Below are 144,179 nucleotides of genomic sequence, written 5' to 3' on the forward strand. Positions count from 1 at the left end.
GGGAGAAGGAGAAGCAAGCTCCTCACAGGGCAGGGAGCCTGCTGTGGGGCTCAATCCCCAGACCCTGGGATCATGACCTGAACCAAAGGCAGACACTTAACCAACCAAGCCACCCAGGTACCCCTCTCATTACTGACTTTAAGGAAGTAGCACAATTAACTTCTTAAGATGATAAATACACAGTATTTTTTTTTGTATAAAAAAATTCCTCAGATCATCACAGTCATGCTCAGTCATAGCCTTTTTCCTGTCTTTTTTCTATTATGCTTTTTCCTCCTTAGGTCATGAATATGCATATTCTTTTTCCACTTTATTTCTTCCCTACCAACTTTAGTTTAATATTTGAAGTACCAAATCAGCTTACAAATTTAATGAAAATGTGTATTTCATCATACCTATAGAAGAAAAAATGTATAGCCTCAGAGGTAGGCCTCCATCTCTCAGGGCTCCCCCTGAACTTGACATGACAAGGACTCTCTGCTGCTCAGGTTTGTGAATTGACAAGATGCTTGAATGAATGGTTGACTCCCCTGGAATAGGAGGACCTCAACCAGCACAGTTCTTGAAGTCAACAGCCCAGTGTGGCATGGCTGGGTTCTCTTTTCAGAGTATCACAAGGCTGAAAGCAAGGTGTAGGCTGAGCTGAGTTGTCATCTGGAGGTTCTGGGGGGAAAATCTGCCTTCCATGTTCTTTCTTGTTGTTGGCAGAATTCAATTCCTTGTGGTTATAGGACTGAAGTCCCTTGCCAGTTGTCGGTCAAGGACTTCTCTGTGCCTTTAGAAGCCGCCTGCATTCCTTGACACAGGGATCCTCTATCTTCAAGTCAGAAATGGAATCCTTCTCATTATTCTAGTCTGTAACTTATTCTGTTCACAACCTTTTTCTTTGTATATATAAAATTTTTTGGTGAAAGCTAAAGTCCTATAATACATTCCAAAGTCCAGAGAAGGTAATTTGAAATTGTATGTGGCTCTGATTGCACTATTACTGTGAAAATTTTGCAGTTAAAGAGCAGCTATTCCAATGTAATGATGCCGAAGTATATAAGAAAACTCATCTAAATTGATATTTTCTAAAAAAAAATGATGATATATGTTCTGTAGTTTGTGCATCAACTTTTAGATCAACTTTTCAAACCCTTTCAAAAATAATAATTTCTAAAATATGTATAAATAAAAATTTTCTTCCTTTTTATCATATAACATGTTTCTCTATTATTTTTCACAGTAAGTCCTAGATGTATTATAGAAGACATATTCTCCTTTTCCACACAAGTTCTCTCTTATATTTTGACTGTGTACTTATAACTCATGCTTTCAGGCTTCATTTATGCCAGCAAAGTTAAAGACCATTTGGATTTCTTTTTGCTTATTTGCTATCTAATGTGGGTTTATGAATATGCAGTTAAATTTCCCTATTTTTGTTGTTAATTTTTTTTACCTGTGTTTTTCAGACCAAACTTTCTCATGTTGAATAAAAAGGCCAGGTTGAGCTTAACTCAATTTTACTGAAAACCTTCTGAGTACTTAGTAACTTATACTATCCCTTTCTGCAATAAAGATGTCAATTGAAAACATCAATTATAAAATAAAGTTTTACCAGTTTAACAACATTTTATACTACTTGCTTTTGCATAGCTCAATAAAACAAAAAAGAAGCTAATTTCCCACTTTTTTGGTAGATAATGGATGGGTTTCTCATTTTTCATTTAATATGTCCCATCATTAGATACCTTTAAGAATTTGATTTGTACAACTGATATTTGTCCCTTTGATTTGTCATGTATATAATTAAATCATCTGGATATTGTGCAAACATCTCCAAAACTTGGCAAGAAACCACTATTTTCCATAGCCAATATGTTAGCCAAGTCCCTGAATTAGTATTGTTTAGAAATATCTGTCTTCCTGAGACAATTCTGACTAAAATGAAACGTTTTTCTGGTGAACAATTTTCCAAGCTTTAAGGCATCAGTGCACCCTGTTTGGTTCATCACAAACAGTGACTCCAAGGATTTGACATTAGGGAAATGACTGTAAAACATCTAAATCATTCACTAAACCTTTTTTTCCCCAGGCAGCCACAGAAACGGCAGTATCTCTCTGCAAGTGAACATTTAGTTTATCCCACCTGCCAAATATATAAATGTTTACCTCTTTGAAAATGGAAGAATGTGTAGGTTAAATAAATTTAAAAATATTCTTTGTCTTGAAAGATCACTTGCACAGCACTGGGGGAGGATCTTCTAGGTGAAAGATGTTCTTGGGTTGTCTCTCACTATTTTCCTTGCTAAGTGAAAAATCTCTCTCTGATATTTCCTGGATTTGCATCCTTCTGAGCCTCTACCTGGATGTTTGTATCATGTCTCAGTGTTAGGGATGTGGGATGCATGTGTGTGTTGGGGAGTAGGTAAAAATTCCAGCAGCAATCTTGTTTTGCAAATTGTATGCAATTATCAAGTGTATGAGGCTAAATATCTCTGAAATGTATGACAAGTTATAGGTTCCTAAGAAACAAAGTGATTTTATTCCACTAATTTTCTTAGGGAGAAGAGAAATCTCTATTGCTCAAGTTTTATATTATCATTCCGGGGAAAACTGGGATTCCATTTGCTGGTTGAAAAAAAGAAATACTCTGCTCCACTTAATTGAATCAGGTAATAATGCAAGAAGTGGAGATGTCCACCTTTAGTGAGGAATGGGGTAACCAGAAATTGAGCAAATAGAGAGCTAAAATGACTTTCCAGCTTTCTGACTCAGGTCTCTATGGTCTGCTTTTATTACTTTGTCTGAAATGCAAATTCTCAGAATGTCAGACACACCCATATTCCAATGAAAGTACAAAAACAAAATTAAAAGCCAACCCCAGTTGGGTTTTTCATTGTCTGTCACTTTGACTGATCATATTCCTTTCCCCTTCCTTTCCACCCTAACCAACCTGAATAATCGAAAGTCTCTGTTTAATGGGAAAAATGCATGTATTAAGAGGGTAATTCACACAAAGAACTTATGTAAACAGATACTCAATTGATCATAAATATGCCCCCTCCTCTTGCTGATGGCTCTGAACACTACCAGATATTATTGATGTGCTGTTTCTTGGTGGTACAGCTGAACTTTACTGGGGAAAGTAATACAGAGAAGGACTTTCATATCCAGCCCCTATTGCTGTTGGGCCTGTTTTCTCTTCTCACACAAGATTAAGGGGTAGGCTTACTTGAGAGTCTATGTTCTGGCAAGCCTTGTTGCTGAACTTGGCAGGAGCATTAAAATATCTTTATTAGAAACCATGAATCAAGTTCCATCACAGAATTCATAACCTTCCAGATCTGGCTGCCTTCTTTTGTCAAACCTTACTGAAAGGTGTGGCTTAAAATAAAGTTTATTTTAGGGTGCAAAGATCCAATGATAATGGTAAATTTTTTTTCTAAATCATATACAGGAAGTCTTCATTTAAAGTAAAACACACCAACCTGGGATTTAAAAATGTGTCATGGAGTTTCCAAATATAATCCAGAGAATTTCACCAATAAAGAGCTCAGCTATAAAGAAACAATGATGGATTTTGAAAAGCACCAGTATTTTCTTTGCGCTTGATGAAAATCCATTGGCTTTGGTTCTTTAAAGATGAATATTGAAATAATTTATAATAGGAAATTCTGTTTGTACTTTTTTAAAGCAAAGGTATGAAATTGTTCTCTTAAAATTGCTTCCAAGTTCTAGAAGTCGAGTTTGAAGAAGTCTAAACTTAGAAATCTATAAGACTTAACCTGCCAGTCAGGCATGGGCCCAATTATCAAGAAAAGCTATACACAATGAGAAGAGTTTTTAAATAGTGGTAAGAGAAAGTTTACCATATGTATAGGCTCTCATAAATCTGAGTCTTATTTTCATAGCATGAACTGCAGCCTGGAGGTCTGTCACCAGTAACAGGTGACATACGATAGACAAATCTGCAGAACGGGCCACAGAGAATTTCAAGCACATCTTCAATCCTAGAAACGGTGGTGGGGGAAGGACAGAGAAGCAGCCAGTCTCTTTACCAAGGTGGGAAAAAGATAGAATGTCCATTAGTCTATAGGGTTTAATAAAGGTAAGAGGGAATCTTCAAGAATTATTTTGGCATGCCTGAAACTAATAACATAGTATATGTTAACTAACTTAAACTTAAATTGGAAAAAAAAATAGAATTCCTTTGGTGTATACTACCATTCTGTATGAGTGACAGGGGGTAGGCTAGAATAAAAATTATTTGTTTCTAAGATTTATTTGTTTATTTGAGAGAGAGTGAGAGAGAGAGAGAGCATGAGTGGGAGGGTCAGAAAGCAAAGGAGAGGGAGAATCTCAAGCAGACCCCTGATGAGCATGGAGCCCAGGACAGGGCTTCATTCCACCACTCTGACCTCATGACCTGAGCTGAAACCAAGAGGTGGATGCTTAACTGACTGAGCCACCCAGGTGTCCCTAGAATAAAATTTCTAAGTCCACTGTGTGAATAATAGAATGAATAATAGGGGGATCGCCTAGGTGGCTCAGTGGTCGAGCATCTGCCTTTGGCTCAGGTTGTGATCCTGGGGTCCTGGGATCCAGTCCTGCATCAGGGCCCCTGTGGGGAGCCTGCTTCTCCTTCTGCCTATGTCTCTGCCTCTCTCTGTGTGTCACTCATGATAAATAAATAAAATCTTAAAAAAAAAAAAAAAAAAAGAGAGAGAGAGAATGCATAATAGAATTGTCCAGATAAAGGGCTTAATGGCAGTTTTAGGACTATTAAGTAGCCAAATCCTTGTCTATGTAAGCTACAGGTGTAGATGTGAATGCCCTCTTGATCTCGTGCTTTGGATAAACTAAAAGTATTCTGTTCTATTGTTTTTGAAAATGTTGGTGAGTTGGAGGCATTAGTTTTGTATCAAGATGCCGTGTTTTTAATATCATGTGGGATTATTTCATAGAGAATAATTCTGTTAGAATAGAGAAGGAATAGCACTTGCCATTGCAGCTCCTATTACTAATTCTTTGATACTTTGATAACTGAGCTGTGGATTTAGTGAGCTAAACGATTAATGTATATTCGGGCCTTTTAAGTGTCAGATTACTCAAGAATGCAGTGTGGTTTTTTTTTGTTTTTTTTTTGTTTTTTTTTTGTAATCGCAGCTGACTCAAAACACCAAAGCTGGTTAGATCCTATTGTCCTCCCAGTGTCTATCTTACTGCTCTTAATTGTTCAGAGGCCCTATACCAGGGTGGAATTCTGTTATTTTGAGAGGTTAAATTAGGAAATGAGACACCTTAGCTCTATATGAGTGCATTTTATATGCCACCTGCTTGTCTCACAGACACCGCATGCTGTAAATACTCCTTGTTTGTGAAACCTTACAATACAAACTTGACAGAATGGCTGAGGAAAGAACACACCATTGTTTTCCCCCTCAGCTGCCATCTGTGAAGAACATTTTGGCTTGAAAGCTTATGCTTCACTTCCTATGTATGTGGAGGCTCTGTCAAAGATTAATTGGAGTTTGAGCAAATTTTCAAAGATATGGGAGGTGTTTGATGAAACTCTGGGTTTTGGTTTTTATTTATTTATTTATTTTTAGGTAATTGTTATGCCCTTCCTCTCTGGAACAGCTTGCCCTTCACAGAAATCCCCATAAATTAAACTTCTTTCCATGAGGTGGAGAGAGGAGGGAAGAACGCCTCTGTTTTAGTTTCCTCCATAGAATAATGCATATTTGCTTTATATCATGAGAAGCTGACAGGTTTAGAATCTGCTTCCAGATGTCCAGATGGTTTAATAAAGAAAAGAATAATAATACATGACATATTTTCTTTTTCTGATTTAGAAAGAAACAACTTCATGTCAAGTTAACTTGGAAGTTTTAGGTTGAAGGAAACTATTATGTAAATAAAGAAGACTGATAAAACAGAAGAAAACAGGGCAAGAGTAAAGACACCCTGCCCAGAAAAAAATCAAGAAGGCATATAATAAATATTACTTCTGTAAACAAAGACTGAAATGTTTAGATGATTTATCACAGCCTGAATTATACATAGGTCTAGCTCCTAAGGTAATCTCAAATCCAACATATCTGCAAACAACCGTGTCCTAGAGTCTTTCCTATACAATACCATAAAACCATATTTCAAGTTAAAACTAAAATAAAAAAGAAACTATGAAAAAGCAAGTTAAGACTATGAAGGCTTACCTAAGGCAAACATTCATCAATATCCAGACATGTGACTATTTGGAAGAAACTTGATTTATATGTATAAATATAAAATTCCACGACCCCTAAAAATTAAAACTTTTCTTTCCAAAAGAAGTTTAGTATTTTTTTTGAAGTTTAGTATTTTTAAGGCTTCTCAACTTTATCTTTTAACAGAAGTATGGATATGTAATTGAGAGACTTGCTTCTTGTTTTACAGTATTTATTTTAAACGAGGAAGATTGAAAGATTTTGCAATTCCATCTCGACTGTATCAACAATTTAAAAATAACAAACCAGTATTTTGAGAGAAAAAAATGGAATGGAAAAATATTAGAGATATGGACTGTGGAAGGGAGGTCTAAGCTTAGTATCATACACTGTTCCTATGTGAAAGCATATTTAAAACTGTAATACTGAAAGAGAATCCATTTAACCTTTGGGAAAATGTCTATTTCTTTTATCATTATCTTCTGCATGCGGTCATTTAAACACATTCATAATACATTATTAGTGAAAATTCTTAATACTTGACAATTTTATACATGATGTATTTCACATTTTTCATTGTATATACATATATATTACATACACATATATACATACATAGCACATATATCCATACATATCATATCAATATATACTGATACATTCACATAAGTTTTAAATATCAGGGAATATTCTGAAAATTCAATTGAAATATTCATAAATGAGTTTTGCAAAGTTTATATATATTTAGATTAAGGAATGACCAGGAAATTCAAATATTTTCAGCTTTGAGTAAATGTGCTAAGGTGATGAAAGTAATTCTGCTAAATTTTCCTAATAATCTTTTGGGAGAGGTGGAATGGAGGTGGGACTGTACAGGCTGGCCTAGGGACCTGACAGGTGCTCATGGCTGGTTGATGTTTCTGAGCTCAACATTGGATCTGTTGGGATAATTGTTAATAGAGTACAGATAAAAATAAAATGCTACAAACTGAAAAATAAGAATAGAGTATTTATAAAACTCATACATTGTTCTATGTGCAATATAAATATAGTTATGAATAATATGTTGTGTCATACACATGTTTAAGTTCTCCTTAAAACTCACAGCAATCCTGTGAGATAAGTGCTATTTTATTGTCTCAATTTATTAATTTATTGTCCCAATTAAGAAGTACATAACTTATTGTAAATGGAAATCTATCTGTTTATTGCTATACAGATCTGGCTTCCTGACTGAGATTATGGTAAGGTTCTCTCACGTGGTAGGTTCAAAGGCCATGTAAACAAATGACTGGATCTAAATTTAAACCCAAAGGCAGCAGCTCAGATAGCTTCTTCCTTAGGTAATAATTGTGCTTTATAAAGCAAGGAACTGTTTTTAGAAATCAAAATTAGATCTATCAAAATTAGCTCTATCACAAAGCAACAGAGCTCATACCCAGAGGGAAAGTAATCTTAATTGGCATGACCTCTGCTGTTATTCAGAGGCCTTTGAGCTCTGTTATTAAGGTGGATACCTCATGAGTTGGCCAATGTGTAACCTAGCAGAATGAACTTTAGACATATGTGGGAAGCTTAGGCTCTAGTCTTAGCTCTACCAATGAGTCAAGTGGTTTTAAGTATGTCACGGGAACATTGGGTAATCTATTAACAGTAAAAAACAAAAACAATATGCTCAAATGCTTTAAAAGAAAGACATTTTAAATTCAAGATATTATTCCTTTTAACTACAATGAGAAAATAAAAACCATTGCTATATCCTAAGGTATTTCTTCTATAAATTTTTCCAATGTCAATGAATATTTTGGTCCATTTCTCTGAAAATTTGTGGGAGGGGTAGAGGAGAAAGAAGGAGGTAGATCCACAGGTCATTGAAGAACTGCTCTGATGCAAAGCAGGAAAATGAAAGATCATGTGTCAATTTCATTTCTCTTATACTTTATATTCAAAATCTAAAGCTTGCAGTCATCTATGCATATTATTCATAAAAGTCATTTAATTTTAGAAATTGTCTACTGATGTCTGGATAGCTAGAAAGATAGGAATAAAAAGCTATGATGGATCCTTTAATGTTGAAAATTTTGACATTAAAATATAAATATATTCAGTATTTTTTCTGTATAGAATTTGTGGTTTCTGTAATTTTATTTTGTTTTGTTTTTCCTCTTGGAAATAAGCCAGGATATTGAAGGTTTGGAGTCACACTGAGGAGTCTACTTTAAGATTTTAAGAAACACTATATTCTAAGGCTGTCAGTTATATAACCGTATCTTCGTCTTTGAGGCAGAGATTTTCAGAGGGACGTAAGAAATAAGGTTCTTTCTTATCACTATTTCACATATTTTCTAGACATTGGATTCAGATGCTTTGGTTATAAGAATGAGATACAATTATCGACTGGTTGTGGAGGCCATTTGAGAATGATGCGCAAATAAACTTTCTCAATTTTGATTTTTTGGCATCATACTCACAAATGCTTTATTAGAGATTTATAAACAAATTTAAATTGATCCTTCTTCTGAGTCTAGGATTCTCGGCTATACTCTATTTGATTTAGTAACTCCAATGTTTCTTTCTGGATTGCATTACTAATTTCTAGGGTGGGACTGGGTGTGTGGGATGTAGAATAATGAGGAAAATTAAGATTTTGTAGATTCTGTGGCTTGATAAACTTTGATATTTTACCAGTCTTGTACTTCTGCCAGAACCCCTATGGAGGAGGACAGGCTGCTGGCAAATGAGTTGATGTGAAACCTAGAAGCCTAAACAGTGTAATTTTAAATATTTCCTGATTAAACAAAATAGAAGTAAAAGGTCAGAATCTCAAAAATAGCAGAATTTGACATCAATCTACTGGCAAATCAGTACCAGGGTTCCAATGAGGCTTGCATGGTATTCTTTTTTTCCTGAAAGCAAACCATAAACCAGGTATATAGAGCAGGAATTTTTCACTTTGAAAAAATTGTACACAGCATTGGTTTTTCTTAATGTTTTGAATTTTACACCCTAAAGAGTTTTCTTAATCATTCTTTATAAAATATTAGCTCACTCCCAAGTGGTCAAATGGTAGTTTTACACCTCGATACCTCTCTCTCTCTCTCTCTCTCTCTCTCTGTCTCTCCCTCAGTTAGAAAGAAATCAAAACATATTTTGAAGGGCTTTTTTTCTGTAGGAAGAACAAAATATTTTTTTCCAAGTGGTTTTACAAACACTTGCTTTCGAGCTACTCCATAAGTAATAAGAGACCTCCCTCAAATCAAACAATCTTCTATTTAATGTGTTAGGGGGGAAAATGGCACTTAAAGATGTAGTTGCTAGCAGAATGGAAGGAAGAGCTCCACTTTTTTTTTTTTTTTTTAAATGGAGTGTATGAAAGAAGAGCTGAATCACCTTCAGTTATGTGTGTTTGCAGTTCTAGGAGTTAATCACTGCTTTTTTTTCCAGTGAGACAAATAGAAGTTTTTCACAAAATTGGTTCCTTTCCAGGTTGGATGGAAAGTGGAGCGAAGTCATGCAAATATCTTCTAAGCACAGATTGCCAAAAAGTTATTGATTGGCAGGATCAGGGAGAGGGAAAGGGCTGAGGAAGGGAGTGGAAGGGCAAATTGTAAAGTTTGAAATGTGGCATCCGTTCAGTTCAGTTTGTGTATTGCAGGTTTCTGGCTTGAACCCACTTCTAGTTCTAGGACATGTTCTTACAACTTTGCCAATTGTTGGTGTCAGGGTTCATACTCATATAAATAAGTAGTCCAAACATTAAGATATAATTTATCAGTGTCCTCTACATAAACTGGCTCTGGAGGAAATTAAAATAAGTGAGGTTAGTTTTTAGAATAATTTTTTTTCATGTTACTACTCTTTCTTTACCCCATCTGTCCTTCCTCTGTAGGCAGAACTCTTTTCTTTCATGCCTTTCCTCCACCTAATAAAATGTGTATCCATTTCCTGAGGGTTCTTATTTCTGCTGGAGCTAATCTGATAAACTAATGCCTGATGAGTTGTTTAATAATAAAAGATTGCTCCTATCTTGCCCATCTAAGATTCTAATTTTGAATATTACTATCTTTCAAAGCCTTCTCTTGTAAGGATGACCAGTTTGGGGTATTTTCTATAATTAGTAGAGAAAAATTTGGTTAGTAGGGGAAAATTTTAGAACAAGCAAACTTCAAATGGCTTGTTCCTCTTCCTGGGCATATTTTTCTAATAGGACTGAACCAACTACTACATATACATTATTAAAAGAGTGCTTGGTCCTGATTAACTTTAAATTTTTTCCATCTGATATTCTTGAATCCAAGAATTGCCACAGTGTATGAGAATAAATAGTGATGAATTTAACCTTCACTATATTCTAGTATTCATTTTCTAGATAAATCCTCCTTCCCAGATGCCTTATATATTAGTTGAGATGTTTTTGGTTGTGAGTAACAGAATTCCAACTCAAATTAGCATAAATGATAAACCAGATTTATTGGCTTACGTACCTGAAAAGTCCAGGCATGTTTTGATTAAGGCAGCCTCTCAGTTTTCTATGATTCTCTTGGCTGTGCCCTTCTCTGTGTTCTGGCTACATCCTCAGATTGGCTTCCATCATAGTCACAAAATGGCTGCCAATAGCAACCAGGGCAACATGTTATTTGATTCATATCCAAAGGAGGGGAGACTGTCACATTTTAAAAATCATTTAAGAAAAGTCTTGAGATTTACTCTGGTTGAGCCATCACTGGGCCCAGGAGGAAACCAAATGCAGGTTCATCTGGGCTTTGGTGACAGCCCCTGCTGAAACAATCTTTGTTTTAATTGGGGTAAAATAATATAGATTGGAGGTGGGATGGATTCAATCCATCCGGAGTTATGGCTATAGTACGAGGAGGGAAGGACATTTCCAAAGAAAAATCTGCGTACAATTAGTAAAGGTGGAATAAATTCCAAGAATGTAACTAAATATTACCCATCAAGTTCCTTTAAGTGGAGTCTATTCTTTCAGCCTTTGAAAAATGTATAGAAAAACAGAGGAATAGACTTCATTGCCAAACAGAAAATTTGTATGTGATTCATATCTAGCTTGGCAGTTTTTCTTTTTACTCTATAGTAACCAAAACTTTACCCATTTCTTAGAACTGGATATACACACTTAGCCATGTAAGAGATTCTAAGTACTATATGAATATATAGAACTTCTAGCCCCCAGCCACATAGGAAAGTTCTGAGATGCCACATACAATTAATGAAGAGGAAAAGGATCAAGTTGATACTGAGCCAACATTATGAATTCCATGTGGTTTGATGTAAGGTTTACTACGCCCACCCTGAGACTGAGAGAAGGCAGGTATATGACTATCCAATTTTTAAAAAGAGAATTCTGAGGAAAAACAATCAATTCAGTACTTGGAGAGTTATCTAGGTATCAGTTTCCTGTAGTGTCATCTCTATTGTTGATTGTATTACTACCCAATAATCAATAATTAAGAGTTTTAATTTGATGTTCTTGTATGTCTCCTGCTTCATTACTGTGATTTTATTTAGGTGTTTTCCATTTTTTCACTTTTGGATCATTATATTCAAATATTTAGAGGCAATCCAAGTGACAGAAAATAGCAAATAACTATTTCTTTGCTTGGTATTGACATATGGGTCTATAGCAGCCATGCTCCAACCTCCAATTTTATTGCTATCAGAGTCTCTCTATCTAAAAATATCTCTTACCTTCCTGTGGTGCCTAGAATTTTTAACTATAGGATCATATCCTATTTGCATATAGACATTGTTCTGGCAAATTACTTTTTAGAATGTTTAAAATGGCTTACATATATGAACATGCTGCTAATATGCAAATGAAATCATTGTGTGACGTTTAGAACGTAAAATAATTGGCCCTTGCCTTTCTGGCCCTGGCTGTGCGTCTTTTTTTACCTGCATACTGCAAAACTCCAGTTTTGAAAAAGGAGAATAGATAGGAAGCTCTACTTGCTGCCTCCAAAGGGCAGGCATGGGAGAGACATGAAGATGTGGATATGAGAGTATAAGAATGGCTCTTGGGGAGAAGTCCAGCAGGTAAGGAATTGAGAAGAGTGCTGCTATGAAACCTTTCCTTTTTAGAGCTGTGCGTGAAAATCTCTTTTGTTCATCAACTTAAAGCAGTATACATCTAATATCGTGAGTCTTAATACCCATGCATTAGAAATCTAGGGGATTGTCTGCCCAGCACACCTCATTCTCTTGGGTGCTATAGGATCTCCTCTATAATCCCTCTCCTGTATCACTGTCTGTTTGAGAGATAGATAACATATCTGAACTGGACCAACTGGAATCTTTACAGGAGTTTTAGACATGAGAACTAAGAAATGGAAATCAGTTTCTTTTAGTATGCTGGGTTTATATAAAGGTGGAAGGGAAGTATGGGAGCAATTGATAGCCACGTTTTCTGCTCTGTGGCCAGGAGAAGCCGGGTTGCACTCCCGAGTGTGATATTTGAATCAAATAAAGTTATAAAAAAGATGCAAGTTACAATAGCCGCTATTTAGATATAAAAGGAAACATAAAAAAAAAAAGAATACAAAATCTAATTAAGTGGTTAAAAAAAAGACAGATTGATGCCGGTCTGCATGTCTACTGCCTCAGAGCTTTCATTCTAGCCCCAGATCACAGGTCAATAGCAATTTTAATACACTGAAGTGGTGATACCAATTCTTCTTTGAATAAAAAATTGTCTACTTGAGGTTTAATATTAAATATAGAGAATGTGCAGTACATCAAATTAAAATTTTAGTATTAGGATAAGAATGATAGGTTCACATTTGGTGTTAAGTATTTATAATGTTTAATGTATATATTAGTTATCTATTGAGGTTAATTATCTATTGATATATTTATGTGTCAATTTGGATAGCCTATGGTGCCCAGTTGTTTGGTCAAATACCAGTCCAGTTGTTGCCATAAAGATAATTTTTAGATGTGATTACTATTTACCAACAGATTTGGAGTAAAGCAGATTACCTTCTCTAAACTAAATGGTCCCCATCCAAGCAATTGGAAGCCTTAAGAGAAGAGATTGAGGTCCCTCAAAAGGGAATGAGTTCTGCTTTCCTCCCCCCCGCTTCCAAGAATGCCTTTGGACTCAAGGTTGCAACATCAACTCTTGATGGAATTGACAGCCTGTCAACCTGCTCAGCAGATTTTTGGACTCACCAACTCCCACACCCTCTCCTTCTGTACACACACACATACACACACACACAGTCACATACATTATTTTGTTTTCCCAGAGAATCTTGACTATGCATATTTATGACAAAGGCTCCAACAATTATTGACTTAAAGAAACACACATTTATTATCTCATGGTCTCTGTAGATAAGGAATCGAGGTGCAGCTTTGTTGAATGCTTCTGTCATAATGGCTCTTCAAGGCTGTAATCAAGGTGCTAGTTGGAGCTACAGTCTAATCTGAAGGCCCAAGTGGGGGGCTGGATCTGCTTCTACATTCACTCACCTGATTGTCAGGATTCAGTTCCTTATGGCATGTTGAATGGAATGCCCCCATTCCTCATTGGCTGTTATGTGAAGTCCTCCCTCAGTTCTTTGCCACATGGGTCCTTCACAGGGAAGCTCACAACATGGTAGCTGGCTACACTAGAATAAACAGCCAAGAGAGGAAGAGAGATCACCAAAGACAGAAGTTAGTGGTTGTTTTTTTATAACCTAATCTTGGAAATAAGATAGTGTTATTTCTCATGAAAATCCATTGGAAGTCATGAAACACCAGCCCTCCAAGGGGAAGGTATCACATAACAGTGTGACTGCCAGGAAGTGAGAATCGCTGGGGCGATCTTGGAGGCTGTCTACTATATTTAACTTATTGGCAAATCTGACAGTTAAGGTTTTTCATTTAAATTTAAAAGTATAATGGGGGCACCTGGGTGATTAAGTGTTTGCCTTTGGCTCAGGTCATGATCCCAGGGTCCTAGGATCAGCCCTGTGGTGGACTCCCCGTGCTGGGTAGGGAGCTTGCTTCTCCCTCTCCCACTGCCCCTCTCTCCTGCTCTCTCTCTCTCTCTCTCTCTCTCAAATAAGTAAATAAATAAAATCTTGAAAAAAAAAGTACAACTGATTTGAACTAGTAGTTTAGTTGAAACTCAGGAGAGGATTTTTCTAAGATTGTAAACACTGCTAAAATGCATGAGAGAACTTCGGATTTATCGTATTTATGAATTTAACTTATGAGATTTACTAGAGCACTTTATTTTTTTTAATTTTTATTTATTTATTCATTAGAGATAGAGAGAGAGAGGAAGGGAGGGAGGGAGGGAGGGAGGGAGGGAGGGAGGGAGGGAGACAGAGACACAGGCAAAGGGAGAAGCAGGCACCATGCAGGGAGCCCAACGTGGGATTTGGTCCTGGGTCTCCAAGATCACACCTTGGGCTGAAGGCAGTGCTAAACCACTGAGCCAACAAGGCTGCCCACCAGAGCACTTTAAATAGCTGAGAGTACCTGAGAAAATTTCACTTGTCAGGTCAGATCAGATCAGGCAACAAATACATTAATTATAGATGTAGTCTAAAATGTTAAAGGCAATTAAATCAACTAATTTCTAAGAAGGAAGGCTGTTCAATGAGTTCTGCAAACTGAGTTACTCAGACAGCAAAGCAAAGCCCATTCTGTAAGTGACTGTTAAATTTCATTAATTCGTTTTTTTTAAAGATTTTATTTATTTATTCAAGGCAGACAGAGAGAGAGAGAGAGAGAAGAGAGAGAGAGAGACAGAGAGAGAGAGAGAGAGAGGCAGAGACACAGGCAGAGGGAGAAGCTGGCTCCATGCAGGGAGCCTGATGTGGGACTCAATCCCGGGTCTCCAGGATCATACCCTGGGCTGAAGGCAGGGCCAAACTGCTGGGCCATTGGGGCTGCCCTAAATTTTACTAATTTGAAAACAGAATTATGTGATATATATGAAATGAAATTAAAAGCTTAAGGGAAAAGAAATTCTAGAATTTTTTTACTTTAATAAATTGAATATTAATTTTAAAAATCCCAGTAGCTAAGATTTGTCCTTTTTATGCAAAAAATAAATAAATAAAAGACCCCAGAAAAAATAAAATCTTACATTGAAAAAGGCAGCCTGTGAAGAGAAAGAAAAATTCAAATAGGTAAGAAGAAAAAGGCAGTGGTGATATTTGGGAGATCTCTCCAGTGGTTCTTGCCATTAGCTGCATTCCTGCCCTTCAGTTCTGTAAGGCAGCTTGGTATGCTTAGAATTTCTTTCACTTGAAACTAAGAGCCTGGACTCAACTGTATTTTTTTCCTAGATTCTGTGCTTCAGAAATACAAACTGGACTCAGTAATAGTAACTCTATGAGAGCCAGAAAGGCTTTCTAGCACGGGAACCCTGAGACCCACAGTTTCATTCCTGAGCTGCTATCATTTCTTTCCAGATCAATTTCCTGTTTATTATAATAAAATGAACTTAATATTTGACTGCTGCCTCATGTGAATATTGAGAAAAAAATAGTAAAGTTCAACATGTGTTGAAAAGAATATTCAGGGTTACTGGTATTCTTGTTACATGTCAGTGATTTCCCTAAGGTAGTTGAAATTTCATTTATTTTGGAGTATTGGAATGCTAATGGTATTTGTCTTATAAGATTGTTACAAGATTTGGAGCAAAGTGCTTGACACAATGTTCGGAACAGAGTAAGCCCTCAATAAATGTCACCGATGATGTTGTTGATGATGCTTTTTTAAAACTTTGTATATAGAAAACCTGACAGTGGTCCCAGGGCTTGCCCTCCTTTTCACTGCTCATTCCCCACACAGCACTGCTGATTCTGATCTGTAGTTGTGCTTCTGTGTGTGCTTACCTCTTCATCTCCATTATTATTACATTTATTAAGGCCTCTATCATCTCTTTTATGGGATTTTGCAATATTTTCCCACTTAGTTATCTGGACTTTCAGGACAGCTTTTGTCTATTCCATTCTGAACACATCCCCAAAATACCTTTTCAAACACAACCCTTTTCCTACTTTTTGTTTATTAACACACATGAAGGATTCCCTATGGCCAACACAAAGAACAAACCTCTTAGGCTGACACATGGATGCTTTACACCAGCTTCCAAACCTAAATTTTATGCTAATTCATAGAGAATGATTTTAGTTTGTTAAACTAATTATGCAGTTTCCCTCTCCCTGTAACATCTTCCACCCAGGCTCTTTAAAAATCTTTCAAGATTGGGCATAAAATTCTCCTTTTTTATGAAGCTTTCTCTCCCTGACTCACTCAAGCAAAGTTCCCATTCTAATTTTCCCATGAACCTTATACATAAAGCCATTACAGTCTTTATGTTTGTTTCCCAAACACAATCGAAGGCAGGCATGTGACTGACTTACTCATCCATGGTTCCTTGATGTCTAGTACTGTTCTTTTTTTTTTTCTAGTACTGTTCTTGAAGCAGGGTGATTATTCAGTAAATGTATGTAAAATGAAAAGGTAGATTGGTATTCTTGGAATGTATAATATTAAATGTAATTTAAATTTCAAATTTAATTTAAAAACTCAGTAAATATCCTACTTAAGGGTTCTAAGAAAATTATTTTCATTTATTTATTTACTTTACCTAGTGATTCATCACTTACGTAGGACACCTAGTGCTCATCATAAGTGCCTTCCTTAATCCCTTTCACCCACCTAGCCCATCCCTGACCCACTTCCCTCCATCAAACCTCGGTTTCTCTATCCTTAAAAGTCTCTGATGGTTTGCTCCTCTCTCTCTCTCTCTCTCCCCCCCCCATATGTTCATATATTTTGTTTCTTAAATTCCACATGAGTGAAATAAAATAATTTAACTGTCCTCGCAAATTTCTACTGGGGGAAAGGACTGCTTTAGACTTTGGTAGAGCACTAAATTAAAATACAGCAAGTTTGTCTCTTTAGGCAGTGGGATAGGGGAGAACAGAAAAGTGTCTCATTACTTATTTTCTTCATTTAGGTTAAAACATAGTAAAGTAAGATTTGCCACAAGTCATAATAGGACAGAGTTGATGGGCTGTATATAAGTGAAACTAGAGGGAGTTTTAAGAAAGACTCACTATTTATTTACTTTCTGTTTCCATACTAAGGGAGAGAACACCAAACAGATGGATTCAGGGAAGCTTGTGAGTGAGAATTAGTATGCGGATTCTTAGCCTCTTCTCTCTACTATTAAACGCTTAAGAAACCAAGAAGAAGTAAATGAAAAAAAAAAAAAAGACACTAGCATTTACCTTAGAAACCTTTAAAAAAGTAGACTTCTAAAAGAGAAAGTTTTATTGGAGATTGCCATTTCTATCCTTTCTGGCTTTCTATTTATCAGGCTGTGTTGTGTGTGTGTGTGCATGTAAAGAGATCTCCAAAAAGTATTCTTCTTCTTATTTATTTATTTATTTATTTATTTATGTATTTATTTTTATGTTTTGAATGTTTTCTAGCAATGACAGAAAACAGGATTGTTTGGAGTTCAGCATTCCTCATTACTCACTCACCATAACTTGTAATAAGTTGAAAAAAGATAATGGGAAGCAGAGATTAATTTCTGCCCTGTTGAATTGTGTGAAGTGATACTGAAAGGCAGAAACCCAGCAACCCTGGGGACTAACTTTTGATGTTTTAAGACACAAGAAAAAGGAAGGAGTTGTCCGGGATAAAGTCCTGTGTTAGATGGGATGATTTGGGATCATGACTGATACCCCTGCCCCCAAACAAGTCATGTCAACTAGCAAGTAACAAGCACTTAACTTGAGCCAGTGGGGTTTGGGAAACCATGTAAAGGCCTGCTTTACCTTCTTAGCTGCTTTGATTATAATATGAAAATCTCATTCATTGTTCAATTGAATCTGGATCAGCAGGGATTACAAACATCTGTATGCAGACAAATTCAGAAATCTATTCCTTATGCTTTTATACCAGGCTAAATCAGAAAAACATATTTCTCGAAAGTTTATCCAAATCTCTTTCTAGTATCGTTAGCCTAAAATTCCCATCATCAATGCCTTCAATTTTAATTTCTCTTCCATTTGCATTCTCTTCCTATCCTAACCATCCCCCTTGCACATACTCCTATTCCCTTCTGTCTGGGGCAGACTTCAGAGATGAGGATAAAAGAGAAACAGAATAAGTGAAAACCAGAGGTGGGATTTGGGGAAACCTGTAATTTGATAAGGATTAGCTCAGATAAGGCAGGATTGGCGAATTGTGGTCTGATTATGAAAAGTCTGGAATGTCTGGCTGGAGCTCTGGATGTCGTGCCTCTGGAAGTAGGCGGCAGGAAATTTTGAGCTGGGGAGTGACCTGATTAGATTACACAAATACAATATTTAGGGTTAATTGACCAGGACAGACACAGGAGGCTTGAGAGTAATTATGAGAAAAATAAAAGTATATTAGCACATGTACAGCCACCCAGCTGTCTATTTCCAGACTCTGGCAAGGATCTTTTTATATGCTTTGGCTATCTAACAGACATTTCATTCATCAATTCAACAGTCTTTACTTGTTGCACATAATGTGCCATGTACTGGGGTTTTTTGTTTTGTTTTGTTTTTAAAGATTTTGTTTACTCATTCAGAAAGAGAAAGAGCACCAACGGGAGGGGCAAAGGGAGAGGTTGAGGGGAATCTCAAGCAGACTCCATGCTAAGCACAGAGTCTGATGAGGGGCTCCATCTCACAACCCTGAGATCATGACTTGAGCCCAAGAGTCAGGCCCGTAATCCACTAGCCACTCAGGCATACCCCGCCCCCCTCCATGCACTATTTTATATGCTAGGATTAGTTGGAGAACAGAAACAGAGAAAGTCATTGTTCCTATAGAGGTTGTATTAGATCAGAAAAACCATAATGAAGTGAAAAAATAAATGACCAAGATAAATTCTGAAAGAAACTGCTATGAAAGTAAAAATTAAAACAAGTGGGATGTCTCATCCTGGGGTAGGATAGCTGAACGATTAAATTAGAGTGCTGGTCATGGGGGACTGTACTGCAGAGGTTATATCACAGCCCAGCAAATCTTGGAAATATAGGGGAAGAGGGACCTCTAGGCTGCAGAGTGAGGGCAAGGTTCTTGTGGGGAAAATTTGATACATTCAAGGGTCAGAGAAGCAAGTGAATCTACAGAGAAGTCAGAAACAAGGGAGGTGAGAACAGGTAAGATCCGAGAAAGAGGATTTTATCTTAACTGCAGTGGGAGACATTTGGATTTGTAAAGAGAAGTGTGGGATGATTTAATTTACAATTTGATCACTAATGCACTTGTTTTCTATTGGGTCCACCATTATATGTACTGATTTTTCTTTCTTTGGACTCATCAGCTAATTATTATTAGAATTTATTCTCAATTAGCTTATTAGTTATATATTATCTTCTCTTACACTAGTGTACTTGATTTATTAAATATTAATTAGTGATTTTTTACCAAATCCCAGAAAATATAAATACCTTAGAACACTAACTCCATATACTCCCTCATGACATCTATGCTTTTATGTATTTTAAATTCTGGAAGTCATTATTTTCATTGCTTACTAAATTATTTATTTTTATTTATCATATTCTCTCCTCACCCGCCTTCGTCCCTCCCCACTTACCATGACACTTCCCAGCCCCTTGCATTTTTCTTCCTCCATCTAGGAATCCTTTCTGGTGCTTAAAAAAATCCTTGCTTGTATTTCTTTGATTGGGGATATGTTGTGAAAAATTCTCTCAGTTTTTTTCCTGGAAATATATTTATTACACCTTCAATTTTGAAAGATATTTTTACTGCATCTAGAACTCTAGGGGGACTTTTTTGCTTGTTTTTGGACAGTGAAATAGTATTTCCTTGTTTTCTGACCTCCAGAGTTTCTGTTAAGAAGACAATCACCAATTTTAGTTTTGTCTCCTTTGAAGATAATGTGTCTTTTTTACACCTCTGGATGGTTTTAAGATTTCCTTTCATCATTGGTTTTCAGTGGTTTGTACGATCATTTGGCAAGGTGTGCTTTTTATTCTTGTCATTTGCATGGTTTCTTGATTCAGCAGTTTGAATTCCTTTAGGAAAATTCTTGAAAATGAGTTTCAAATGTTGCTTCTGCCTCAGTTTCTCTTTTATTCTTTCCTGGGACTCAAATCACACCTCTGTTGGATGACTTTGAGTCCACACTTCTTCTATCCCTTGCCTAGCAATTCTCTGCTGGCCTATTTTCTGATTCTCTGATCGGATTTATGAATCTCTTCAGCTATGTCTAGTCTCTTATTTCATCTATTTTCTTGATTTCAGCAATTGTCTTGTCATTTCTAAAAGTCTTTTGTTGTATCCAGTTCTTTGGCAAAATTCCCAGTGTTAGTCATCTAATTTTTGGACATACAAATTGCAATTATTTTTTTAATTACAATTATTTTAAAGTCCACTTTTTATTAACTCCAATATGTAGCCCCTAGAGGCTGTCTTTTTTCAAACAAAATATTTTCTTACTGTTTGTATGTCTGTTACTTTTTGAATTTGTAGTCTATTACTCTAATTGAATGCTAGAAATCATGTATGAAGAATTATAGAAGCTCTGGCTGATTATTTTTCTCCATAGGAGGTTTTCATTTGCTTATGGTAAACAAGTGGAATAGCAGTGTATCAGCTAAATCTAATAAGCTATTAAGATGACTTGAGTCAGGGCTTTAGTCCTTTTAGGGCCTGGTCTCTATTTCTGGTTTGCCCTTACTTGTAGAGTCTGGCCTTAGGGGGGCCCCAAGTGATGCTATTTTCTGTTACCTCCCCACCATAATTGGGTCTGACTCTTACTGTTTTCCATCCCACAGATGATACTGATGAGAGCTATGGTTAGTTTTCCAGCCTCTTAGTGGCCACTTTATATTAGCTTGTCTGCCTTTCAAACCAAGTTGCTTATAGATTGTCAAATGGCTTGTGCTGAAACTGGCTCTCAGCTTTGGGCTTTATTTTTTGTACTTCCTTTTTCTCTATAATCTTGCTCTCTCAAATCCTCACTACTTAGTTGTCCTAAACTCCAGTATTTTTCCTCCAGCCATGGACCATTTTTTAAAATATTCCTTTTATTAAAGATGTATTATTTACTTATTTATTTAGAGGGTGTGTGGGAGGAGGAGCAGAGAGAGAGGGAGAGAGAATCTTGAGCAGACTCTCCACTGAGCATGGAGGCTGATGCAAGTCTCGATCTCAAGACTCTGAGATGAGGACCTGAGCTGAAATCACAAGTTGGATGAGTGCTTGCTTAACCAACTGAGCCAATGGCACCCTTTTAATTCTGTTCTATTTTGCTTCTCTGCAATGTAGTAGCTATTAGCCTTCATCTACCCTTTGTCAGCATCACTTAGCATTTAAAAAGTGGCCAGTGTAAAAAAACAAAAACAAAAACAAAAACCAACAACAACAAAAAAAACAAACAACAAAAAAGTGGCCAGTATTTCCAAGAAGAAGTAGTAAAAACACCACATTCATTTCAGTGAGTTTCTCTTCTCTCCAGCATCCTGGTCCCTCAAAATTCTGATTTATCTAGGTAGCTTTCCTTTGCCATCAATTAAATGTGGTTTTTAAATTATTATTATTCAATGAAGCATTTTTAGTTTTCTTTTTCTTCATTTCTCCCTTTCTTTTTCTTTCTCTTCTCCCTCCTTCCCCTTTTTCTCTTTCTTTGTCTTTCCCTCTCTTCCTCTCTTCCTTACTTCTTTTCCTTATTCCTTGAATCCCATCAAGGCCAGAGGCTATTTGGTAATTTTTATGTTATGGAGCGTACTGTATTTTAAATGCTGGGTTTTTAGATTTTCACATATTTTTCTATACCATCTTTGTTTTCAGAACCTTCTTATACCAGTTAGCATTTGCCACATAACAAAGAACCATACATTAGTGTATTACAATAACAATTTATTTTTCTCACAATTCTATGGGTTGCCAATTTGGGTTGGGCTCAGCTGAGTGGTTCTTCTGCATAAATTAGGGTTGGCTAATCTCTAATGCGGCTGATTCGTGTATCTGCTGCTGCCTACTGGAGTGGCTGAGAACTGGCCCATTAGACTGTTTTGGTTCTCCTCCATTTGGTCTATCATCCATCAATAGGTTGACATCAGGCTTATTCATGAGGAGGCAGGATTCCGTGCACAAAAATAGAAGCAAGCAAAAAACTCTATCAGACATCACACAATATTGACTCTACTGCATTGTTTTGACGAAGGAGGTCACAAGGCCAACCTGGATTGCGGTATAGAAACACACTCCAGCTATTGTTGAAAGAAACTGCAAAGAATTGTGGCCACTTTTTTATAGTCGACATGCTTGATAAATCATTAATTCTAATAATTTAAGTTTCTTAGACTTTTGTGCATTTATAGTCACATACACAGAAAATAATGATGGTTTTATTTTTTCATTTCCAATTTCTATATTGCCTTTTCATTGCCTAATTGTACTGAATAGATCACTTAAATTCAAATAAAAGTTGAGACAGTGAACATTCCTGATTTGTTCATAATTACAGAGGAAAGACTTCCAAACATTTCCATGCTGTTATTTTGTGCTTTTTTGGTGGATACTTTTCATGAAACTAAGAAATCACTTTTCTATTATTAGTTTTTTATACTTATTTACCATCATAATTAATAATATATGTTGGATTTCATCAACTATTTTTATGTATATAATAAGATAATCATATGATTTCCCTTTTTATTTTGTTAATATCATTTTCCATGAATATATTTGAAAGTTGGACCAGATTCAATTACTATAATAACCCAATTTATTTTCTGTTATTTTTTGATGTGAAAGAATTTTTTGTGTGTTAACTTTTAGAATTTTTATATTTATGTTCATTATGGGGAAAGTGTGATTTATTTATTTTTTTATATATAATATCTATGGTAGGTTTTGAAATCAAGGTTATAAGTTGGGAATTGGCCTCTTTTTTTGTACTCTGGGAGAATGGAAGTTGGAATTGCTTCTTCCTCAAATATTTGGGAGAATTAACCAGTGAAGCCATTCAGGCAGAATCTTTCTTCTTGGTTTATTATTGTCCATTTTGGGGTAGGGAGATTGATGGTACCAAACCTTCTGGGAAGTTGTATCATTTTTATACTTTCTGTCTTGTCAATCCAAGTGTTAAAACCCAAAGTTTATTTTAAGTCTCAAACACTTAAAGGCTTTTTCAGTCAGGTTTATAATTTATTTAGCTGAGCAATTCTCTAAAAAAATTAGTAGACTTTTAATCTATTTACTCTAGTCAATTTGGTTTGCCTGAAAAAATCTCAAATACCTTTCATTGTCAGAGAGGTCGTAATTCTCAGCCTGACATGTTTCCTTGCACCCCCATTCTTCTCTTCTTTCAACATAATGGAAGCTATGTTGAAATAAGCAGGCTTGGATGGAACTCTACACTTGCAATTTGTGACAGACTTCTACTTTATTTTTAAGTTTTATTTTATTTTATTTTATTTTATTTTATTTTATTTTGTTTTTTTTTTTTTAAGTTTTATTTTAATTGCAGTTAGTTAACTTAGAATGTGTTGGTTTCAGGTGTACAATATAGTGATTCAGTAGTTACACACAGTACCCAGTGCTCATCACAAGTGCCCTCCTTAATCCCCATCACCTATTTCATCCATCCCCTCACCCACCTCCCCTCTGGTACCCATCAGTTTGTTCTCTCTAGTTAAGAGTCTGTTTCTTGGTTTGCCCCTCTCTCTCTTTTTTTCTCATTGTTCATTTGTTTTGTTTCTTAAATTCGACATATGACTGAAATAATGTGGTATGTCTTTCTCTGACTGGATTATTTTGCTCAGCATTATACTTTCTAGTTCCATCAGTGTAGTTGCAAATGGCAATATTTCATTCTTTTTATGGTTGAGTAATATTCCATTGTGTATATATACCACATCTTCTTTATCCACTTATTAGTCTATGGACACTTGGGCTGTTTCCACAATTGGGCTATTATAAATAATGCTGCTATAAACATCAAGGACAGACCTATACTTTAATGCATTTTTAATAGAGAAAACATTTCTTAGTCTTACCTTTTGTTATCTGGAGTTTAAAGCCAGTTAAACTTTCCAACCCCAAAGGCTTCAAATTTCTGGATTCTCTCTTCTCCTTTTTTTTTATTTTTTTATTTTTTTTATTTTCCATTTTTATCCTAGCTCAGGCTAGGTGAACTCTAACCTGAGCTCGTCTCTGGGTTCTATACCTTGCAAACATAACTGGAAAATACCAAAACACACCAATGCATTATGTCTTACAATCTCTTCATTTAGAAATCAGCCTCAGTAGTCACAGAAGCAATATAATTATCAATTACCAAAAATAAATTTATTTTTGCTTAACACGGTCCTCCATTTTTCTAGCCTTACCACCTGCTATTCACGTACTAAGACAATGCTACATATGTTGGGTTTGGCTGTTTGGCAGCATTCCACTTCTGTATCAACTGTATTAGCTAAGATAATGTTCAGTGCTGTCAGAGAGAAATCCCAAAATTGCAGGAACTTAACAAAATAGAATTTATTTCTCTCAGACACAAGAATTCAATGTAAGTGTAGAGTGGGAAGCATTCCAAGAGGGTTATTTGAGGATCAGGCTCCTTCTATATTGCAGCTACACCATCATTCAGAGGCCCAGAGTCTACTCAGAGTGTGGACAAGGAAATTCCTCACTTCCAGGGCAGAGACCTCACAATACTTACTTGTAGAATTGTTATCACTGTTGTTGACCAGTGATCCTCCTCTTCTATTTTCCAAGCAAGAGATTTTATTTTTGGTTTTCTTCCTCTAGTCATCATTATACAGGGTGTGTGTGCACAGGTTAGATAAATTGTCTTTTGAGTTCACAGGTCACTAGATCATGAGAAGCCACATGTCCTTTTTTTTTTAAGATTTTATTTATTTATGATAGAGAGAGAGAGAGAGAGAGAGAGAGAGAGAGGCAGAGACACAGGCAGAGGGAGAAGCAGGCTCCATGCAGGGAGCCCGACGTAGGATTCGATCCCAGGTCTCCAAGATCGCGCCCTGGGCCAAAGGCAGGCGCCAAACCGCTGTGCCACCCAGGGATCCCAAGAAGCCACATGTCTTAATGGAGAGGACGGTGTAGATATTGGGGATCTGGATTTGAGTTGCATGCAGTAACTGCATGAGATTTTAGGATGTTTCTCTTGAGTTGGAGTGTGTGTTTTCATTGTGAGGAATGAGGGGTATATAGAGAGATACCACATGTGGCAAAACCACAAAAGATGTGTTTGCTCATGAAAAATGCATGCTCCTTTTCTATTGTGGAGAGTTGTTTTTGGGAAACTTGTCTATAGGTTCTATACTTCCTAGCATTGCTTACATTTGGATAGGGTCATGGAATTAGTTTCACCGATAGGCTATGAGTAAAAATAATTTATATTACTTGCAGGCTGAGATTGTTTAAGAAGCAGATATGTCTTCTCCACTTCTCCAGTCTACTGGCTGAAGGTGAATGACCCCAAAGCCCTAGACGGTGGAGCTACAAGGCAGAAGGATCCAGAACCACTTCTGTAAAGCTGCTCACTGAATACCAGCATTGGGTTCCTTTATGAGCAAAGAAAAAGTTTAATTATGTTAAGCCATGAATTTCGAGGTTTATCTGAATCCTCTGCTACTCTCTTACTCAATGATTACAAAGTATACATAGTTCTAAAAATTCCTTTGTGATCATAAGAGTGAAACATTTGAAAGCCACAGATCTAGTTCTTCCATCACATCTGTATTACCTATTTATCTACTTACCTATATCATCTATCTCTTTATGAATATGTACTTTATGTATATACACACATATATATGAATTTAAGAGTGGATAAATAAAAATCTGTTTAAATTTATACATTTAGATTTTAGATAATGGTGTCTGATTAGCATGCAATTGCTTTAGGGCAACCTAAATCTGAGAATTTATCACGTCATTCTTTTACAATTTGAAGTCATCAGGTTGAGCCCAAAAATCTGATAGGATTTAATATGATGATCAGCCTGTTTTAGTGTCATTGAATCCTTATTTAGCATATATACGATGATGGTGAGACAGTATTGCTTTCTTCATTTTTGAAGTAGTATTTCTTATATTTACATAACTAGTCACAGCATAAAACAAATAAGACAAATGATATTAAGGATGAGTGACAGGAATTATTAGTAAATCTGTACATCTCTATGCCCAAGTGCATAAGCTGCTACTTATCTGCAAGATGTCTGCAGGGTCATTAGCTGTTGTGCAAATAGATCCTCAGGCTACTGCACCATTTTATTTTTATGGAGTCAGAGTGTTATCTTTATTCATGACTCTTAAATATAACCTTTAGTGGGTGCTAAGTAGCAAGCTCAAATCTATGACTACAGCAGGGTAAATATCAAATGTATGTTGTGCCTGTCACTAGAGTGTTTATTTTCAAATCCATTCCCTTCTATTATACTGCTCAGCTCTGTCACAAGGGGCAGATCCTGCAAACAATATTTTCCTGATTTGAAAACAGAATAGTGAAGGGCAGGCAGATGGGAGATTTCAAGGTCATTTCCTCCTTCTCCCTTCTCTTAAGGTGGCATGTCTGTCAGTGGCTGCCCACTCCTACCCTGGAGTAGTACCTTCCTTCTGGTTACTTTTTCATCCCATCCTTTCTCTAGGGTTCTTCAGTTCTTCCAGTAACCTTTGTAACTATTTCTCTGTATTAGATTCTAGCATTCCTAGAATGCTTTTTGCCAGACCAGACCTTAACCAATGCATGTCTGCACTAACATCTACATAGAATACAATGTATTGAAACATGCAAATATAAATTTACCAACAAAATAACTGTTTGTGAATTATTTGTTGAGTGAGTTTATGTGTGAGATGTTACCTAAAAACTAAGAGCAAAAAAGATATTTTAATGGTTTAAAGTTCAACTTAAAAAATTATCTTCAAGGGGCACCTGGGTGGCTCAGTTGGTGGAGTATCTGATTTCAACCCAGGTCATGATCTCAGGGTCCTGGGATCGAGCCCTGCATTGTGCTCACTGGAGAGTCTACTTCTCCCTCTTCCTCTCCCTTTGCCCCTCTCCCTGCTTGTGCTCTCTCTCTCTCTTCCTCTCAAAAAAAAAAAAAAAAAAAAAAGTTCTGTTAAAATGTAGTGTAACCATACATTGTTGATGAAATTTTAGTAAGAGGAATTAGAAGGGTGCTAAAACATTTAAATGGAACCATAAGATTAAAATGGTAGCATAGTCAGAAATTCAAAAATAAACTCTAGAGGTAATAATTGCAGTCAATATTAAAACAAGTAGCTTTTGAACCTTTTTAATAAAGATTTTATTTATTTATTCATGAGAGACACAGAGATAGAGGCAGAGATATAGGCAAAGGGAGAAGCAGGCTCCCCATAGGGAGCCTGATGTGGGACTTGATCCCAGGACCCAGGATCACGACCTGAGCTAAAGGCAGATGCTCAACTACTGAGCCACCCAGGTGCCCCTGAACCTTTTTGAACCATACTGTGATTCACAATAATAAAGGTCATAGATTGAGAAAGAGTACAATTACATATGCAGGAGGTAACTGCTCTATTTTCTATTCACTTTCTCCTCTTTCATCATATCCTAGCCAATGTGGTACATGGAGTGTTAAAAACAAGGTTCTAGGTATGTTATAGGAATCATAAAAGTCTTTGAAAATTTATCCAAGAGATTAAGACAAAACGAATCCTTGTTCACTCCATCTTCCTCTATAATGACTATTGTTTTCTTAGCTTGTCATGTTCGCCCACTTTCTGGGAACGGCAGCATAATTTTCGTCTTGAAAGTATTCCTCTCCCTGTCTTAATCCAGAGGGTTCAGGTCAATCTCCCGCCCACCTCTCCTGCCCTCCACTGCTCTTTCTTCTCTGTCTCTGGGGGAGACATGTCATCTGGTTCTGGTCAAGCCACATGATCACCTCTCTGACCTGAAGGACTATCTCAGGACTCAGTACGTAACTGAAGCAAGGCCAAGGAGCTCTGCAGTCAGAAACAAGTTCTTCTTTGTCAGACTGAAAGCTGGTGAAAATCAGGCTGTCAACCCTGAAGTCACCATATGGACAGAGCTGCCCTATAGGAGGGAAGCGAACAAGGGGAAAGAGCTGGAAGACTGGTGCCAGCATTTGCCACCCTGCACTGAAGCCAGTCACCTTCTTCTGTGCATGAGGATTTTTGCCTTTCGAAATTCAAATGTAAGAAAGAAGCTACCCTTTGAATGATACTTAGTATGTGAAATGACTTGAACTTTATTTAAAAATTTACATTTTCAGACTTCTTCAGCATCCTAAATTTATGAACAGAGAGAAAAAAAAACTAGACAGAAATCATCACATAATCATTTATATTTTAAGTGGCACAACACAACAAGCAACTAAAATTATTTTGATATGAAAATTGTTTGTTGGACATTCAAAGCCATTATCAAGTCTTACTCTTTTTTCAGTGTCCACATACTTTTAGCTTTGCTGTTCTGGGAACCCATTTATTAAGAAATGTGCATTTTAAAAAATGCATATTATTTACATTAGGATTTTCACTGAAAAAATACAATTAAAGAAACTAAGGCTTTCCATTCCCCCAAATTTAATGTTATTTTTCCCCAACCAGTATACAGAGATATCATATAACATTATACAGGTTTATTTAAAGCTATTTATAGCAGATACATTTTAATATAAAATGAACTTTTCCAACATACCTCATTTTTTTTCAGTTCTACTCAGTATCTGATTTTAAATGTCTGCAGATTTCACTGATTTGAAAAACATTCAACTCAATACACAAAGTATATTGATGACTGCCAGTACAAAAAAATTATCCATAAATGAAAAGTTTTAGCTCTAGTGGAACATTACAGTAGGAAAATAAGGAAGTAATACTCCCCATGCCTGTATTATTATTCACTGACTAGTTACTGCCACAATGTGTGAACAAGTTTGTGCATTATTCCCACTTTTCTCTATCAGACAGTCCTGGATTTTCATTTCTGGTTGTTTTTTCAAGTGCATTATGTGAAACTCTGGACAAGAGTTATTCATATTAAAATTACTCTTTAAAAGTGAAGGCAATATTCTCTACGGCAGAATTAAAACAGAGCAAGACATGACAACATTCCAGTGTCTCTAGAAAACCCCCATCCATCTCTCACATGGACGGAATTTGCTCCAAGCTGGGAGCTCTGAACTTAGCAGGCAGAGTGAATCGCATATATAGTATTCCCTAAGAAAATGGTTGATTTGGAAATCTTGTGCTTTCACTATTACTGGCATTAATTATTGCTTGCAAATAATGATACCCAAAGCAGTTGCATTTACTGATCATATGTTAAAATACTTGACAGGGAAAACAGCAAAAACATCACAGCTACCTTTATCTCTTGTTATTGTGACTTTGAGCACAAAAAAATATTAACGATCAAGGCTGTGACAAAATTGGTTTCTTCTCCTCGAAAGCTATACATATAACACTAAATAAGTTCTGGAGATTAAAATGAAAGAAGAGTTTTATTAAAAAGTAGGCACTGTGGAAACGGGTATAAATGAAATAACCTGAAAAATATTACATTTCTATTTTTTTCTAAATGAGGCAATCTTAAATATAATATTGTAGAAGCACTAACTATTACTTTTGCTATAAGTGTTAAAAATGTCATTCCTGAGCTTGCTGGAGAAAATTAAATTTCTTAAAGTAAGCAAATAGGAAAGAAATGGTTTCCCTAGATGGGAGGCTGAACTTGGATCAATATCTCAGCCAATTACTTTGTCATTTTCCCATATATCAGATTTTTCATTTGGGATATAGTCATACTGTACTTTATTTCCTAACTACTGGCCCCTAAGTATGTCACATCTTTAAAGAGCTGAAATGTTCAGCTGAAAAGTGGTATATAAGTAAAAGTTATTGTTACTAAAAATTTGCCATTGCAGGTAGCTTCTCTTTTTTACTAGTGAGAACATAAAAACAAAATGAGATTTTTACATCAGGTTTGACTTAAATAACATTTCAAGTATCTCCTTTAAAATGATATTCTGAAAAACATTAATATTCATGTACCACAAATTTAAATACATTTTCTGAAAGGCAGAATATTCCTCGAATATCCTTTGTTTTAATCATTACTTATATAGACTTTTATAAGTCATTACTTATAGACTTATATAAAAATCAAAAGTTAACTTCGGTTCACATCCTATCTTTGAGAGTTCCTGATCTTTTTCATCCAAATACCTAACTAATCATTTAGAGATAAAGTTAATCTCAAACGCATGAAAGAAAGCTTCAGACAATAACATTTCATTTAAAAAGTTATATTCGATGAAGAAATGGTCTAATGGAAGTCATTTGTTCTTGTTTTCAGTTACAGCCCATATAGAAGATGTTCACTGAGTTTTTGCATGAAATGGAGTTGTTTCATAGTCTTGAAAATGAATTCCCTTAGAAGTTGTGATCTTCATAATAGCGCCATTCAAAGCATCATCTTCAATGAGTGTTATTAACCCACTGGCAATCATTGATGGGCTAAAAATAAAGGGAACATTGTTTTTAAACTAAATATGAGGCATAATTATCACTACACTCTGAATTGCTTTTGAAAAATCTACTACCTTTAACATGTAATAGGGAAATATCTGTCATGAAGCTATTGCTACCTCCATATTTTAGTCAGTTAGATATCAACTAAATTATATGATAAATTGAGTAGTAGATTTCCATGCCCAATCTCTGTCATTCTGACAGGAAGAATTTATGAATTTATATTTATTGTTTACTTTGAGAAAATGATTATCTTCTCATCTTTATCCTAAAGTAGATATTAGACTTATCAGATAAAAATGGTATTAAAGTAGATATGTGAAGAATTACTGATAAGAATGTCTCGTATTTATCTGTTGCTGGTTTAAGAACCTTTCATGAATCAATGCATTCTCGGACTTTCTATTTTACACAAGAGAAAACTGAAGTACCCAGAAGTTGACAGATAAATGGTAAAGGCGGGATTTGATCCCAGGTGGTCTGATTCCTTCGACATGACAATTATGACTCTGTGCTATGAAACCAACTGCTTGAATTCAGACACTGTCCATCAAACGTGTGTCTGTCAACTGTTTCTTATAAAATGGTTGAAACTAGGGGACCATATGAAATTTCACAAAAGGTAAATGTGAATATTGCTTGGAATTCAGTCAAATAAGATATCATTACTTCCAAAGGCAACTAAACATGAACATTAAAAAAAAAATCCGATTATGACTGAAGGCATTATGATCTGTATCTCGAAATTCATAATGTGTAAACACATTCAGTTTGGAAATCCAGAAAAAAAAATTTCTTTTAGAGAGTTTGCCAAATTAGTTTCTCAAATTTAAAGGGTTATTTTTTCCCTTTTTATTGTTTATGTCTAGACAATACTTTGTTCCATCATATAAAGGAAGATAGGTATAGTTTTACTTACTCCAAAATTCCATAGAACTTCATCATATCCTTGATATGATCCTTATATTCTATGTATTGTCCCATGTTTTCTTCTTTCTCAATGGATTCAAGGATGGGTGTATTAACAAAGCCTGGGCAAATGGCATTCAGTCTAACACCACTGTTCATGAGATTCGCTGCCATCTGCGGATGAGAAGTAGAAGGTTACAGGCTTCAGTTGCTTTGTAAATATATACCATGGGACACACTGATAATTAAAGCCATTCCAAAGACCGTGATGTGAAAAATACTAGCTATCTAACAATGACAGTGTTAAGGTTGACTGGTAGCAGAAAGTAAAAGATCACATACTTAAAGTGTTAAATTAATACCTGAAAGCCTCAGCTAATTCATTCTTTCAAAATCAGTATTACTGGGAAGCTCCTGAAAATACTTGATTATCTAAGCTACTCTTATCTATTGAACTCTGCAGGAACCTAACTGCAAAAAACCGAGGCTCGGAATTAATATCTCAAGTTTGGTTTCAAAGATTAGGATTGCATAACAAAAAAAATATATTTCTTTAAAAAATACTGTTGGTGGAAAGTTAGACTCTGATTGATGCTATAGATACTCTTGATAATATGTACTACGTGGAAGGCAATTTAAGTATTTCAGATTAACATTCTTTGGCTTAACTTTCAAACTATTGATTTTATTTGAATTATTTTTAAGACAAAATGTAGTTAATTATTTTTGGACCCCACTTACTTGTGAAAGTTTATTTGTAACCACCAAAATCAACAGTCATGGAGCTTTTGGGGTCAATTTTGGACACAGAGCAAATGTTCCAGCTAAAATAAAAAAGATGCTTTTGTTTCAGCTCTTATGCTATAAACAAATATCCTCTTTGTGATACATTTAGTCTATGTTTTTCCTATTTTTGTGACATTTTTTGATGACTTTGCTATTTAAAATGCCTCCCAACCATGATGGTAAAGTGCTGTCCAATGTTCCTCCTAAGAGTGAGAAGGCTGTGATGTGCCTTACAGAGAAAATTCAGGTGTTAGATAAGTTTCAAGCTGTCATGAGGTATAAATGCTGTTGGTCATGTTAATACAATACATATTAGACACAGTACATATTATATAAGATGTCTTTACACAGAAAGATACATAAGACTAGGCTATGTATGGATTGATCGGTCAAAATGCTGTGACCAGAGGCTCAAAGGAACTAAACTCTGTTTCTCCCCGAGGAGCAACAGTTCAGTATTCTCTAATGCAGTATTTGCAAGTGAGTTTATAGAACTACCTACCACAAATAGTGAGAATTGACTGTACAGATTTTCACTCTTGTCATTGTAAATAGGAAATTTCTGGTACTTAAGATTTACCTTCTTTTGTAATAGCTTTATGTATTCATTAAAAGTTGAATTAATGATCAAGTCTCCGCAAAGTAAATAAAAATTTCCAAATCAATTTGAATTGTGAGCATGAGAGCTGCTTATCTTTCTTTTGACTGAATATCTACCATTCAGACATCTACTTTCTCTACCCCCATCTCTTCCCTGTCTGTCTCTGTCTGGTCCCTCTCTTTGCCTTACTTAGACTAATCATTGCAGAGATCCCCCCAACTATTGTATCCTCTTCTACATTTGTTCTAATACAGTCTCTAAACAGTAGCCAGAATGGTCTTCTGAAAATGGAAATCTGATCTTGTCATTCCTTGGCATAAATGACCCACTCATGATGGCTGCAGTTAGAATAAATCTCATCTCACGGGCCACCCGGATGGCTAAGTGGTTGAGTGTCTGCCTTCAGCTAAGGGTCTGCCTTCAGCTAAGGTCGTGTTTCTGGCGTCCTGGGATCAAGTCCTGCACCAGGCTCCCCACAGGGAGCCTGCTCTTCCCTCTGCCTATGTCTCTGTTTCTCTCTCCGTGTCTCTCATGAATAAATAAATAAATTTTTTTTTAAAAAAAGTAATCTCAGCTCATCACTGTGATTAATAAGCTGGGGTTTTTGTCTGGGCCCTGCTTCTTACTTTCCCCTTGCTCTTCAGGTTCCATTCAAACTGCCTCTTTTCAGTTATTATGAAAAGACAAGCACTTTCATGTCATGCCATCAGTGCATGCAGTCAATTAGGCCCAAAATATTTTTCTTCACTCTGTACACTTCTCACCCTAGGCCCCATGGAGGCGTCATCCTTGACTACTCTCTCCAGTAAATTCCTGTCCCGTCCCTCTGTGCTCTCCTTTTTTTCCTATCTCCAGTGATAAGTAATATCTAGAGCACACTACATATTCTACTTAAGTAGGCCTAAAGTTAATAATTTTTAAATTTGGAGTCAATTATAAAATATAGGTAGTATCTTCCCATTTTCCCCCCTTAGGATATTTTTCTTTTCTAAGGATTTTATTTATTTATTCATGAAACACACAGAGAGAGAGAGAGAGAGAGAGAGAGAGAGATTGAGAGAGAGAGACAGGCAGAGGGAGAAGCAAGCTCCATGCAGGGAGCCCGACATGGGACTCGATGCCGGGTCTCCAGGATCAGGCCCTGGGCTGAAGGCAGCACTAAACCACTAAGCCACCCAGGCTGCCCCTTAGGATATTTTTCAACACACATCTGTGTTTAGGAACCAACATCATTTTTAAAAGATCTCTTCTTCATTTGTTCCTTGATGTGATCTGAAAACCATCTTTTATTTTTTTTTAATTTTTTTTATTTATTTATGATAGTCACAGAGAGAGAAAGAGAGAGAGGCAGAGACATAGGCAGAGGGAGAAGCAGGCTCCATGCACCAGGAGCCTGATGTGGGATTCGATCCCGGGTCTCCAGGATCGCGCCCTGGGCCAAAGGCAGGCGCCAAACCGCTGCGCCACCCAGGGATCCCTGAAAACCATCTTTTATAATAAAGATTAGAGGATAATTTATTTTTCTCTCTTAATCCAGAGGTGCTGATTTCTGAATTTATTCCCCTCTATGTTATAGAACTCATGTTTCATATATAGACAGAAAGAAAAAAAAAGGGATATTGTGGTTGTGATCTCCTCACCGCTGCTGAACGTGTGAATCCAATTATGCCATGCTTTGAAGCACAATACACAGGCTGTTGTGCCACAGGCATGAGCCCTGAAACAAACAAAAAATTTCAACAATTTCACTAAGAAAATAAGCAGACAAAATCCAATAATTGCTATGCAATTGAATAATTTGTGTCTGTTCTATTAGAAGCTTATTCTACAAAACACACTAAAATAATTACTGGACAATTTTCCTTCTGTGATCTCTACTATACTGGCCAGAATTGACCAGTATATAAGTTACAGCCTAGAAATGAAGTCAAGAGTGATATGTAAGTCCTTCTGTCCCCCTGACCTTCTGGCAAGAAAAGTAAATGTAATCTGGAACATAAAGAGAATCATCTTTAAATCCAATGTTACCATCAATTTTCAGTTTTTGTTTGGATTTTTAAAAGTGTATATTCTACATTTTGTAAGGCTTCCAAATGGCTGAAGTGTAAATTTCTTAAATGAGATTTGCAGATTATTTGACTTTGCTATAAATTATAAATTAGTGTGCATTTCCCCATCACCAATCATACTGAATGATCCCTTTAAAGCATCCAAGAAAACGTCTTTTGATTTTGATCTGTAGTAGATGCCTAGATCTTCTTGTCCATGACTTAAAGAAAACTAGAAATTCAAAAAAGTAAAGACCAGAAATAAAAATGTATGATCCTATTTTATTTCATTTCGTAATTATGTACTCTAACAGAATTCAAGCAATTTTAGAATTGGTTTAATTTTCCACATATATACAATAGAATCTATTCGAATGTACAATGGAATTCATGGCCTGCAAAAATAGTAGTATTGTAGCACATAGAGCATGTTTTCTCCCCTACCTCCTAGCCCAAACCCCCAAAAGAAACAACAGGAAAAACCTTTCGCTGAACTGTTACTCTCAAGTTTATTTCTCATAATTGTCAATTCTCTAATCAACAATGATACCTTAAACTAGAGCCATTTGTATATTTCAGTTTTTAACAAATTTCCTCCATTAACTCATTTTAACATATTTTAAATTTGTGATTTCTGAGTCAAGAAACAGTGATCTCTGATTGCTATAATGTTATTAATATCAAATGTCATGCTAATAATACTAAATTATTCTGCTGAGACATGTTCATCTCCACCCAGCTAACTAGTCCCAGAGCACCACCAATCAGTTGAGCGTGTTGTGCCAAAGTTCAACAATAAATGCAGACCTTAACCACTCCCTGGGTGCCTGCCAGGTCTCAATTTATAAAGTATGTTTGCTCAAGAGCAGTTTAAATCCCTGAGGATGGTAGATCACGCATAGTGTGTCCACCCAGTGATCTCAAAGTACTGTGGCTCTCTTCTTGTTATTGTTTTGTTGTTTTCTCTTAGGTTAAGTAAAATGTGTAAGTTAATTGAGTTCATCACTGTCAGTCAACAGGAATTTATGATGCCTACACAGGGTACACAGGTGTGTTAGGGGTTTGGGATAAAGCAAATAAGGAGGTGGAGCCAGGCATCGCTGCTGCTTGTTCTTCTAAGCTAGTTGTTGCTTTGTCTCTCCTTAAATGTTTATGAGACAAAGGCAGTTGGTTGGAGGATAGTGTTCACTGACTGCAGGAAATGCAGAATGAACCTCAATCAGAGATAAGCTGACACAGCCACAGAAACAAAAAGCACAAGGACACTGTTCATAAATGTTGTCAAAGATGAATTTGGAATGAATTTTTGTTACTTGTATGAAGGCTCTGAACTTCTGAACCCCAGCTGGTTCAAAGTGTCACAGAAGTGAAATAAATCAAATGGTGCTGGGTTGGTTCCATTTAAGAAGCAAGCACAAAACATATACTCTCCTCTACAGGAACAACTGTAAATGTGACCAGAATGTGAAAAATTTGTTTGCATTTTTAAAGTGGCACTTGGTTTTATGAATCTTTTGACATTATAACGACATTTTCACTGCTATCCTGCAGAATGTTTACTTGTGCATTGCTTTCACTTTCTGACATTAGATCAAAGGCTGTATAAATCAGTATCAGACATTCAGAAATTGTGTCCTTTCTTATTTTTTTACAGCTTTATTGAGGTATAACGGACACACAATAAACTATATATATTTAAAGAGTACAGTTTGGTAAGTTCTGACATATGTATATACCCACGAAACCGTGACCACAATCAAGATAATGAACACATCCATCATCTCAAAGTCTCCTCTTGCCCCTTTGTCATCCTTTCCTTCTGCCTCTCCCCTCCCTGTAGGCAACCACTGATCTGCTTTGTGTCACTGCAGTTTGCCTTTTCTAGAAGTTTATACAAATGTAATCATATATTGTAAACTCTTTTGGTCTGATTTCTTTCACTTGGGATAGTTATTATGAGATTTATCTATGTAGTAGTATGTATCAATAACTCATTCCCCCCCCTCTTTTTTTCTAAATAGTATTCCATTGTAAGAATATATCCATAAGTTGCATATACATTCACCTGTTGATAGATATCAGGACTGTTTCCACTTTTGTATTACAAATTAAGAGAATTCTTTTTGTCAATTACTTAGCAAGTCATAGTTAACTTAGAGATTTTTTTATCTTTCCATACATACAGATTTTAACTGTTGCTTCTTAGGAGTCAAGCAGATAGGGGTTAGTGATCTGCAGTGCTTTCCTCCCAGTTTCTCTACAGACTGAGTCTGGGTAGAAATTTACTATCTGTACCTCAGTTTGCTATTGTGAAAAGGAGGCTAAATGGGGAGAGAAAGTCTTTTTCCTAAGGCTTTTGTTTTTCTTTTTAACAATGATTTTATATTCTGAAATATCTCAGAAACCCAGCATTTTCCACTGGATCTCAAGACCCACTTTTCTTTTTATACATAATGTTACTGCTGTCGTGGATTAGCTTCAGTTTTGGTTAACCGTAGTTCTATTACTTACCTTAGCCCCACAACATTAATATATATTGTTCCTAAATATTTGAAATAAAAATGTATCCTGAGGCTGGGAATCAGGGTTAGTACACAGAATTGTGCAGAGTGTGTATGTTATGAATCTGGAAACACCATTAACATGGCAGTATAAATTGGGCCCCTCCCTCAAATTCCTGCAGTTTACAACCTGCACAACTATACATGGCAGCCATCTCTGGTAGAAGATGATGACCAAACAAAAGAGACTAAGAAGAAAGAACCAGTGGAGGTATGAAAAAAACAAGTTAAGCACCATGTCCTGGAAATTAAAGATAGTATTCTAAGAAGTCTACAGTGGTCACCTTGAGATATGAACATGTCTCAATATCACTTGTCTTAAGGTAGCACCTTTGGTCTCACATTTTCCTTCAGCTACCCTTCCATATCTCTTGACAACAAAAAGTACTGAAGGGAATTACTCTACTCATTGTCTCTACTCTCCTTGCCTCCCACTTGCTGCACAACACACTCTACTTGGGCTTTCATTTCACCCCACCAATTGCACAGATCTTGTGATCAACACTTTCTTAAACTATTTAAACATTCAAAAACATCCTTTTAATCAAACTTGTCAAGGGAGACTATAGCACGGACTCTGGGGGCCAGGCTGGCCGAGTTCAAATTTTGAATCCACTGCAGTGAGCTATGTGACCTTTGAAGGAGTAGGCACTGCCTATCGAGGTATTTTTCTTCTGTGAACTAGAGCAGTCACAGTAGTTGCTGAGCCTTGAATGAGCTAATTCACATAAAATACTTAAAGTAGTGCCTGAAATATAATAAACACTACTATCTGTTATTATTTTATAGAAACATTTTTCCTTAAGATGAAATATCCCCAAATCTAGTTTTATAGACTTATTTATCCACATTATATCTTTTTTATGAAAATGTACATTTTAACTAAAATGGCACAAATCTGGACCAGTGTCCTAACTCGGTTTGGTTTCTGAACCCTGGCAAGCTGTGGGCTGCTGTGAATCCTAGTTCGAGAGGATTTATAGAATACTTATATTTAGGTTCCATGTGTTTAGTACCTGTCAAGTATAAGGTATGATGAAATGAAGTAGTCTTTAAAATATAGTCTATTGTAATGTGTCAGACTAATGGGAGGTCCCCTGGTGAAGGGGGAGGCTAGAACATCACTGGTTGAACTGCTAGATCTGTGCCTGTCAACTGACTTGAAGGGAGTTTTGTCAATATTAGGACTATAGGACCAGTTGCTGGAATGAATTCGGGTTTTTAACATCTTGCAAATTAATACCTATATTTACAGGGTATTCATGTTAAAGGATTTAAGAACAACAACAAAACAACGGATTGTGGCAATGAGACATCGATCTCTAAAGAAATGACATTTTGTTTAGTATTGCGAGAAATTTATTTGTGCTTAAAAATGGATATGTTACATTAAAAGTTAAGAATAGAGTTTTTATCTCTAAAACTCTCTATCTCTAAACTCTCTAAAATTTTCCTCTCTAAAACTCTAGACCCAGCATGATACAAGTTCATTTATAGAATCCCAAAGTGGCTCTCTCCAAAATTTAACATCTAATGAATTATAGGTTTATGTTTATTGTAACAATAGATTTAGGAAAAAATCTAAGAGAAGGAGAAATTCTACCCACAAAATAGAGAAATATTTTCTACCACCATTCAGGATAATAACACCAAATAGCCACTGACTGATGAGATAATTACAAAGAAAAATTTAAATGCCTGAAAATTACATATGCAATTACAGTACAAGGAAGTCATTTAGAAAAATACAATTTCCATTTCCACATTAGTTCTTCGATCTTTAATATTCATTCTGCCCATATTTGCAACAGATAGCTTGAATCTCTACAACTCATGGAAGGTAAAAAACTCAAAAAGATTTTGTGCAAAAAAATGAAATCTGCTCGGACAGGGCAATCATACTGGATCCCCAAACATGTTTTCTTTTAAATGGAACGAAGGCATGTGAAACAGATTACACAGAAGTGCTAAAGAAATTCAACTTAGGAAAATAAGTGGAGAATCTAAGAATACCAATCTTTGCATGATAAACTGTAGCTGAACAGCTGTGCCAAAAAGTGGTTATCTGAACCCCTCACCTTTTGTTTATAATCAAAAAGGAAATCATCTACTCGTCTTTCTGTTTTTAACCATCAACTTCTCTAAGATAAAGGGCAAAGGGAGAACTGGTGACAATCTGTTTATCTATGTTCATGCAGAAAGCTGAGTAAAGTAATGGGGACACTTCCTCATTATGTGATTTTCCACATAACGAACACCTTATCTGATGCAGCTTTTTCCCTTCGGTATCATGCTTGCCATTAATAAGTCACGTTTCATTAATTAATTAATTAATTTTAAAGACTGATTGATTCATTGATTTTAGAGAGAGAGAATGAGCGAGCCAGTAGGGGGAGGACAGAAGGGAAACGGAGAGACTCTCAAGCAGACTCCCTGCTGAGCACAGAGCCCTGCGTGGGGCTCCATCTCGGGACTCTGAGATCATGACCTGAGCTGAAATCGAGAATTGGATGCTTAACTGGCTGAGACACCCAAGTACCCCCAAATCATGTTTTAAAGTACGACATGACGTAAGAAGTCATATAAGGATTCCTAAAGCCCCATCTTCTATTAACAAAAACTCCTTCCAGGAAGGTAATTTTGTTTGTCAAAAATTAACTTTATTAATTCTTAGAAAGCTGCTTCTAATGTTGCACCAACAATCTTAAAAGTTCAGTCATTTCTGGTGTTGTGATCAGAGGAAATGGAGATGAATTTCAGGACCAACTCAATGAATCCCCCCATGAAAACTAGAGGCTAGCTGCTCAAAGTGTGGTCCAGGGACCAGCACCGGAACTTCAGTATCCATCTCAGATCTACTGAGTCAGAATTTACATCTGAACAAAACCTCTAGGTAATCTCTGTGCATGTTAGATAACTTGTTAGGCAACTCATATAGCTAATAGTTTATCACAATGCCTTGGCAGTTGCTAAGTATGTTAGGTCCCCTTCTCTATAACATGAACACTTGGCAGAGAGTGGTACCAAGTGATCCTTTATACTTTTGGCCTGGAGCTGAAAGGTGATCAGTCTTTTAACTCACCTGAAATCTCTGGTCTGCTGTGACATATCAGTCCAACTACTGCTCTTCAGGACACAGGAGTCCTAGTGTCTTGCAATTCAGTATTGCATTTGTGTTTAAAAGTCTATGCATGCTAACTATTTGGTTCTGACATGTTGATAAGAGACACGGATACACAGCTCTCTGGGTAGAAATTCTGTCTGTTTACTTTCATATCCCCATTTTCTTTTCTGCACATGCTCAAAATATGTTAGATTAAGTTGAATTTTTACTTAAAGTTGTAACTGAAGCACTTCCACCTTAACACAAATGGCAAGATAATTATATTAGTTTAGGTGAAACTTACAGTTAAGTAAGTATGATACTGGATTGGTATCTAAGATATGCTAAAAAAAAATCCATGATTCTTCAAGTGTTTTCTTGAGACTCTAAATGTTTTCAGAAAGTGAGTTCTTTTATTTGCTGTTTTCAATCTCAGTAAAGAAGACCCTCGTGGGATTTCTCACAGAATGCCCCTGCGTGACTCTGCTAAAGGCACAGAGAATGCCCCCAGTGAACACGAAGATCTCAGCAGCTGAGTATATAGGCAGGTTGGAAGCAAGACTGGCAGGCAGATTGCTTTTCCTGTGACAACAACTTTGTCCTTCCCACTGTTTGAGGCAACTAACTATATGAGAAGCACACTTGACTCTTCTGGGATGTCTTATGCTCAGAGCACAGCTATTTAATTAATTGTATTAAACCAGATTTCCCTCGCAACTTTTGTTCCTCTCAACTTCTTTTTTTTTAATAGTTAAGGATGAATGTATCAAAATGAATGCAGCTTTATATATTATGTTTATAGACAAAAACTCATAGAGAAGAGTCTGGGTGGTCAACAGTGATGAGGAAAACTTTGGAGCATCCCCCTGGAGCACAAAAACTTCCCTCAATACATGGAGGAATCACTCTCCACTTGACTCCTGTTTGTTAAACTTATTAATTGCATTTGATACTTGGTCTGCGTCAGTGGTCATTACTCATTAACTTCTCTGCCCAAACCAGTGTTTCAACTTCAGGCCTCACTGACAGTGAAGGATTCCACTGAATCCATGTAAGAGATTGTGAACAAAGACTTGTGGAGTTCACCAGTAGCCACAGCCATTCCTTTAACAGACTGAGCAATAGGAGGGAACACAGGAAAAAAAAAACCTCATGGAAAGAATGTTTGGAAAACACTTGGAAAACACAGAGGAAGCAAGCATTAGAGATATCTTTCCTAAATTTTGCCATTTATACCTCAATGAAGCTGGGGAAAAAATACTCTGACCCTGATAACTCCTCAAAGACTTTTTGGGTCATGTGGCCACTCCCAACATGCTATGACTTTCAAGGATATAAGCTTGCTGGTAGTATTTCTGAGGAAAGTGTGAAGCTAGAGAGGTTCTCGCTGACCTTCTTCTACTATTACAAAACCGGAGTGCTTATCAAACTAATCTTATTATGGGAAGAAGAAGAGCTCTAGGTGAGAGGCTAGAATACAAGTTACCACATTTTAATACTCTTTGTGAAATGGAAGCACCTTAGTGACAAAGCCCTGGATGGGAAGGGTTGGGTAGGGCCTGCCCAGATTGGCCAGGGACAAAAGGGAAACAGTATAAAGGTACCAGGTATGGAGGTCGGGCATTATAGAGAGAATGTACCTCTCTACATAAGGATGAAGGCACCAAATTAAACAGAATGGATATAGCTAAACTAGGCAACCATTATAAATAGAGTTACCCTGCTGGCTGGGAGGAATATGAGGTGGAGAAGCAATATGGAATGCTAAGATAATCATTAAATTGCACAAGTGCCAGAAAGGTAATTTAAAACCAAAATGATCTTATCGCTGAATTTATATTTATTCACTCTTTTATTTGCATGATTTGAGAAAGATCCACTCAGGGTTCCAGATGTTGACTCTAAAACAGGTTAAGAAGAGGAGAAATACCCAGGGGAGGGGAGGGTGATAAAGCAAGCTCTTAGCTAAGAAAGCAAAGTGGACGTCTAATTGTAATCCTTAAATTGCGCTTCTCAGTGACGTGTTTTGACTTGTGACTTTGGTAAACTCCTCAGATGTTTTCAGGGCTTTACTATGTGTGTCAAATGGGGCAAAAGCCTAAGATACCCCTAAGGTTTAGTCATGTGGTCTTGAGATTAAAGCAGTGCCCAGAAGGCCTGAAGATAACTAGCAAGTTTCACTGGCTTATTCGAGTTCTAGGAATTCAGTTCCTTTTACTCACAGGTAGGCTAAAGTAGCCATGGATGGAGAGACAAACTGACACTCTCAAGGACAGAAGAGTTAGACAACCTAGTGGATAAGACAGAAGAGATCTTGGATCCAGCTGCTTGCATGTGAATTCCAGCTTCACTGGTTCCTTGACGTGCAAGCTTGTGCAAGATACTTCAATTCTCCTACCTTTATTTCCTTCTCTGTGAAATGGAGATTATAGAATCTACATCATGGGGTTGTTGTATGAAATGAGGTAATGTGTATGTGGAGTTTAAAATAGTATCATGTAAACAGTAAGTGCTCAATGAATGTTAAGTATTATTACACATTTAAGTATTTTTATTGGATGAAACATAGTATACTACATTGCATTTCTTTATTCATTCTCTGAGGCAAGTAAGCCTCCTATTTTTTTTTTTTTTTTTTAAGCCTTATGGTACAGAATGTCTCCCACAGAGCCCTAAATTGATCCAAACCCTGAGGCCTGCCAGACTTCCTGTGTGGAAAGAAAGAAGTGCCTCCAGTGACAGAAGGGCAAGGGGCTCCCTGGACAGGGTTCAAGCATCTCCAAAAGCCTTGTGAGCCCCCTTTTGCCTCAAGACACAGTCTATGGGATTATCTTGTGATCACCACCCCAGGTTTCTCTACATTTCCATTTTTATTAAAATATCAAATACTTCCTGTTAATTCTCCAATCAATTACATATTTTTCCTTTATAATTTCATTTCAAAATAGCACAGATAGAGCCTTGGCAATTTGACTTTAGGGCTTCAGATTCCCAGAATCTAAAATGTGGTTCTCTCTTAGGACAAATATCTAAGTATTACTCATGCTCTCACCTTTTACCATGTCCTCAGAATGAAAATGTAATTTATAAGTAGACGTGACATTAGGCAGAATAACCAAGTTACCTCCCAAATGTATAGAATTAGTCTGTAATAACTTTATAGAGTTGTCATTTTGTCTTTAAGCAACACAGAAGCTGAGATGATAATCTGTTTTTTGAGAACTTCTAAAGAAGGAGATTTCTAAGTCTCCCTTGATGGCAGGTTTACAGAGGCTTAAGGGCCAGCTGACAATGATTCTCAGAGGAAGGGGAAAGAACAATGCTGAGAATCAGACCTCTGTTGTGGTCCCAGGCACCTCCAAACCTGACCTCTGAAGTACAACTGGAGCTAGTAGGTGGGGCACAGGGAGAGGGATGGAGACCACCTATTCTGAAATTACCACACGAACTGAAATCAGATAATGTAAGGAGGTCTCCCTACTTTTGGAACCGCATAGTTTAGACATGCTGTCAATACTGGTCAGACTTTTAAAACCTCATAATTTATTTGAATTACTGAAGAACCATTGGTGAATCTTTCTTCCCCCTAGAATTTTAGAAGTCATTTGGTTAAGTTGTTCCAAAAGTTCCTGCCAAAAGTTTATAGCTACTATTGAGTAACATGGTATCCGGTGGTATTAAATCCTACTCTCCTGAATAGCACATAGGTTGGGGTGCAAGTTGTGGCAAAGGTGGTTAGCCATCTACATGAATCTATTCTTTCCTTAGGTACATAGCTACACTACATTCTCAGAGTCTTTTGTGATTATGTGAGCCATGAGATCAAATTCTATACCAGAACATGAACAGAAGTGAGGTTTGTCATTACTGAGCTGGGGTGGGGGGTGTTTAGAAAAGCAGCTTCACCCCCTCAGTGTTCTCTTTATTTCAATGTCACAGAGAAAAGAGTCCCCTACCCCACCCCACCCCAGTACCTCCAGCAAAACTATGGATGCTCCATGTCAAAGAGCTTTTGTCAACCTGGTTTTCCAAATGATTGCATATTGAAGAGGCTTCCAACCACAAATATCTTGCCCAGGGCTGATGATATATGACAAATAAGCTTATACTATATTTAAGCCACTACATGTTTCTGTTTATTACAGCCATTTAGCACTGAAGAGTAGCAGGATAGGTGACCCCAAAATGTGTCACTTTGGCATAAGGATTATTTTAAGCTAAAGGCACTTGAAAAACAGCAGGTATAAGAAGGGCACTCTGACCTTTCCTTTTCCTCCTGAAAGCAGGTGATAAAACTTCCATGTAAAAAATATGCCCTTCCTATACCAGGAGGAAAGAAACATTCTTATCACCAGAGATGGGGGTTTGAGGCCAACGGAAATCTGTACAGACCTTGTTAAAATAACTCTTATCTTCCTTTAGGCTCCCTATATATTTTAGTTGCTTCCCCACAATTACCTCTCTTTGTTCAACCTTGTTTATAAACGCTTAGGCCTAGCCATTCTTGAGTTTTGGTTTTCCCGTGGGGGCTTTCATGTACACATAAAAATCTATAAGCTTTTTTCTTATTAACCTGTCTTATGTCAATTTAATTCTCGGGCCCAGCCAGAGACCTTAAGAAACTCCAGGTAAAGTCTGGCCTCCCCTACAACAGAACCCAACTATTATATATGCCATATTTCAAATTATATATTCTTTCTAAAATCACATGGAAGTAGAGACACCTTAACTATGTTTTAGTACTCTTTACTTGGTCAAAGATGCTTTCACTTGCATTATCACTTAGTGCCACAGTAAGAGAGCTTAAAAGTCACCATTTAAAATAATAGGAATTGGGATGCGGAGAAAAGGGAACCCTCTTACACTGTTGGTGGGAATGTGAACTGGTGCAGCCACTCTGGAAAACTGTGTGGAGGTTCCTCAAAGAGTTAAAAATAGACCTGCCCTACGACCCAGCAATTGCACTGTTGGGGATTTACCCCAAAGATACAGATGCAGTGAAACGCCGGGACACCTGCACCCCAATGTTTATAGCAGCAATGGCCACGATAGCCAAACTGTGGAAGGAGCCTCGGTGTCCAACGAAAGATGAATGGATAAAGAAGATGTGGTTTATGTATACAATGGAATATTACTCAGCCATTAGAAATGACAAATACCCACCATTTGCTTCAACGTGGATGGAACTGGAGGGTATTATGCTGAGTGAAGTAAGTCAGTCGGAGAAGGACAAACATTATATGTTCTCATTCATTTGGGGAATATAAATAATAGTGAAAGGGAATATAAGGGAAGGGAGAAGAAATGTGTGGGAAATATCAGAAAGGGACACAGAAGGTAAAGACTGCTAACTCTGGGAAACGAACTAGGGGTGGTAGAAGGGGAGGAGGGCGGGGGGTGGGAGTGAATGGGTGACGGGCACTGGGGGTTATTCTGTATGTTAGTAAATTGAACACCAATAAAAAATTTTAAAAAAATAATAAAATAAAATAATAGGAATCAACATATACTTCAAACTTCTGATCTTATGCAACAGAAAATTCCATAGAGCCAGGAGAAACGGAGCAAACAAATTTTCAATTCCCAACATGATTTGATAATAAATATACTTGGAAGATTTACTTTTATGGCTCAAATTATCAATAGGAAATCATTATCAATGTAGATTTACTTTTGTGGTCCAAATTACCAATAGGAAGTCATTATGAGGTAATCATGGTCCTTACCTGCTAAAGATGACATGTTTATAATGATGCCACCTTCTCCTCCGTTTTGCTTACTCATGTAATCCAAGCCAAGGTAGGTCCCACTGATAACAGATACCTAATCCAGAGGCATAAATGGGAAAAGCAACACAGCCGTTATTTATATATCATAGTCCCAAGTTTTAAGGCTATTGGAGACACCCAGGGAGATTTCTGCAAATACTATCACCAAAAATTTTTCAAGTGGCTGCTTGCTTTTTTTTAAAGCTGGTCTTGACTGGACTCTCTTTTGTTTGCCTCCAGCTGAGGAGCTTCTCACATCTCTGCAACTTCACTTCATTGTCCATTCTGAGATTTTATGAAAAAAGTCATATTACCATAGTGTTTGTCACTTGACCTCAAATCTAAGCATCTTTGAGAACTGTATATACAGTGTTCTTCTTTTCTGAATATTAGATATAAAATTCATTTACCCTTCTTAGCATATGGTTCTCAGATCCAGGTATTTTTCATTCATCTGCTCTGTTTAATTCTCTTGGACCTTGGAATATATAATAAGGGAAGCCCTTGATTTTCTACACAGCTTTCATTTCTGTTTTGCACTTGTTTCTGTAGGGGAAGGTGATCTTCTTAGGTTTAGTATGGACACTGATTAATTTTTTAAAGATTTTATTTATTTATTTATTTATTTATTTATTTATTTATTTATTTATTCATTCATAAGAGTCACACAGATAGAGAGAGAGGCAGAGACACAGGCAGAGGGAGAAGCAGGCCCCATGCAGGGAGCTGGACTTGGGAATTGATCCCGGGTCTCCAGGATCACACCCCGGGCTGAAGGCGGCGTTAAACCGCTGGGCCACTGGGGCTGCCCGACACTGATTAATTTAATCTAGTCACAGAAATCCCATTCTCTTTGCTAGTAACTTGTTTGGAGGCCTACATGTGACCCATTTCTAGCCACTGAGACCTGAGGAGCAGTCAGCTGGAGTGGGTCCAGGTAAGGGGGCGGGTGGTGGTGGAACAGGATGTTACTGAAAAAAAAATTGTTGCTTTTAAGAAAATCAGAAAGAAATTATTACATCAGAATGAGGTCTTTTTCCATCATTTAGTAGGGGTGTGATGGCTGGAAGATACAGTTACATTGTTAGTATCCTTAAGACGAAATCTCCAAGAAGGGAGGCCGACTGGAGAGATGAAAAGAAACTGAGTTCCGGTAGCACTGTGTTGCAGTATCAAGCAATCCTGACCTCTGTGTTGTGTGAGACCACGTAAGTCTTTTGCTTGGTTTCAGCATCCGAACTTTGGATCAGCTAGGCACATCTTCCTACTGTCTGCCACTTAATCTTCTGCATCACTCTTGCTACTGCCTCTGTGAGCGTTTACTCTGATTTGTTTCTCACCTCTATGCATAAGCATGGTTCTATTCTAACATTTGAGAATTCACCACTACCAAAAACAACCTGTGATACAAAACTCCTACTTGATGACTTATTTTCCCTTTATTTTTATTTTTTTGAGATTTTATTTATTTATTCATGAGAGACACAGACTGAGAGAGGCAGATACATAGGCAGAGGGAGAAGCAGGCTCCATGCAGGCAGCCTGACATGGGACTCTATCCCGGGACCCCAGGATCACGCCCTGGGCCGAAGGCAGGCGCTAAACTGCTGAGCCACCCAGGGATCCCCTTATTTTCCCTTTTAGATTTAAGAATTCCTCTCCCTTCCAACTCAGACTTTTAGCAGGTGAACATTTTCTTTTGACATCTTAATTCCTGCTTTTTTGGGGGGAGGTGGTCTTTACAATACTGGAAAGAAAATGATACAACAGTAATGAGTCTGAAACTGAGGGCATATATTGGCATTTACCTTCTTTTTATTTTAAAAAGTCCATTTGGAGTTTTCTTGACATTCAACATCGCCTCCCTACCTAATAGCAGTTATGAAAAAAAAAGTAAATTAAAGATTCTATTCACTTAAGCCATGTGTCAGTTTGATATTAAGTAGGCTTAGGGAGAATGAGTAAAATCTCCACATGATTCCTTTTAAAAAGAAAAAATACAAAACATTGAAGGGTTTATATAAGAAGGAAAAAATGAACATGGCTGAAATTATTGAAGTCAGTTAGATTCTGGTAGTTTCTGCCTAAATCTCTAGCATGTCTGGACAGAATTTCTGTTTACACATATTGGTGCTATGCTTTTATTCTCAGGTATTTATAGCTTTGCTGACACTCTGTTTTTGTGTTTTCAACCTCCAGAAGATGCAGCCAGATAGAAAGTTTGGAAATATTTAAGCTTTTCTTTTTTTTTTTTTTTTTTTAAAGGAAGATTTCCAGGTCTTTAGTGGAGGAGGCCAAAGGATTATTTTCCCATCCATTATCAAGAACGAAGTAATTTTTCAAATCTACAAAATAGGGTCTAATGCTTTGGCTGGGACATATGTGATATTTTCATCTTCTTTCCTAGAACAATCTCTTCCTTATCCCAAATTAATATATTCAAGGAAATGTTAGGAAACCACAGAATAAAATGTTTTTTTATTAATGTTCCTAATATATTTTTGTCCCTTGGCAATATTTATATATCACATAGATTGGGTCATTAAAATATCAAGCATCTAGGGGGAAAAAAGAAAATTAAAATTATAGACAAGTTCTAGCTACAAACACAAAACAGCTGAGATCTATAGTATTATTTTAGTCTATCATACAGGTACTCTCAAATTTTGTATTTGACCTTCAAAAAATTTTTTTTTAAGATTTTACTTATTTATTTATGACAGACACAGAAAGAGAGAGAGAGAGAGAAAGAGAGAGAGAGAGAGAAAGGCAGAGACACAGGCAGAGGGAGAAGCAGACTCCATGCAGGAGCCTGACGTAGGACTCAATCCCAGGTCTCTAGGATCACACCCCGGGCTGAAGGCGGTGCTAAACTGCTGGGCCACCGGGGCTGCCCGACATTCGAAAAATTTTGCACTTGACTCTCAAAAAAAAGAAAAAGAAAATCCTATGTCTAATTTCACATGGTGCAAATAAAAATTCAATTATTGGCAAAATGGTCTAGTTAACACATGCTTACTCAACAGTTTTGGTTATGAACAATTTTTATATGTAATACCAAAATTATAACTGCTGTATTCCAAATCCTAAATCATTTTTTTTCCACAGATTAAAGCATTCTATAAATTAAAATCACTCATAAATCCCCCGTATTGGGAATAATTCTTAAGTAACAAAGTTATATGGACAAATGGTAATAATGTATTTGTTTAAACCTTCTTATCAGGCATCATCTCTTCTTAATATATATCTATAAAATATATTATTATATATAATATATAATGTTATATATTACATATATATTTCCATAACCTATATGTAAAAAGCGCACACATGTATTCACTACTGAAATTTTCTAATCTAACATTTTCCTTATCTTCCTCCCCTCTGAGGTTCCTTTTAGCTTATTTCTGGTCCTTATATACACTCTAATTTTAAAAACTCTGTTATCTAAATCATGAGACATTGTCTTCCAAGTTTCCTGTCTTTTCTCCAGCCTGATTCTGGGGGAATACTAATATAGATGATTTTTTTTTCTAAAATTCTTTTTATCTTTTATTTCCAGCCTTTTTCCATTTTTGCTTGTTTATGTGGTAAATATTATTGTAGTCCCCCTTGCAGAGCTAGTTATTTAATTTGTAATCAACATCCTTGGGAGCCAAGAAAAGGGAGCACATTTTGACATTTCTGCCCATCTCCTCAACTCTTCTTAGAGGTAGAGTAGGGCAGAGGAATCTACCTCATATAGAAATGAGATTATAAGAATGAAGAAAATGTAAGTTTTTACATTCTGGAGGATAAATGTAATTTATTGAGTGATACTATCTATGTAGTAAGAACTATGCTGGATATTTCATGTAAGTTTCACTTTAGTTAAGCTTAATCATCCTTCAGGAAATTATCTTTGTCCCCTTAAAATTAGGAAATTCAAGACCAGAGAAATGAAATAAAAGTTCATGAGTTCAAGCAGCCTGGGTGGCTCAGCGGTTTAGCGTCGCCTTTGGCCCAGGGCCTGATCCTGGAGACCCGGGATTAAGTCCCACGTCGGGCTCCCTGCATGGAGCCTGCATGGAGCCCTCTGCCTGTGTCTCTGCCTCTCTCTCTCTCTCTCTCTCGTGAATAAATAAATAAAATCTTAAAAAAAAAAAAGTTCATGGATCCTAAACTCATAACTGTAATCTAGTTTTGTCTGATTGTAAATGTATACCCTTCCCAGTACAAATCTTTAGTCAACCCTTGTATTTCTGAAAAAAAAAAATAAATAATCAATAGCAATAAGCCATCTGTTTTGTTTAGTTTTTATTTGAGTACACTAAGGGATTCAATATATGTTAGTTACATGTCCAAATCAGATTATAAATCCCACCTGAATGGGAATGAATTATTTAGGCTTACTAAAGGTCAAAAAGTAAAAGAAATATATCAAAGAATGGCCTTATCAATATTCAAAGTTAAGTCTACCTCCACCCGCCCAATTGCCAGAGTAACCTTTGATAGTTATTCAAAGGTTCAGTCTTTTCTGAACATTTCTAATGAGCTCTGGGTAACTATAAAGAAAGCTACTGGGGTTGGCTTCAGATTAAGGAGGAAGCACAGAATAGCCTAATGGAAACGAAGAATGGGAAGAGGTTTAATGTATCTCTTGTGTGGGAAGAATGGTGAGATCTGCTCAGTTGAGGATAAGGAAGCAGTAAGTTTGGTAAGGAGTAAAAGTGGAAGGACAGATGATACAGCATGGCAACACTGATGTATTAGAAAATAAACCAAATATATTAAAATACAAAAATGAATATTCATGAATGCAAAATATCATAGGATAAGAGTTTATTTATCCAATAAACATTAATTGGACATCTACTCTGTACACAAAATATTCATTTATTAAGAGAGCTTACAGTATACTTGCATAAACTGCACAGGCATAAAAATAATTCTAATAAAATTTTTAAATTTCTAAGCCCTATAAGAATGGTATAATTATGGTATACAAGATTCCAGAAGAAGAGATATTTGGTGAGGTCCTTTAACTAAGTGGTTACTCTCTGACAGGGACAGGAACATAGAAAAACATGCAAAAGAACACACGGGGTACTGTAAAAGGAGGCAAATTACATTCAAAGTCTAAAAAAAATAATATGAACCAAACACAAATATTTGCATTGTACTAACAAAGATAATCAAGTTAGAAGGATAAGGATAGATCAGACCCTAATCTACTCTTGAAACGGGTGTTGCAGGTAGGAGGGGAAGTAACATGTTTTCAAGTTATATATAGGTAACAAAGGTTATATCTTGCTCTCTAGATGTAAAATTAAATAAATGTCCTTAGTTCCTGGAGTTAAGCTAAGGAGTGGCCTATGTCAGCAGAGTCCAAAGAAAAATAAAGGCCAGATAATTTCAATGAGGAAGGATCCAAGAGAGTGAGTTGTAACCAAAGGACTCAAATAAAATTCTCCTGGTGTTCTAGAATTCTCTATTTGTTTTTTTGTTTTTTGTTTTTTTTAATTTATTTATTTATGATAGTCATCAGCGAGAGAGAGAGAGAGGCAGAGACACAGGCAGAGGGAGAAGCAGGCTCCATGCCCCGGGAGCCCGACGTGGGATTCGATCCCGGGTCTCCAGATCGCGCCCTGGGCCAAAGGCAGGCGCTAAACCGCTGCGCCACCCAGGGATCCCCTAGAATTCTCTATTTGTAGACAATGTACGAATTTTTAGCTTGCAACAAGTTTATTCATCCAGGCTATGTTAAAGCAAACATGCTCTCTCAGCCAGATGAAGACTGATGATTCTAATCTTATTATTTTTGTGATAATGTCTTCACTATTTTCATGTTCTTTATATCAACTCTAATTATTATAGTTTTCTGACTGCTAATTTCTTAGAGAGAAGACACAGTAAGTGTTCATTATTAATGCAACAAATATATGCAACTTTATGCCCTTTATCTATAAAATAACTGTAGCTATTACTGATGAAACTGTTAAAATATCAGTAGTGAGGGTATAGGGAGAAAACTGCTCTGTGATTTGTGCTTTTTCACTAGCAAAGCTTGATTCAAAGAAATTCTTATCAGGTTATGTGGTTGTGGAAAGCGCCATTAAGTTTATAAAAATATATTCTTAAATATTCTTGAAGTTCTCAACTGGTCATACATTTATTTGTTTCTTGATCTGGCAACCAAAGGATGTAATGAAGTATGGTTCCTAATGAGTCAGGGGCAGCATCCAGAGATTAATAAAATGTACAATTTTCAAGGTACCTGGGTGGCTCAGTTGGTTAGTGTCTGCCTTTGGCTCAGGTCATGATTCCAGGGTCCTGGGAACAAGCTCCACATCACGGTCCCTGCTAAGTGGGGAGTCAGCTTCTCTCTCTCCCTCTGCCTCTTCCCCTAACTCATGAGCACTCTCTCTCTCTCTCTCAAGTAAATAAAATCTTAAAAATAAATAAGTAAAATGTACAATTCTCTTACCAGCAGAAAAAATTAAATGTATCCTGTGGAATTTAACAAAGGAATGGAAAAAGATAAAAAAAACAAAAAGAAAACTTAGTAAACTCAAAATATGAACTAAAGGGGAACGGTCGCTCAGTTGGTTAAACATCTGATTCATGATTTCAGCTCAGGTCATCATCTTATGGGTCATGAGATCAAGCCCTACATCAGGCTCCACACTCAGCAAGGAGTCTGCTTCTCTCTCTCTCTCTCTCTCTTTCACTGTCCTCTACCCCTCTCCAACTCATTCTGTTTATAAAATAAATAAATGAATCTTTAAAAAAATATTAAAAAAATAAGATACAAAAAAATCTGTAAGAATAAATCTCAGTAGAGGGTAATAATAAATATAAGTGGCTTAAATTCATAAATATAAAATGCAGATATCCTCAGGTGTGACCTAAACAATAAGTGCTCATGCTATACTGTCCGCAAGAGACAAATTCAATATGAAAGTTGACAGGTCAGGTCTCTAAACACACAAACATATCCTAGAAAGACTTTGGGGGAAACTTGACAGGTAGGTTTTAAAGTTATTTTGAAATCTAATGACATCTAGGAACACTTGAGACGAGTGTTAAAAAGAACTGGAAGGAAATTATTCTCTAAAATAGCACCTTTCATTCTCAGTTTAAGGACTTTAGGCATCTGTCAAGCTTGTGGAGAAACTTTGTACCCTTCAAAGTGGTTCAGTTCTTTTGTGAGGTAGTATAATTCTCATTACTCCCATCAAGTTATTAGCTAAGAAATTACTCATGGGAATGTAGATTCAAGTCATATATTTATTGACTAAGCACTATCTTCAAGATATTGTGTTGACTACTAAGAAAGAAAGATAAAACACAACACATCCTGTTTTTAAGGAGTTTATCATTGCCTAGGAGGGCATCAAGAAGTATGGAGCCACTCCCTGTATGTTTATACACACAGTGACCCTTCTGTACTTTACACATACCTGTTTTGCAAGACTGGTAGGATGACCTTAACAGGTAAAGCATGGTGACCCCTTGCACAGCCTACCTCTTACAGCATGCTTTGGCTAAGATTTAAGTTTCACTACACCCCACTATCTTACCTCAACAGTGTTTATAAAGTGGGATAGCCAACAAACTTGTGATACAGAGGGTAAAACAGAAATTGTATTTCTTATTTCTACATTCTTCGTAATTTAGGAGCTAAATAATCATCAAACATTGTAGAAGTTACACACACACACACACACACACATTGACTTTCAGGATAAAAATCTTAATAATTATAAAGTCCAACAGTCACTTTTGCCTTGCATCCTGTTATGTTTCTGGAATTAAATTAAGATTTAGTTTATAAATAAGTAATTTAAGCCAGGATTGACAAGTATTTTTCTGTAAAGGGCCATATGGTAAATAGTTTAGTCAGTGCACATCATAAGGTAGTTACAACTATTCAACTCTGCTCTGTAGCAAAAAGGAACCATAGACAATATATACATGAATGATAGCTGTGCTTCAATAAAACTATAAACATTGAAATTTAAATTTTATTTTTTTTTAGATTTTATTTATTTATTCATGAGAGACAGAGAGAGAGAGAGAGGCAGAGACAAAGGCAGAGGGAGAAGCAGGCTCCATTCAGGGAGCATGATGTGGGACTTGATCCTGGGTCCCCAGGATCACACCCTGGGCCAAAGGTGGTGCTAAACCGCTGAGTCACCCAGGCTGCCCAAAATTTAAATTTCAGATATTCACATAGTTCGTATTCTTTTTACATTTTTTCAACCCTAAGAAATGTAAGACCCATTTTTAGCTCCCAAGTACAAAAGCAGGTGGCAGGCCAGTTTCATCTAGGACCATGGTTTGGTAACTCATAAGTTATGTGATAAACTATGTTTTTTTTTTTTCTTCATATTTCCTTTTAAGATTTTTAAGACAGATTTATTTGCATAATTAGACGTTTCAAATGTCTTCCCATTTGTAAAAGGAAATTCTTCTTTTCTAGCTTTCTGTAACTTGCCATTCTCTATGTTGTTGGTCACTGTATTGATTCCATAATGTAAGAACCTTTTCTCCAGTAAAAGCATCATTTTATTAAATAGGTTTAGGCAATAAACATGGCTTAGATAGCTTACCAAATTAATTTGCACAGTTTTTTCCCAGTTTTTCTCATTATTGACACCAGCATTATTGACCAAAATGTCCAATCTTCCAAAGTGGTCCACAACTTTTCTAAAAGTATCTAAGAAAAAAAAAAGACATTATAGATACATTCTTGTGTTCCAGATGTACATTTCAATCCTACCCTGTGCCTTGACATTAATTTTCATTTATTCACTTTTATAATGAAAATTTTACTCTTAGACTGTAACTTAATGCCTTGCTTCTAGCAGCATGGTTTGTGAGCCAGCAGCATCAACAGTGTTACCCTGAAACTTGTTAGAAATGCATAATCTGGGGCATCTGGGTGGGTCAGCTGGTTGAGCATCTGACTCTCGATTTCAGCTCAGTTCATGATCTCATGGGTCATGAGATGCCAGCACTGTTGGGGATTCTGTACTCAGTAGAGAATCTGCTTGAAGATTCTCTCTCTACCCTTCCCCCTACTCATGCACTCTAAAATAAATAATAAATCTTTTTTTTTTTTTAATGCATAGTCTGTTGCCACCACAGACCTACTGAATCAGACTCTTTAATTAGGTCTGTAAATGAGCTGTACGCACACTGAAGTTCTTAATGTAGTAAATTTTAGACAACTGAGCTTCCTAAGCTAAGAGCTCTTAGAAGTCCACTTGGACAGCCAATATCTCTTGGTTCTTAAGAAATTACTAAAGTTCTGTGGCTTAGACTATGACAAATATCCTTTTTTTAATAAACCATATTATCTTTATAAAGTATTACATTAAACATGAGTCTTCTTGTATTCAGATTCATTATGATCATTTCAAGGAGTCTGATACCCCAGTAAGAAAAAGTGTATTTTCATTCAGTTGATCTGGCTACTGTGACTTCAATATTGACTATTCTTTTTTCGTTCTATTATTGCTACTTTGTATTACTATTTTGTATAACTATTTTGTATAAAAACTACTTTCAACCAGGGTAAAATCCACATAGATTCTGAGGCCTGAAGGTCACTCATTACATGGTCCAACCACATATCCCATCTAGTCCTTCCAACCCTCCTTCCTTAGCCAGTTCATACTTGACTTTACCACTTTTGTATTAAGAAACACATTATTTCTCAAAGCAGGTTTTGACAATAGTTGTGTAGATTTAAACTGTTTCCTTGGGCCTTCTACCATTGGTTCTAGCTGTATTACTTGAGACTATAGATAACAACCATGGTTGTTTTTCCAAATGATAGAAATGTATTCTCCGGTCTTAGGGCCAATATAGGAATTAGTTGAAAACAGAAAATCTAGACAAGCTTTATTTTGATTGATAAATCTAGAATCATTAACAGTCACCAGGCATATTGAAGAGGGCATGGCTTCATCAGTTCCCAAATGGATAAACTACGATGCAAGTTAATTGCCAAAAATATTGCAAAAGCCATTATTTACAGTACTTTACCATACTGTTATAGAAAACAACAAAATAAAAATTTTCTATTCTTTTATGGAATCTTTAAACTGCGTAGAATCTCCAATTGATTCCAGAAAAGTCCTCTAGCAGAAAATATCTAAGGAATATATGTGAATATATATATATATATATAACTTATATATATATATAAATTTTTTAATATAATATATATATATATATAATTTTTTTTGAATTCCACCTAAAGCATTTTCTACTCTTCAAAATTCCACCTCCATCTTATAGGAAATTTAGGTTGGTAAGTATATAAGTCCAATTGCTTCTTTAATTTTCTTTCCTCATTCTGGTCTCTACTGCATTCCTTATTCTCTGCCCTTATCAATATCTAAAACATCATCTTTTCTCTGACCTACTATTGAATTTCAGGTTGAAGTGTCTTACAGTTCAGTTCTTGCTGACATTTATAAGCTATACCTAAACTCTCCATGCAGTATTTTTTTTTCATTTGTAAAAGGAATTACAGTTGGATCATCTCTAAGAAACTTTTCACCTCCGTATTTATTTGATTTCAAAGAAGTCTCCGTTAGTCACAGCTTAAACAGTTTCAAAAGCTGTAGATGGCATTAAATTCTGAAATCGTTAGAGTCAGGGCCATGTCTTCCTTAAATGCAAATAAATGCTGATGTCTAGACAACATGTGGACTTCTCATGACCAACATGCCTTCTCCTGGTCACTCACTATGTGTCTGAGTTTCCTCCTCCACAATCACTTATCCTTAAGGAATGTGTTTACAGCCAAGATACTAATTTTAAATACTGGGAAGGAAAAACAATTAAGGTTAAATGTCACATGTGAAACCACATAAATTCAGGCAGAAGTAGTTTTAGATGATCTATACTGTTTCCTATTTCATCAGCGTGGATGTTGGAATTTGGCATGACTTTATCCTCAATCCAAAATATCATGCACAATCAACAAAACTTTATCTTCTAGCAAAATATTCCACTAGCACTGGGTTCACAGATCTAGTCATGCTTGTAATTCATGTTATAGGTCCTTACCATTTTAGATTTAATTACATAATTTCCTTTAAAACAATCTCCTTTAACTGTAGGAGGAACACCCCCTTCTAAGATACCACTCCATCTTCACCCTCTTATAGAATATTCCAACATTCCAAAGAAACTTACATTTTCAGTGTTCCTTTAAAAACAGGAGTACAAGAGTGACTTTTACCAAGATTTTTTTTTTCACTTTGATTACAGATGTGCCTAACAATTTCATCTTCCAATAAAACTGTGAAATACATATATTTTATTTTTCTACTTCTCCTCCCCCCCCAGGAAATCATATTTTTTCATGCAAATCTATCAGGCCGCCATATGACCAAATCTGTTAATTGTACAGCCAATACTGTCCTCCCTATCTCACAAGTAGATTGTTCTATTTTAAGGGAGTAGATCGGAAACAGGAAAGCATTGAGGAAAGTCTGATAGAAACTTTTCTTCTGCAATTCTAACACTGTAGCGCAGCTATTATTATTTTTAAGTACCATTTCAGAGAGGAAAAGCCAGAGAGAACATTTGGATGAAAGCATCTAGCACGTCTGCGATGATGATCCTTGATCTTGCATTCTCTTATGTTTAAAAGGAAACATTGCCACATTTGGTTGTCATTGGACTCTGCATCTTCAGCGTTCTGGGAGAAGTTGTTTGCCACAGTCCCTTAGCCTACTTCAACTTTCCAAGTTCCATCTGCAATTTCGATCATTTAATAATTACTGCAGCAGCACGGTCTTTGAATACACAAAGGAATTGCGATTACATTCTGTGCTGCCAAATGACTAAAAGGTGTCTCAAGCAGCCTTGGTTCTCCCCCCACCCCCACCCCCACCCCCTTAGTTTTTATGGCTATCCAGATGTCAGCTGGAAACCTAACAGTCCAAGTTCTCTATTGGAGCTTCTCAGGAGCTGCTTTCCAGGAGGGAGCCGATCTGCCCGTACCCAGGCTGCTTCTCTGGCTCGGGCTGCCTTCAGGTCGCTGCTTGCTCAAGGCGTGTTCCCTGTGGATGGATGGACTCCCCTCACTTACCTCTCAGTTGTCCCTGGTCAGCCACATCGCACTGGATGAACAGAGTCTTCTGAGGTTCAAACTGCTCATCCAGGGCAGCTTTACACTTTACACCTGCTTCGAGATTCCAATCGACCAGCGCTACCTGCAGACAAGAGAGGAATCGAGGTCCTGCACAGCTTGTGCAGCAGACAGGGGAGCAGTAAATAAACACCGGGACGCTCCCCTCCGGGGAGCTCAGATTCTGCGATTCAAGTTTAAGATCTGCTCCAGACCGTGAGCCTCGGCAGCTTTCGGGACCGGCCGGGGGTGCGGGGTGGGGGGGGGTGGGGGGGCTAGGGCGCGGCCCCCAGCTCGCGGGGCGTCCCTGGGCCGGGGTGGGGGTGGGGGTGGGGGCGGGGGGGGCGAGGGTCCGCGTTCCCGCGGCCGGGGCGCCGCGCTTACCTTGGCGCCCTTGTGCAGCAGCGCCTCCGCCGAGGCTCTGCCGATGCCCTGCGCCGCGCCGGTCACCAGCGCCACTTTGCCGTTCACGTGCATGGCGCTGCCGCTGCTCCGGGCGGTGGGCGAGCTCCGTGTCCCGGCCTCGGCGCCGCGCAGCCTTTATAGCCCCCGCCGCGCGCTGTCCTGCGAGTGGGCGGGGAGGAGCCTGTCCGGCCCGCGCCGGAGCCCACGGCCGTGTCACCTGGCCCCGAGCGCTCCGAGGCGCCCAGCGTCGCGATCTTTGCCTCCCGGACGCGGAGCCCGGGTCAGAGCCCCTCCTCGGCCTCCCACGGAGGGGCCCCCCGGCCGGGCGCTGACACGGACAAACAGCAAGGTTATTTCCCCCAAAAGATGACCCTCGGGGCGCTGAAGACCACCCGGAGAAGAGCAGCACAGGGGAGGGGCTCGGGAGCTTGGTTTCCTCCTCCTCCTCCTCCTCCTCCTCCTCCTCCTCCTCCTCCCTTCAGGTCCTCCCCTCTTCGATCCCCCCCCTCCAAAAAAAAAAAGAATAAAAACCAAGCAAACAGCAAAATTTTAGGGATGGTACTCCTTGTCTCAATCTAAGTTTATGTCTGAATTCCCATGTCATGACCACTGTGGTGTCAACTGGGCTCCCCCGGAACAGTAAGCATTTACTTGCACAGGACTTGCAGAGTCGCTGTGAGCCTGGTAAACAGTTGGTTCAATGGAATGCTTACTCATCGACTCATACTCGCCTTGGAGGCTCTGGGTATGGGAAAGAGGTTCTCTGTCCTCCAGGAACTTGAGTATAAGCTGTGTATCCAAGATGCATTCAGCCACGGCTATTCTTCTGACCTAATCACTTTTTTTTTTCTTGTTATCACCTGCAGGCTTCAATTTTAACGCTTGTAAGCTTAATACCTGGTTGGCACCTATTAGGAACAAAGAAGCCTAAGCATTTCAGGAGATGAAAGTCAGGCAACAGGCTTAAATGAACTGCAGAATGAATCCTTTGTGTACTTCTTTGCTGCTTACAGGAGATAAGGGGGAAGGTGACTGGGTCAGCAGTGAAGGCGTGGGGGGAGCAGGGAGGGTGGTGTGTAAAATACAGGCTGTCACTAAGCCAGCTAAGAAACACTTCCAAGTTGATTTGAAATTGGGTCTTCAAAAAATGTTGAGAAATTAAGACAGAGTAAGTTGAGAGATGTACTGAAAAAGAACACCAGAGGACATCTTTAAAAAGGAAACAAAAACCCAATACCTCTAGTGGCATGGACAGTACATAGAAGAAAAAAAGGAAAGAGCTCTTCAGCAGGAAGGAACTAGCGGGGGAGGAACCACTAGAGCCACATTGGACCATGTTGGGACAGCAAAGTGTCACCACAAAGATGGGGAAAATAGCTTCAAGAAGAAAGGTGGAGTTAATTGACAAACTAAGGAGCACAAGGGAAGGACAGATGGAGAAATGCTTTGAATTTTTAAGAAAAGAATTAGTGTGAGTACGTTCACAAGGCATAGAAACCAAATTGAAATTTAAGGAGAAAACGGCTGGTGAGAAGATGGGGATCGCAGGAGCTCAAGACATCACATGGGAAGAAATAGATTGGACAGTAGTCAGAAACATTAGAGGAAAAACCAAGTTTTCCTTTAAGGAAGGACAGAAGTACAGATTCAATGTAAAAGGCCAGTGTCCGCTAGAGTGAGAGGCACTGGAAGCAGTCTGGAGGGGCGTGGGGTGAGATATCAGAGCATCAGCTTCAGATTCAGACAAAATAGGTCTGGATCCTGCCTCTGTTTCTGACCAGCACTGTGACCTGGGACAAGTTGCTTCAACTCTCTGTGCCTCAGACTTCTTAGTAGTAAAGAAGCAGTTCCTATGAGAATTTGGTGAAAATTAAATTAGGAAATACGTGTAAAGCACAGTGCCTGGCACAGAGCCATACAATAAATATCTGTTCTAAGTAATTACTTCGGGATTATTAATAAATAATACCTGAGAGATAGAAAAGAAAATGTGACAGTTTTTGTTTATTTGGGTTATTTACTTATTTCTAATACATAGGAAGGACTGGGATCTAGGGCAGTTGGGACCTTTCTTCTCAGCTTTCATTGTTAGTGTCTTTATTCAGACCCTTGACTTTCTCCTGTGATAACGATAGCAGTTAACATCCTGAATTACTTTGCCCACAAATTTCCTAAATCCATTTCAGCTTCCACATTCCTCTCAGTAAAAGTTCTAAACTGTAGATCTCATCATGTTTGGACATTTCAAAATCCGTAAACTATCTGAACTCTAGGGCACTGCATAGGAGGAGGGCACCACATTCCATGCCCCTGCCTATCCCCTGGCCCCTCTATTTAAAGTCAAGAAAGCAGAATCACTTAAAACCTAACCCCATTCCCCAAGCTCAGGCCTTTGCCATCTTCTATCTGCTCACCTGAGGATACGTCCCCTCCTACTTTCTTCACTTGTCTTCCAACTCAGCTATGAAAATTTTACAGTGACAACACCCATCACATTATTCTAATGATCTTACTATCTCTGTGTGTCCAGCTCTCCTTGAAGAGAGAGCTGGGTTTTTGTTTTTGTTTTTTTTTTCTAGAAATCTCCAGCATCCAGCACAGGGCCACCCAAAGTGTGTGCTCGTACATATTGAACAACGAACAGTACAAATAAACATGAGATACGTGTCTGAGAGAAGACAGAAAATTTGAAAGAGATGGTGAGATTTGCCATATATTGTGATCTTTTTACATAATTTAAAAGTTAAGCCTGGAAAAATTACATTGGAATGGTATTTTTTGAAGTGGAATGTCCTGATATTTTACCATATTTTGTATTAGGTGTACATTTTGACTTAAAATGCCTACAAGACATTCTATATGTATATTCTAAAAAACAGAAAAGTACTTTTTACTAAATAAACACATCCCCCTGTGGGTTCTGATATACATGTCTCAGCTTCTGTGTTGATAGCATCATTTAGTTTCATTGACACTAGCTATACAATTTTATCATCAATGTAATTTAAAAAATAATTCTTAAGTAAAACTAAGTTAAATATGAAACAATCCATCATTCACATAATTTTGCGAAGCATTCCCATTTACACGTTATACTTTATTTAGTAAATTTGAAAAACACTTTCTTTAAATGAAAAGAGATAAAATGCAAAATTAAGTAATCGATTTAAAGGGATGATTTTTCTCTCAATATAGTTGCAGGTATTGGGTATTGAACATTTACTCGTCTCGTAAATGCTAAAAGCATACCCTCTGCAATCAAACTGCCTGGCTGTGAATTCAGCTTCACTACCTACTAGCCATATGTCCTCAAATTTCTTAACTGCTCTGAATCTCAGCTTCTTCATCAGTTATATGAACTTTCATAAAGTTGTTGTAAAGACTATACTGACTTAAATAAGTTCAAATGAAGTGCTTAGACCAGTGACTGGCACATAACAAATGCTATGAAAATGCTATTATCACTAAGCACTATACATTTATAATTACATTTATTATTTACTACCAAACGGTGATGTAGTTATTACTGTGGTCATTTTACAGATGAGAAAAATAGGCTTAAGGACATTAAGGAATTTGGAAAAGGTCACTTATCTAGAAAATTGAAGAAGGTGGGAAGTGGTTTTGTGTCAAGGTGTGGTACTGATTTTTTTTTAATTAAACTTTTTATTTTTATATAATTGTAACTAAGCAGTAGTTGTAGCCATAATTAAATAGTGATTTCTTTAAGAAATGGAAGTGAAAAATAGATTTAAATTCAAGTCAGAATTCCTTATCAAATATATATCTTCATACACACACTGTCTTTGTTGGCTCAGTTCTGACCTGCTAAAACAAGCCAGTCTTAACTTGATTTTCCTTCAACCATGCCTGGGGGATGCATAGACATCCCGAGAGGTAACTAGTCACAGACCAGGCTAAAGATAGAGGAAAATCAGTTATCTGATAGATACCAACTTACTTGATTCTTAAATGATCACAGATGAATCAATATAGAAAAAGACTTTTTCTTTACAAAACCGAAAAGCACTGCTAAAATAATGCAATTTCTGCAAATGTTGGGGTCAAGGATTCTTGTTCCAGCTTTGCCTGCACAAGAATAGACGAGCTGACTATGTGTGACAAGAACTCAGTTCTTGTTCTTTTGTGTGTTCTCACATTTAATCCTTTTACCAACCCTACAAAGATAAATAGATAAATAGTATTGTCCTCATTTTACAGATGGAGACACTGAGGCTCATGGGAAACAAGTGTGTCCCAAAGTCACACTCTGACATTTAGCAACAAACCTGGGTTCAAACTCAAGTCATGTAGCCCCAAAGCCCCTTTGCTTTCTGTGCCACTCGGCTATCTCAGATAGATGTATGTTCAAAATGCAGTCTCTTCCTCTTTGCTAATTGTATGATCTTGGGCTGATTACTTAACCTCTGTCGTTCTAAGTTCCCTGAGCTGTTAAGTGGAGAACAGGTTGATGTACCAGGCACCTACCTAGTACAGTGCCTGGCACATACACACATACCCATGAATTATTATCAGTAGGTCTTCTTCCTTAATTTTCATATTTCTTTCTGGGTTTAGATATGAAGACTTAGTTCAAAATGGAAAAAGAGTAATGATAAGGGTAGAGTTCCAGCTCCAGAATACAGGTAAGCAGTTTCAAACTTTGGTAGTGTGTTAGTCTGTGAGGGCTGCCATAACAAATATCACAGACTCTGTGACTTAAATGATAGAAATTAGTTTTCTCCCAGTTCTGGACTGGAAATCAAGATCAAAGTTTTGACAGGTTTGGTTTCCTCTGACAGCTCTCTCCTGGGCTTGCAGCTGGCTGCCTCCTCTCTGTGTCTTTGCCTGGTTGCCCCTTGTGTGTGAGCCCCTGGTGTCTCCCTGCTTATTCAAATTTCCTCTTCTTTTTTTTTAATTTTTATTTATTTATGATAGTCACACACAGAGAGAGAGAGAGAGAGAGAGAGAGGCAGAGACACAGGCAGAAGGAGAAGCAGGCTCCATGCACCGGGAGCCCAACATGGGATTCGATCCTGGGTCTCCAGGATCGCGCCCTGGGTCAAAGGCAGGCGCCAAACCGCTGTGCCACCCAGGGATCCCCAACTTTCCTCTTCTTATAAAGATCTTAAGGACACCCCTAAAGGCCTCCTTTAAAGTGATCACATATTTAAAAGCCCTATCTCCAAATACAGTCACATTCTGAGGTACTGGGGGATTTAACAAATGAAATTGAGAGGGTGGGGGTGACACAATTCAGCCCACAACAGATGGGTTTTCCAATTTGGAAATGCAACCCTACAGACGCATTAAGCATCAAGCCAGTTCTGTGGCATGTAAATGACAAGGTATCGTATATTCCTGTGACTGGCAGGAACTGGGAGGCAAGGGAAATGGGAAAAGAGTGGTCAAGAGTATACCTGTGTTGGTCATCTGTGACAAGAAGGGAAAGAAGAATACATTCCCCTCTTGTGGATGATTTGAGGATCAAGCGCACAGAATCTGAATAATTGTTGCTGGCATTAGTTGTAAACAACTGCTCTGAAGTGATCTCTACTTAATATTCTATGCTCATACGGTTTGTATGATTTATTTGACAAATGTTTCTCAGGCCCCAAAGGTTATGTCCTGCACTAGGACATGAGGACGTGCAGTAAATAAAGCACATGGTCCTATCTCGCTATGGGGCTTGTAACCTAACCTGGCTGGGAAGGCAGACAATAATTTGGGCACAGGCTGGTGTGTCGGAGCACATGTCAGAGAGACTTAACATAGTACTGGGTGTGGTGTGGGGAGCGACAAATCCTCTGGAGAAAGTGCTAGCTCTCTTGGAGAAAGGGTTGTGTAAACAGGGAACTCTACAGACTCTAGGACCCAGAAGGAAGGAGAGTGCTATGTATTCAAACAGAGGAAAGCCAAGTTTGAGATAGTGGTGGGGTGCAGAAGTTGAAGCCAGAGAAAAAGGAAAGAGCCAGATCATGGAGAAATTTTAAAGCCATGAAATGGGCTTCAGATTTCACTCACAGATGATAGCAAGACACTGGGTTGCTTTAAAAACCAGAGACACCTCTAAGATTTGGGTGTTTGAAAGATTGTGCTTGGAGAATGAGGTGTAGTCCGGGGCAAAGGAAGCAGATAAACTGTATTGATCCTGCTTTTACTGTTGAAGAATTTAGGGGTTTAGGAAGAACAGAAGAATTAGAACACTGTAAGCCTCCATCATGATGCCAACCACTAGAATCCATCTGATAGGATGGAATCGACTGGAAGAATGTCAGTGAAAGTTCTGGGGGGAGTCACCCATTCATATTTGCATTGGATTGTTTCTTATTTTAAGTTGGTATAACTCTTTATAACAATGAAAATAATATTGAATATAATTCTGGATGTCCATTTGGGTTTTAAATTTGGAGAAGGAAATTTTTTTTTCTACTTGGCTGAGCTGTTCACCTGTGAGAGGTTATTTATTCTTGCTGAACTTTTGGGTAGTGTCCCAGAAGATCTTTTAGGACCGGCCCTTTGGCAATTTGACCATCTGGGTCGGAGCAGAGTAATCAGATTAGTCTTTTCACATTTCACAGTGTGGTGAGGCGAATGAAATGCACGTTTCCTGCATGTAAGGGATTCCTCATCATTTTTAGATCCTCCTAGGCATAGGGGAGAGAACAGCTTCGTTCCTTTTCATGGTTGTGTAATATGAGGTCTTATCAGACAGGAAGAGATCTGAAAAGTACCAGCACAGCTGACCTATGTTTCAATATGTACAACCAAACTCCTAGGCTGAGGGAAGATTTGGAGTATAGAATGTGCATATGGTGTTGATGTGCCATTAATGATGAGAAGTTTTTCAGGTGATGCCCATACAGGTCGTGATCTTCAGCACCTGGTAGCAATAGAGGACACTTTCCAGAAGCTCACTGCCGAAACTTCGAAGAGACTCTTTAATGTGATTTTCTGGGTTTTATAAATTCTTAAGAGTTTTTAAGGTAGTAAACTTAATAGACTTCATAGATTAAGGTGAAGAAACCATCAGTGAATAAATTTTTGGTACTGAGAGATAGAATATACAATAGAAATTCAGAATTGGATACTTTTAGGGTTGGTGACTTGGAAGTCAAAAGAATTTGCCCTGTGGCGCCTGAGTGGCTCAGTGGTTGAGTATCTGCCTTAGGCTCAGGTCATGATCCGGGGGTCCTGGGATCGAGTCCTGCATCAGGCTCCATGCAGGGAGCCTGCTTCTCCCTCTGCTTATGTCTCTGCCTCTCACTCTGTGTCTCATGAATAAATAAATAAATAAATAAATAAATTCTTTTATTTTTTTATTATTTATTTATTTATTTATTTATTTATTTATTTATTTATGATAGTCACTCAGAGAGAGAGAGAGAGAGAGAGAGGCAGAGACACAGGCAGAGGGAGAAGCAGGCTCCATGCACCGGGAGCCCGACGTGGGATTCGATCCTAGGTCTCCAGGATCGCGCCCTGGGCCAAAGGCAGGCGCCAAACCGCTGCACCACCCAGGGATCCCAATAAATAAAATCTTAAAAAAAAAAAGAATTTGCCCTGGTATAGACTGATGTGAATAAGCTGTGTGAGCATTTAAAGATCAAATAAGTGCTCAATGTTCTCATCTGTAACATTATGCCTGGGTAAAATGGAGAGCTTCTCTATGGGAGCTGCTTGCCCTCTTTTCCATAATCCTCTGTCTCCATCATGCTTTTTTCTGTCTCTCTCCTTCTCCCCTATCCTCTTTCTAACCCAAGGTTATACATTTTTGCAAATAGGAAACGAAGGGGAGTAGAACAGGGAAGAAGTGATTGTTGCGCGTGATTTCTTCCTTGGTTAGGAGCCTCTGTGTGTGAAGACACAGGACGCAACTCTTAGATCTACTTGAACCCTGAATAAAGTGGGAAATGAGAGGAGGCAACATGGATAGCAGGACAGAGAAGGAGAGAGCTAAGACCACAGGCTGCAGTGGTTCACGTCTGTCCATCCCACTTATCACATGCTCTCTGCTCTTGAAATATTGCTAAAGAGCAGTGTCGCTGTATAACAACACAATTAAAATCATCAGAAAGAAAGCAACATGGAGGCTAGATATAACATTTGCTAATACTGTGAAACTTACAGTGTAGATCTCTGCTATATTGGATCTAATAACACAAACTGCAACAAATAATGTATGTTAGGATGTAGAATTTGAAATGGCCATCTTTATGTGAGAAGCCTATGAAGAGACACATTTATTTCAAATAGGGACAACTAGATTACCTTCTAGTTTGAAAAACATTATACTAAAAAACAAAAACAAAAACAAAAACAAAACAAAACAAAAACAAAAAACAACAAAAAAAGAAAAACGTTATACTCAACTTCTTGTCATTGACCTGGTACTATCTTATATTTATGAAGTGACTTCTTCAAGATAATCTAAAAATACTAAATAGTGATAATTAAGTGCTTTACAATTTATTGAATACGTAGATCAGGGAACATGCTAGAACTTCTAGAACTACATCTGATCAAAGCAGCCCTCTATCCTTTCATTGGCACCATGACTCACAAAATACCACAAATAATGAAGGAAGTAAGGACAAGTGTATTTTTCCAGCTAGCCATTTTTTAAAAATGTTATAGTTTGTTCCATTTTGATTTAAAATATATTTGGACATGTCTAGAGAACTCAAACTATCAGGCTTTTTAATTGAATCCTGACATTGAAGTTGCCTTTTCAAATTTTGTACTTTTGTATAAATATGCTAGCTTGCTTGCACTCTGCTTTAGAATTTAGTTTTCCTAATTGCTGTCAACCTTTCGAACCTACAAGGTGAGATCTTACATTATACTGTGTAAATGACAGGGCAAGATAACTATAGAGAAATTCCTACTGATGGGCCCTATGGGTATTAAGTGTAATTATGCAAGTAACCTAAGTATTGTGTGAAATTAGAGGAATAGTCTGGCTTAGAAAGAGTGTAAGAGAGAGGACAGAGACAGAAACAGAGACAAAGATTGGGGAAGGAAGGAAGGAAGGAAGGAAGGAAGGAAGGAAGGAAGGAAGGAAGGGAGGGAGGGAGGGAGGGAGGGAGGGAGGGAGGGAGGGAGGGAGGGAGGGGAGGGGAGGGGAGGGGAGGGGAGGGGAGGGGAGGGGAGGGTGGGAAACAGCACCAACATTAGCTTTGCCTGAACAGGTAGGCGTCTCTGCCCCCTGCTTGGGAATCAAGGTATCTCTGCTGGAGTGAAGCACAGGGACTGTCCCAGAAGGGCAGTTCCCAATAATGGGAGTGATACAAATGACTATCTTAATAGATAAGACCAGATGTCTTCCTAGTGACTCACTGTGAAGAAAAATTCAGTTTTTGCACAGTTTCACTGTATGGAGAGAATAGCACCATTAGTAAACTTTTGTTTTTAGAAGATTGGGTGCTTTTGGAAATTTGCCAGATGTGGGTTTTAGAGGTAGTCCACACTTGAATAAAAGAAGGAAAAGGTGGGATCCCTGGGTGGTGCAGCGGTTTGGCACCTGCCTTTGGCTCAGGGCGCGATCCTGGAGACCCGGGATCAAATCCCACATCGGGCTCCCGGTGCATGGAGCCTGCTTCTCTCTCTGCCTGTGTCTCTGCCTCTCTCTCTCTCTCTCTCAATCTGTGTGTGACTATCGTAAATAAATAAATAAATAAATAAATAAATAAATAAATAAATAAAAAGAAGGAAAAGGATCTTTCCTTTCCCTGTATTTCTCATCTTCCTTAGGTACACTGGAACGGAAGTTCACACATTGTTTCTCCTCCCAAATTTCTCCTCAACATTATGGGAAAATTTAGGCAAAATATGCAAATTTTTCATTTTACATACAGGTGGGTTTTATTTTTCTCCTAAAACAGAAATATTTCTGCTACGTACTACTTAAGTAATTTACAGGGATTTTGTAAGAGTTAAAGAGGTAACTCTTTAGATCATGGCAGGTGACTCTACTTATTCCAAGGAATGCACTACTATGTTTAGTTGGCATTGAATTGATTTGGGGATGGTAAATACTTTATTAATCTCTACTAGAGAGAAATCCCTTCATGTCTTATTATTTTCGGAGTGAAAATGATGTAATAATTTTCTCCAAGGGCTAGAAATCAATTTAGTGAACTGGAACTAGAGAATAATTTATTCTTTACTACCACAGATGTTAATTATTTATCACAAAATGGAGCGGGCCAAGAGATAATTTCAGAACTTTTGTTTGAATGGAGTCTTTGTTATTTATTATGTGTTCCAATTCCTTTATGTTAGATATGAGTATATAAAAGCAGTAAGGCAAGTGTCTTTTCTTTGGTCACACAGTTCTTATTGGTTGGGTCCTATCGGAAAACTAGATCAACTCTTCCAGTGAGTACATCTTGTGCTACATAGCTATCTTCCTGAAGGGACTGAAAATTACTCAGAAATTCACATTAGAATAAGAGGAGTTTGATACCATGTTTAGGGTTGCAGTGGCTTGTTTCAATTAAATAGATGTGCATTATTTACCTGATGCATGTTTCCAAAATAGTGATGATGATGATTATGATGATGATGATGATGATGATGATGATGATGATGGCAGTTGTTGTTCATTAAGTTAATAAATTAACTTTTCTCAGAAATGGCATTATATTTAGAGGTTTACACACATTATTTCATTTATTCCCTAGAATGGTGCTATGGGTTGGAACCTATTATTTCTTCTGTTTTACAGAAGAGGGAAGTGAGATTTAGATTTAGTAAATTGTATGACTTCACACCATTAAGAATGGCATAGTTGACCATTGTGACACCACCCTATGCCTTATCACAAAATTGTTTTGATATACATTTGAAAGTCTGCCAAATTTCATGAGGCTTACTATATACTACTATTCCCCCCCCCCCCGATTTGTGTTGAAATAAATGGCATTTCTAGAAGACACTGTTGACAAATTTAGGCAAATTTTAGGATTGTATGGTAGAAATAAGATACGGGGCATTAAGTAACCATATGGGTAGGAGGTGCTTAGTACCAAGATCCTTCTGGATCTGGAGTTTTATAAAGAACAGTGGTAAGGGGAGTCTTCCGAAGTGGAAAGAGCAGTAAACATGAATCCCCCCTTACTACTTACCAGCTGTAACCAGAGGCAAGTTACTCAATCTTTTTCAGGTTGGTTATATAAATCTGAGATGAGGATAATAGTTTTTATAATGATATCAACAGGAAAGTTGAGTGATAAGATTTATGTGAAGTTATTCAGCACAGTACTAGGTAGACCATTAAATGTTAATTGATCCCAGGGAGTTCTTGGCAAAGCTGGAACACATTTCAAGGGACTGGATTTTAGCGAAACATTTAGAGGAAGGGGGGAAATACTTAGATAAAATTAAAACCCAGACACTTTGGAATGGTTTCCTGGTAATTCTTAAATGAAAACAACAGGAGGAAGAATTGGGAAATGTAAGTGATTGTGAATAATGAACAAAATGAAATTTATATTTAACCATAAATAGATGAACATGATCTTAATTGTTACTATGAACTAGTGGGAAGGCAGAAATAGATCTGAGAGCAGAGACAGGGAAGTAAAAAGCATATGTACCATTGAAACTCCAAGAATCTAAAAGAGAAATTATTTGAGCCAAGAAAGAAGGAAAAAGAGAAGCATTATGAATTTTATGTAGTGCATACTGAAATCCAGCTTGTATAAATAAAAAAGCATATTCAACCCAATTTAACTTAAAGTTAGCGCTCCTACTTCTAGTCAAAGTCTGGTGCTGGATTTTGAAGGAATTTTTAAAAATGAAGACATGAGTCTTGACTTTAAACAATTTGTCACCTGGTGGATGTGAGTAGAGCAGGTGGGCAACAATTGGCACAGAGTGAAGGCTCGATAGTGATGAAGCTGATATATTTTGTCTATTTTCAACTGAAAGAGCAAAGCATATGAAAAATACTCGACCTACTTTATTTTGAATTTCTGAAGATAGATGAGATGAAAAGAGGAAAGTACATCTATGCTGAATTCTAATCCAAAAGGAAGAAACAATTTGTATACTGAGATTTTTACAATAAATAATACAATGTGGTATTCATATTGGCCAAAGGAAGAAATTCTGGAATTACTTTTTCAAAAGCCAGATTATGGAAAATTGAGAAAATATGAGAGAGATCCCATAAAGAAATATTATTGGAAATGTTTGTGAGGCGTGCAGTAACCAAGTTCTGCTTTACAACCAAGAGTTATCACTGTGATAGGTATCGATTTGGAAGGTGTTTTAAAGAAGGTGACAGGGAAAGTAGTAATAAGTTCCTGGACAGGAGGCGGATAACATAAGCTTAAATTCACTTATTCATTTAACCAAGGGAAATATTCAATCTGTACACTCTGGCAGGGCAACTCCAGTTGTTGACATCTGGCACCTGCTCTGTTACGTCTGTACTGTGCCAGTGGGTGTTTTGAGTATTAACACTGTATTCAAGAGCTTATTTAGCATTTACTCTGTGCTTAGGTCAGTAATAAGCCCTAGGGTGACAGTAATATTCCTGCCTTCACAGAGCTCACCTTGTAGTTGAAAGAGACAGAAAAAATTATTACAGGGAGTGATGAGTGATACTAAAACAATAAAATAGGATTGGGGTAGAGCGACATGGGTGGAGGAGGAGGAATCTGGGGAGATCCAGTGATGAACAGAGGCCTCTAAAGAAGAGACATTGGAGCTGAGAAGGGAAAAAGAAAGTCAGCTATGTGAAGATTGGTAGAAGAATGAAAAGAAAGCACAAGATTTGAAGAAGAGAATTAAGATCAGAGCTTTCTAAGGAACTGAGATTTCTAAATCATGGGGCAGTAATAAAAAGGCTTCTTAAAATATGTGAAACAAGGGGATCCCTGGGTGGCGCAGCAGTTTGGCGCCTGCCTTTGGCCCAGGGCGCGATCCTGGAGACCCGGGATCGAATCCCACATCAGGCTCCCAGTGCATGGAGCCTGCTTCTCCCTCTGCCTGTGTCTCTGCCTCTCTCTCTCTCTGTGACTATCATAAATAAATAAATAAATAAACTTAAAAAAAAAAAATATGTGAAACAAGAGACACCTGGGTGGCTCAATCCATTAAGCATCTGCCTTCAACTCAGGTAATGATCCAGGGTCCTGGGATAGAGCCCCACATTGGGCTCCCTGATCGGCGGTGAGTCTGCTTGTCCACCTCCTTCTGCCCCTCTCCCCGGCTTTTGCTCTCTTTCTCTCTGTCAAATAAATAAGTAAAATCTTGAAAAAAATTACGTGAAACAAAACAACAACATATATATATATATTTATATATAGGGAGATGAGTATAAATTCATCTTTATGTATTGATTTAATATACTATGTGAATACTATCTACTGTGTATATACTATATATAGGGATGGATTTATATTCATGTCTCATGTATATAACATATGCAAATGAAAATATATATAATTATATATGTAAAGGTAAGAGCTAGAGTAGCTGATGTAACAGATGATAGTGAATTCCTGTGTATTCATAGCTTCTATGATACTATTTTGTTGTATCCTTATCTTTCCAGGAGAACACTATTTGAATTAGAAAGAACAAAGCAGAGACACCTGGGTGGCTCAGTGGTTGAATATCTGCCTTTGGGTCAGGGCGTGATCCCCAGGCCCTGGGATTGAGTTCTGCATAAGGCTTCCGGCAGGGAGCTTGCTTCTTCCTCTGCCTGTGTCTTTGCCTCTCTCCATGTCTCTCATGAATAAATAAAATAAAAATCTTAAAAAAAAAAAAAAAAAAAGAAGAAGAAAGAAAAAAGAAAAAAAGAAAGAAAGAAAGAAAAATAAACAAACAAACAAGCATGGTCTGAGATCACAGAAGTCTTGGAAGATTGAAAGGCATTCCCTGAATCCTGTAAAATGAGTTAATTATTAATCCAAATACTGACATTCTTCACTATCTAAGCATTTCCTTTTATGATTGAAGACACTTTGTGAACAAGCGTGGAGGAGCATATGACAGGTGCCAAAAGACCAGAAAAGCACAAATAGGCTATGTTTTCGCTAGAGAAGTCACCATGAGGGTTGGGGATTGAGGTTGTGGAAGAGGTTAGCACAGATAAATTCCAGAAGTTGTGATGGGATGACTCTGACATCCATCTTCAGTATAATTTTATGCTTGAATATTGAACCAATTATTTTGGGGCTCTTAGTGAGGCAAGATGGTTACTACTAGAAGCCAGTCCATGTTCAATAAGAATTTCTCATACCAAACTCACCTAATGTATTTTCCAGAGTAAAAAGACAAGTAGTAAAATAATTCTGTATTTGAGAAAGGCATGTGAGGAAAGGTCTGATTTAATGACTTGCTTATTCAAGTTAACATTTTACAAATTCCATTCAGTTTAAAAAACGCACAACTACCTTACAAATGGCAAATGTACTTCTTGGTGGTAAAATGCCATTCTTCATTATTAATAACTCTCTCTCAATCCCCCTTGTTTTAGAAATTTACATTCTAAGTAAAATGCATGAAATGATGAACATAAAGTGTTTTCATAAACAAAATACCCATTTTCGTTTTTTTAATAGACCAAAAAATTCCAAATTTGCCTTTGGAGACTATATGATAGGGTAAATCTATTAATGAATATATGGTTATATTTACATCTGGTAAAAGAATATGTGACCTCATGAAACCCTGAGTTTATTCATTCTTTGAAAGTGCAAACTTAATGACAAGATGTGGAGCTAAATAATATACTTCAATCTATTATAAATAAAACTATATACAGAGGAGTGATCTGCCAATTGTACTAGTGAGTTATAATGTTACACAAGAGATTTATGAGTAAGTTCACTGGGTAAAGATTTAAAATTACTTTTTATTTTGAAATAATTTCAAACTTAGAGAAATGTTCAAAAATAGTACTAGTAAAAGAAACTTTTTTTCACAGAACTGTTTGAGAATTGTCAACAGGATGCCCCATCATCCCATATTTCATGCCAACAGCAAAGACATTCTTCTACATAAGTACAATATAACCCTTTAAAATTTAACAGGGGTAAGGGATAATGGATCAGTTGCAGAATAATGCCTGTTGCTCCATGTTACAAATACTGTATTAGTTTTATTATTATTCTTATCAATATAGTTTATAGTTTATTTATTGATACAAATGCATTTGTAATATTTTTTATCATATTTTTGTAAACATATTTCAAATGTCTTTTTGTTCTATTAAATTCATGTGGTCTAAGATGAGGATATAATAACTGAATATTGAGTGTTTGAATTATATTGCCATTAACAAAATGGCACATGTGCATGACTTTGCTAACAATATGAAACAAATCATTCACATTTAAACATGTAGGGACGCCTGGGTGGCTCAGTGGTTGAACGTCTGCCTTTGGGGCATGATCCAGGAGTCCTGGGATCAAGTCCCACATCGGGCTTCCTATATGGAGCCTGCTTCTCCCACTGCCTATGTCTCTCCCTCTCTCTCTCTCTCTGTGTCTCTCATGAATAAATAAATAAAATATTTTTTTTAAAAAAAGGAAAAAACCTCTTACATATAAACATGTAAATAAATCAGTCTTAATTGTATTTATATAATGATGTGATAATAAAATATTCATATATGAATATTTTATTATCACATCATTATATAAATACATATTTTGTCTATAACAAGTAAAGTTATTTATAAGATTTGTAAAATTTGGCATATGAACTGGAATGCATTTGCTGTAATACTAACAACAAACATTCTTTTAAATGACAAAATAGTATTCTATGGAAGAAATATGGCAAAATTTATTTTTATTTTCTAATATCTTGTTTGGCATTTAGATTATTTGCATTTTTACTTTGGTTTTACTTTTTAAGTTATTTCCTTAGGTTAAATTCCTAAGAGTAAAATTTCTAGATTAAAAGGATATGCCAGATTGATGTCGCAAAAATGTGATACCAATGCATACTCCCAGCAATCAGTATAAGAGTGACCATATCCCGGCTGTCTAATACTTTTGCACTTTTAAATCTTTGCCAAAGGTTGGCAAATAAAATTAAAGAGTTGTTTTTATTTGACTTTGTAAATCTTTATTGCTAGTGAGATTAGACATTTTTCTGGGTTTTTTTTTGGATCATTTTTAGTTAGGGTTTTTTTGTTTGTTTGTTTGCTTGTTTTGGTCTGTGAATTGTTTACCCATTCACCTTATCCAACTTTTGTCATATTTTGCTTTGCTTTTTAAGATTTATTTATTTGAGAGAGAGAGAGGGTGTGCATAAGCGGGGGTGGGGGCAGAAGGAGGGGGAGACAACCTCAAACTCCACACAGTGAGGAGCTCAATGTAGGGCTCAGTCTCACGTCCCTGAGATCATGACCTGAGCCAAAATCAAGAGTCAGCCATTTAACCGACTGTGCCACCCAGGTGCCCCAATTTTTGTCATATTTTAAATATTTTACTTAGTTATTAATGTTATGAAATTGCATTTTTGAAATGCATTCTGAAGAGGTTATGCATATTAATATGATATCTGGGATTACAGGTTAAATAATCCAGTAATGTGGAGACAGATGAAATGAAACGAGAGTAGTCGTGCTGACAGATAATGTTGGAAAACTGGGGAATCATTCAGGGAGTTTCATAGGGGATTCCTCTCCATTCTCATATAGATACAAAAATATCCATTCCAAAAAGTAGGATGTGACCTTAAATCAATAATTTTATATGTCACAAGGGATAGATTTAAAAGGGCAAGAGGAGGGATACCCAGGTGGCTCAGTAGTTGAGTGTCTGCCTTCAGGTCAGGTCATGATCCTGGGGTCCAGGATTGAGTCCCACATCAAGTCCCACATTGGGCTCCCTACGGGGAACCTGCTTCTCCCTCTGCCTATGTCTCTGCCTCTTTCTCCATTTCTCATGAATAAATAAATGAAACCTTCTAAGAAAAAAAGGGCAAGAAGAAACTTTTGATTTCAAGGGTTTAAGCATGTATCAAGACATCAAATTGTACACTTTAAATACACAGCTTTATTTGTAATAGCAACAAAGTGGTAAAAGTCCAAATTTCCACTAACAGATAGATGGATAAACAGATATTATATCCAACCATACAATGGGAAACTATTCAGCAATAAAAATAATTAACTATGACATTTAGGAATCTGAAAATAATTATGTAGCATGAAGGAAACCAGAATAAAACAAAAAGCAAACACTTTATGATTCCATTCATATGAAATTCTAGAAAATACAAACTAATGTAATGTCAAGGAAAGTAAATCAACCATTGTCTGGAGGGCTCATAAGGGCAGAAAGAGATTATAAAAACAGTACAAGGTAACTATAGGGGTGATGGGTATGTTCATGAACATAGTTACGATGGTTTCATGGGTTCATATGTGTACCAAAAGTAATCCAGTTGCACACTTTACAATATGTGAGTTTATGGCATGCCAGGTATGCGTCAATAAAACTTTAAAAAAGTATATCCATAAAAGTTTAGATCTCTACTTTTTTCAGAACCAGAAGATTTGGCAACTCTATATTTACTTGGCCATCTCCTTCTTCATGCCTTGGGAAGGGTAGCCCTCTTTTAGTGGCAGGTAATATTGGCAAGCAAACAAGATCATCTTTGTGGATCAACAAAAACTCTAGCTGAGTGATAAAAGTCACATTTCTGCACCATGGGATTCCCCTTTTCTGTATTTACACTTTCCTTACTGGGCTGCAATGACCTTGAGGTGAACAGTCCAGAGACTACAGGAAAAAAAACTCTTGCTCTGACAATGACCAAGAAACACACCAGTATGAAGTCTACAAAGACTTCATGTCCTATGACTGCAGTCACCAGAACATGTGGGGAAGAAGCATATTCTCTCTAGTAGGGTGCAGTCTTCTCCACTCTCTTAGCTACACACATTGTTTCGGTCTGGCTCCTGTAGTCTTACTGCAAGTGACCCAGCAAATTGAATTCTGGACATCAGGGGATATGGTTCTTTTGCAGTCTATGGGGAACAGCTGCCCCTCAGTAGTGCTGAGTGTTATGTGACATGCCTTGGGGACAAGGGACCTAATTTTTCTCTTTCCCCAAAGCACTGGAGGTTGTCATGGCAACTTCTCCTTCCTCAAGGTGACCTCTGGACCTGCAATACAAATTCTGAGCTCCAAGCCACAAAATAGGACCACAAACTGTTGCAGGCTTTCCGAGGTGGCCTTTGTCAGCTATGCAAATTAAATCAAACTGAAAGAACTAAGATATCTTGCACATTGCCACTGTTATCCACTGGGTCTTCTTGGTCAAAATTGTGTCAGGGCTATGCCTTAACTTGTCAGAGAGAAGAGAATGTGCCCCCACCCCCCACCAGGGCTAAGACTATTCATGGTTTTCTCCAGGGCCTGGGAGAGGAAGAAGAAATATCTGCCTTCCCTTATGACACTGGGTAATTGAAGTACACATTGGGGACCTGCTAGGGTGGAGAGATGAAATGGTATATGCCACAGAAACTGGCTATGACATTAATATGGCAAGTGCCCTGGTCTGGACAGGTTAAAAAGTACAGTGCAGCTCATTAAAGTTTCCCACATTCCTAGAATCTATGGGGAATCTTCCATTGTGTATATTCAGATAGGAGGAGTCCAATTCAGGTAGACAGCTCTCTCACAGAGGCTCTCCTCCTGTGTGTGTGTGTGTGTGTGTGTGTGTGTGTGTGTGTGTGTGTGTGTTTGAGAGCCAGAGACATAGGCAGAAGGAGAAGCAGACTTCCTGTGGGGAGCCCGATGTGGCTCTCGATCCCAGGACCCCAGGATCACCATCTGAGCCAAAGGCAGATGCCCAACCACTGAGCCACTCAGGTTCCCCTCTCCTACGTTCTTACACTGAACAAGGAAGCTTTCCTCCAGTGTGAACTCTGTTGAATGAAGTCAGCTCTGTGGTTAAAGGATTTCCCATATTCATTGCATGATTCAAGCCTTCCTCAAATTTGAACTCTGCAGTGTCAAATGAGGCCATGGGTTTATCTAAAGGATTTGGCACTTTGGGCACATTCATGAGGCCTTGTTCCATGGAATTCCCTGGCAGTTACTCAGGATGGAGCTGAAGCTAAAAGATTTCCCACATTCACTGTAGGAATAAACCCTGGCTCCAGCATGATGCACGATGTTGGAGCTTTAGCTAAAGAACTTTCCACACTCATGAGGACTTTTCTCTGTCGTGTATCCATGGGTGCCAAACAAGTTTGTATTTGTAGCAAAAGACTCTCCCCACTTTGCTGCACTTGTCATGACTTCTTCATTGAGAAAGGTCTCCCCGGGCAGCCCCGGTGTCTCAGTGGTTTAGCGCTGCCTTCGGCCTGGGGTGTGATCCTGGAGTTCCGGGATCGAGTCCCATGTTGGGTTCCCTGCATGGAGCCTGCTTCTCCCTCTGCCTGTGTCTCTGCCTCTGTGTGTGTGTGTGTGTGTGTGTGTGTGTGTGTGTCATGAATAAATAAATTAAAAAAAAAAAAAAAGAAAGGCGTCCCCACACTTGGTGCTGCCATGTGGCTTCCTTCCCTTGGGAGTAGCTGGCACTAAAGAAAGCTGGTGTTGCTCTGGAAGCCCTTCCCGCAGGTGATGGGCAGCCAGCCCTTCATGGAGGAGGGCCTTCCCACGCCCCATCTTCACGGTGCTCCTTTTGATGCTGGTCAAGTCTTGTGCTCAACCTGTCTTCCATAAGCTTCGCAAGTGCTCAGCTGGGGCACACAATGTGTGTTATCACCTGGACACACATCTCACAGAGATAAGTCTTCTGGAAGAATGGACCTGGCTGTGTCATTCTGCCCTGTGACATTTTTCTTCTGAAACACTTTATATAGAAGGGGGCACCTTCTGTCTTCCAGTCCACACCAACCATCTAGGGAGGTTATAGCCACAAAATTCTCTGGCATCACAAAGCACAGCCATCTTAGGTCCTCATCAAGGAAGCCCGATTCCTCTTAGGAGATGTCACAGAGTGTCAGCTACAGTCTTAAGATAGTCACACTGTGGCAGTTTCTGCTATGGGATTCTGTGCATGCAGCAGGCTAGTGGTAGCTGTGCTAACCAGGGAGGGGACTCTGGAATCAGAACCACTGTCTCCAGCTGGCCAGGAAGTATAGTCACTGCAGATGGGAAAGGCAAAAGATCTAGAACAGCCCACAGCATTTTAAAGAACAAAGAGGACTGACATTCTCCAACTTCAAAATTTATCATAAAGTTCCAATAATCAAGACAGTGTAGTGTCAGTGAAAGAAAAGTGAATAAAATCAATAGAACACAAAAGAGAGATCTGAAGCAGACCCACATAAATATAGTTAGCTGATATTTGACAAAGGAAAAAAGATAATAAGGCAAAGAAAACAATTTTAACAAATGGTCCTAAAAGAGCTAGACAGCCACAAGCCAAAAAAAAAAAAAAAAAAATTCTTTCCCTGTACCTTTCCCAAAATAATTTAACTCTAACTCAAAAGGGGTCACAGACCTAAATATAAGATGTAAAATTATAAAATTATAAAATTCCTGGAAGATAACATAGGAGCAAATCTAGATGAACTTGGGTTTGGCAAGGGCTTGCAGATCCATGGCATGAATAGAAAGAACTGATATGCTGGATTTAGTTAAAATTAAAAATTACTTCTCTATCAAAGATAATTTTAAGAAAATGAGAATATAAGCCACAAATGGGGAGAAAATTTTTGCAAAAGACACATCTGAGAAAGTGTTGTTACTAGTTTAAAGATCTCCTAAAGCTCAACAATAAGAAAACAAACAGCCTGAATTAAAAATGGGCCAAAGGCCTTACTGGACACCTCACCAAAAGAGATACATGGGTGGAAAATAAACATATATTGTTCTACATTATATATCATTAGAGATATGCAAATTAAAATAACAACAAGATAACTCCTGCATGCCTATTAGATTGGCCGAAATCCAGACTGCTGACCACTAAATGCTGGTAAAGATGTAGAACAACATTCATTCATTGCTGGAATGCGAAATGGTGCAGCCACTTTGGGAGACAATTGGATGCTTTCACACAAAACTAAACCTACTCTTACCATAAGATCCAGCAATTGTGCTTCTTGTTATTAACCGAAAGGAATTGAAAACCCGTTTCCACAAAAACCTGCACACAGATGTTTATAGTAGCTTTATTCATAATTGCCGAAACTTGAAAGCAACCAAAATGCCCTTCAGCAGGTGAGTGAATAGATAATCTGTGGTAATCTAGGCAATGATACATTACCAGTGCTGAAAAGAAAGGAGTTATCATGCCAGGAAAAGACTTGGAGGGACCTTGAATACATGTTACTAAATTACGGTAGTCAACCTGCAAAGGCTTCATAATTCCGACCACATAATGTTCCAGAGAAAGCAAAACTTTGGAAACAGTAAAAACATCAGTGGTGGCTAAGGCTTAGTGGGTAGCAGGGTCAGATTATGGCAGTATGAGGCATTTTTCAGGGCAGTGAGACTTTTGTACGGTAGTATAATGGTAGATACCTCGTATTATGCATTTGTTCAAAGACACAGAGTGAACAACACTAGGAGTGAACCCTGATGTGAACTGTGGCTTTGGTTTATAGTGATGTGTCCCTGGAGTTTCATCACTTGTAACAAATGTACCAGGATGGTGGGAACTGTGATCAGCAGTGAGGCAGGCTATGCATGTGTAGAGGGAGTAGAGGGTATGTGGGAAATCACCACACTACTTGCCTTTAGTTTACTTGTTTTAGTATGAACTTATAATTCCTCTAAAAAAATTAAGTCTATTTTTTTAAAGGATCCTTTCCTCATCTTCCTTTATCTCCCTACAAATTACTAGGGGCTGCGAAACCAATGCCTCCCTAGCACATGTCTGTACTCCATTTGACTTTGTACCTGAAGTTCTGCTTTTTCTTCTCTGTCCTGACAAATGAGCAACTACCATATCCAGTTTTCTCTCTGGCTTCCAGTTATCTTTCTGGCTATTCGTATAAAACTTCACTTAAGAGGTATGTGGGTGGCTCAGTTGGTTAAGTGTCTGACTCTTGGTTTCAGCTCAGGTCATGATCTCAGAGTCATGGAATCGAGCCCTCGTCAGGACCTGCACTCTGTGGCATCTGCTTCAGATTCTTTCCCTCCCCTCCACTCCCCTTCCCTGCTCATGCTCTCTCTCCCTAAAATGAATAAATAAAAAAATCTTAAAAACAAAACAGTTCACTTAAATCAGCATATCAAAAATCTTCCAAATCTTTTCTATCTTCAGCAAGACCAAATAAGTCCATCATTTGCTCTCTGCATACCTGAATTTCTTAGCAAACTAATTGAAAATACTTAATTAAGGTGTCATAGAAGATAGTTAAGTCAATGTTCAAAATATTCTGCTGTAAAACTATTTTTTTCGAGTATGTATTCAGATGTTTGTATTTTTGATATTTTCCCATTATTTAGGCATTCATTATTCAAAATGTATTATTATAATCTTTAGAAGCTTTCAAACACTGGACCGCCAGATCATTGGCCATTCTACTTTTTTGCCTATTAAGCTTCTCATGTCTTTTCTCTATTTGTTGTCTTTTCTGGATTCTACAACTCATTATTTGTATTACTGTCTTGACAATTACTTTAGTGCCATTGTCCACCTATAGGATCTGCACTGACAAATCTATCCCACTTCTTGATTTTCAAATTCAGGCTGCTAGGGAACCATGAGGGGAAATCCTAAACTGTAACAATAAGAGTGGCCCTCTGCTGCTCTTCCTCTGGTGCTCTAGCAAGGCTAACACAAGCACTAGAACTACCTTCTAACCCCTTCATCTCTATACTTTCCCTTCATAAAGCGGGATTTCCTCTCCTTGCTACCAACACATCTGGGACTCTATGTCCTCCATCCTTGCTCCCAGATCATGCTAGCAATGTCGCTTTGGCATAATTCTGGTCTCTCCATTTGCACTTTGAAATCCAGTCCTCTCTCTCTTCCCAAAAGTACTATTTCATCATTTATCTGTTTTCTTTCCCCTGACTTTCAGTTCCTCTTTTTCTATGAACATCAGTCCCATGGCATGTAAACATTTTCAATTTGCTTTTCTGTTGAATTTAAAAGAAAAAAAAAAAAAAAGAAATCCCTTGCTGTCATGTTTAGCTAATTTATTTTGATATTATTTCACATTTTACAGTTCTTCCGACATTTATTTGGATATTTTGTATATTCATTATCTCAAATTCATCCCTCATAGTCATTTTTCAATCCACTGAAATTTGGCTTCCCTTCACTTATTCCTGATTGTCTGTTTTCCCTACTTCTGGAATGGATGCCCCACAAGGGCAGAGGTCTTGGTCTGTTTTTTTTTTTTTTTTTTTTTTTTTTTTAAATGTATCCCAAGCACCTAAAAGAGTTCTCTTTGTCTTTCTAAAGAACTCCATTTCCTGGGATAGTATAGGGCCCTTCAATAAATTTTTCTTTTTGAATGAGTCAATGGGTGTTAGATACTGAGGAAGGCTCTGAGAGTAGGAGAATAAAGCAGAACCATCTTAACTTTCCTCTTATGATGACAAATATCAATGCTGCCACATCTAAGTACATATGGAGGTATTTTGGTCTTTATCATCTTTGAGTTTTTTTCCCCACCCTGACCCTCTTTATCTCTCACTTCTTGGAAGATTGTCTTGCCTTGAGTTTCATGACCTTGCCCTCTATGTCTTTCGACTTCTAATTTTTCAGTCTTTTCAGGATCCTTTGTAAGGTCCTCTTCTGTTAATCTTTAGGTGTCAGCTCCTAAGTGTTAATGCCTTCTCTTATCTTCAATCCTTATAGAGACTCCTGAATATGCACATTCATTCCTATGGCATCAACATTATCTAAATGCAGAGCATTCTTGAATCTAAAGCTCAGTTCTGAACCTTAAGGTTTTTTTTTTTTTAAGATTTTATTTATTTATTCGTGAGAGACAAACAGAGAGAGGCAGAGACATCTATAGGCAGAGGGAGAAGCAGGCTCCATGCACCGGGAGCCCGATGTAGGATTCGATCCCAGGTCTCCAGGATCGCACCCTGGGCCAAAGGCAGGCACTAAACCGCTGCGCCACCCAGGGATCCCCTGAATAAAATATTTTTTAAAAATTATAATCTTTAATGATTTGTGTCAGTATCTCTAAGTTTCATAAAATTGAGTAAATAATAGCTGCAGGTATATATTGAGGCAATATTTTAAAGCTTTATTTTGATAGAGGAAAGAGGCTAGGCTTACAGATTTGAGCTTAAAGTATACTACTTGAGGGGTGCCTAGATGGCTCATTTGGCTAGACATGGGACTCTTGATTTCTGCTCAGGTCATGGTCTCAGGGTTGTGAGATGGAGTGCTGCAACAGTCTGTGCTGGGCATGGAGCCCACTTGAAAAAGAATCTTTCCCTGCCCTCCACCAAAATAAAATTAAATTAAAATTAATAAAGTATACTATTTGAATACATTAATTAGTATAAGAAATTTATGTGACAAAATTCCACATATAATTTTCAAATAACTACTGCTATTATTACTAAACATGAAACCTTCCTTTCGTATGCACATATACTCTAAACATTAGCAGAGAGAGGGTATATGGCTGCTGACAACTAGAATAGCATGTTTAGATCTACAGAAGATTCCCTAAGGAGATATTTGCCTTGCCAAGTGATGATTATTGGCACTGTTTCAGAAATGTAAAGAATCTGAGAAATTCAAACTACAACTTGGCCAAATTAATCTTAATATGCTGACATTAGAGTTTTTAAATACTCCAATGACAGCTGAGAAAAAAATTAACCGTGAGACAAAATTATGACCCCTAAACATTTTATTTCTCATCACATTGTTAAGTGAATGGACCTTAATTTTAGGATAGTTTTAGGCTCATAGAAAAATTGAGCAGAAAGTTCAGAGTTACCATGTACCCTTCTCTCTCCCCACATTTGCACACATCCTTCCCCCAGGTAGCCTGCACATTTCCCTTATTATTGTCTTACATAAGTGTGGTATGTTTGTTACAATTGATGATCCAATATTGATACATTATTATTACATTATTACATTATTATTATACATTATTAAAGGCCATAGTTTCCACTGGGCTCATTCTTTGTGGAACAATTCTGTGTTTTGACAAATGCATGTCATATACCCAACATTATAAAATCATAAAGAATAGTATTGGTACCCTAAAAATCTCCCATGCTACACTTATTAATTTCTCCCCTGACTCTGTCTGTCCAAATGCCTGGCAACCATTGATCTTTTTATTGTCTCTAAAGTTTGCCTTTTCCAGAATGTCATGTATTTGAGATCATACAGTACGTAGACACTTATAAAACTGGCTTCTTTCACTTAATAATATGTGTTAACACACATTGAATGCTTTCAATGTACAAAGCATTAAGCTAGAAGCTGGAGAAATAAGAATTCATCCATATAGTGAACTCATGATCTAGGGCAAAGATATATATATAAATAAATAAAATACAATAGATGAGGATAAAGTACAGGGGTCTTATTAAAAATACATAAAGGTAGAGGCACTTTGGTGGTTAGGTCCGTTAAGTGTCTGACTTTTATTTTTAGCTTGGGTCTCTATCTCAGGGCTGTGAGTTCAAGCTCTCATGAAACACACACACACAACACACACACACACACACCACAGAGAAACAAAGGTAGCAAAATAGAAAATAAAAAACAAATTATCTATAGATAGGGGCAAAAGGAAGGCAATTTAATTAGGTTTCCCAGAGGAAATGATTTCTTAAGCTGTGTTCTGTGAGATGGGTAAGATTTTGCCAGAACAAAGGAGTCATCTTTCCTGAGTTTCTTTGTTTTTCTAATTGTTGAAGCCATTTACACTAAACATGTTTCATATATAAGCACTTGAAATTCACCCCCTCTCATATATATTTTTTATATGATATAGGATTATATTGGTAATATAATCTGGGCACACGACGAATAGAAATATGAATACATTTTAAAAGAGATGCTATTCATATGGGAAAAATGATGTTACTGCCCCAATCTGCTTGTACTTTGACTTGTTTTTCTGTCAGTGATACTAAATTTGTGACCAATATGGCTGGAATTAAGGGTGTTGTCAGGGACTGTAAAAGAAAGTAATCTGTCACACGCTGAAACTAAACATATGACCTTCAGTTCTATGCCAGAATAAACTATCAAGATGGTTTAATGGTGGTTCAAACACAAATACAGGCACATACATACATATACAATATTTGTCTCAAAATCTTATTGATTTTTCCTTCAGGCAAATTTCTATTCCGATAAAATGTGTACATTAAAATGATTTATCAATTATTTGAGGTTTTTTTTTTAATTTCCATGCCTTTTTAGAATTTTGAGGTATTTGTAATTATAAATGTGAATTGGATATGAAATACTAAATAAATATTTTTAGATGAAAGCATAAATATGAGGTTTATAATCCAGAGAATGAAAAATGTGAAACTAAGTATCATATTGAGATATTTAAAACTTGTTTTAATGTTTTCTCTAATTCCTTATTCATACCCTATAAATTAGACCATATAGTCTGGATCGCTGCAAATAACTTTGAAAGCATGAGGGAGTCTTATCATCAACCTATTACTTTAGGTAATTAGGTAATAATTCTTTGGGTTATTGGGCACAGTAATCTCAGAGAGAAATTTGCAGATGATGGGCATAGCTTTAATTGGCTATTTGCCTCAGAACTTCTGAAAGACTCAACCTTTAGTCATGCCTTAAATAAAAAGAAATACAGAGTGGCTCAAGTCATTTCCTGTACTTAAAACATTTGGCAAAAATGAGTTCCAGGGTTGTTAAAACTGATGTGTTCAATTTTGGCAGCTTCTTTTGTCCTCAGGGTACATTGTAACATCTGCTATTCCATAGTACATATGCTAATCAGGAGAGGCTTTGTTTTATTGTTGTTTTTTTTTTTTTTTTTTCAATCCTTAAATACATGTGAAAAAGTAAATTCATACAAGCCTCTTAGGGTAAATTATACTGTAAAATTATTTTTGTGGCCAAGTTTTTTGGGAAAAACCCTCATACCTCTTTTCATTCAAATCCAAAACATATGAATTGAACACCTACAGGTTAAAATGTCTTTTTAAAAATCCATTTAAAAACCTTAATAAAATAAAGAAATTAATTTCCTAAATTGCAATATTGAAGAATCCTTGAAAGGTAGCAGATTACGCCATCCCAAAATATGCCCCATTGGCACAAGGATTATTTTGAACTGAAGGCAATAGAGAACAAGCAGACAAAAGAAAGCTCTGTGCCCTTTATTTGGCTAAAAGCAGGACATAAGTTTATAAAGGTGTTCCCTCTTCCCTCCCTACTAGAAGGTATAGAAGTTAACTACGGAAGACAACCCTTGTCAGTCCAGAGATAGAATCAGAGGCATACACATAATAAACTTTGCTAAAACTAGACCTTTTAACTGGTTACTTTCCCATATATTTGCTTTGCCACAATTTGCTACTCCTAGAAGTTCAAAGTCTTTTTCTTTTGTCTTGCCACTTCTCTACGAAATTCTTTTGTTAAGATGCTGTATAAACCCCAGGTGCTCCCAAATATATGTACAAGGCACATGTTCATGAACTTCTTGTTCTCTTGTTAATTAGAGTTTAAGAAGGAACTTATCCCATACCCCAAGGAACAAGTAGGCACTCTGCAACCCAATCATCCTACAGCCCTGGTGAGTGCACGCATGTGTGCATGTGTGTACACGTGCATGTGCATATGCATATGTGTGTGATATTAATTGAACTCCACATAAGTAAGGTTTTGGGTGGATAGTTTGCTGTCATATATGTGTATATATCTTAAACAGTTGCATAATTTTTAAGTAAATTTCACTTTTTTAGTTTTAGATTTACAGGAAGATTATGATAGTACAGAGTCTCCCGACACCTTACACCAAGTTTCCCCTATTATTAACATCTTATAATAAACAGTATGGTACATTTGTTATAGCCAATGTACCAGTATTGTCCATAGTTATTTTAAAAAGTCTCTATATTATGCAAGATTGTCTTAGCTTTTAACCTAATGCCCTTCTTCTGTTCCAGAATCTCACCTAAGATATTACATTACATTTCATTGTCATGTATGTTTAGGTTTCTCTAGACTGTAACAGTGTCTTAGAATTTCCTTGGTTTTGAGGACTGTGAGAGTTTTGAGGAGTACTGGTCAAGTGTTTCGCATAATTTTTTTCATTGATCACGTTCTTTAAAAATTACTTAGGCTACAGCTAACAGGGAAATTTCGCTTCATCTAATTTAGTGATGCAAAATAGTGATTCTAATTTCCTTAAGGTGAACTAAATGTCTCCATTGCCAGATCTCATCATTGAAAAGCTTCCTTGGTATAAAAGACTAGATATTTTCCCAAGATTTCTACTGCATGAAACAATATTCTCACATCTAGTGGGGGAGCCCTCTTTTTAAAATACATTTTATGTAGATGTCTATGGAAACTATAAAGATACTTCTGTGTGATGATCTAAATGACTATTGAGACAATAATGAGCATTTCAGTTGCTAACACTGAGGTTTGATCAGGCATTATTCTGAAATGAAAGCCATGGGTCTTCTGGGGTTCTCTCATCTGATTGAAATACTGCATTGTAACTAGTACTATGAAATGTAGTGTGTGTGTGTGTGTGTGTGTGTGTATTTCCAGAGATTACTTATACTCATTCAATAATTAGTTACTGAGTCCTACTTCTGTGTCAGACATGGAGCTATTTGCACTGATAACTTCGTTCATGAGCCATTGGCATGGCTTATTCTGGTGATTAACCGGCCTCTCTGTTCTCTATTCCCTGACTGAATCTCCCCATGAACTCTTGAAGATCAAACCTTGAAGAAACCAAATTAAATTGACTTTATATTATAAACAAGTTAGATCAGAAGTAACTATTTTAAAACTGTAAGTGAAAGAAGCAAATCCTACAGAAAGCTAGCTTTGTACCCAGACTATGGCTGAACATGCTTATATGTAATACCTTGTGATCCCAAATGTGAATCATTAAATTGGGAGCAAACATTGCACATTAGGTGGGATTACTTCTTTTTCTTTCTATTTCTGAGTCATTTGTTTCTCAGATAGTTTATAAAGCAAGATTTTCCTAATTTTGTAAGTTAGCTATGATTTTTAGACCCATAGTTTTGACAGATTGCCCCCATACTGATAACCCATAAATCAGTAAATACTGTACACTAATAAAAAGGACAAAATCAAAGTATTCATTTCTGCATATGCTTTTCTTAACATTTTTATTCTTACTATAGCATTCAGTTTCAATTATTTTGCAAATTTAAAGAGTTAATTTATTTACTTTTTGTCATGCCTTTTGATAGATATAAAAACCACTTATTGAAGTATAGCATTAGAAATAGGCCTTAGAAAATATCATATTCAATATGAGATGATATGCATCTTGAGCATATGGAAAGCAAACAGGAAAATCTGCTGTTTTCTTGGGTTTCTTTGTTTCTTGTGTTTTAAAAAAATGTATCATGTGCTCCAAGGCCAATTATTTGCAGGAGTCTTAGAAAGAATATAATTTAAATATACAGTGTCAACATAAAATAAAGAAAATATTAGCTTTTGATTTTGAAAGTATTTTAAAATTAAAATTAAGTAATTTCTGCAGAGGTCCAACAGTTTCTTTTTTCGGTTTTCTAAATTGGAACTGTTGTGGCATCCTGTGAAGCATGAATCTTAAATTAGATCCTGCTTATTTTGAAGTGTGTTTCTAAGATACAAAATCATCATTAACAGGTCAGAAACTTAAATAGAAGGTCATAAATTAAGTGTTCTGTAGAATTGGGGTGTATGGAAAGGAAAGCTCTAGTCCTTTTCTGCTCACTATCCACAGATAATTTTCCTTCTTATGGGAAAAGGGATTTTTTTAAAAAATCATATATATATATATATATATATATATATATATATGTAATTGATATGCAAGTTACATTAGTTTCAGGTATACAACATAGTGATTCACAACTCTTATTATGCTATGTTCACTACAAAAGCTGCTACCATTTGTCACTATGCAACACAGTTAAAAATACCATTGAGTAGATTCCCTATGCTGTAACCTTTACCCTGTGTGGAAGAAAGAATATTGATACATTTATGTGCTCAGCGTTTTAGTATGCTATTCCAAACTTTTCCTCATCTTTTATTATATCTGCATATATGTGTTAAGGAAGGACATATATATAGTTTTAGGTTCCTGTAAGTGAAGTTCTTCTATTCAGGGACTATACGGGCTCATTCTAATTTTCCCTGATATACTTAGGGAAAAATTTGTACCTTTTTTTAATGAGTCATCTAAGACTTTATCCCATACAAAAGCTGATTGCATTAAGCCCTAAGGAGACTGAGTAATTTATCTTTCATAAGAATACATTTGTCACTCTGCCTCCTAGGAAACTAGTAAAAGTTCAGGGCATTCATTTTTCTGGAGTAGAGTTTAGAAATTCTCCAGAGTCATTTCACTGCAGCATGTCCCCCCAGTGCTCTCAAAATGAGCCACTCTCCAACCTGAACAAGAAATGCCAGTTTAGGATATAAGATTCTTCAGACCCTTAAATTTTCCACTTCACATGGAAGGCTGAAAATATTGTGGATACAATATCAACAGTCAAAGAACACTGCCATTATAGATGTGTAATAAGTGAATGATCATGTAAAACCTCTTTCCACATCATGAACATACTATCTGGTTGGGATTACAAGAATGAAAGTATTGTCTAACTCAGAGATGAAACATTCCCCTAATACTGTGCAACTCCTAGTTAGTAGCAACTTTGTTTCTTGAGCTCAACCAACCACAGGAATAAAAAAGGGAGAAAAAAAAAGAAGGAAGAAAGAAAGAGAAAGAAAGAAGAAAGAAAGAAAGAAATAAGAAAGAAAGAAAAGAAAGAAAGAAGAAAGAAGAAAGAAAGAAAGAAAGAAAGAAAGAAAGAAAGAAAGAAAGAGACACCATCTAATTGATTTCTTCCTTTATTCTGGTGCCAGCAAATCGATCAAAGTATGCAGATTTTGAGCTTGGCCCTAAATTATTAGGCAGAGTTTTAATAATAATAGCTTATTGTATTAGTTTGATAGGCTTGCCATTGCAAAGTGCCACAAACTATGTGGTTTAAAACACCCCGTGTTTCCTGTCTCACAGTTCTGGAGCTTCGAAGTCTGAACTTGAGAAGTCAGCAGGCCATGCTCCCTCTGAAGTCTGAAGGTGAATCTTTCCTTGTCTCTTCCTAGTTTCTGGTGGTTTGCTGGGAATCTTTGGCATTCCTTGATTTATAGCTGTGCAATCCAATCTCTGCTTTCGTGACCACGTGGCATTCTCCCTGTGTATCTCTGTCTTCTCATGACCATCTTCTTATAAGGACATTAGTCGTATTGGATTAGGAGCCCACCCTGCTCTAGTATGGCTGCATGTGAACTCAACTAATTATATCTACAGTGACCATATTACTAAGTAAAGTCACATTCAGAGGTACAAATAAAACCTCAGAATTTTTGTTTTGTTTTGGTGGAATGGGGATGGAGACACAATTCAACCATAACACTCAAACATTTAGTTTGTTGTCAACAGTACATTACATGGCCATGACTTGCTCTGAAAAGTAGAGTTACATTTACAATGGTAATATTCATTCGAAAATCTGAGCAGGCAATGTCTGGAGATACCAATAAGAGAAGCTTCCTATCCTTAAGAAGATTAGAATCTAGCTGAGAAAACAGATCATTTACAACTGTGATAATCCCTGTAATAGCAATGGGGACAAAGTGCTGTGAGATCAGTTGATGAAGTGGCACATTTTTCTTGGCTTGGAATGATTCTTATGTTCTAAGGAAGAACATATGAACATAAACTATGCTTTAAGTTGTCTAAGTTTTTTACAATAAGCATTTATAAGTTCAAAAAGACATTACAGCAAAGGGAATAGATAAAGGAATATGGTTCAAGGCATGTAAAATATATGCCAAAATCAAATTATCCACCACTGTACAGGGAGATTATATGGGGATTCCATTCTGAATAAGAACTTTCAGTTCATTCATTCATTCATTCATTCAGCAAAACCCAATGACTATAGTAGTCCCCACTTATCCTTGGAGAATATGTTCCAAGACTCCCAGTGGATGCCTGAAACAGGAAAATACCAGACTCTGTATATACTGTTTTTTCCCCCATACATACATCTCTGTTACAAAGTTTAATTTATAAATTAGGCATAATAAGAGATTAACAAAGATAACTAATAGTAAAATAGAACATTTGGAGCAATATACATAATAAAAATAACTGTAGATCTTAGCAACCTCAGCAAACAATCTTTTTTCTTATCAAGCACTTTCACCTTTTCACTTTAAAAAAGCATTTTTTGCTTCTCCTTGGCATATGCAAATTGCTAACATTGTAACTCTTGTGCTTTCAGGCCATTATGAACTAAAATAAGCATTACTAGAACACAAGCCCTGCAATACCGTGACACTCAATCCCACAATCGAGATAGCTACTAAGGGATTAACAGGCAGATAGCATTTATATTGTGGGTGCGCCAGACAGAGGGATGGTTCATGTCCTGCATTGAATGGAGTGGGTGGGTGCAAGATCTCAGAATGTTGTCCTATTTAAAACTTACAAATTGTTTATTTGTGGAATTTTTCATTTAATATTTTCAGACCACAACTGATCACAGATAACTGAAACTGTGAAAGGTGAAACAGAGGATGGGGGGGGGGGGGCGGGGAGATATAAGGGGGGTTGGATACTGCACCTGCCAGGCACTACTCCAGGTGCTGAAGATATAATGTTGAACAATATAGATTACATTCTTGCTTTCAAGAAGAGTATGGTTTAGTAGAGCAGTAGACAAAAACAAATAGTGAGATACAACTAAATTTTTACACTTTGTAATGAAAAAGACAAGCTGAGGGTAGGAAAGCAGGAAAAATCTCCTTTAGGAGGGAATATTTAAGCTCTGAATCCCAAGAGATGAGAAGGTGATGACCATGCAAAGAGTGGAAGAGTTTTGAGGGGGACTTTTGCTGGAGAGGTTTAGTAAAAAATTGGGAAAGGCCAAGTGCTTCAACGAGTTTCGGTAAATGATCTACATTTTTAAGTTATCTAGAAAGAGGGGAAATGAAGGGTATAGTGAAGGCCAAGAACAACAACTTATGAAATACTTTATGTGAGTGTCAGATGCAGGCAGAGGAGCTCAAAAGGTGAGTAAGAGACAGATAGGGCTAGACAGGATGAGGTGGGGTGGGGGAGGGCCTAGAATCAGGCTCACAGAAATTCTGAGGGCATGGAGATGGTGCAAAACCAGAGATAAGGAATTTGATGGAATCTAGTCTCACATTTAGATCTTTCATCCATTTTGAGTTTATCTTTGTGTATGGTGCAAGAGAGTGGCCTAGTTTCATTCTTCTGCATGTGGATGTCCAATTTTCCCAGCACCATTTATTGAAGAGACTGTCTTTCTTCCAATGGATAGTCTTTCCTCCTTTATCGAATATTAGTTGCCCATAAAGTTCAGGGTCCACTTCTGGGTTCTCTATTCTGTTCCATTGATCTATGTATCTGTTTTTGTGCCAGTACCACACTGTCTTGATGACCACAGCTTCGTAGTACAACATGAAATCTGGCATTGTGATGCCCCCAGCTATGGTTTTCTTTTTTAAAATTCCCCTGGCTATTCAGGGTCTTTTCTGATTCCACACAAATCTTAAAATAATTTGTTCTAACTCTCTGAAGAAAGTCCATGGTATTTTGATAGGGATTGCATTAAACGTGTAAATTGCCCTGGGTAACATTGACATTTTCACAATATTAATTCTGCCAATCCATGAGCATGGAATATTTTTCCATCTCTTTGTGTCTTCCTCAATTTCTTTCAGAAGTGTTCTATAGTTTTCCATCAAAATCCTAGAGGAGGACACAGGCAACACCCTTTTTGAACTCAGCCACAGTAACTTCTTGCAAGATACATCCATGAAGGCAAAAGAAACAAAAGCAAAAATGAACTATTGGGACTTCATCAAGATAAGAAGCTTTTGCACAGCAAAGGATACAGTCAACAAAACTCAAAGACAACCTACAGAATGGGAAGAAGATATTTGCAAATGACGTATCAGATAAAAGGCTAGTTTCCAAGATCTATAAAGAACTTATTAAACTCAACACCAAAGAAACAAACAATCCAATCATGAAATGGGCAAAAAACATGAAGAGAAATCTCACAGAGGAAGACATAGACATGGCCAACATGCACATGAGAAAATGCTCTGCATCACTTGCCATCAGGGAAATACAAATCAAAACCACAATGAGATACCACCTCCCACCAGTGAGAATGGGGAACATTAACAAGGCAGGAAACCACAAATGTTGGAGAGGATGCGGAGAAAAGGGAACCCTCTTACACTGTTGGTGGGAATGTGAACTGGTGCAGCCACTCTGGAAAACTGTGTGGAGGTTCCTCAAAGAGTTAAAAATAGAGCTGCCCTACGACCCAGCAATTGCACTGTTGGGGATTTACCCCAAAGATACAGATGCAATGAAATGCCGGGACACCTGCACCCCGATGTTTATAGCAGCAATGTCCACAATAGCCAAACTGTGGAAGGAGCCTTGGTGTCCATCGAAAGATGAATGGATAAAGAAGATGTGGTTTATGTATACAATGGAATATTACTCAGCCATTAGAAATGACAAATACCCACCATTTGCTTCAACGTGGATGGAACTGGAGGGTATTATGCTGAGTGAAGTAAGTCAATTGGAGAAGGACAAACAGTGTATGTTCTCATTCATTTGGGGAATATAAATAATAGTGAAAGGGAATATAAGGGAAGGGAGAAGAAATGTGTGGGAAATATCATAAAGGGAGACAGAACATAAAGACTCCTAACTCTGGGAAACGAACTAGGGGTGGTGGAAGGGGAGGAGGGCGGGGGGTGGGGGTGAATGGGTGACGGGCACTGAGGGGGGCACTTGACGGGATGAGCACTGGGTGTTATTCTGTATGTTGGTAAATTGAACACCAATAAAAAATAAATTTATTAAAAAAATAAAAATAAAAAAATAAAAATGTGACCAGAAAAACAAATAAAAATAAATTTATTATAAAAAAAAAAAAAACAGAGATAAGAATTAAACCCTGCCACCTGGCCCCAAATGGTAGGTACAATCTTTCTTTGGTGGCTACAACGTAATCACAGAAACTCAGCAGACTAAAAAGAAATAGTCATTCACCCAAAATGGCACAAGAATCTCAAGGCCACAAACTCCCCTGGTCAGGTTTTCAATAAAAGGTCAGCCAAAACAACCTTCGGTAGCAGCCCTGTTGGGACTTCTCCCACTTCTGAGAGCTTTCTCTCTATCCTCACTTAATAAACTTTGATAGATTTACTCATTCTCCTTTGTCCACAAGATTCCTTCTTCAACTTTGTGAGACAAGAACCAAGCTCTCTTGCCCCATTTTGGTGCTTGAAATCCAGCATCACTCCCAACAAAGGGTGAGTAAATGCGGTCTCCTTTCTTTCCTGGGAGACGTCTCTCCCTTGGATAAGCTCTCTTTTTAACAAACAGCCAAATTGGGTGTCAGCCAGTTCAAGCGAATAGTGCAGCTGCAGGTCTTAAGACTCAGGTGACAGGCTTCCGGAGAAAGGTTTGGTCAATCCCCCTTGCTCAAAAGAGGGGAATGTTGGCTTAATTCTACCCATTTCTGCTTTCTGTTCTTTGGCTTTTCTTTTTTTTTTTTTTTTTCAAGATTTTATTTATTTATTCATGAGAGACACACAGAGAGAGAGAGAGAGAGAGGCAGAGACACAGGCAGAGGGAGAAGCAGGCTCCATGCAGGGAGCCCGATGTGGGACTCGATCCCTGGTCTCCAGGATCACGCCCTGGGCTGAAGCTGGGTGCCAAACCGCTGATCCACCCAGGGATCCCTCTTTGGCTTTTCTTAACTGGCTTTCTCTCACCTCAAGGACTTTGGGAGGAACAACCTTGTCCTCATTTTTGTTGCCTGGTAAGACATATGTTTTTCTGTTAGGTATAATTTAGGTTTAATCACAGCCAGGAATTAAAACCAAAATTATCAGCAAGCAAGATTAGAGTGATCTCTTTATATGATAAGATTGGAGACAGCCTGATGTTTCCTGGGCATCTACTCCCCTTGGAATACTTTGGATATTAAGGAGGGAATTACAACTTCCCCAACCAATTCTTCAACCGGTTGATTTAGCAGCTGGCTTTAAGGGGTTATATAGTTGAGGCTTTCTTGTTCCAACAACAAAAATATGGAATTATGATGATATTACATGTCGGAGTCTACATCCCTCAGTAGGGCCATGCTTGCAAATGGGGCCTCAGGTATATGAACAGAAAAAGCACCGAAGGTAAGGTAAGGAAACTTAATTGAAATTGGAGTATAATTGGCCTGACTGATCAGGCACATGGAATGAAAGAGAATTTATATGACCAAACAATGAGGGCTCCTGCAAGAGAGCTCCCTCTGAAGAATGGGGTCATTTATAGGATTCCTGCTTTGTTTAAGGTTCATCTGGAGAGTGCACTTAAAGACTGGCAATCCAGTGCTTTGAACCTACCCTTCAGTTACCATTGGTGTCCATGGGGTCTCCAAGACATATAACAGGATGGAGAACCAGCCCTTGGGGGTCACACGCCTCATCCGTAAGCAGCATACCCTCCCATTCTTAGCCTTCTAAAAAGAATGTCACAGTTTAAACATTAGCTTTGTTAAACTCTATAATTAGGCCACACTTTTTTGGGAGAAATCCAGAAGACACAGGAGGATTAGATGACTGACCAGTAAGAGTGGCTACTCCCACCGGCCTGATCCCTCCTCAACCCAAGATGTTAGGCCACTCTTTCACCTTGGGTAGGTAAACTGGGGGATGCTTTGGTTCACAGGGGAGAGTTGATATGCAGGGATGCCTGCATAGTCATCTCTCTAGAACAGTTAGGGGGTAACTGACTCCTGGCGGGATCGCAAGATGGGAAACAAACCATCAGCTGTGGGGTCTCCTCTGGATTGAATCCTGCAAAATTGGGTAATTTTCCCTTGTAAAACTTTTCTAGTGTTTTCCATAGGTTAAAAACTGTGGGTTCTTCAAGGCAAGGTAAAATAGGATGTGATCTTCATGGCAAAGCATGGTCTCTCCTTCAGTTCCCAAGGACTCTGCCTCCAGGGCCTTTTACCCAACTGGAAACAATTTGAATTGCAAAATTTAGGGAAGGACTGATCTCACGTAACACTGTATGGCCTTCGTAGGATCTATGCATTAGATCTCTTCTGCAGAGAACTGGGCTCTACATCAGGACCCCCACCTAAGGGCCTCTTGCAGAATATGTTTGCCTGAACATGTTGGAGTTTATGACTCCCTCCTGACATATTGAATAATTATCTAAATAGGCCTCCGAATAAACCCAGGCTGCTGGAAGAAACACAGACCCTCCCTAGTAAAAGGGATGCTGACTCTCTCTCACTGTTCTTTCTCCTAATAGATGTGGGGGTTTCTCACTCATTCATTTACCAGGTTAATGGTTATAATTGAAGACAACTGTAGTTAGTCTACCTCAGGACAGGGACTTTAAGGGATATTCCCAAGCAGCTGCCAAAACTCTCTTTGTTTAGGGGAAATTTTGTCTTCTCTGGCCTGACATGGACTGCCTCTGCCTCATTCTACTTGTTGGTGGAAGAACATGGCTTTTGCTCATCTGTCCAAGTGGATGGGCTTTAAACATGGGAATCCTTTTTCTCAGCCTTCTGGCTGGACTTTGCCTCCTTTGTCTTCCCTCCCTCTACTCCTGTTTCTGCACCACCTTGGATGTGGCCTGCAGACACCACTCACTTCAGATTTCCCCACCAGTGTCACAGGTAAAAATTGACAAATGGGGAACAAACTGACTTTTAAAAATGGACTCAGGTGAAACATATTCAGTATTTAAACTGATTTAAGTTTGTTGGTTTAATTACAATAGGCATATCTTTAAAGTTATCAGCATTAAATATAAAACTTTTACTCTATCAAGGTTTGCTGGTGGTCAAATAAGGTTATCTGTATTGCAATTTGTTAGCAAAAAATGACTTAAAGGGGCACCTGGGTGGCTCAGTGGTTGAGCATCTGCCTTTGGCTCAGGCTGTGATCCTGAGATTGAGTCCCACATCAGGCTCCCCACAGGGAGCCTGCTTCTCCCTTAGCCTATGTCTCTGCCTCTCTTTCTGTGTCTCTCATGAATAAATAAAAAATAAAAAATAAATGACTTAAACTTATCTTGTCTGTCTCAAAGATTTCATGGGTAATTGTTAGGATAGCTTTCGATGTAATTGATAACCTAAAACTTGAAAGTTTAGCTTGGATGGTAATTGAGATTCAATTCATTGACTATTTTCCGAATAGGATAAAGTGCTAAAGCATTGATTACTGGACATAGGTTTGTGCTTTTGACTTCTGCTTGCTGAGAAACTAGGGATATTTGAGTTTGTTGGTAAACATGCTTTGTGCTTAATAAATTCATAAACCTGTCTTACAAAAAGTTTTGATATAACAGTTCACAATTGGTTACTACTTAGTTTCCACTGGAGACTAAGGTCTCTGCAAAATGTAATTAAGACTGATGGAAAATAAGGGAAACAACTCTGTAGAAAGGTTGGAGATATGTAAGAAAAATATAAGAAACGGAAATGCATTTTTGTTAAAGATAAAAGAAGGTAATTTGGTCCTAAATGAGACTGATTGAAAAGAAATGGCTTGGGACAAAATCTGCATGCAAAAGAAAGTTATAGAAAGTTTGTGAAGGGAAATCTTTGGAAAGAAATTTTATTATTTTTTTATTATTATCATTTTTATTTTTTTTTAAGATTTTATTTATCTGTTCATGAGACACAGAGAGAGAGAGGCACAGACACAGGCAGAGGGAGAAGCAGGCGCCATGAAGGGAGCCTGACGTGGGACTCCATCCTGGGTCTCCAGGATCACACCCTGGGCTGAAGGCGGCGCTAAACCACTGGGCCACCTGGGCTGCCCTGGAAAGAAATTTTAGGTGTAGTCAGGACAGACTAAGATTGAAATGAAGAGATTTTAAAAGTACACAAGTATAAGAGTAAAGTCTACTCTCTTTCTGTTCAAAATGACAAGTTTTCTTAAACGGTTAATCTGCTCTTGATAAGAAATTGTACCAACTCTCTGAAGAAAGTCCATAGTATTTTGATAGGGATTGCATTGAACGTGTGAATTGCCCTGGGTAGCATAGACATTTTCATAATATTAATTCTTCCAATCCATGAGCATGGAATATTTTTCCATCTCTTTGTGTCTTCCTCAATTTCTTTCAGAAGTGTTCTGTAATTTTTAGGGTATAGATCCTTTATATCTTTGGTTAGGTTTATTCCTAGGTATCTTATGCTTTCGGGTGCAATTGTAAATGGGATTGACTCCTCAATTTCTCTTTCTTCAGTCTCATTGTGAGTGTATAGAAATGCCACTGATTTCTGGGCATTGATTTTTTATCTTGCCACATTGCTGAATGGCTGTATGAGTTCTAGCAATCTTGGGGTGGAGTCTTTTGGGATGGAACTGGAGGGTATTATGCTGAGTGATTTAAGTCAATCGGGGAAGGACAAAAATTACATGGTTTTACTCATACGGGGAATATAAAAAATAGTGAAAGGGATTACAGGGGAAAAGAGAGAAAATGATTGGGAAATATCAGAGAGGGAGACAGAACATGAGAGACTCCTAACTCTGGGAAACAAAGAGTAGTAGAAGGGAATGTGGGCAGGGGAATGGGGTGACTGGGTGACAGGCACTGAGAGGGGCACTTGACGAGATGAGCACTGTATGCTTTGCCATTATCAGGTCTGTAACATCCCTAATCCAATTTAGGCATATGCTTTAAAACTTTCTAAGGTTTTAATAAATTTCCCAAGATTTAAATTATAAATGGAGTTTTTTTTTACTCATTAGGTCTTTTTATTTGGTAAGTTAAGTTACTCTGAAAGTACTGTTAAGCAAATGATAAGTCTTAGGTTATATTTGGATAAATGCTATAACTACTCTAAAGATCATATGCAATTCCTAAGGTTTTAATATAAAGTCATCACTTGATATTTTGATCATTGAGATGTTATATATCACAGAAATAACTGAGTTTTCTTGTCATCATAATGAACTCATATCAAATTATTAACCATGTCCATTTCTAAGTTTTTGTTATTTATAATTGTTCTCATTCTTTTGGAAAGTGAGTTTCATCTTCAAGGAGGTTCACATAAAGGATCCTTAGAACAAATACAAGTTTTTGAGATATTTAAGATAAAAACTGAAATGGGTAAGAATTTCCAGAACTAATTAAAGTTGTATTCAAATTAAACAAGAATAGTGACATGGGACTAAATAAACCAAAAGGATCATTATAGTTTTGTGACTCTTGTTTGAAACACTACTGGTTCTTTAATAACGTTTGCTCTCCCAGGTTAAGAAAACTTAAGATATGTATGAGTTACAGAAATATGATAAAGTATTCATTTATAAAAAAAAAAATTAAAGCATTAACTTTTCTATTTACCTGAACCTTCTGAAATTCAAATGGTCTCTCAGTAAGTATTCTTTTCTATGGCAATCATAGTCATTTACATAAGTTCAATAAGAATCTGTTCTTCTAACAGGACATCATTGGAAACATTGGTTATTTTGTCAAGGCTTTGACTGGAATGTCATATTTGAGAAAGACACGCATAGACTCAGATATGACCAAACCTACCTTTAAGTAACTAAGGTTGACTTTATGAAACATGGAGCCACAAAGCCACTTAGAAATGTTGGCCTGATACCTTGCTTACAGAGTTCCCAGCAGCCTTTCCTGGTGAGTAAAGAACACCACATCCTGACAGTTGCAGGAAACTCAGGATGCTTTGGGGACCTCGAGAAGAGGAATCTGCCTAAATCTACAGGTATTGACAGCATGTCTGACGGCAAGTACTTGGCTTGGCTTCTGGCCTGGAGAGGCTACTAAGAATTCAACCTAGAAATTCATTATAAAAAATTCCAGCAAAGCAGATTCTAAAAGATTTATATGACCAATCATTATTCTTGCTGAGCTGATGTAAATATTAGGCCAAGTTTGTTAAAACTGGGCTTGTTTTGCAGACAGGTCAGTCCTGATTTGGCTACCTCTGATTTAAAAAATGATGGTTATTATAGATTTCAATAAATGTTTAATAACACATCTTTGTAGATGTTAAATTATAGTTCTGATCATCTTTCAATGAATGTTTTTTTGCCTAAGTTAGACCACTTGAGGTAAACTTCAGAGAAATAGCTTTTCTATTTCTACACAATAGTTCATGTACAAGATATTCTTTATGCCTTTTAATCTATGAGGATAATAACAAGACTCCATCAGTGTATGACTATTTAAACAACTAGAAAATGGGATTAATTCCCCAGCGATTGTGTAACTCAACTAGCATTTTGGCCAATTTTATGTGGCTGGGATGACAAAAGCCAGAGCATACCCCACTGCATGGGGTTAACTACGGACTTATAAAAATAATGGATCCCCTATAAAATATCAGAAGGAAATCGATAACCTTTTGGATTCTTGTCATGCTGCCCCTAGAGGTATCAGTCATACATTGCAAGGAGCATACAAAAGGGACCAATCAAATAACTATGGGCACTACTTTTGCTGACATCAAGGCTAAAGGTGCTGCAAAGCAAACCTATCAGAAGGAGATGGTTACTGAAGCCTCCCTTATCTGGGACAGTTCTCTTACTCCGTTAAGACCTTCCTATTCTTAAGAAATGAAATGGGGACTCTCCCATGGGTACTGTCTCCAGCCCTCAAGCTGGCTATAGGCTGATCTGGGGCAATTACTATTACCTGGCTCACAAACCTGGAGGGTCATTAAATCACTATATCAGGCTTTTCATTTGCATAGAGACAATCAACTGGTCAAAAATAATATTTGCTGAAAAAATTGTCAAAAACGGTTCAACAAGTAACTTCTGCCTGTGAAGTTTGTCTTAAAAATAACCCCCTTGGCAGAAGACGCCCCTCTAGTGAATCAAAGGACTGGAGGCTACCCTGGAGAGGATTGGCACTTCGACTCTAACCAGATGGAAAGTCAAAAGGTTTCCAATATTTGTTAGAATAGGTTAATACTTCTACCAACTGGGGAGAGGACTTTCCATGCAGGACTGAAAAAGCACAGCAAGTCATAAGGGTTTGGCTTCGAAATAATACCTAGGCTTTGCTTGCCTAAAAGTTTGCAAAGTGATAATGGTCCCTCTTTTAAGGCCACTATCACCCAGGCAATATCAAAGGCCCTGGGCACAGACTATCACTTACATTGTGCTTGCAGACCTCAGTCCTTGGGAAAGGTGGGAAAAATAAATGATACCCTGAAGAAACACCTAAGAAAATTATATCAGGAGCCCTAACTCTCCTGGCCTTCTGCTTTTCCCATATAGCATTAATTAGAATAAGAAATACTCCAAAAATTCAAGGACTTAGTCCATATGAACTGTTACGTGGACATGCTTTCCTAGTCAATGATTTTCTATTTGACCCAGAGACAGATGCCCAGATTAAGCATATAATATCTTTAGTTCAATTCCAACAACAACTACAACTATCCAATAAGCAGCCACGGGAAAAAGGATCTTCTAAATATCAACTGGGTAATCTAGTGTTGGTTAAAACTTTACCCACTAATTCCCTATCAATGAAGGACATATCGAAGGACCATATCCTACCATTCTCTCTACTCCAACTGCTGTTAAAGTTTTAGGTCTTGAATCCTAGATTCATGATTCCTGTATGAAGAAGTGGACAAAGAACCTCAATAGTCCTGCAAGTGATCCTTCAATCTATTCTTGTGAAACTATAGAAGACCTTAATTTACTATTCAAGAAAAAAAAAAAAAAAAGGCAAGTAAACCTAAAAGCCGTGACTTGGGAGTTACTTTTGCTATGGAATAATATACATATAGGGGCCGTGAAAGAATGTTCTATTTTAATATCCCAGGCCATTAATATAACTGTGGGAGAACCCTTACACTCTCCAATGCTGGTCCAACTGTTGGCCCCATAGTGTGGAAAAAATAAAATACTGTTATTTACAAACAGAAAATGGCCAACACTTCCCATTCATCAACTTAACAGATCCCACAAACAAAATAAAAATTATACGGTACAATTGGGCGCCAATATATTAATGGACGCAGGAAGATACACTTATGTAAAAATATAAAGAGGATCTCTCAATACTGACTACAAAAGTTCCTTTCCCAGTAAAGTCACCAAAAACCCAAACCCTATGAGACTGTTGGCTACATCCAAGTTTTGGATACATATGGCTCTCAATGTCATGAATCAACCTCAGTTTAATGTTGCCAAAGTATCTCCCCAAAGTTTGCTTTTTGATAGCCTAGTGGGAGTGGTGGGGGAGGGGTGGAGGGTGGGGGCACCCAGGCCGAAATTTACCGAGTCTTGCTACTCAGTTTCAAGTTTCTTCCTTGCAGTACAGGCCTCCACCCATACATCTGAAATATATAGTACAAGTCAATTGCACATGCATAGCCTGCAACTATTTAATGCAACTTTACCCTACACCTCCCATCCCTAACTAGTGACTTATACCTACCAAGAGGATAGACCTTATTTTGTACTGATATGGCCTATTATACCATTCCTAAATGATTTTCGGGGTTATGTACTATAGACAAACTAGGATTATTACTCTTCCCACCCCTGCAACCCATTACCAATGAGAGCTCCCTCATCTATCCCACGATTGCAATGATAATGTGGTTCTCATATCAGATGGGGAAATAGCAGCCTCAGCCCTCTCCCTGGTGGCTCTTCCAGCTGCAGAAAAGGTCTTACATCGTGAGATAAAACAAACTGTTTGCTCAGCAGAATCTTAAATGACACATCCCAAGCTTTAGATGCTCTAAATCAAGAATTAAGTGAAGTTAGGGCAAGATTTCTAGAAAATCAGGCAACTATTGATTACTTACTATTTCTATATCACTTAGGTTGTAAAGAGTTTCTACACAAGTGCTGTTTTAATATAACTGACAATTCTTATAAGGTCTCACAACTAGTAAATGACATTCGAGATGCCATTTTACTGGTGGAAATAATTATTGGATTTTGTCTTTTTATCTGTGTTTTTGGGTGCCTGTGTCACCTCATGCCTTCCAAAATATTTCGGAAGCCATACCATGGACCTTTTGACCAATCCCTGAGAATACTCTGAATGTTGTCCCCTCACACTGTCCCTTTTTAGCCTGAAGAAGTTAGAGCAGTCATCATCACATTTCCTAACAGTAGTTAGGATTACTACTCCAGAAGGAGGAATGAGTAAGGGACAGGCAGGTCTAGGCAGGGAGAGATAGGTGAGGGGAGCGGGCATGGAATAAGGTTCACGGAAATCCTAAGGGCACCGAGATGTAACAAAACCAGAGATAAGGAAATAGACCCCACCACCTGGCCCCAAATAGTAGGTAAAATCTTTCTTTGGTGGCTACAACGTAATCACAGAAACTCAGCAGACCAAAAAGAAATAGTCATTCACCCAAAATGGCACAAGAATCTCAAGGCCACAAACTCCCCTGGTCAGGTTTTCAATAAAAGGCCAACCAAATCAACCTTTGGTGGCAACCCTGTCGGGACTCCTCTCACTTCTGAGAGCTCTCTCTGTATCCTCACTTAATAAACTTTGATGGCTTTACTCTCCTTTGTCCATGAGATTCCTTCTTTGATTTCATGAGACAAGAACCAAGCTCTTCTGCATCAAAGGGAATGTTAGAGAAGCAAATAGATGGAAGAGATTGAGGAAAGGTGAAAAGAGGGAAGAACAGTGAGTTGTTGTAATGGTGAATTACAGAGAGTTCTTGAAAGGATGCTGATGATGTTGCTAGGAAAATACCAAGTTATTTGTCCATACTTACATACAAATGTGTATAAACTTACAAGTGTGAACCTTTTGCTTCAGCAATTCTACTGCTATGCATGTATGTTAAATAATCAGAAATGGGGATCCCTGGGTTGCTCAGCGGTTTAGCGCCTGCCTTTGGCCCAGGGCACGGTCCTGGAGTTCCAGGATCGAGTCCTGCGTCAGACTCCTGGCATGAAGCCTACTTCTCCCTCCTCCTGTGTCTCTGCCTCTCTCTCTCTCTGTGACTATCATAAATAAATAAAAATTAAAAAAAAAAAGATTTAAAAAAATCAGAAATGCATGCAAAGGTGTCTGTACTAAAACCTCATTTTTAAGTAAGGTTTATAATGAAAAATAGAAGCAATCCAAATATCTAATAAGAGAAAGTTCGTTCAATAAATTGTCATGTGCAATGGAATAGTATGCAACTGTTAAATTGCACAAATATTATAACGTAGCAAGTCTCAAAGTTTTGGTCTCAAGACTCTTTTACTGTCTTAAAAATCATGGAGCACTCCAAGGAGCTTCTGTTTTTGTGAAATATACTTATCTCTTCAATCAATCTTACTATGCAAATGGTAGAGTTCAAGTTTGGTTTCTCTTTACTGTGTACTGTGACCAAGGCCACCAGACACAAAGCAATGGCCTCTTGCACATGCAGAGAAACACGGAAACTTACCAACATATGCTTACTATAATGAGAGGGAAGAAAATGAATATAAACTTTCAAAACATTTCCTATATGACTTACCGTCCAAAGTTGACTCTTGAGAAGTCCAAGCAGACTGAGTTCAGCTGCTTCTAAACTTCAAAACCTAAATCTAAAACAATATACTGTGTTTTCTTCTAGAATCCATTAAGATGGTTCTGAGGAATGTATGAGTACCTTTCTATATGAGAACCTATTTCTGAATAAGGACAAATTGTAATGAACCTCATGTGTTTGCTACTTTATTATGGCATCCTTATTTCTTGTTTAGCAACGTATTAAACAGGCTCTGCAAGATGCTCAGAAAATGGTTTCATGGGTGTAGTTACAGGCTAAACAGGAATGCAGAGGAAAGAACTAACAGGCCCTTCTGGTTTCTCAGAAGCAGTGCTATATATTGCAAGAGCCTTAGGAGAGATGCACCTCCAAGCCAATCTGCTAGCTGTAATGTCAAACCTGCTTACAGCTCACCCCTCTACTTGTTAAGATGTAATCAAATAGTCTTAGTGATGTAAGGAATCTTCACACAATAAACTCTCATCATTCTAATGCAATCATCTTGTAAGACTCCTCATCCGATGCTTGAATCCTAGGGCAGCATCCCTCATTATTATTGACTAGGCTCTGTTTAACATCTTCAATATTGTAAAACTAGTTACCCTAAGCAATCTTTTATTGAACAGCTCAAAATGTTATAAAGTTGTTGTTTTGAGCAGCACAGTATTTTCCTAAATGGAAAAAGACCTATTGTTCAATTCTATCCCTCGGGATGGCTTAAAGCAACTCTGCTCCCTCTTCGGTTATTCTTTCAAATCGTTGGAAGCGACGGTAACATTTTGCCTGAATATCCTTGCTCTCATCAGAGATATTTACAGTTTGTTCATCACAAGGTTTCCAGGCTCTTTGCAATCCTAGCCATTTTGCTCTGCACATATTTTGAATTAAACAATTTCCCAGATGCTGACAAGAAATTTTAACAATATGTGCTACATGTAGTAATGCTGTGTGTATTCCCATGGTGCTTCAAGCTAAATGCGAGTTTCAAGGCCTTTGCAGATGTATTATCTTACCTCTTTCTCTGCATTGTACAGTTTAAAAATACTTCTTCTTAGTGCACTATTTGAATTTTATTCCTAGCCCTGTGAAGTCTAACAGTTGATGCAATATAACAACCCAAAGATCCTTTTGGATCTCAAATTCTTCATGCAAAAACGTGTTTGTCTTGATCAGCTTATAGGACATGTGTTTTTCCTTTGTACTTGGATATGATGGCTCTAATGGAAAGCTCCATCCACTTGGCATAGGAAACACCATGTTGTAGGCTAAGAGTGGTGCCAGTTCAGATTTCTTGTTGCCCTTGCCATACTGGTACTTAAATACTTTGAATGTTACCCACTCCTGCTTTTAGATATGTGTCAAAGACATTAAACATAGATTGAAGGATAGGTTTAATATAAAACATCATAATGATACCCATATGTGCTCTCCTCTAAAATGAAGAAAATAAATTTGCAGATGCTATATTTATGGAGATATTCTTCAGATTAGCCAATTTCTCTATTTTTTTTAAATGATGACAGTTACAAAAGTTAAAGGTTATCCAACCTTCAGGAGTACCTCTATTTGATTTTTTTTTTTAAGTTCACCGCTTTTAAGCAAAACGTATTATTTGTAATGTTTAGTTCTTTCCATGTGGCTTAGTCAAAATGTAAAATAATGCATTGTTCTTGGTTAAATTTGCTCTCTGTGACTATCTTCTTTCGATCTTTGCCCTTCGTACAGTTTTGAATCCGGATACATGATTTTCCTGCCAGAAGTTCGTGCTTACTCCTCATTGGTTTTCATTTCCTGTTGCCTTCTGAGCTCTTCAGAAAAAAGATGGTACATCTGCGCTCTCTAAGATGTGTGGCTTTCCCAGGCAGATTGTTTATTTAACAAAAAGGTTGGAAGAGAGGTCCACTCTTTTTGTTTGGAGTTATATAAATATTTTTAAAAGGGAAGATTTCCTCATTTATTTCACTTTAGCCTTCCTGTTCAGGGAGAGGATGAAATGCACGTTTATTCACTATATGATGACAACCTGAGTTACAATTTCTTAATTGCACCAAGTATATTCAAGACATTGGAAATAAGGGAGGTAAAATGGAATGGTAATTCTGAATTTCTCCCCACATATACTATAAATGTAGGATTATCACATATGTACAAATTCAAAACCAACTTATCATTATTAACCCAATGATAAAAACATACATACTGTTATAATAATAGCTGAATTTAGATGAGAATTATCAAAGAAAACTCATAAATAATTGTTTTTGCATATTTAATATTAATAAACCTCGAAGCATCTTATATGATTGCAAACACATTGAATTCTTAATATGTAACTAGGATAGGACACATGGTACTACAGAGAGAAGAGAAGCAGCAATGACAATAACATTCAGAATAACATTTTATAATAAATCATAATATTTAATATAATAAATATTGGACTTATATTTCTATAAACATATTGCCTACTACAGATAACGTATTATACAATACATAGTCCTTGTAAAACATATAATTATAGTTTATATTTTAATACATAATTTTTATAATACATAACATTTTAATATATTATACTTAGTATAATAAAATCACATGATAGTATTTTGTATTTGATATTTTTCAGGACCATTTTATAGGATTTATATATCATCTCCTTAATGTTTGCGCCTCTCACTGAGGTAGGTCCTACTTTATCTCCATTTTATTCATGAGGAGACAAGAGAAAATATGTTAAGTAATGTGCTCACAGCAACAGAGATAAGTATGGGTGAGGCAGTGTCCTACTTTTAGTGGACCCCCATGTTTGTATAGAACTCCGTTATATTAAAAAAGCAGCCAGTTTAGAGAGGTATTATCCTGAATTTGTTATTTGCCACAATTTTGAATTTTGTCTTAGATTTACCTTCAAAACTATGTTTAGCCTAGTACAATATTGGAATAATTTTGCTGTTCCAGAGCTCAGAATTTACTGAGTGACCAGCACTAACTGGACTGGGATATTTTTATGTGCTGGGGCTAACCTGTAAAGCAAATAATTGTGTATACAGAGGCAGAGACTGATGTTAAAAACTGGGCAGAGGATATTTGGAAAGACTGTTTTGACAGGACTTCCTTGGTCCCTCTTAAAAAGTTAATTTATGATTTTATTAGAAGTGACTAAAAACCATAACAAAAACTTATTCTAAATCATATTTCTTATAATGTCTATTACCATTACTAGCCACGAAAGAAAAAACATCCAGAAGAAAATAAAAATAATAATCAAGCAAAAGTTGTAAAATGAGAAGAGTGTTAATACAATAGCTATCAATGGATACTATGGTTTTTTTTTTTTTTTAATTGAAAAATCTCTACAAGAACTGATGGCAAAATCCTTTGATAAACTTTTATAAAAGTAGAGATATAAAACCATTATGCAAAATCCCTGAGAGTTAATTATCAAACTACATTTACTTTACAAAGCTAGCATACAAGGATCTTTAAGGCACCACTGTGTAAGAAAAGTAAACACGGATACTGATTCATGAGATGTAATTCGGTCCTCACAAAATTAAATCTGGTTTCTAAGTCATTTAATATGGTTATTACTCTAGAATTCCATATGATATTAATAGTATAAATACCACTTAGGCAATATTTTTATTGCCTGATGGAACTTTAACTTTTTCTGTTTCTTTAATTCTTTTTAAGAATTTTATTTATTTATTCATGAGAGACACAGAAAGAGAGGCAGAGCATAAGCAGAGGGAGAAGCAGGCTCCCTGCAAGGAACCTGATGCAGGTTCCCAGGACCCTGGGATCATGCCCTGAGCCAAAGGCAGATGCTCAACCACTGAACCACCCAGGAGTCCCAACGTGGGATTTTTTCTTCCAACATGGGAATTTTTAAGAGAATAAAAACATGTACCCTTTTATACCAGTTTTGTCTTTTGGGTATAAAGGTTGATAGTAGCCTAGATTGGGGTTGGGCAATTTTATGCTATTGAGCTCTGAATTACATTAATGCTTTTTCATTTTATAGGGTGAGTAGTTATAGATTGGTTACTGATTTTTTTTCTCAGATCATTTTTGTAGTATGTTAACCATTCTAGAATAAAAACAGTGGAATAAAACCACCTAAATGACTATACTAGCTCAATAGAATTACTCAAAGAAAAGAAGGCGAAGTTAGCATATAATACTTACTTAAATCATGATATCAGATGACTTTATTTAAGGAGAAAAGAAACATTCAAATCATAGTGACACAGCAGGGAAAAAGAGATGTTACAGATTTGATGTTATGTTTGGGACACATCATGTTTCCTTCAAATAAAATCAGAAAATAAAATAAAATAAAATCAGAGCTTGTCGAGTGTTTTACCACAGCTTCTTGAAGTTGACACATGACCTTTAGACTTGTCAGGCATAGTACATGATTTTCTTGTAGGGTTGCACTGGTCTTGTTCTGCAATGAGGTACATTAATTATTCTGCAACTCTTTTTAATTAGAATTTTGGATATTATTTTTAGAAGGGTCACAGTTTGAAGTACCTCAAAATCTTTGAACTCAGAAAGGTAAAGTTGCTCTAATGTAATTAAAATGCAAGGTAGAGACATAGGATAGTCACTGGAAGTTCATGGTTAAATGAATGTACCTGGTGACATCTGTCACAGTGAGAAATACTCTTCTGTTTTTCAATGCTGTAACAGTTACATTCCGTTTCTTGAATAATAAGAATCAGACTCAGATTTTAAAGAAATCTAAAATGTCATCAAAATGAGGGACTGTGTATATCTTATTACTGCTTGACTGTTTCTCTTTTCAACTCTTCGGCTGGTTGTTTTGACAGATAGTAGCTATGATACTTAGCTATGAAGGGTTGCTATTGATTCTAGATCATGGAATCTGTTCTTCTACTTGCTTTAATCTTATCAGGGAATTCAATCAGCTAGGAACTTGGTACAGATTACCACTAGAAAACTGAGGCCATGGGTATTGTCAGCGATGAGAGATTATTTTCAGAATATATGAATATACACAAAGAATAGACTTCTACTTTATTTATACAATTGCTTTAAAAATAAATTCAAACGTATTTACTAGAGGTTTTGCTTGTTTCAGAAATGAGTTTCAAACTTCAGTTACCTGAATTTAGTTATTTCCCAATCTTCCCTCTATGGCAAAGTTCAGTTGGAATTTATGTCAAATCCATCAGATGCATATAGCAATTGTGTGCAATCAGGCAAATCCATCTAATATAACTTATTAACATTAATAATTTTAATAACAATGGTTCAGAAGACCTAGTTCTATGCAGAACTTGATTTATATCAGAGAAAATGAAGTAGAAAGATTAAACAAACTAAAATAAACTCAGCTTCTCTATGGTATTTTCTTTTATAAAATATTTATACATCAAGAATAAACACTGTGGAGAAACCATTGAAATAGATAACAGTGTTCTGTGAATCTAGTGATTATAAAGGAATGCAACTAACTGATAAAGGGAATGTGTTTATATATCTTCAAGACTGTCACCACACTTTTACAACAGACTTGATTATTTTCTGGTAATTATGCTCTATTGAAAAACAATACAACTCAATTGTGCTTTATAATTTAACTTTGGAACACAAAGCCCCAAATAAATGATGATGTTCGCTTTGTTTCTAATTGAAAGTTAAACTTAAGAAGTCAAACTTAGAAGAGTGAATACATCTACTGTGGGAGAAATATTAAAAACAAAAATCTTCTGCAATGCAGGAAACCTCTCTACAAAGGTAGTATAGAAAGAAACCAATTTTATAATTGAATAAGTATTAAACCAGAATGTGATGTGCATTATGACAATCTGCAAAGGGGTTGCAAAGACAGAAAGGAACCTCACCCCCTACGTGGCCAAGCACATCCGACCCATTACATACGTGTTTTCAATGTAAACAATAATTAGTCCTTGATAAAACCTTTTGCCACACACAGTTCATCTGAACTTTATCTTGGTAACTGGAAGAATCTTCTGAATTGGCTTTATCTGGAAGAGAAATGCACTTCCCATAAATTTGGGCAAGGATTCAAAGATATTATTCTTTTACTCTCTCCCACAGGTTGAGGGACATAAGGTAAATATCTCCTTCCATATGTGCATTGCAGAAAGATGGCTCTGAAGCCCTAGTCAAAGATTCATATATATCTGAAGAAGAGAGAGAAAGAAATTCTGAACAAAAGGGAGCAGGAGGAGAAATGTCTTCCTTTTTTTTTGAACAGGGGGAATTAAAATTCTTATTTTTAATTTCTATTTGCCCTTATAGCACTTACAGGGACATAGAATATGTTATTTCATTATGATTCTCCCCCTTTTTTTTTAATCATCTGAAGACCTTTCTATAGATGCTACTTATTTTTTAAACAGCTTTATTGAGATATAAATGCCATATAATCACTGCTCATATTTAAAGTGTGCAATTTGATATTTTGACATATGCATGCACCTGTAAAATCATAGCCACAATCAAAACAGTAATTTTTTCCGTCACCCACAAACATTTTCTCCTGCCTCTTTGTAATTCCTTCCTTCTACCATTTCTGCCCCTCCTCTCTGTGGGTACATATTGTTCTACTTTCTGTCACTATAGATTAATTTCATTTTCTAGAATTATTCTATATGTACTCTCTTTTGTCTGGCTTTTCACTCAGCATAGTTATTTTGAGACTCATCAGTGTTGTTACAGGTAAGAATAGGTCTTTCCTTTCATTGCCAGATACTGTTCTTTTTTGTGCACACCACAACTAGCTAATGCATTCACCCTTGCTTGTTTCCAGTTTTGGGATTACAAATAAAACTGCAATGAACGGTGTAGTATGTGTACCAGTCTTTACTTAGCGTAAATACCTAGGAGTAGAGTGACTGAGACTGAATTACATGGTATTGAAGAGTAGCAGAATACCCTAACTAAAATGCGCCTTCTTGGCATTAGGATTTTTCTGAGCTCATTATTTCCAGAAAGAGCAGACACAGCAGAAGCTCTGAAAACAGAGTAGAGGTTACCTTTCTGTAGGGGAAATATATTTTATAAAGGAAATCTCCATTTGGAAGGATGTCTTCTTGTCTACCAGAAAGAGAAGGATGACTCAATTACAAGCAAGGTTTTTAGTCAATGAAGAAAGAACTGACATAAATCTACCTAACAAACTTCCCTTTGCTTGCCATGTTTCTTTCAGTAAGCTCTCTATAATTGGTCTACCAGCCCCAGCACCTTTCTTTTCTTTTCTTTTCTTTTCTTTTCTTTTTTTTCTTTTCTTTTCTTTTCTTTTCTTTTCTTTTCTTTTCTTTTTTCTTTTCTTTCTTTTCTTTTCTTTTCTTTTCTTTTCTTTTCTTTTCTTTCTTTTCTTTTCTTTTTTCTTTTCTTTTCTTTTCTTCTTTTCTTTTCTTTTTTCTTTTCTTTTTTTTCTTTCTTTTCTTTTCTTCTTTTCTTTTCTTTTCTTCTTTTCTTTTTTCTTTTCTTTTCTTTTTTCTTTTCTTTTTTCTTTTCTTTTCTTCTTTTCTTCTTTTCTTTTCTTTTCTTCTTCTTTTTTTTTTTTTTTTGTTCTGAGCTGAAGATGGTATCTGAGCTGGAGTTCTAAGCAACCCTGAAGAGTTACTCATTTTTCCATGGGTTTCTCCCATGTATATGTGAGGTACACATGTTAATAAACTTTTGTTTATTTTCCTCATATTAATCTGTCTTTAACTATAGGAGTTTTAACCAAGAACTCAAAAGGGTAGAGGGAAAATTATTTTTACTTCCTTACAGTAAATATATGCTTTTTAAAAAATATTATATTTTTAAGTAATATCTACACTCAATGTGGGGCTTGAACTCACAGCCCTGAGATCAAGAGTTACATGCTCTACTGACTGAGCCAGCTGGGTGGCCCAATAGATGCTTAATTTTTTAATGAACTGTAAAAGTGTTTTTCTGAAGTAGCTGTATCATTTTAAATACCCATTAGCAATGTATGGCACCCTCTCCCACACTTAGTTCAATCTGTTTCCGTTTTGTTTATTTGTTTTAGCTAACATCATACATGTGTAGTGGTATCTCATTATGGTTTTAATTTGCTTTTTTCCTAATTATGATGACCTCGAACATGTTGTCATGTGCTTATTTGCCATTGAAGAGTATCAGAATATGCCACCCTAAAATATGCCACTTTGGCATAAGGATTATTTTGAGCTGAAGGCAATTGAGGAGCAGCAGATACAGGAAGAACTCTTCTCTCTTAGTTTGCTTAAAAGCTGGGCACAAATTTCCTTCTGTAAAGGAGACCCTCCTGTACAAGGAAGAGAAGTGTTCTTATCTGCATAACAAATTTTACTAAATAATCCTTATCCACCATCCATTTCCTACTCACTTTTTCCACCCCAGGACTCAAACCTTCTTCTGTTTTTGTCCAGTCACTTCTCCAGAAGTGGTATATAAGCCCTTGAGTCTAACTGCCTTTCGGTTTTTTGCTTCTTTCTCATGAATACTCTGTGCACAGAAACTTAAAACCTTGAATACAATGCGTGTAAAATTTGTCAATCTGTCCTTTCTCAGCTAAATTACATATCTTAAAATGCCAACAAAGTGGAGGAAAAGCTTTTCCTCCCTACAGAATCTATACATCTTTGGTGAAGTGTCTTTTCAAATTTTTTGCCCAATTTTAACTTTTAATTGGGTTGTTTGCTTTTCTATTATTGGGTTTTAAGAGTTATTTACATATTTGATGTAAGCCCTTGCAAAAACAATCCTGTCTTTTCATTTTCTTAACAATGACTTTTAAAGAGCAAAAGTATAGAATTGTGATGAAGTCTAATTTATCAATATGTTCTTTTTATGGATTGTACTTTTGGTGTCCTTTCAGAGAAAAATTTCACTAACTCAAAGTCATAAAGATTTTCTTCAGTATGTTCTTCTTAAAGTATTATAGTTTTATTTTTTACCTTTAGGCCTATGATTCATTTTGAATTACTGTTTTGCATATGGTGCAAGATATGGAGTGAAAATATTTTTTGTTAGTTTTTGTTTTTACAAATGGATAGCTAATTTTTATAGCACTCTTTTTTTAAAAATCTATTCTTTGTCCAATGAAATGCCTTTGTCAAAGCTCACTTGTCTATATACATGTTGATCTATTCTGGACTATTTGTACTATTTTTGTTATTTCTATTTATTTCCATAGTATGTTTTTAATTATTACAGGTACTGTGTCTTAAAATGCACTAGCATTTACCCTCCAATTTTATTTTGCCTTTTCAAAGCTGTTTGGCTATTCTAAATCTTTTGTATTTTCATAAGAATTTTAAGAATTATTTCCCAAAAACATTTTTTTCTTTTTTTAATCTGGGCTTTGACTGGAATTACCTTGAATCTATATAGCAATTGGGGACAATTGACATCCTAACAATTTTGAGACTCCAATCCATGAATGAACTATGCTTCTCTATTATTTATTTAGGACTTGATTAATTTAATTTATACACATATTTAAAAGCTGCAAATTAATCATTACAATAGAACTGTGAGCCTACAAGGGAAAGGCTACAAAATTATTGCCTTATATATCAGAGTAATTTTTGAAGAGAAGGTGAATTTTCTTCAGACTCTTGTAGTAAATAGGTGGTCATTGGGTGAACAAGTGGGCTTAGAGAGAAGAGAAGCATAAAAGCACTGGGATATGACAGGAGTAAACATTTAAAGATCTGTACCTAGTTATGGTTTGACATATTTAAAATCACTGTGTATATGGGGGAATAGGAAGGGAGATACATGGCTGGATACTTATCTTATGTTCTCCTTGAAAACAATTGTTCTTTTTCCTGTAAGCAATGGGTGCTATTGAAGGATTTTAATGGAGAAGTAACAAGCATATTTAAAAGATCAATCTGAAAGTTGAATGACTTGTTTAAACATTTTAAAAGATATTTATGCTTTAATCTGTTTAAATTCCTGGGAGAAAAGTCTCCACATTTATGGAATATAAGTACATTTATACTGTATGAATGCTATTTGTTTTTGACTTAAATTTATCTCTTTATTAATATTACAAAATACATATTAGCTTTATAGACATTAGACTTGGGTGAACAAATTTAACTCAAATTCTGTACCTGATTCTAATGGTATCCACATCTTTCATGGTTTCAGTTCTTTCAGCATATTCCCTCATCTTCATTTAATGATACAAAAATATTTCATTGTTTTTCTTTTTTTTTCTAAGATTTTATTTTTAAATAATTTCCACACCCAATGTGGGACTTGAACTCACAACCCCGAGATCCAGAGGCACATGCTCTGCTGACTGAGCCAGCAGGTGCCCACTTGTTTTTCTTCTGCTGTTATTGTTATTGTTTTTCTTATGCTCAGTTATAAACTCCCTTGTACACTTAATAAATTAGTTACCTCTTTACGCATTTCTCATCAGTAATACTTGCCCATACTCAACACTGACACCAAAGATGTCATTTTCACGATGTCCTGTCACATAATTAAAGAGTTGTGATGGTATTCTAATACATTATCTCTTGTCATTAAACTCTCTTCATATAACTAAATCAGTTGCTTATCTTCTTAAGGTTTTCACTTTAGACAGGCAACATTTCATTTGTTCTTTGATCCACTTCCTCCTTTACTATAATCTAAGTAAGTATCGAAGGCTTAGCTTCTTAATGTTTCCTTGAATTCCTGTGTACCTCTTTAAAAATTGCCAGGCTACCAACATACATTTTGTTCAGTCACATAAAGAATGTTGACAAAGTAGGTAAGACATGCATTAGGGATGAACAATTGAGTCAGGTTGTAGAGACAGTAAAATCCAGCCTTCTAAATTTCCAATCATAATTCTCTTTCACTTTTTAGGTTTCAAAATTAACTTATACTATTTTGAAGAAAACTATTTTTTGTAGGTAAATATTATTCCTTGATATTTTTCCTCCTCTTATATCATTTCTTTTGGTTGTTGATTTTCTTTCTCCAACTTTGAACATCTGGTCTCCTTGGCTGAGTAGGTTCCTCATTGATCTTAAAACAAACAACCCTTTTCCCTACCTTATTAGTTTTGTTTGTATAGCCTGAAGAAGGTGAAAGGATATTTCAGATTGAACATAACTTCTCTGTTTACCCAGGTACTTTCAAAAACAATGCTTCTTAAAAGTCACTGTAGGATCTTAGAATACATGTCCCTAGGCTAAGCAATGGGAGTCAATTTACCAAATTCCACATCTTCCTGGTAAACATTGCTTATCCTCCTTAATCTTCTGAACATTGTTGACTCTGGTCTTTGATTAGCTGTATCTTCATGTCTAGAATACTGTATGCCAGCTTTATCTTAATCAAGTATTGCTCTATTTTTTTTAAATATAGAAACTTGGATTTACTTACTGTATCACTGAACTGAGTCTTGATTATTAGAATGTTTTATTATAATTTATTAACTTGCCTCCCTACCTATATTTAAGATACAGTTCATGTAAGTCATTCTGTACTTGACAAAAATTTCAGTCTTTTGAAACTAATTTTCTAATATGACTTTTTGAATGATATGGGTCTACAGTGTTTTCTGCTTGTATTATGATCAGTTGTCATAAGACTGAGAGATATGGACATGTGTATAAAGGTGGGGAGTAGCTAAGAGTTCTTTTCCTCAGGGTATTTTGGATAAAACTTGAGCAGGGTTGCTTAGTTTAGTGTGGGTTCATAATTAGAGTAATATGATATTTGCTGAAATTTGTGACTGAGACAGACTAAAATACAGAATCAAATATAGTTCTACTAGAGACTAAAACAAACATTGTGAATAATAAATCAGCCTTTTTTTCTCTTGATTACGTGCTTCCTAATATTACATTGACCTTTCTCTCATTATATTTAAAAAGATATGTAATTCTTATGGTGTCATGGTCTGAAAGTAGTAGTAATATAAGTTTCAGAATCTTTTAAAGTATGCAAAACATTTGAATCAACTGCTTATAAGATAAATAAACCATGACAATTTTCTACTATGAATCCCAAAACCATTTTAGATTAACCAATATCTTATGAATCATAGCAGTACCCTCATTACTTAAAGTAGTAATATACAAATACAAATATGTCTGAAACTTACCTCTTATTCATCTGCAGACAATGTTTGGAACAAATGTGGGTTCCCAGACTCTTTGGATTAAAAACAACTGATCAGTGTGTGGAATATAAATGGCACAGCAGGCATAGGTCAGGGGAAAGAATTAAGGGGTTCATAGGAAAAAATAGGTCAGTGAGGTAGAGATGGTCAGACTCCTGTGTAATAAGAGATGCCAACTTTTGTTTAGACATCCATGCATTTGGCATTTGCAAAACTGAGAATGCACTGGCCATTTCAGGTCAAAGGGATGCCAGGTCAAATGTTGAGATATGTCAGGCAGGAAATGCCCTGTGCAGTTAATGTGTAGCTACGTGTTCTAACTTCTTTTTGCAGATTCTCTGTCTCTGGATAGAACCAGGGTTGTAATATTTTTGAGATTTGTTACAAATATGATCATATCTAAGTGTTTTCTCTTCTGGTGGAGTTTTTACTAGCCTTAGCTCCACTGAATTGTAGCTAACCAAACTGACCACAGATGACATTTTGCTACAAAGAGTTCAAGGGTATGGCTCAATTAATGGAAATAGATTTGTGGCGCCTCCACATAAATCCAAGAAATTTTAGAAACCACGCCAAGTCAACCAATATGAGTTTGAGCCAATGATAAGTGAAAATAATTCCTTAGGCCACTGAGTACTACTTGGCATTGTATAACAACAATTTGATTTATATTGCCTTTATGTTTTTACAAGATCAAAACTCTTTTTTTTAAGTTTTTTTTTTTTTTTTCCAAATGTATTTTGAAGAACAATTAACAATCTCTTGAAAGTAACTGAGAAAATGTTGGGAAAGGCATTGTGTCAAGTTATTCAAAGCAAAGGGTATAACTCTTTTTTTTGCCTTTGTTTTATGCTTTGATCTCAATAAGCCATTTTCCCCTTATTAGGTTAGGCATTTAGGTTAAAAACATTTAACTATTTCATAATAAATAACATCCCTATCCTGCTGAAATTTTCAGATATGATTACTTCTCAATGTATTGCTCTTAAGATAGATATATTAATTTTGATTTACACATGTCACTAAGCATTTAAAACAAGATGAGGTGGGATAGATGAAAGCAGCAGAGATCAGGATAATCTTCACAAACTCTCTTCTATCTTTCCCTGTCTACCCTTCATCTCCTCTAGCATGTACTTTGAGGAACCATCAAAAGTAAGCATTATTTTTTCAATAATATAGAAGCATAGGGAATAGTACTCCCAAAATGTTTAATTTAAAACTTAGAAACAAATGGGTGTTTTTGCTTGTTTTTGTTTTTGTTCTTTAATTTGAACAAAATAAAATACAATACCTGCAGCGGATTTTAAGGAAAAGGCAAAGGTAACATTATATTTAGCTTTAATTTTTTTGAAAGAAATGCTATATAAATTTAAAGAACAGCTAGAATTTTCTTTTTTAAATGTTAATCTGTTTAGGTCAATTTGACATGTACATAAATAAGAAATTAAGAAAGTACTGAATGATTAATAGAAAATAATTTGTTGCCCCAATATTCTCCTCACCCAAGTTTGTTTTTCAGAGAAACATTCTGGCAAATATTTCAGGTATTTTAAAGTATTTTCTTCTATATCCATACATATTATGCCATTACAGTTATTATGTGATTTATCACAAATCATATGGTATCATATATCTGATAAATCAAGTAATAGCAGTAGTAGTATAATATATATAATGGTAGTATATATATAATTATTTATAAATATATAAGCAGTGGTATTATATATACTGTATATATACTCTAGTTTTATCTTCTGCTTAGTTAACATAACAACCTCTAATATTTTTCCAAATGTTCCACCAGATATATTAAACACCTATCAGTAGGTTTACCAGAAGTTCAAAAACATCAAATTATCTCTTAGTTACATTTGTCTTCTTGGATTTCCCCTTCCACTCATTTCTAGGCCTCATACACAGCTGTCTTTGTAGGACTTGCTTTTATTTTCTTATTTAGAATCAATATCTCTCTCTTTTCTCTTTATTTTTTTTAAGATTTTATTTATTTATCCATGAGAGACATAGAGAAAGGCAGAGACATAGGCAAAGAGAGAAGCAGGCTCCATGCAGGGAGCCCGATGTGGGACTCGATCCTGGGACTTAATCCTGGGACTCCAGGATCACGCCCTGGGCCAATGGCAGACACTCAATCACTAAACCACCCTCAAAAAAGAGCATCCCTCTTTTTTCTTTTTCTTACTTTTTTTTTTTGATCTCATTCTTTCCTCATTTCTAATTTACTCATTTATTTTTACCAAAAATTATTGTCTAAGAATTTTTAGATTTTTAAAGCTTTGTTCATATAAAATTATCTTTATATCCTCACATTGATTTATAGTTTAGCTGAGTATACAATGATAGTAAAAAATCATTATCCTTTGGAATGTTGAAGACTCTGCTTTACTGTCTTTCAGCCTCCAATGTTATTAGCAGAAAAAAATCAGTTGTTATTTGAATACTTCTATTCTTTTTGAATGGTTACTCACTCTATACTTTCCTCAGGCTATTAGAATCCTCTTTTGATCCCTGATGTTTTAAACTTCCCCAGTGAAAGTCTTGAAGTGAATGTGTTGGGGAGGATGTGTTTCAGTCTGGAGATTCATGATGGGGATGTTCTGGTATTAATCATTTGATCATTTCCCTCTGTTAGTTTATCTGCTCTGTTTCTGGAGCTCCCTTTAGGTAGATGTTGGACCTTCTGGACTAATCCTCTAATTTTATCTTTTCTCTCCTATTTTCCTTCTATTTGTCTATTTTTATGCCCTTAAGAGATTTCCTTAAATTTACCTCCATTCTTCTGTCACTTTTACTTCTATTTATTTTCCATTCCAAATGCTCTTTCTTATTCTCTGATTATCTCTTGTTAAATGGATATGGTTTTTTTTCCTATCTTTAGAGCCATGCCACGTTCCTGCCCCATTATCTGCTGCTGTGAGTGCTAGCTAGTCTTTAGCATGACTGTGGAGCAAATTCATTAGTTCTTATGTCATAACTTCCTCATTTTTCCCACATCAGTGAACAATCCTCTATCTAGTTTTAATTTTATAAATACTTATTCAAGTCACTTATCCTTTATTATTTCTTTTTCCATGTTTCTTTGGCTATGTGGATAATGCCTTCTTTGGTACTTTACTGATATTTTAGTTTTATTTTTGGAATATCAGGATTTCAATATGCCATTTTTAACTGTATACTATGATCATCCAACTTGAAGCAACTCCTGAATGTAATTTCTGGAATGGAGAGTCATCTTTATACAATTTGGAATTTGAAGTAAAAATATTTTTTCTAGATTTTTCAGGACTTATTAAAATGAAGATGTGTTAGTTATAAAAGTCTTTGTAAACAACTAGTACATGACTAACTTGAAAGGAATGTGAGAGAAATTTTTTAGTATTTTGAAATTTCCCTTAGTAGTCAATGCTGAAGGAACTTGTCTATTTAAACCCCCGTTGTCTCACCATATGATTAATAGAGTAGACATGTACAGAATATTCCACTGGGCAAATCTAGAGTTATTTGTAATATCCTACAAATAGCAGCAACTTTATCCCTTTCTGTTTTATAAAAAAAAAGGGATATTTAAATTTAAATGTGGAAAATATTATTAATATATTTACTGTATTAAAATTTGTGTCTTAGATTAAATAAATTATCTGTTTGGGAAAACATTGACTACCTACCTCATTTCAAACACAAAACCAATTTCAGATGGATTGTAATTCTAAATATGAAAGGTAACACAACAAAGATTCTGGAAAAAAAAAAATAAAACAATTTTTTCATGTCCTTGGGAGATGAAAATTTTCCTAAACAGGATGTAAAAGTCATTGTCTGAGAAGAAAAAAATTTGAGGAAATTGGACTATACTGAAACCAAAAACTTTGTTTATCAAAAGACACCATTATGAGAATGGATAAGCAACAGAATGGGAAAAAACATTTGCAACTTACTTATCTTATAAGGAATATGAATAGAGAATATTGAAAGGACTTTAATAAAAAGCTGAGCCCTTTAATAGAAAAATGGACAAAAGAGTCAAACAGGAACATTACAAGGGGGATATTGAAATGGCCAAAATACTTAGGAAAAATGTTCAACCTATTAATAATCAGGGAAATGTAGATGAACACCAGTGAGATACATACCACTGTGCCTGCATCAGGATACATTTGCCAAATGTGGCAAATAAAAATATGGAATTCCCAGATATATTTGAATTTCAGATAATGAGCACTTTCTTAGTATAAGGATGTCCCAAATATTTCAAATAAATGGAAAACTTGTATTTTATCTGACAACACTAAACAGACAGGCTAAAATGGACATGTTAATAATATCAAGCATTTCTGGTAATGTGGAGCAATTGGAATTTCCAAGCCCTGCGTGTGGAGTGGCAATCAGTACAAAACCACTTTCAGAAGAACTTTTGGGATTATTAATTAAAGTTGATCCCAGTAAATCTTAGGACTCAGCAATTCCTCTCTAAAGAATATACCAAAAGACAGGTACACTAATGTTCACCATAATATTCTTGGTATTAAAATTATTTTCAAAAAAGCAAAACAAAACCAATGTTTATTAATAATGCAACAAACTACAGTATAATCACAGAATGAAATGTCAAAAAACAATAAGGAAGAACAAATTATTGCTGCATTCAGCTCATTGGTCATATTCTAAAACACGATGTTAAATGAAAAGGAGATAAGCAAAAATTAATACATTTTAGATGGTTCCTTTTGCATAAAGTTCAAGGTTAAAGCAGAATTAATCACAATGTTACAAATCAACATAGTGGAGGATCCTGACTCAGTCAGTTAAGCATCCAACTCTTGATCTCAGCTCAGGTCATGATCTCAGGATTGTGAGATCCAGCCCTGTGTGACACTCTGTGTTGGGTGTGGAGCTTGCTTAAGATTCTCTCCCTCTCCAGATGCCTGGGTGGCTCAGCGATTGAGCATATGCCTTCGGCTCAGGGCATGATCCCATAGTCCTGGGATCAAGTTCCACATCCGAGCTCCTTGAGTGGAGCCTTCTTCTCCCTCTGCCTGTGTCTCTGCCTCTGTCTCTCTCTCTATAATGAATAAATAAATAAAAATCTTTTAAAAAAAAAAAGGTTCTCTCCCTCTCTCTCTGCCACCTGCTTGTACATACACCTTCTCTCTCTCTCTCTCTCTCTCTCTCTCAACAAAACAAAACAAAACAAAAAACAAAGAGAGAGGAGAGAGATCAACATAGTGGTTCCCAGGAGGAAGGCAGTGATTGGGAGGGGGCACAAGTGGGTGATCTGATAATATTTTATTTATTTATTTACTGGGGTCATGTTCATTCTGGAAACCATCATGCTGTATAGCCTTTTGATTTGTGTACATTTCTTTGCGCAGGTTATATGTCAGCAAAAAGTCTTTTCTAAAAACAACCTAAATTTGAAAATTTAGTAATTTGTTTTTAGTCATAAAAAATTACTCTGATACACATGATTAGTGATTTCAACTGGTGAGACATGAGGACACATTCAAAGTGAGGTGCTATAAATAGCACCTCAGCCTGTGCTCGGGGAGTGGTGGGGTCCTGCATTCCTCCTGTGTCACCTGGGGGAGGAGGAGCAAACGTGACTGTTCCAGGAAACACCCACAGCTGCACGTGTCAGCCTGTTGAAAACAACTGTTCCTCAGGTTTAGTTCAGTGCACTGATATCTGTGTCCTTCACTCTATTTTCAACATTCCCTCTCTCTTGTGCTCCGTCTAGTTTGTGTCCTTTGTTCATCTTCCTAACAATCGGCTAGGATTTGACTTTGCTTTAAAGTTTAAATGTTTCCTCTTTGTATGCCTCACCTTCATGCTGTCTGCTTATTAAAACATAGGATAATCTGAATCAATAGCCATGTCCTTCTTTCATTCTGTGCCCTGGGATTCTATTCATCTAGGATACAGATAAAAATTAAAAGCATTGTAGTATAATGAAGGGGCATGGCTTTCTAGTTATAAAACTCTGGGGTCCCTTTATCTCAGAACATTGTGACTCAACCATTTATCACTATCACAAACTCTAATGAAGAAGAAGGAGGAGGAGGAGAGGAAAGAGGAAAAGGAAGAGGAGAGGGAGAGGCAGAGGGAAAGGAAAAGGAGAAGAGAAGGAGAAGGAGAGAGAAAGAGAAAAGGAAAAAGGAGGAGGATAAGGAGAAATCATTGTGTCACTGCTCCTGGTATGTGGTCCTGGAGCCTTACTTAGTTGAGGACAGATTCCTAGTCTCCTACTGACTCTTCCTAAAACTCCCCATACTTTAATATTATTTTATAAATCAGAAACAACTCTTAGTTTCATATGTTCTCCATGATCCTTTCCTGACCTTCTATAAAGTTGAGTACAGATCATTTGGAATACATGTTTCTCATGTAGTGGAAAGAATGCTTTGGAATTGGACAGACTTGGCTTTGTACCCAGGCTCCCCCACTTGCCAGCTATAAGAAGTTAAACAAGTTATTCTCTGAGTCTCCATTTACTCTGATGTTAAAGATGATATTAATAGTAAGACCACAGAGTTATGGTTTGATGAAATGAAGTATAAGGCACTTATCACTTTGTTTAGAGCATGACAGATTTTTGTATTTTTTTTAAAGATTCTATTTGTGTGTGACAGAGAGTGAAAGAGAGAGAAAGAGAGAGAGAGAAAAAACAAGTGGGGGAAGAGAGGGAGAAGGAGGGGGACAGCAGACCCCTTGCTGAGCATGGAGCCCGCCTCAGGGCTCAATTCCAGGACCCTGAGATCATGATCTGAGCCAAAGGCCAAAATCATATACTTAAGGGACTGAGCCATCCAGGTGCCCCACGACAGATTTTTTTTAAAGTCTAAGTTCTTGTCCTTCAGCCTTTCTATTCTGTCCCTACACTTGTGTTCTTTGCTTAGCAGGTCATTCCTAAGTTGATCAAAGGCACAAAAATGTATTGATTGTGTGATCAGCAAAACATCATCATGTACATAGCTGCTCAAACATTCCTTTCCTACAGGAATGTCTTCAAATGATAATCTTGGAATATATTTATTGAACCCCATGTGTGAAACATAGGAAAATCACAGCTAAATAAAATGATAAGAGATGTTATGTTATAGATGTTATCTATCTCTATAGATAGAGATAAGAGATGTTATATGTTATAGATCTGTCAGATCACCTGACAGATGAGGACAGGTTAGGGTTGGGGGGAAAAGGGGCAGCAATCTAAACTGTGGGCAGGGCCATGTCAAAAGAATAAAGGAAAGTTCTCACATTCCTTTCCCAGTCTTCTTGTGAATCTTTCCAACATAGAATAGACCAAAATTCCCAAACTATAATTTCACTTTCCCCAAATATTCTTTTTTTGTTCTCTCTCCATGACAAATGCAAAGGTTAGAGATATGTAATAAATACTCTTCGTTGAATGAGTTAAATGAATGAATGCTATAGTGACCATTATAATGTATAAAGGGTATGAATTTTGGTACAAGAAAAAATAGACTTAAATCCATGATCCACCAGTTATTAGCCATGAGCTATTGGAAAATGTAATTCAGTTACTTGGTCCAAGATTCAGTTACTTAAGTGCCAAATAAAGAGAATGATATCTATTTTGTAGGACTGTGGCGAGGATTAAGATGATACTTATAAGGTCTGTGCCACATTACTTAATAATGTTTATTACTAATCTTACCACAACTATTATCAGCACTTCTCTTATGTCTCTTCTCCATTTCACGTCTCACAAACAAATATAGATCCCTTCTTCTCTTTAAAGGCATCAGAGACCCCAGGCTTAAATTCCAATGTGATAGGTTGCTTTTCAGAGGTACATGCTCCCTTGCTACTTCCAAGGGTCCTGATTTCCTTTTTCCAAGATGAGAGTCCCTGGAGTCATAGCCTCTCTTATTTTAAGTCTTCAGGAGTCGCATGATCACCTCCGTTTTCTTCTCTGGAGAACTGGAAAAAGCTTTAGTTCTGGACACCCTGGGTGGCTCAGTGGTTTAGTGCTTGCCTTTGGCCCCGGGGCGTGATCCTGGAGTCCCGGAATCGAGTCCCATGTCGGGCTCCCTGCATGGAGCCTGCTTCTCCCTCTGCCTGTGTCTCTGCCTCTCTCTCTCTCTCTCTCATGAATGAATAAATAAAATCTTAAAAAAAAAAAAGCTTTAATTCTTCTATATTCAGTGTTTGTATCCATGGCTTAATGAATTTACTGAATTTAAATAATCCACATACCCTTCAAACTCGAGATGAAAATAAGAAACACTGGTGAATCTATTCAATCACCTAACATAAAATTTCCCTGGGTTATTTAAATCAGATGTATATGTGGTTCATTTAGTGTGAATAGATGGTAGTTTGTTTTTGTAACTTAGCTTTATTTATGGCTGAGCCTCATTTCCCATCACATTTATATAGGTGTAAATACAATAAAAGCTGCAGTATTGTAAACAAATATTTCTGAAAGCAAAGAGCTATATTTCCTTAAAATATGTCTCCCTGATGACATTTCCCGTTGTTTTTGACAAAAATATTTCTGAAGTAAACTCTATTATCTTGTAGCAGGAGCTTCTTTTCCCTTTAAAAAAATCACTTCCATAATTTTTAAATGTTTTGTTGACAATGCTTATGTAACCAGCTGGTGACATCAGTAGGATTGAATAGGCACAAACATAAAGCATCTTAGTTTCTTCTCCCTAAATGCTCCTTTTGACTTCAACTTTTAAATGTTCACTTCTATCCCTGGATGGAAATTAAATAGCTTTCCCAGCAATGCTCAGGCATTAATGAACAGTGTCATTTTTTAGTGAATAGAAAGTGCAGCCCAATAAATTATGGTTAATTTCTTTGTTAAAAAATATTTTATTTAATTATTTGAGAGAAAAAGAGAGAGAGAGAGATAGCAAGAGAGAGAATGAGCAGTGGGGGAGGGAGAAGCAGACTCTCCTCTGAGTAGGGAGCCCAACCTGGGCTCCATCCCAGTACCCCAATCACAACCTGTGCCCAAGGCAGATGCTTAACTGACTGAGCCACCCAGGTGCCCCTATCATCAGTCTGTTATCAGATTTAAACCTTTTCTTCTTCTGCAACTCAGTCCTGCCTCAGGAAAACCTGTAGAAGGAAGGATTTTTGCACTGTTCTGCCATTCCCCCTTCCCTGCATTCACCAAGTCACCTTGACTCAAGAGTTGGGTCATCAAGAAGTTAAAGGACACACAGATTCTACTTGACTGGTGCAGTTATAATCTTGTATTCGAGTCCTTGGGTGTGGCCAATTTCAAGTGCTGATTATTTCTTCCCTGAAGAATCTGTGGTGGGCTCTTTGAAGTTCCCCTATTGGAAGTCCCATCAGCAGATTCCTGAGGTGGGTAATATATCTTAGCTGGCCTCTTTTGATGCTTGCCTCAGCTGCTGGCTTCTGGCAGCCACTCCATACTGACTCCATCTGTTGGGTCACTTAGTTCTGGACAGTACTCTCATATAACATCTTTTCAAGATGACACAAGCTCAGTTCCTTTAAATATAGCTCTCATCTGGTCTCTGGAAGACAGGACTTACAGCTCTGGAACAGCCAGACACGTTCCAAGCCTCCCTCTTTGCTCTTTGCTGTAGATGGCTCAGTAAGCCTCTTCCCTCTAGACTCCTGAGACACAAGACGGGTACCAGACGCTGCATCCCTCAATTCTCCAAGGTCGCCAGATCATCCTCAATTCATCCTTTTCACTTAACATGGTGCTTTGGGACTGGGGCTGGGAAGGGGAGCAATTATGAGGTGCTCTCATGCTGTAAACGCTTTCTCTCAAGCTTCTTTTGATATACACTTGAGATAACAATAAGAATGCATTAGGGATCATGGGACTTTAAAATTTTATTTATTTATTTATTTATTTATTTATTTATTTATTTATTTATTTGAGAGAGAGAGAAAGAGAGACAGATCACAAGAAGGGGAGAGGGCAGAAGGAGAAGTAGACTCCTTGCTGAGCAAGAATCGCAATCCAGGGCTCGATGCCAGGACCCTGAGATCATGACCTGAGCCAGAGGCAGTGGCTTCACTGACATTGCCATTCAAGTGCCCTCTTTTTAGATATCCTATTAATAAGTTCCGTAGAGATGTTAGAACTTCTCTTTAGACTGTGTGAGCTTTGAAATCCTTTATTTTCTATTGTGGAGGCTCAGCTGAGATTAAGACAAGAAATATAGTACATATATAACAAAATTCTGTGTCATGCATGGCAGAAAGTTCTTATAACAAATTTCTGATAGATAAAACGATAATCGTAATATAGTTGAAATTTGATAATGAAATTATTATAATTTATGGTACTAATATGAAGAATGCAATGGTACATCAATTAAATGTTAGCTATACTGTTTTTTCTCTCTCTTTTTTTAAAGTTTGAAGATCCTTTCTTTCTATTAATGTGACCAAACTTATCTGGATAGCTCATCATTTTCCTTTGTAATGGAATAAAAAATACTAAGACAAGGTTTCTTTATATACTATAGTTATCAATCAAAACACCCTTTCTTGAACAGTATAAAAATATCACTTCAAAAGTTATTTGTACTAACACTTAAAACAGATTTAATCATAAAATAGTAAAAGTTTATGTAGAAAATCGAAAAAATATTAGATTTATAATAAGAAGATTGAAACCAACAAGGATTCAGAAAACTAAGGAGACTTTCTTTTAAATGTTGATGTATATAGTCTTGTAGTTTCTACTTTCACAATGCATATTTTGTTTCTAATCATGAGATCACATTGTGCATATGCAGTTTATTCTACTTTTTAATACTGTACATTAGCATTAATGTTTATATACATTATATATACAGGAATATAGAATATAACATATATATTTTTTAAAGATTTTATTTATTTATGTGACAGAGAGAGAGAATGAGCAGGGACAGAGGCAGAGGGAGAAGCAGACTCCTCAATGAGCAGGAAGCCCAATGGGGGGCTCGATCCCAGGACCCTGAGATCATGACCTGAGCTGAAGACAGGAGCCTAACTGACTGAGCCACCCAGGCACCCCACAAATATATTTTAATGACTGAAGAAAAATCTCTTGTATAATTATAGTATCTGATCTTATCACATCTTTATTATTGAACATTTGTATATAGTTCTCAGGTTTTATTTTATAAAGCATACCAAGAAATTTCTTTATACACAAATCCATTTATATAGTTCTTATTATTACTTTAGGGTGCATGCCTACACTGCATGAATCAAAGACCAAAGGGTTTGAACATTCTGAGCTCCTGAAAAAACTATATAATTTCCTTTTAGATTCTAAATTGTTTTTTTAAGATTTTATTTATTTGTGAGAGACACACACAGAGAGAGAGGAGAGAGAGAGAGAGAGAGACAGGCAGAGGAAGAAGCAGGCTCCATGCAGGGAGTCCGATGTGGAACTGGATCCTGGGTCTCCAGGATCAGGCCCTGGGCTGAAGGCGGCACTAAATCACTGAGCCACCTGGGCTGCCCTCTTTTTAGACTCTACCAGCATACATGAATACTAGGATTACCTAACCCTCCTAGATTGAGTATCGCTTTTCAAATTTCAATAATTTCACACGTGAAGATGGTATTTTATTATCTGTATTTTTACTTCTCTAATAATCATGCCTTTTCAGTGGCTTCCATTTACAGTACATGAAAATCTGAGACACTGGGAATGTTAAATCTGAAGCTGCCTTGTTCAAAATGAAATATTTAATAAGAATCTTTTCTATTATTATTATTATTTTTCAAAGAACTGTATTGGCCCGGTGTAGGGTGGATCGGTAACTCCAGAAATCTGGGCCCAAACCATGTCACCTCTGGCTTATGTTCAAAACTATGTGGCCTTAACTTTTTATGTCCTTTGTGTGCAGGGGAGCATGAAATTACCTGCTTAATTTGGTTCTGGCCCCACTGTGAGCACAACCTGTATCAGTTCCTTGCAGGGTCAACCCTTCCTTTCCTGTGAGTGGCACCCTAGTGGCTCCCCTCACCCTGGTGGCACCTATGCTTCGTCCCTTCCTCCAGGCAGCAGCTGACTGTGATTTGCAGCTTCTCCAACACTTGCAGAAACAGCTCCATCACATTTTACCTCTAGAATTTCAGCCTGGGCCATTTAGAAGGCCCCTCTGGAGAAGGTGGGGAATCAGGCCCAAGGAAACTTTTTCCCAGCTCACGGCAACTGGCATCAGTTGAGCAGCAAGCTTCTCCTCCTCAGAAGTTTCATCTTTACAGGACTCCTCCTCCAGGTTTCTAAGTGTTAATCATTGCAACCTTTTTTCTTTTTTCTGCAGCTTAAGGATATTAGCTGTTTCCTGTGGTTGTACCCAGCCCCCCCCCCACCCCCCGCTGTGGTACCTTCCAATTCTCTTTTTCCCCTTTTGTTAACTGGTTAACAACTTTCTATCCAGTTAGCCATTCTGTGTGTTAAATAATTTTTCCTTTAAACAACAGGTGAAATTTCTTTCTTTGTCCTGGACTCTGACAACTTCAGGAAAAGACAGGAGCAGAAAATATGGACATATTCTCTTGGTTGAAAATAAAAAGCCAGATGTCTACTATGAAAAAGGACCAGATGGTTGACATTTTACTCATGGATGAGAACCTTTGAGTTAGATTTGGATTTCATAGTATGAGACATAGAATCACACCTTGTAAAGTTGAAAAGATGAAGATGGCATAAATAAAAATTATAGTTTTTCATAGGTGCTATGGACTGAATTGTCTCCTCCCCAAATTCATTTATTGAGGCCTACCCCTAGTATGATGGTATTTAGAGATGGGTACTTTGGGAGGTAGCTAGGTTTAGATGACCTCATGAGGGTGGGGTCCTCATGATGATTAGTGAGGTTTTGTTGTTTTTAAGTAGGCTTCATGACCAATGTGGGGCTTGAACTCATAACCTTAAGATTGAAAGTCACATGCCTTACCTCTGAGCCAGCCAGATGCCTGAGATTGGTGCCTTTTTAAGTAGAGATACCAGAGCATTTTCTCTCTTTCCCTGCCACATGAGGACACATCGAGAAGGCAGCTGTCTATAAACCAAGAAGAGAGTTCTCACCAGAAACCAACTATGCTGGTACTTTGATCTTGGACTTCTCAGCTTCTAGAACTCTGAGAGAATGAATTTCTATGATTTAAGCCACTTCGTCTGTGGTATTTTGTTAAGGCAGCCTAAACAGCCTATTTATAATATTTTGTTTATCCTCTGTAATAGTTTCTACTCCATTTGAAAGAAATTATTAAAATGTAACGGTTGGTAAATTAAGTAATGAATGAAAACATTTTTAGGGAGATATCTAAAGGAGAGGAAATGTTCACCATGCTCATTAGATCAGAGAGATTCTATGGTCTGGGATGCCAAAAACCTAAGTGACTTTTATGACTGACAGTCATTAATTTAAAACACCATGATATTTCATTCACTTATAAAACCATTGACCTTGTAATATAGTCTTTCAGGGTAGTGTGAAGCATATCCAGATCATCTTACTTTCTCATATGAACCACATCAGTGACCAAGATGGTATAAGAACTTATTGGAAGGTACATGGAAAAGAGTGATCTTGATCACAACCTGAATGAATGTGCAACTACAGCTTCTTTAGCATTGTATCCTACCTGGCCAAAGTATTTTAGTCTTAATTTATAGTATTTTGCTACCCAAATTTCTTGGGTCAGACATTTGCCATCCTGATAAGGAATTTCAAGGGACAGAGCATTGAGAGACCAGTCAAAATCACCTTTTATTCTGGAAGTTGGTGTAAGACACTATCCATTAAGGAAATATCAGGAAATAGAGCAAGAAAATAAAGTACTCCTAGATTTAGTATTACCAAGAAACTGTTTATTACCACTCTACAATATAGGAATGAGGCTTCAAAACCCATGCAAACCTGCTAAGAGGAGAATCATGACAGAACAAATCTTCATGTAAGAACTGGAAATAGTATAGAATAAAATATTTGATTAAAGAAAAGTGACATATAAATCAGAGATACACAATAAAAAGCGAGCAAACACATTAGCATTTAGAGCATTTAGATTTGTGGCACATAAAACTACTGAAAAAGAGCTGATTGATGTAGCATGGGGTCTCCTGAAAAGATTCTTTTGATTTTACTGTTGGTTTGGGGAGAGAGCAGAGCATAGAGACAGAATGTGAATTTGTAGTTGTGATTATTCATCTTGTATTTTAATTCTCATATTTAAATCCATATTAAGAGTAAAAATAAGATATAATCTGTAATACTATAATTTTTTTTCTCACATCTGAGCTAAATCAGGTATTTTCCTGCTTTTTTCATTTTTAAGAAGACTGCATCTAGAGCTATTACTTCACAAATACAGAGATGGAGAAATATAGAAGTAATATATTGCAGAAATAACAAAGCTATTTCTATAGTAACGCGACTGCTTCACAAGAGCTTAAAATTATTTTTGGAATATTTAAGACAATCTTTTTCTTATTAAATCTTTCTCAGTTCTCCCTAATCTATGATCTTGTTAGGTGGAACTTGACATACATGATACAAATATTTCTGTAGCAATTGTATAGCAGTTATTTGGCAGAATTATTAATAATTTTATTTTAAGTGACTAACAGATTCAAAAATATGTATATTACCTTTTCCTCAGTACCACACACAAAAATAAGGGGCCATATACTTCTTAAGATTTAGATTGTGCCTAGCATCTTCCATGAATGAATAATGTATCACTCTCCCAAAACCAGATTGAAGGAAGGAGTAAATCCTAGAGTCAAAAGAGAATGAGTGACTAAGAAGTATCTGAGCCTTCCTTCTACATTTGCATATCCCAGTTGCTAAACTGCCAATAATTCAGAAGAATTGGTTTCCAGATGGAAATTATCAAAAAACAACCCAGGTTTTAGAAATCCTCAGGATCACAGTAGCCTGAAGTAGGAGATCAGGATTACATAAATCACGGAAAGTGTAAATAAATACAAGAATATAAATGTCAGGCCTGACCACCAGTTGCTTTTCTGAAGCAAGAAGTAAAATGCAGTCTAGTTACTGAAAACTTTTGTGACTTATTATCTCTTGCATTAACTATTATTAACTATTATTTTATGTATATGTACATATAAAATGCATAGGGAGTTGTACTTCTATTTCTTTATTTGCTTATTTATAGGAAAATAACATAGAAGGATGCTTAAAATTGAGGGAAAAATCACCTGCAATCTCAGAAAGTAAGTAACATACTATTATTTTGTTTATTGTCTTCAGGTTTACTTTCATATATATATGTGATATATATGTTCGGTGACTGGAAGATTTTTTTTAATTATATATATCATATATATCACATAATTTTAATCTCAGTGAAATGCATTTTTTCATTTTATTTTTTTATTTTTTTTAAATTTTTTTCATTTTTTCATTTTAATATCTTAAAATTTATTGAATAAAAATCCTATGTAAATATATAGATATCTCATATCTATATATTTTATATTTAATATGTATTTTATAATAATTTTATAGTATAATTTAAATACCTTGTTAGTATTTAAGGTTTCTGATTATTTTTTTATTAAAAACAATAATCCTATGAATACCTTTATTCACACAATAAAGTTTACAGTTTTTTTTCTTTTTCTTTCTTTTTTTTTTTTTTAGATTTTATTTATTTATTCATGAGAGACACAGAGAGAGAGAAAGAGAGAGAGGCAGAGACATAGGCAGAGAGAGAAGCATACAGGGAACCCGATGTGGGACTGGATCCTGGGACTCCAAGATCACTCCCTAGGCCCAAGGGAGGGGCTCAGCTGCTGAGCCACCCAGGCATCCCAGGGTTTACAGTTTTTAAGTCTTATCAAACACCGCTATATGTTGGCAAATTGGACTCCAATAGAAAAAAAATAATAATAATTCTTTGCAAAACAAACAAACAAACAAACCACAAAACACAGCAAAGATAAAGGCCTATAATGAGAGTTAAGTCTGTAGTTTGGAACTCATTAATACAGTAAGGGTTAGCCAATGTAAATTAACCAGCTTTGCTAATGTATTCTTCATGAGCTAAGTTGGTGTTTTTTTTTGTTTGTTTGTTTTTTAATATGACCTTCAGAAAATTTTGAGAAAAGAGCAGGAGGCATTTCAGGGTGACTTTACTTCCTGACTTTAATTTCTAACTCTAGATAGTTTCTCCTTTGCCTGATTGAAGACCCCTGGGTAAATGTGGTGACTGACCACTGTGGAAAATGAAACCAGGGCAGTGGTAAGCTCTGAAATAAATGAATTTCTGAAGCAGGATATTAGTGGGCTCACTGGATGAGCTCAACGTGAGTGGGAAAAGAAAATATAAACAAAAATCAAGAAATTCCAGTGAAGATGGTGAGAGCCTGAGGTAAGAAAAACAAATTCTATGAGGTTTTTCTTCAGAGGCTCTTAGATTTCACAACCAAAATGGAAGTCAAAGGAAGAAAAGAAGACTTTGGTTACATTTTCACATCTCCAACTACCATTCAAGTATTTAAAGTAAGGAGAGGAAGTGTATTTTGTCTGAGTGTAAGAAAAATTAATTTTGATTCAGTAGAGACTATTTAAAACAGACATTTGGCTAGTTCATAGTGACCTGAGACTAACAAAATCTGTTTTTGCCAATTTATCACTAGCTCTATTTGAATCAAGGAGCCAAAATATCATTTTAATGGATTTTGTTGGTCAATTTGCCTCTAGGTTAAATATAGACATATATTTGACCTCAATTTGGTCTTATTTATGGTATACATATAGCCCACATAAATTCTTAAAAGATCCTCCAGTCACTGAACATATTTTTAAGATAGGTCGAACTTGCTAAATTTTTCCAAGAATGGTTTCCATGGATTTTTGAAAATAAACTTGAATATGCCCACAAAAATAGGACATTATTAAGATACTCTTCTGATCCTCTCTTGACTCTTTCCAAAACAAAAATTGAAACTTAGCTTGACCTCTTGTACCATGGTGTTCACCATGTATTCCAGAACTAAATTATATTATCACAAGTGAAACATTCAATAAAACAGCTGCCATGGAAAACTGATTTTGAATGGGGCATTCCAGAGTTTAGCTGTATCTTTAGCATCAGCATCAGACAAAGCTTAAGCTCTCACAGGGTATTTGGTACTCTGATGGACACTTTTCCTGTTCCTCCTCCTTTCCTTCCTCCTCCTTTATTCTGATTAACTTCCTATTATTTAATACCATACTAAGTAATATCATTTGTTACTTAAATGGAGCTTTGACTGGAATTGAAAAAAATCTAACAGGAATCTTTTTATTCAATTGATGATGTAGAAAGGGCATTTTAAGCTGACTCATTGGACTCCTACAAATGTTATTTGATTCATACAAGAAAGCCCCCTGATTGTTATATATTTTGAGTTGGTTTTAATGTTTTCCCCATCTTTCCTGAAACCGCAAGGAGCAGATTGCCATTATGCCACATGAAACCTCCTTGTCCAGGCTCTGGCACTTGGGGTTCTCTCAGGAGTGGACTGCTCAGGGACTTGGGCACCTATCCTCCAAGCTGTTTTACTGATGGCAAGTCAAAAGCCAGGATACAGTCATTCACTGAAGTAGGGTTACATCCTTTTGGTTTTCTTCCTTCAATGATGAGATAAAATTATGAGCCAGAGTGTGTTTTTTTAAGGGGACAGTGCAGAGGTAGGTAGTGGTGGGGGGCTGCTAAAAGGTAGGGGCTATCTTTTAAATTTCCTGTATCTTCCCAGATATAATCAGGTCACCATCTCAAACATTGGGTAATGTTACTATAGACACTCATTTAACCTCTGCCATCAGATTTAGATGGTAACAGTACCTATTGTAAGTAGTTAATACTTATGGCACAACATTTATTGTGTATCAAACAGTATAAACAAAGTCCATCATCTGAACTTAGGTGTGGTGCATTATTACCGCACTTTGTAGATGAGACATCTGAAGCTGAGCTTAAAGAAGTTTAAGTAGCTTGCTCAAGGTCACACAGAAGATAAGTATCAGGGTGGAGATCCAAACCCAAGTAGTTAGGCTCTAACCTAACATGTTATGATGATCTTTGGTAATTTGTCCCTCTGTCACAAACCGAAATTTTAAAATAAATGACTTTGATTTTTCTATTTGTCGTTTTCAAGAACTTAAAACTATAGACTTTATTTATAAGGACTGCTTCAATCCCTTAAGCAGAAAGCATGATATATCTGAGAATGTTGAAATTGGTACATTCCTCAAGAAATTACTGTACACGGGGTAACTTAAAAAGCTATAGTTAGGAAGAGCAAATGAAGAGACAAATGTGGTATCTGATCTATGACCCAGCCCTATAGTCCAAGGAACATCTTCCCTTGTTCTTTGTGGAATGGTAACTAATTATCAGTAATTGCTAAGTGCCATACATTGTGCTAAACACTTTGATTGTAAGGTATCACTTAATCAGTATCTTTTGTAATTTATAGATGACACAGCAGAGGTACAGGAGGTTATGCAATTTACCAACTCTCCCACAGATAACAGGGGGCAAAATATTGCCTACCTTTCAGTTATGTTACAAGGATTAAATACAATGTATGTGAAGTTCCTGAAACATAGTAGTCAAATAATAGTTTCCGTTATTAATGAAAATTCTAACATTTTACAAGTTCTAGTCTTCTTGCCAGAACAAAACAGATCCAAATCTATTGTGAAAATTAATAAAGGGAAACCTCACCAAAGTATAGGGGGGTAGCTAGAAAGGGAAGCCCTACCACCCAATATCAATTACAGGAAGAATTGTCAATTACAGACTCCAACAGAGATGTCAACTGCAGTCCCCAACAAAAGAATCCTAAGAGGAAATAATCATCAATTAAGTCTCCAAAGAAAAAGATGTACATTGCATCTCCTACATGAAATTAACTACCCTTTCAACTCAGCCACTAAGAAACCCTCATCACCCTGAACTGTTGTTTTTCTTCGATGGACTTTTCTTCAGAACAAACCCTGCCAGTTCCCACCCTCTTCTCCATAAAATAACAGTCCTTTTCTTTGTTGGATTTGAACTCCAGGCGGTTTGAATCTAGAGCTTGTGCTTTGGTATGAAGTAATGGTACCAAACTTTCCTACACTGTAGATTTGGCACAAGGAAGACTGAATGTAACGTAGTACACTTTGGCCCATGTGGATTCACTGCTTTATAAGCTCTGGAATGTCATTAACCCTGGAAGAATGATATTTATCACAAAGATGCTGGCAACATTGGCAAGCAAACCACCGTCCTTGTGTGGCTTTGCAGTAACAGACACAAATGTGTTAGAGGAAGGAGGGGAGCAAGTATGAAACTCTCCTGGAGACTCCCCATCAAATGTGGGAACACTTCAACTGAAATCTCATAGTAAATAGCAGCAAATACTTAGTCAAATCTCAGCATTAATGTTACTGTGCTCCATTTGCATCTACATGCTTGAGTAGTCTAAGGACATTTGAGTTCTCAGAGCTCTTTTTATAATTTAAATTACCAGAGATTTGTTAGGCTCAGATTAAATGAATATCTAAGCATAATAAGAACATCTAGAGTATATGAAACATGGATCATTAGAGAAAGAAATATTTTTTTATGTTTAGAAATAATCTCTGAAGTATAAGGTATAGACTATAGAATACCGAGTCCCTCCACCTCTTTTTTGGACCTGATATTTCTTTCTACATGAGAAAACTACAAACACTCCTTACTAATTGGGAAGCTGTTTCCACTTATTTTTGAGTGACTCCCTTTGCCCCGGCCCCTCCCCCAGATTTCCTAGCTAAGTGTACATGCCTGTCCCTTCTTTGTCTATCTTTATCATTTCCTGGGAATGGGATCTTCCCTTGATCTGGGACAACTTCTTAGCCTTCTCTTTCAAGACATGTCTATGATAATGCATTTAAAGCATTTAGTGCCATACCTCTGGCAAATTTCTAGACTTTCTACGTAACAGATGCTGAGGACAGTAATCTTTTTTTTTAAGGCAGGGACCAGGTGGTTTATTTTGGTACAATGTTTGCCTAGAAAGCACACTTGCTTTTACTTGCATGTGATATTTATCTGAAGTGGCTTTGGGAAGGCTGTCGGAGAGTGTTAAGGGACTTCGGGCTTCAACACTTCTTGTCTGAATTGGTGCAAGTAGCAAGTATTTAAAAGTTGGTGGAAATTTATCTGAGCCATTTATTGTGGTACAGGAGATTTAGATATAAATATTTGACAGGTAGCATCAAAGAAAATACATTAGTCAGCTTTCATTTAATAGAATTTGACTGAATCCTATTTTATTCGTTGCTAGAAGAGTAGAGCAAGGACATGAATGACATTATTACTTAATATCTTATCTGTTGATATCTGTGGAATTCCCTGTATACACAGCTGATCTTGTACTTAAGTATTCCTTTTATTTAGTTGACTTACATGAGCCAATGGCTATAACAGACTTATAGTGGAGATTTGTTTGCTGTCTCAATATACACCTTGTCCTTCCTTTGTTGTGTAGCTGCAGTGTGATTGGGTTGTGTCATCTTCTCTCCCACTCTAAGAGTGAGTCCAGGGTATTCTGAGGCAATCAGAACAGTCCCTTATCCCTTGGTCACAGAATGCTTTCTTGGATGGCTAAGGAATCCGGACAAAACAATCCACATGGATCCCAGGGATTGGATCAGAAGCAAACATGTCATGAAGAAGAAACCAGTTGGAACTGAACTCAGAAATTTCTTTTTGCTGCCTGTGAGAAGAGATCCCTTCTTTCTCCCTGCATGTGAATGAAGTAGAATATACCCAGGAGTGCTATAGTACTTCTTTTGGCAAGAGGTGTATGTGGAGGACAGAGCCTGGAAAACCAATCACAAAGAAGTAGGGTGTGAACCTTGACTAAATCGTGCCTAAAGTTTATCCTCCTGGGTCTTCGGTTACATGTATTAAATATAATACATGTATATCATATCATATCATATCACATCATAACTAGGGTTGACTAGACCTGTTTTTTTTTTATTACTTGCACCCCATAGCATCATAACTGTTATAAGAATATACAGCCAATGCCATTTTGGTGTGCTTTCATAACAATAATATGCTTTCTGACCTTGGGTGAAGAAATTTGAAATTTGTTTTCAAGGAGTTACATACATATATTTATTCACTCATATTTATAATGGTTGGTGCAGCAGGAGTACATGGTTTTATGATTATTTTGGCTTCAAAAGGAAATTGTGATACAGAGCAATTAAGCATTTTGTTGCAACCCACTCCCTAATTATGTAAAGTTAGAGAAGAGGGTGTGTAGGAAAATAGAGGGGGAAAAGTTAAATAACACAGTTATTTAAATGGGGAAAAAACATAAATGGGAAAACTAATTTTATTTCATTTCTCTTGTTACCAAATTAAAGAAAAAATATATGGGTTACGTCTCATAGTCAGAGAGAAAATATTTATGTCTTTAGTCTCTTTTCAATACTTCAAACTCCACAGTAATTAAACTCTTTTAAAGCTTAGTATATTGAAGTGGAAAAAGGAACATAGGCCTAGCTGAAAGCTGGATGCAAAAGACAATTACTAGTAAAATGATAAGATGATGACCTGATTAATATCTTCTTTATTATTCTCACTTTTGGGATTTGCCAGCTTCCCATATTATTAGGAATAAGATTTTTCTTTTTATGGCAATCTATTAACTAACTATAATCTAGTTAAAGGAATCCTGGCACACAGTAGCATTCCTCCCCAGTTTGGGAGACTAATCCAGGGGCATTCTTCATAATGAACAGGATAAGCCTGGATCAGGGGCTGTGGCTACCACTATGCCAGCTTCTAGTTTTTATTTTCAGCACTGACTGGAGCCTCAGAGCTATGCTATAAGCCTGGGTGAGTCATGGTTCATTCGTTGATAGTCATTTCGTTGCTGAAACTTTCCATCTTGCAAATGTCAGAATCAGAGTGCTCAGAGGTCCCAAGAGTTAAAGGAATGAGCTCCCAATTAAAGCTCAGCATTTATGTGGATTAACAAGAGAGAAAGTACTCTCCAGAGTACTAAAATGCTCTCATCTGATAAAGTAGGGGCAGTTTGAGACAAGCAGACATGTGGCATTCTCAATCTTCTTGGTTGCAAAAAGTTGAGCTCCATTTGTGGCCAATCTGGCTATCTAAGTTGGCCATGGTAAATTATTTTCTCATTTACATTAAGCAGTGTTATATTTTATGTAGGATTGTTCAGATTTTTTCATAAGAAAAATTGTATTACCTAAGACACTCTACATCACTCCCATGCCTCTAAAATGGAAGCACTATTTTTTAAAGACATTAAGACCTTTTATATTTGGCCATATGTAATACTGAATCATCATATTATTACCGATTAAGAATAGCTTCCAGATTGACTTAGTCTTCTATCATAGTCAATGACATTTACCCTCTGTGTACTTTAAGCTCCTGAGAGAGACTGGCATTTGTATATAAAAGCTTGTAATAAAATGCCTGTTTTTTTCTCCAGATAGTACAGACATTGCAATTCTTTTTTTTTTTTTAAGGATTTATTGATTTATTTGAGGGGTGGGAAGAGAGGAAGAGGAAGAGGGAGAGAGAAACCAAGCAGACTCCCCACTGAACATAGAGCCCAATGTGAGGTTCAATCTTATGACCCTGAGATCATGACTTGAGTGGAAACCAAGAGTCTAGTGACTGAGCCATCCAGGTGCCCTACAAACACTGTAATTCTTCTCTCTGACCTTGACCAAGAAGATTTCATTACTTTATAGCTCAAGATTGTGGGAATATTCTCATTACTGGCTTTCCTTAACACATCTTTTTTGAGTGCTTCATTTGGTAAGGAACCATACCCTCGACACTCTGAAAATACTTTTCCCAAGGTGCCATCACATTAAAAGCTAGCCATGTCCATATTGTCAAATCAGATGTCATAAAGTCACAAGTGTAAGATCCATATCTTATAGCGCTTTACTGAAACCATCAGGAGCAATATGGAAAGCTCACACTGTCTTCTAGGCTCTTATGATGACCACCATATTTTTCTAAGTTGACTTATTGTCAGTAAATCAGAGAAAAGGTGTACTCACTCTGTCCTATTGACAAAGTGGTTACTTATATCATTTTCATTTGGACAGATAAGAGGACCTTTTTTTCAGTGCATGTGTTGTGGCATAAAAAAGGGACAATAAGATAATCTAGTAAATACTCAGGCATGCTTGAGACTCATATTCGGCAGATAAAGAGAATATAGGTCTGTCTTCCTGTGTTTTTAGGCTTTACTCCATTTGTAGTATTGTAGTATCCTGATATATATATCAGGATACTACAATATATATATTGTATATATATATTGTATATATTGTATATATATACTACAATATATATATATATATATCACCAATTCCATGAGAGAAGGAGATTGAAATTTTTGAACGTAATGCATAAAAATTGAAATCAAAAGAATATCAATTCTCATTTATCTCTAAAACATAATGTAAAACAGATACAATTTCATTTAAAAAATAATTTTATCAATAAATCAAAGTATCTTAACTAAATTTTTATTTTCACCATTTGTTCATGAATACTCATAAATTTTTATGGATAAATATTACATAGAATGTAACCAAGTAATGCATGTTTCTTTATTCTATGAAGTTTATAATTATTTTTTCCATCTATGTAATATTTTACCTAATTGATGAGCCATAATTTATTTGAACACTCCTATGGAGTCAGATATGTAAATTTTTGGTAGGATTTTGCTCTATTGGGTGCCGTTAGGCTTAGCAACTTCATTCATAAAGCTTTTGCTTTTTCAAAAATAAATTTCTAGGGGAAAAGTTACTAGATCATAGTGAAGATAATTTTCATCTTTTCTAATACAATTGCTAAAAGAATTGCTTTAATTAATTAATTAACAGTGCTGGGGAGGGTAGAGGAAGAGGGAAAGAGAGAATCCTAAGCAGGCTCTATGCCAGACTCGACTTGGGACTCCATCTCACAACCCTGAAATCATCACCCTGAGATCATGACCAGAGCTGAAATCAAGACTTGGACTCTTAACCAACTGAGCCACCCAGGCACCCCTAAGAGAATTGCTTTAATTTCCTATGCTTCAGGCAGTGTGAATGAGTTCTGGTTTTACCACATGACGGTTAATAGTTGAGTATGGCCATTCATGCAATCCTTCACAGAATATTTATGCCAGGCAGTGTCTCAGGAGTTGGGATATATAAGTGAACAAAAGCAGGCAAAATCGTCTAGTCTACCCTTATGGAGAGAAAAAAGAAATCTATTTAATATGGTTAAAATAGGCTGTATGATTGGTTCTAATTTATATTATTTTAATTGCTAATGAGAATGGACATTTATCCATGTATTTATTTACATTTTCATTCCTTTGTGTGTAAATTTTCTGTTCTATTCTGGAGTCAGTCTTGAAAGCAGTGAGTCTATGGTCACAGGGCCTCACTGACCTAAATAAACTGCTCCACCATTTTAAGTAGGTCAGGACTATCATTTATCACCTCAGTTTCTTATGCTCTGATCCAGATTCATACTTCAGGTATCTGGTGGCAAAGATTTCTGGTAATGTCTCACAAGTAGTTATCACTTCCAGAAAAAAAAGATCCTAAGGCAGTGTAAAAGGGAATGTTTATAGCCATAGCTATCAATCACCCAGGAGAATCCAGAATACCATTCCCCATTCCATCAGCTTTTGGAACTCACCAAACATTTGGAGTGGATTAAATAAATGATGTAGACTTCAACAGCTCAAAAATATCCATTTCTGTCACATTTCCTGCTACCCTTTTACTTGTGTTGAGTTAGTGAGTTGTCATGTTAGATGAGTGTGAGCTATCCCTCCAATGAGTCACAGAACAGCTTGGGTGTGCCTTATAGAGGAAAGGGCAGTGCCTGAAAAGCTTGTAATCAGGAGCTGCATTGACAAAGTATGGCAACAGTTCCTTGTCAGATGCTTTGCCTCGGCTGATTTGACTAGGAGCACTCAAAGAATAGGGAACAAACTCCCAGGGCACAGAGTTTAAACATAGGAACATTTTGTACTATCATTTTGATAACAAAAATAAATGGAAATACCTCTAGGGACCAATATTCAAGTTAGGGTGGATGATTTGCCCAACATTTTTTTCAGACTTAAGCATCCCCAGGCTCACATGCATTTCATGGAATGGTAAGTCCATGAAAAATGCCCTGTGGTCTCTGTAATCCATTTCTTTCAGAAATACAGTGACCATACACATGGTGAATCTGCAGAGACAAAAATACCAATATATAGAGGTCTGAATCTACTTCCTTGGTAGATTTTGAGAGTTGTGTTCACACTGGATAGCTGAATATTGTTCATGTTTATTTTGTTTTTAATTGGCAAATGTGATCTTTTCAAAATAAAAATTTGGTAATGTCTCTGTCTAGCCCCAGAACTTAACATTTTCCACCTTGTACCATGTCCAGCTACTCATGATTCTGCATTGCCCCTTGTTTTCTGGGCCTTTGCCTCTTCTGCCTGTAAAGATGTTTTCTTCCTCTGGATAGTACCTGGATCATTCGCAAGCATGAATTCCCCTGGAAAGTCTTCTTTTTCTCCTTTTCCCCTTTCCCCCAGGTTTGGTGAAATATAATTGACATATAACATTGTGTAAGTTTAAGGCATGCAACGTGATCATTTGATGCAAGTATTTATTATAAAACAATTACCATAATCAGGTTCGTTATCACCTCCATCACCTCATGTGATTTTATTATGTGTGTGTGTGTGTGTGTGTGTGTGTTGAAAACTTTTAAGATTTACTCTCTTAGGGACTTTCAAGTATACAAGACAGTATTAGTAACTATAATCACCATCTTATACATTAGATCCCCGGAATGTATTTATCTTATAACTAGAAATTTCTATTTTGGGGGGCATCTGAGTGGTTAGTGTCTGCCCTTGGCTTGGGTCATGATCCTAGAGTCCTGGCTCCCTGCATCGAGCTCTCTGCTTACAGAGAGTCTGCTTCTACCTCTGCCTGTGCCTGAGAGCGCCTCTGACACTCTGCCTACTTGTGCTCTCTCTCTCTCTCTTTCTCTGTCAAATAAACAAATAAAAATCTTAATTTTTTTTTTCTATTTGTACCTCCATGCCCAGCCTCTGGTAACCACCAGTGTATTCTGTCTATGAGTTTGACTACTTTTTTAGATTCCCAATATAAGTGAGATTTTACAGTATTTGCCTATTTAGTTTATTTCACTCTATATAATGCCCCCATGGTTTATCCATGTAATCACAAAAAGCAGGAGTTCCTTTTCTCTTTTATTTTCATCTTCTTTTTATGGCTGAGCAATACTCCATAGTGTATGTGTGTTTGTGTGTGTGTGTGTGTGTCTATCATATTTTCTTTATCAATTCATCGATGGACACTTAAGTTGTTTCTATGTCTTGGTTATTGTTAAAAAATATTGCAGTGAATCTGGGGTATAAATATCTCTTTGACATAGTGATTTTATTTTTTTCAGATATGTTTATGAAGTGGAATTACTGGATTATGTGGTACTTCTTTTAATTTTTTGAGGAGACACCATACTGTTTTTCATGGTGGTTGCACCAATTTACATTTCTATATCTCTCCTTGCTCTGTCCCCCTAAGCTAACTACTCTTATAGTATTGTTTATAGGATTAATTATACCACACCATATTTTAATATTTAATTTCCTGTTTGTTTCCCTCATTAAACTGAGAAACTTTAAGAAAATATTTATTTTACTATGTTTCTGATAGTGGTTGGCATATACTAGGTTCTTAATAAAAATGAGCTGAAGGAATGAATGACAGAAACAAAAGAAGTAAGGATTTCCAGATAATAAAACCATTTTCACAATTGGAAGAGGAAGAGCATGTCAACAAAAAAAGAACAGGGCAAGATGACTGGTAGCTCCTGTCTGAATCTTCTCTCTTAAATTTCTTATGGACCTCTTTAACAAATCTTTTATCAACTAAGTGTATACTGTTATAATCATTCATTAGCTGCTTTATGAATCTCTACAATATAGTAGACCTGCTTAAAATGAGAAGGGATTTACATAATCAACTGTTTGATGTTTTAATAACAGAGAACAAAGGAAGGGTATTCATAGGAAATGACAAGTATACTCATTTTTTAGTA

The 144,179-nt window shown here is 36.8% G+C and overlaps 1 protein-coding gene and 1 long non-coding RNA gene across 2 annotated transcripts; one reads left to right on the forward strand and one right to left on the reverse strand.

The window, feature by feature from the left end:
• Positions 1-28,450: 28,450 nt before the first annotated feature.
• Positions 28,451-59,247, reverse strand: HPGD (15-hydroxyprostaglandin dehydrogenase). The gene is made up of 7 exons (XM_077868600.1): positions 59,061-59,247; positions 58,638-58,761; positions 55,135-55,241; positions 46,496-46,592; positions 34,698-34,774; positions 31,681-31,844; positions 28,451-30,746 (listed from the first exon to the last, which is right to left on the reverse strand). Exons 1-7 carry the CDS (start codon positions 59,151-59,153, stop codon positions 30,608-30,610), a joined length of 801 nt encoding a protein of 266 aa, XP_077724726.1. The 5' UTR covers positions 59,154-59,247; the 3' UTR covers positions 28,451-30,607.
• LOC144295926 (uncharacterized) lies at positions 59,035-74,647 on the forward strand. The gene is made up of 3 exons (XR_013363067.1): positions 59,035-61,780; positions 63,660-63,727; positions 72,649-74,647. It is a non-coding gene; the product is annotated as an uncharacterized LOC144295926 (long non-coding RNA).
• Positions 74,648-144,179: the final 69,532 nt, after the last annotated feature.

Source organism: Canis aureus, chromosome 24 (genome assembly GCF_053574225.1).
Source record: "Canis aureus isolate CA01 chromosome 24, VMU_Caureus_v.1.0, whole genome shotgun sequence".
Taxonomy (NCBI): Eukaryota; Metazoa; Chordata; class Mammalia; order Carnivora; family Canidae; genus Canis; species Canis aureus.

Coding starts and splice junctions, on each gene's coding strand:
- HPGD (XM_077868600.1), bottom strand. CDS start 59,153: ATGCACGTGAACGGCAAAGTGGCGCTGGTGACCGGCGCGGCGCAGGGC. Junction 46,593..55,134: donor AAACTGTGCAAATTAATTTG/GTAAGCTATCTA, acceptor CCTCTGGATTAG/GTATCTGTTATCAGTGGGAC. Junction 31,845..34,697: donor GATTCACACGTTCAGCAGCG/GTGAGGAGATCA, acceptor TCTCATCCGCAG/ATGGCAGCGAATCTCATGAA.